The 126,515-nt window shown below is 40.9% G+C and overlaps 3 protein-coding genes and 1 pseudogene across 3 annotated transcripts; 2 read left to right on the top strand and 2 right to left on the bottom strand.

Annotated features, from left to right (window-relative positions):
* Positions 1–13,648: 13,648 nt before the first annotated feature.
* Positions 13,649–17,636, top strand: LOC127624669 (uncharacterized). Its single transcript, XM_052099503.1, has 4 exons — positions 13,649–15,029; positions 15,287–15,496; positions 15,799–15,891; positions 17,547–17,636. The coding sequence occupies exons 1-4, from the start codon at positions 14,574–14,576 to the stop codon at positions 17,634–17,636; spliced, it is 849 nt and encodes a 282-aa protein (XP_051955463.1). The 5' UTR covers positions 13,649–14,573.
* Positions 17,637–19,181: 1,545 nt separating this feature from the next.
* LOC127624661 (uncharacterized) lies at positions 19,182–20,345 on the bottom strand. Its single transcript, XM_052099491.1, has 2 exons — positions 20,032–20,345; positions 19,182–19,512 (listed from the first exon to the last, which is right to left on the bottom strand). The coding sequence occupies exons 1-2, from the start codon at positions 20,343–20,345 to the stop codon at positions 19,182–19,184; spliced, it is 645 nt and encodes a 214-aa protein (XP_051955451.1).
* A 162-nt stretch (positions 20,346–20,507) lies between these two features.
* LOC127624655 (myosin heavy chain, fast skeletal muscle-like) lies at positions 20,508–24,320 on the top strand (annotated as a pseudogene).
* Positions 24,321–26,776: 2,456 nt separating this feature from the next.
* LOC127630260 (myosin heavy chain, fast skeletal muscle-like) lies at positions 26,777–99,587 on the bottom strand. Its single transcript, XM_052107753.1, is given in 43 exon segments — positions 26,777–26,860; positions 27,033–27,164; positions 27,256–27,351; positions 27,428–27,532; positions 27,679–27,824; positions 27,827–27,848; positions 27,943–28,068; positions 28,162–28,365; positions 28,494–28,802; positions 29,672–29,796; positions 29,982–30,147; positions 30,245–30,428; positions 30,516–30,712; positions 31,716–31,834; positions 32,038–32,164; positions 32,244–32,633; positions 32,708–32,798; positions 32,906–33,051; positions 33,132–33,308; positions 33,420–33,662; positions 33,756–34,011; positions 34,509–34,645; positions 34,745–34,868; positions 34,947–35,064; positions 35,140–35,227; positions 35,311–35,375; positions 35,456–35,756; positions 35,854–36,024; positions 36,099–36,179; positions 36,181–36,249; positions 39,286–39,404; positions 39,558–39,696; positions 39,780–39,883; positions 39,974–40,072; positions 40,161–40,224; positions 40,763–40,855; positions 97,712–97,823; positions 97,937–97,964; positions 98,061–98,217; positions 98,302–98,445; positions 98,536–98,754; positions 99,237–99,266; positions 99,484–99,587. Coding segments are annotated over 41 exon segments (5,802 nt in total). The 5' UTR covers positions 98,743–98,754; positions 99,237–99,266; positions 99,484–99,587; the 3' UTR covers positions 26,777–26,839.
* Positions 99,588–126,515: the final 26,928 nt, after the last annotated feature.

Raw genomic sequence — 126,515 nt, 5'->3', positions numbered from 1 at the left:
CAACAAGATATTGCATATGCTGCTCCTTATATTTAGCATTGTTCCTATAATTTCTCATTATATAATTCTTTTGCCTCTCTCTGAATTGTTCATCATTCTTGTAATTTCTCATTATATAATTCTTTTGCCTCTCTCTGAATTGTTCAATTGTTCATCATTCTTGTAATTTCGCATTATATAATTCTTTTGCCTCTCTCTGAATTGTTCATCATTCTTGTAATTTCTCATTATATAATTCTTTTGCCTCTCTCTGAATTGTTCATCATTCTTGTAATTTCTCATTATATAATTCTTTTGTCTCTCTCTGAATTGTTCATTATTTCTGTAGTTGCTAATTACATAAGCCTTTTTTCTCTCTCTGTATTCATTACTATTTTTATAATTGTTTTTCATTGCTTGTTTGTGTTCTTCTCTGTAAATCATATTATTCCAATACTTGTTCTTCATAGCTTGTTTAAGTCTTTGCCTGGACTCACTACTTGTTTTATAATCACAGACTTTACGTACAGCCTGTTTTTTGTCATAAACACCTTGCCTCTGAACCATTTCTTTCTGCTTTTTTTTATAATAAGACTTTCGCTTCTGAGTCTTGTTCAGTTTTTCTGTCTGCTTGATTGTCGATTGTGTAGATTGGTGATTTGGAGCCAACAATGGCAATTGATCCTCTGACAGCATGCCATGAGAAAGTTCACTGAATGACACATTTTTATATTGGTCTTGATTCTGAGCGACGGTAGTAAGAACATCCATTTTATCTTGACGAGTCAATTGGGCTTGATCATTAGTTGCTGTGGCTCCATTAACGGTAGTCTCAGATGGTTGTTGAACTGGATCTTGGACACACTGTTGTGAGACATCAGCAGACATGCATTGTTCATTGTTTGACAGATCTTTATTCTCAAAAGAGACAGATGGTTGTACATCAAGATCACAGCAGTTCGGGAGACTTCAGGACGTACACTGCTTTCGGTTATCCGGTTAAAGAACGATACAGGCAGCAGATCAAATTGTTGCTGGTCTCTCAAATCGAAACACCATTGAAACAATAGCATCAGCCTCTCGATCAGGTCTTCTAAACGGAAGAAGGTCAACATCACGGCCGTACCTGTGCTTTCATCTTCATCAGGCATTCCATATGCTGTTCTGCAGTGAGAATCAAAATAACCAAACCTCCCTGAGCGATCTCTGAATACAGCGATACACGAGCATCCACACAGCAGCAACGCGTCACTCACATCCGCTCTGAGGCATTGCAGAGTATTCTCAAGGTTTACATACTCGCCTAGTGCAGGTGAATCTTTTAGAAATCCAACTCTCTGAGGATGTTTCAGGATGTTGTAGCAGGCTGAGTTGGTCTTAATTGTGCTTGGCAGCTCATCAAAGTTGAAAAAATTAGCCACAAATTGTCCTTTGCTCAGCAGTGTTTTTTTGACACTAGTGTAAACTGCATCACCTTTCTGTAAAATACGGTCTAAATCGAAACCGAGTAACTCATTACGTTCATTATGGACAGCTAGGAACATTAAGGCATTGCAAGTACACTGATGGCCTCTGGAGTAAATCTTGTACCTAGAATCGCTTTGACAGTGGGATGCTGCAACAGACAGAACATACGGGTTTGCATCAATCATACCTGATACAGAGTTGGTACCGCTACTGGTGCCACACGAAGCTTCTAGGTTTCTGCGCTGTTTCTGAGATTCACTCCTCTTTCCTTTTCTTGGCATGGTGAGGTTTCAGCACTGGCAATCAAGCAAATATGTTTGAGGAATGGATACAAATGTTTATATTTACTGATACTTGAAGTAGAACACAAAGATAATGCTTTTTATGCGATCATATATACAGAAAAAGATAGAGTATAAGAAGAGTATATATATATATATATATATATATATATATATATATATATATATATATATATATATATATATATATATATATATATACTGCTTATACTATATATATATATATATATAGCAACAGTAATACAACAGTTGATATATAACAACAGTAAATTAATTGATTTGAAGTTAGGTTAATCAAAAAATGAATCTCTCTCTTACTATTTCTGAAGATGCAGCACAGTTTGATTTTTCAGGGTGTGAGTATGGGTGTAAATCTTTGTGGTATTGAGTATGTAATTGAGTATCAAGGTGTATCAAGAAGTATCATTGATGATCATAGATCAAAATCATGGGTACTGGCCTTTTTTAAAAAAGATGCATTGGCAAGCTAAGCATAGGTGCATAAGGGTTAGAAGCAGATGTGAGTTTGCATCTTGCAGTTTATAGTGCGAGCAAGCAAGCAGCAAGCAGTGTGGCAGCATTTGCAGGCCAGTTATGAGTTTTGGAAGAGAAAGAATGGAAGAGGCATTTTTTTCAATTAGTAAGCAAGATAAAGGTTTGAGTGAATGATATAAAGTTATGGAGAGGAAAGTATAGGACAGGTCAGACAGACAAACACAGAAAGAAATCAAGTCAGTTACTTTGTTAAATGCAAAATGGCAAGTATCATTTACATAAATAACAACAGTCAATACAAAAATCACTAGTAATATAGTTTGAACTAAAATAAGAGGGTTACTTACACAATTGAGGGTGGAAAGTGTTTTTTTCACACTTTTTTTCATAAACAGTTAAATCATTGTTTCTAGCTGTGGATTAGCCCTTACAAACTGATAAATGTGACAATTTGTCTTACATTAACAAAATGAGAAAGCCAATCTACTAGGGAGGATAAAAATTAAAAAAAAATGCTACAATATAGCATTATTCACAGCTCATACAATTCTAGCTATTCCTTCAAGCTGTGATGAGTCTGATGTCCCACAATACTACATTATGTTGTAGTGCCTGTGTAATGTGTTTACTAACGAAACCTTGTTAATAAAGACAAGATCCATGCAGACAGAATACTGATATTAAAAAGAAATGACTAATGACTCTGATTAACATTAATCAGTAAGTTTAAAGGGATACTTACAGAGACACTCAACGCAGCAATGTCACCTAAAAAAGAAAATGACTAGTACTTTTTACACATTTGTTGACTGTTAATATGGTGAATTTAAATGTAAATTACCTTGAAATGAAGGTGCTGTTAGCCACCCTTAACAGCAGGGAAACATATGACTAATGACTCATGATTAACATTTATATAGTAAGTTTAAAGGGATACTTACATAGACACTCAAAGCAGCAATGTCACCAAAAAAATGAAAAGAAATTACTAGTATTTTGTACACCTTTGTTGACTGTTAATATGGTGAATATGAATATAAATTACCTTGAAATGAAGGTGCTGTTGGCAGCTAGCAGGGAAACGACAGTGGAACACGACAAAATCTAATAAGTAAAATAAATAAATGATCCACTCACAAATGTTATGCAAATAGTAAGTGCTTAACAAAAGAGAATATCACATGCTGTAAAATATGTAGATATAGATTGCTATTCTAAATCTATTGTAAATGTCAAACTAAAGTAATTTAAAAAGATTACTTAGCACAAAGGATGCAAGATTTTACAGACATAGATTTACATAAAATAAAAGGGGAGAAAAATAAGAAATTACGTGATTCACTATTATATGAGTCAAATGGGCCATCTCATAGGTCTGTATGTATAGACATAATGAAGAACTTAAAAAAATGTAAAAGAATATTAGTGATCTAGTGAAGGTAGGTTTTTTGCCATGATAACTAATAGCAAATACTGAGAATCTGTGAGGCTGTCAATCAAATACTTACGCAGCAGCAATGACCTGTTACACTCAAGAATAAAAAGGAGAAATAGGTCAGATAATACACAGGTATGGATGGGTGAACAGGCGTTTCTATTAATAAAATTATTCAGTAGCATTACTAGTTTGTCCAGAAGCACTTTGGTTACATTAGCACTAAAAAGTGCTGTTTTCTCACCGTGACATGAGCATCAACACATGACAATTTATAAGATTAATCCTTTTTGTTGTTGTTGCTCATTTCACTTTAAAACGACATCAAGTGTTTGAAAAAAACTTTAATTTTCGACCTAATGATGAGACTTCTTAACAGAATGAGGCTGAAAATGTATCTGTGGTACACAGTGATATAAAAACCATGTTGATTAACATTGAATCATAAATATTCTTAATTCTTAGGAAATACCCAAGATGACTTTTAAAAACACAATCCAGAATTGTCACAATTGTGTTTATTGTTTTCAACAATCAAAATGTCCCTATCAGCCTTTTATTCAGTGAAATCTTTAGCTTTTTTCATGTGTTTCATGGCAAGACTTTCTCCGGTAACACTAACTGTTAAACATAGGCGTAATTTACGGGTGGGACATGTCCCCACCACTTTTTGCCAGGATCGATTGTGTCCATATTTTCAATATTACAATTATTATAGTCAATATTACATAGCTTGGTTGAATTCTAATGTAGAATGCGGTCTGATAATTCTTGATAACACAGTTGCGATGATAAACAGAGTGTTGCCATGGACGCAGTACAGAGACGGAACGGACTATTTTCTATAGCGGAAGCAATACAATCGTTTTTAAATCAATAAACTCCTTTTTAAATCAATATTTTGTGTCAAATTATTAATTTATTTGGTAGGTAGCCATGTAATAAGCGGGATAATGTATAGCGAATACAAACCCTTCAGGGTCGGGCTCATAATCAGCCTGCGGGTTTGTATTCGTTATAACAACCGCCTCGCTATACATTATCCCTTACTTAAACGACAAATTAAACACTGTGCACTATTGTATACAATGTACCCCCCCACACACACACACACACACAAATACACACCTGTCCCACACACTTTTTAAAACAAAGTTAACTTAACGTTACTGCTGTTAAACGTTGTTTAGTCACGTAAGCGTAGCCGCGGCTCATAGTTCATATTAAATTGGGTATTTTCCCCGTTTATGTGTTAAAATAACTAACGTTAACGGTGGTATATCAGTAGACCAACCAAATTAGACGGAAGACAGCACCGTTACACAATCCCCTTGAGTTCCCTCACAAGACGAATTATCTTCTTAATGGAAATTGTTAACATTTTCTTCATGTTTCAGCCGTTATAAACATTTATAATCAAATAATTAAGTTTAACTGCATCCAACTTGTTTACCCACACACATATTAATTGAATAATTACCTCAGACAATCTTTCCTTTGCTCACATGAAGTAAACGACCGCCGGAAGAATCCAGAATGACAGCTCATTAGTTATGCGATTCCAACGGCCGTCATTGGCCAGTCGTTATATTCGTTAAAATAATGAAACCCAATACCCTTATAATACAATAATTGACATACGATTGGAAAAGTTTATATTTTGTAATAGGCATTTTATTCTTCCCTATTTGGTTTGTAAATTGATATCGTTCAATAATTTTTTTTTAAAATGAATAAAAATAAAAAGTGTTACCGAAAAAAAAAAGAAAAATATATATAATACAATAATTAACAACATAATGGAATTTTTAAATAAATTATACAAAAATGTACATTTTAAAGCAGAAAGAATAAAAACGTGAAAGTGTCTTGTGCTTGTGTTCACCACATAACTTATTTCAACCATTTAGCCAAAAACCCATGGGACAATGGAACCAGAAGTGCTAAAATGCAACTCGTTTCTGTGTTTTGGATAAATAATAATAAAGACATCAAAATAATAAAACATTACAACATAACTTTAATTTAAATGAACAGTGTAACAAATTAGAACATGTGTGAACATTTGAACCAGTGTTTTAACACACACACACACACACACACACACACACACACACACACACACACACACACACACACACACACACACACACACACACACACTACTGAGGGTCACTGTGGTGGACACAATGAGGCAAACACAGACACACACATTATCCTGGAGTCTCTTCCACACACATCTGGCAGTCAGTGCTGCTGTCTGTCCATCTCTCTCCTGCCCACACACAGGGGGAGGGGGAGGGGGAGGGAGAAAAAAGAAAACCATTGGTCAAAGGTTATCTGTCCTGTCATCATGTGCCTTGGCGATATCTTTTGATTCGCTGATTGGACTGGTGCCAAGTTCAAAACCACTGTCCTCCTCCTTATTTGACCACTCAACAACAACTACAGACAAAAACTACAAGTCAGGTGAGACCCTTTTTACTTTTGAACTAAATGAATTCTTCCAATAAAATAAGTGGATAAATTACTTCAGAAAATAAATTTTTCAAATTAAAGTCATGAAATGACAGTATAATAAAATATATTGTGACAGGATTTGGTCTCAGAGGAGGGGTTCTGACTGAAAAATTTATTTTCTTAAGTAATTTTTTCACTTATTTGAAATTAAATGAATGATTTCTATGAAATTAAGATACAATGACAGTATAATAAAATATATTCTGACAGGATTTGGTCTCAGAGGAGGTGTTCTGACTCAAAATAAGTGGATAAATTACTTCAGAAAATACATTTTTCAAATTAAATTTATGTTTTTTATGAAGTTACAATGAACTTACAGTATAATAAAATATATTCTGACAGGATTTGGTCTCAGAGAAGTGGTTCTGAATGAATTTTATTTTCTGTAATTTTTCCACTTATTTCAAATTAAATTCATGATTTTCATGAAGTTATAATGAAATGACAGTATAATCAAATATATTCTGACAGGGTTTGGTCTCAGAGGATGGGTTCTGACTCAAATAACTGGATAAATGACTTAAGAAAATACAAGTTTCAAATTAAATTCATGGTTTTTATGCAGTTACGATGAAATTAGAGTATAATAAAATATATTCGATTTGGTCTCAGATACCCCCTTTCAACTAGGTGCTAGTTCAGAGCTATTGCCGGTTCGCCCACAGGCTTAGAGAGCCAGATCTTACGTCACTGTATACATCTAATGTTGCCCAGCAACGCTATTGCGGCAGCGCCAAACACAAACACACCAGGCTTGTTCGAGATGGTTCGGCCGGCGCATGACAGCGATCCAAAAGCACAAGGAGTCGTATGCTCTCCAAACACTCCCGCAGCTGCGATCGGTCCGCGCCGCTCCGATGCATCTCGAACAAGCCTTCCATCAACAATGGTGGTCGTTGCATTACTATTGATGCTCATGGCTTTGCGAACCTACATCGGCATCCAAACACGGCGAATCCAGCGCGTTCGTGCAGCTCGCGGTCACGGTACCTCGACCCCAGCCCCTGACGCAAGGCGGTTCTTTCTTAGCCCTGTCGCCCAGCAATGTTTTGGTGCTACTTAACTCAACCCCTGGTCAGAGCCTGACTCCACCCGCTGGCAATATGTGATAAATGATGGAAAAGTGGGCAGAGCCCAGCGGAGTGAGGCGTGCACCTGAGACCCGCGTCTCTCTGTATGGGCGTGGTGTGCTCGTGCCTGCTTAAAGAGCAACATGCAGGTTGGACACCCCTATATAGCATAGTGTATGTTGATGATAAAACAACTAGATTTTCTGAACTGGAGTAATATATATTTAGCCATTAACGATATTTTGAGATAAATTGTGATAAAATAACTTCCGCGTCTATAAAGCACTAACCGGAAGTGACGATGGGCGAGGGAGTCTGGTCAAGTTCAAGCTCAGGTTACAATGTATGCGAATGAAGAAACCGAGTTCTCCGGTGTGGACGAACATGCCTATAATTATGTGCAAATTAAGAGTTAAAATAATTAAAAGTAAGACTTACTCTGCTAAGTCCTCGTTTTCGTTGCACAGAATGTCTGCTAACGTTAGCACTTTGTCCTCCAGTCCAGCCCCGCGCCAAAATCCGGTGTAAACTTTGACGGTGGACTTGATTCCATCGAGTGCACCGAGGGAACAGCATCAGTAATCAGCCTCACGTGGTCCTTACTCCGAAATCCCATCCGAGACTCCAACAAATCTCCAGGTCGATAATTCTCCGGAGTGAAATGTGCGCCACAAATCGACCGAGTGTGTGGTAACAGACGCGGCAGTGAAGTCTGCTCTCTTCACCTGCACAAAACGCTCTCAAGACCGAAAAGCCTTGTTTTTTCTAGAAGGAAAATGATGGACACGATGTCCTGACAGGCTGGAATTCGTGCAACCAGCACAAACACAATAATTTACCATTATGGCTTCTCTAAAACTTTCTGTCTCTCACTACTGCTCTAACTACATCAACACCCACAATGTAGTGATGTGTCGTTCATGAACGATTCGTTCATTTTGAACGAATCTTTAATATGACTCGGGACTACCGAGTTGTCTCAGAGAGTGATTCGTTCATTTTGTGTTGACCGCGCATGCGCGCAACATCGCATAAGGTACATGAAGTCATAAATGATTAGTTCATCTTTCGCGAGTCTTCGGGTTCGGCCGGGTCCGAGTCTTTCGTTCTTCCTGTCAGTCCCATAGAGACTATGCTGTCAGTACCGGAAAGAGAAATGATTAGTTCAACTCTTCGTTTTCGAGTCGTTCGTTCTTCAAGTCAGACTCACAAACCCATAGCACTATGCATTTTGCATATTGTGATTTAAGTTATATGGTTACTCTGTGGCTTTATAGTGTCCTTTTCATTCTTATTTATTTTTTATTTATTTTTATTTAATTCCTTTTTGGATAGTTATCCAATTTTTTTAAAGCATTGTTGGCAAAAAATAAACAAACAATAAACATCCAGTCAATATAGTGTGTACAGTGTTTTAATAAGCTATGTTACAAAGGTGTAGGTTTCATAGGTTTATTAAATAACTGCATATTTAAGTTATATACTGTGACTTTTCACAAAACAACTCGTAGACTTTTTAGGTGATTTTTTATGGACTAAAAAACATAGTGAATGGAAAAATGCATGAATACTACATTCTACATTACTACATTCAATGTTATAGAAAAGAATCTTCATGACAGAAATTCACAAATACATATGAAAAAAGATACAATTTGAGACCAGAAACGTAACATGTAACTGTAAAAGTAAAAATCAAATAAAAAAACTAACTACAACATGTTTGTAAGAATGATGTGAATTATGAACTAGGTTAAGTATTTAATAGGGCTGTCACGTGACAAAAGAACGAAGGACTCAGACTCGAAAGATGAACTAATCATTTCTGTCTCTGCATAGTGCTATGGGTTTGTGAGTCTGACTTGAAGAACGAACGACTCGAACCGAAGAGACGAACTAATCATTTCTCTTTCCGGTACTGACAGCATAGTCTCTATGGGACTGACAGGAAGAACGAAAGACTCGGACCCGGCCGAACCCAAACCCGAAGACTCGAGAGTCGAGACTTGAACTAATCATTTATCTTTCCGGATCCGGACCGGTATGCTGCATGTGCATGCAGTCAGTGAGTGCATTGGCTGCTGTGTCACACCACACGGCCCACACACAGACACTGACGAGTCGACATCGACAACTAAGTATTTTTAACGTTTTGAAGTTCGAACCCGATGACACAAGAGGCGGAGAAAAAGGAGGTGAGGTGAACTAACTGCAATAGCTTAAACTTAAGACCCAATTAATAAATTAACATTTCGGTTTCTTATAAATTGGCTTTGGCTGCATTACCCTATAGTTTATTTTTATTTATTTATTTCAAATTGAATCAACATTTTCGTAAGTAGACTACTTGATGTTTTGGGCTATTTAACATGACATTTAATTATATTCTGCTGAAATGAACGAAATGACTCGAAAAAAGATTCGTTCATTTTGCTGAACGAGACTCAAAGATCCGAGTCAGTAAAATGATCCGAACTTCCCACCACTACCACAATGAGAGCTGACCGCGAGCTCTTTTGTTTGCCTCGCCCTACGTCATATGACGCGTTGATAGCGGGAAAGGCGTATTCCAGAGCCTAGCACATTTTCATCAAAATCTCTACATCAAACGAGATTTCATTAGTAATTTCTACTTATGTGTTTTTAAAAGACCTCTGCAGACAATATAAAGTATTAATTCAGTTATAAATTCAACCTGCATGTTGCTCTTTAAGTCACATGGCACTACAACTACCAATAGGAAAATTCAACTGCAGTAGCCACTCTTCAACCTGAAGAGGGCAGCACGCAAACGTGTTTACAGCATATATAGGCCTTTTTCACGGAAGTTAGAACGCACATCCGGTTCAGCATTTGTTGTGTAAAGCGACTTCCGGTGAAATGGAGTCAGGAGCGCTAACGTTACTCTTCACAACTTCCCTGAAGAATCTACCGGCAATTACATCAGCGGATGTTTTTCGACTTGTGGAGCTTCATTCAATCGTTCCGCACTCAAAACTCAACAAAGGGTACAAGTTCTTCCACGAAAATTACATCTTTAATTACGAAGGTAAGTAACGAACACATTAGCATGCTTTTGCTAACGTGGTATTTCTATACTTACCTTTATTTACATTGTAGACTGAGGAGTAACTTAGTTAAATAGTAAGAAAATGTGTCATTAAAATAATATTAATGTGATTGTTCATTTTTTCATGCAATATTCAGTGTCGAGTGTGAGAAACAGGGAGGTTATCGTGAGGTGTAGGTGTTATAGGTCGATGAGGAAGCGTGAGGAGCCACATTCTCTGCAGGTTTGATAAGAAATGAAGGCTTGGTTTCACAGACAGGGTTTAGCCAGGATTAGGCTTTAGTTCAATTAGAACATTTAAGTAGTTTATATATATATATATATATATATATATATATATATATATATATATATGCATTTATACATGCATTTTAGTCTGAGACTGTGAAATTTATTCTGTCTTGTCTGTGAAACCGGGGGATCTGTTATGATAAAACTAACCCCTTACACTAGAAGTTCAGAATTTCTACACCTAACATGACCCCTACTTGCACTTATCAAAAGTGATGCAGTACCGTATTGAAACTATTAGGCTTGCAGTGTAAGGGGAAGTTTTTAATCGTTTATTTTCTTACTGCGGTTGCAATTTTCTATTTTGAGGGAATTTATCCCTTAAAATCTGTTCTTTTTCATGATGTTCTCATGAATGTTCTATAGTCTAGTATAAAACTATATTAAAATACACTGATATTGGCTTTTGTCTTTTACTTTAGATCACTTTGAATGCTGACACAGTGCGTCCTACCTTGGTGCCAGTCCTGATGCCAAAGTTTATGACCCTAATGCAGATCCCTGTTTTGGGCTTGCTGAGGTGAAATGCCCAGATATTCCTACAGTTTCTGAGGCTGGGCATATTAAAATTGTGAATGGACAGGCAACCCTGAAAAAATCGCATAAATATTACTGGCAGGTTCAAGGTCAGCTGGCTGTAACTGGACTCAGTTGGTGTGACTTCATCACTGACACTGAAGAGGACATGACAGTTGAAAGAGTGTGGAGAGACAGTGTCATGATAGCTCAGATGAGAGAAAATCTGGATATTTACTACTTTTGTACTTACATAAATGAATATCTTAAGGGTGGTATCCAATAGGCCTAATTGCACTGTATAAATTGTTAATACTGTAAAAGATAATAAGGTAGTCTGGAACGGTGTATATAATTTTTATTTATGGTATATAAATGAATATCTTAAGGGTGGTATCTAATAGGCCTAATTGCACTGTATAAATTGTTAATACTGTAAAAAAAAAAGATAGTCTGGTGTATATAATTGTGTATATAATTTTTATTTATAGTGTAATTCTAACGATTTCAAGATTTTGTATTTGTACAAGATGTATATTTTAACATGGAGATATGATTTTCAATAAATGTTTTATGAAACTACAATTACAATTGTTACTTTAATTGTTCAACAATGCATAGCTGATGATAATTGCCTATTACAATGTGAAAAAATATAATACAAGAGGTGTACATACATTTAATTACATAAGTCACTCTTTAAAGGGTTAGTTCACCCAAAAATGAAAATTCTGTCAGTATTTACTCGCCCTCATGTTGTTCCAACCCCGTAAGACCTTCGTTCATCTTGCGAACACCAATTAAGATATGTTTGATTAAATCTGAGAGCTGGATCACTCCTCCATAGGCTTCTAAGGGATTGATACTTGTTCCCCGAAAAGTTATTAAAGACATCGTTAAAATAGTCCAAGTGACTACAGTGGCTCAATCTTAAGTTTATCAAGCGACGAGAATACTTTTTGTGTGCAAAAACAAACAAAAATTACACTAGTGAACTGAAGAAATTAATAGTTGAAATTAAGTTTATTTTGTTTGTTTTTGCACACAAAAGTATTCTCAGTATATTCATAAAAGTATTTTCATTTTTGGGTGAACTATCCCTTTAAAATTAAAAGGCTATGATGGACATACCCCTTTGTGACCTTTAACATCAAGCGGCCACTGAAAATTGCTCATCAAGCAGCAGTTAGTCCACAGCTGGTTAACTGTTCCAGACAAGGTTAAAGGTACAGTGGTGTCCCAGATGTGAAACTCCTTCACTCTTCTGATGGCTCTCTCAACAAGAATTCGAAGACGAGCTATGGCTTGTGTTCTCTCTGCATTTTCTTTGCTGAACTGAGCTGCTGTTTTAAAAGGTGGTATGATGAGTTTGGCCCCCGTTCTGCCAGCATCTTCTCAATGGTGAATCCTTTGTCAGCCATACAAGCATCACCTGGCTCCAGCAAGTCAAGAATCCCTGACTGTTTCGGTCAACTCTTGATCGGAGATGGAACCTGTGTACAGGCTGGATACAAAAGTAACTGCTCCGCAAGGAGCAATACCGATCAACCCCTTGAAGGTAGTGGTGTTTTTATATGAAGAGAACACCTCAGACTGGAGCGTGAGTGAAGATGGATTCTGGCATCTTATCTCTGTGCAGTCAATTATGACCCTCACCTCTGGACAAAACTGCCTAAATTTGTCTGGCATGGTGGAAATCACTTGCTCTCTGCTCATCCATATGGGCAATGATCCAAGGACAAGGTAAAGATAGCTAGCCCAAGTTATGATGATGCGGCTAACAGTGGAGACACTTACTTTGAAAATGTCAGCCAACACTTTCTCCTTCAATCCTGCAGCAACACGACAGCAGTACAAAAAAACTCATCAATCAGTGGCAAGCTGCGGTGATGACTGTGAGAAGCTTCCGCAGCAGTTGCCTGTCCTTTCTTCTGGGCCTTAGACCAGTAGACTAGCAAGGATGCTGAGGGCTCAATAGCCTTCCAGAATGCTTGGAAGACCTCTTCAGATGGAAACCTGGTGTAAAAACGTATGTCTTCATCTGAAGCACAGAATCTCTGAAACTGGGACAGAGAGTGGCCCATTCTCAGCTGCATGACCTCACTTTCCAGTTTTCTGACTTCAGCTTCCAAATCCTGTATTCGTGCAGCTGCTGCATCCTGTGCACCTAGATTCATACAAAAAATATGTATAATTATCTGGCATTTACTATGATTCAAAACAAATGTTTATTGTAATAGTCATTTTAGATCATTTTAAGACTTTGTTTATCTTAATTTTATTACTGCTCAGTTGTGGCAGCATTATGTGGAGAAATAAAGTATGGTGATATTTTCCTGAAACAGTAATTTGTGTCAAAATGAACTAAAATGATATTATGACTTGAAAGTGAAGGAACATAAATGTACTAAAGACTTCAATAACAGATTTAATAAAAAAAGAACGGGAAAGTTGCTTCATAATTTGTTTTCAGAAATGCATAACTTAAACATACCTGGAAGAGGAATGACTGCATAGTCATGGTCTGCTCCAGCTGTTACCTCACTATCGATTTCGTCGTCTTGGGTGTCGTCAGAGGAAGGGATAGGAAAGGTTTCTATGGTTTGAACTCGAATTCTTTTGTAAACCGACTCTCGTGAAGTTTCTCCCCAGTTGTTCCACTTAAATCGGGACGGGACAGCCCCTTTTCTGAGGCGCTTACGACCAGTAGCGGCAGTGTAATTAGCGTCGGTAAAGTGCCGGCTACAACAAATGTGCTGCCTCTAAGGATCTTAAACATTGGGCCTTCTACGCGTCGAATAGCATGCATCCACTTCTTTGTCTGACAGTCGTCGCTTGGAAAAGCATGAAAACTCAAATATGGTTGTCGCTGCTTATTATTTGTGCAATGAGGGACGCTACAGTGACACCTCGATGTTGCTTCAGCCATTGTTGTTTCGACCGTTAGTCGCTTTACACAACAAACGCTGAACCGGATGTGCGCTCTAACTTCCGTGAAAAAGGCCTATTGTAGAATTAAAACACGTTATACCCCAAAATGTTAAAATTGACTAGAATCAATGAACAGCAGTAATAAACCCCCAGTTTTACAGATCAATAACTAACAAAAAAGTTGTTTTAGGGTTTAGTTACCCTTTAATAACTAAAAATTATCCACTTTTACTGAGAGAAGGGGTAGTAATAATAATAATAATAAGTAATTTATCCACTTATTTCTAATTAAATTCATGATTTTTATGAAGTTCAGTCAGAACCTCCTCAGAGAAGGGAGAAAATATTGTTTTATTTTTGGGTGAACCATTCCTTCGAAACTTAACACAATTTCCTTCAAAATATTGCTTTGACTTTAATTTTATGAATAAAACAAACAACAAATTAAATAATATTTGCCAGAGTTTTTACATGTACCTTCCTCTGTCTTCAGCATGGCAACTCCATCTCCATCTCCATCTCCAACTCCAACTCCAACTCCAACTGCATTTTTGACTTGCAAGTGTGTTGCAACCAAGTTGAGCCAGCGAGCCCAGAGCTTCACCAAGGGACAGAAAATAGATATTGGAAGATTTAAAACACAGTGTTTGAGTGCCCTTTCTGACGGGTCAAAAACCTATTTAAATAAAAAAGATGGCTTTACCCCGGATTTTGAGGAGGGAGTGAGCTATGTACTCCAAAAACACACTATATCAAATGCATATGGACAGATACATTTGTTTGTGGGTCCTGGAACCCTGAAATTCAAAACGGTTCCAATGGAGATCACAGAGGAGGCAATGATGCAGGCCAAACATGCCCTGTGTCCGGCTTCCCCACTGATGAGTGGGGAAGAACAGGACATCTTCTCTCAGGGTGGATACCTCAGCCTCCAGGGAAAGATCATAGAAGTAAGTATATTTTCTATCCGTCTAATACTTTTTGCAGTATCTAATATAATGTACTAAATTGACATCATTACCTCCTCATCATCCAGTTACAAGTTGCCTAAAAAAAACCGAAAAAACAGTGATAAAGTGATAATGATCGTGTAATTAACAAATTGAATAAATAAAAGAACAATTCAAAATGTGCAATTGTGGAACTCCAGGAACATAACTAAGAAACAGAACTGTATTATACTCACCCATAAATTTACTTTTTCCAGTTGTGTGGCGCGAGGATGACTAGATCCAACGTCCCCATTCTGGACATGCGGCTCCAGTGTGGAGGAAAGGCCTTTGACGTGTCGCTGTGGAGGGATGAGGCGCTGACGGACCTCTACGTGGGTGACGAGGTGGTGCTCACACACCTTCGTCCCTGCATTTTTAAGAACGGCCAGAGGAAATTCCAGTCCTCGGCCTACACGTCTGTGCAGGTACATAATGCACAACACTACTGCTGCCATAGTTTACACTGAAACAGAGGAAATGTTTTTTGGAGATGTAAACCTACATTTCAATTAATAAATATCACATGAACAAAAGCATAACTGTTCAGAATATCAGCATGACTGTAATCTGATAATAGGCTAGAATTGCAAGTGTGTTTTCTAATACAACAGGTCAATAAACAAGAATTTAATGTACAGAAAGCAAAATTGTACAAAAAGAAATACTTACAGTGAGGTGTTTTTAGTACTAATACACTGACATTTCCCACACTGGTTTGTTTCCACAGATCCCTGAGGGCCAGGTTGAGGAAACTGAGGTAGACATCATTGGTGTCTCTGAGGTCAACGACACCTGCACATTCCTCAGCAGTGAGTCGGAGGTATTCATTGTGCCGTCAACCGTCTTCTCTGGCAACCCAGTCGACATCATCGACAGACTGCCAATGAAACTTGTGCTGAAGCACCTTAACAGACGGGTCCTGCAGATCCGCGAGAGGGAGAGCTCAGCAGAATAGCCTGCTCCCTCAACCATTTTTCTTAATTTATTTAATTTGTTTGTGTTCTGAGAAAATTATTTAATTGTTCTTGTTTAGTTTATATAGTTTGTTCCAAAATAAAATATACTTTCACATGTTTCAAAGTGTTGTCTTCCCTATCATCCGTATATTTTTGACAATAATGCATACCCTCTAATTACCTGCAGAAAAGTAACACTGTTTTGCTTACCTGTTGTGATGCAATGTAATGATCGAGAAATTTGTGGACCTTTGTCATCCATTTGAATGCAACACTGGGAGAATTGAAACAGAAAGTTACAATCTTACAACAAGTGTGAAATTACACAAATATAATGCAAAATACATTAATTGAGATATCAACAATCACCTAACGAAGTGCTAAAACATGCTAAAAACATGCTATCATCATGCTAACACATGCTAGCATCGCCTAGCGAAGTGCTAAAACATGCTAAAAACGTGCTAGCATCATGCTAACACATGCTAGCATCGCCTAGCGAAGTGCTAAAACATGCTAAAAACGTGCTAGCATCATGCTAACACATGCTAGCATCGCCTAGCGAAGTGCTAAAACATGCTAAAATCGTGCTAGCATCATGCTAACACATGCTAGCATCGCCTAGCGGAGTGCTAAAACATGCTAAAAACGTGCTAGCATCATGCTAACACATGTTAGCATCGCCTAGCGAAGTGTAAAAACGTGCTAGCATCATGTTAACACATGCTAGCATCACCAAGCGAAGTGCTAAAAGATGCTAAAAACGTGCTAGCATCATGCTAACACATGCTAGCATCACCTAGCGAAGTACTAAAAAATGCTAAAAATGTGCTAGCATCTATCTGTCTGTCTATCTATCTATCTATCTATCTGAGGGTCAATATCTATCTATCTATCTATCTATTTGAGGGTCAATATCTATCTATCTATCTATCTATTTGAGGGTCAATATCTATCTATCTATCTCTCTATCTATCTATCTGAGTGTCTATCTATCTATCTATCTATCTATCTATCTATCTATCTATCTATCTATCTAGCAACTAAGTTAAACTTTTAACTACTTTAAACTACAAACTACTTTAAACTTTAAACTAATTTAAACTTTAAACTCATTTAAACTATAAACTACTTTAAACATCAAACTACTTTAAACTATAAACTACTTTAAAATTCAAACTAATTTAAACTTTAGACTAATTTAAACTTTAAACTAATTTAAACTATAAACTAATTTAAACTTCAAACTACTTTAAACTTCAAACTACTTTAAACTTCAAACTTTCTGGTCCATGTTTATCTATGTACATGTCTGAAGTATAACTTGTAATTACTTGATATATAGTTCAAAACAATTTCACACTTGCATTTAAGCACTGTCTATGTCACTGACACAGATAGTATTCTCACAATATCTAGACAATTTTGTTGTTTCAATTAAATTGTTAACCTTTACTGTGAACATGAAATCAGGTATCATCTTTCTGCCTTCTCATTGCACTGTGTATTGCTTTCACAGGCCAACAGAGGAGGAGAGCCCGACGGCGGCCCCGTGAGCGGTCCCAGGATGGTCCGTCGAAGGTGGAGCAGACGCTGTTGGAGCTTCTGACACAACCTCTGGCACGACCTCCAACCCCACCGCCACGCTCCGCTGATGAGTACTTCCTCCTCAGCCTTCTGCCTTTTCTGCAGAGCATGCCGCCTCATTTAAAAGAAAAAGTTACATTTCAAATATACAAATTGGCAATGGAAAATAGCACCATTGTGCTAAATTTGGAACAATTGGACCCCCCACACAGTAAACTTTAAAAAAAAAAGAAAAAAAGAGGCGGCAGGCTCTGCAGGAAACGCAGAATGCCCTCCTTCCTCTTCTCCTATGCCGTTCCCTGTGGCTCTTCCACCTTCCAAGCGAGGTCCTTTTTGTTCCTGTCTCTTAATGTAAATAGTTTGCACATATTGTTCATTTTTTTCAGTTCATATTGTTATTTTATATGTTTTGCCTAAATAATTTTTTTTACATTTTGCCTAAATATGTTTTTTAATGTTATACCTAAAATTACTTCATATGTTTGGCCTCAATAAATTATTTTGTAATATGACTAAATGCCTGGTGTGGTTCTAATGCACAAACAAAGCAAATCTTTTATCACATAACTTGATTTCAATATATGAGACATTTTGATTTTGTATTGATTGCTATTTATTCCATATCTAAATCTAGATTATATGAAACATTATTATTGTAATGTAAAGACAACCAACATTAGTGTCTGGACAGTGTTGAATAAGGAAAAAAACACAGGACAGGTTAATTACTTTTGAGGCTGGCTCCATTTATCATCAAAACAAAAATAAATAAATAATTTAACCTGATATACTACCATGGAAAACCTGACATTTTTAAAAAGTCTCAACTTAATAAATGTGTATGTTGTGGACCTGACATCCTGGAACTGGGGCTGACAACCTGGGGAAAAAAAAACAAAATATAATAATAATGGACTATTTTTAGATAGTTTAGCTCTTTATAGGTTTGTGGGTGGCTCTTAAAAGAGCCGTTGTGGGGAAGTCATGAGGAGGACTTCAAACGCTACTCCGTCGGCTGCCATGGTACTGCTCCCTCCGCCGAGAAGTGTGCCATGAAGACATCCCTCACCCGAGTGCCTCTCTGGAGGAGTTGTTGGCGCAACCCGACCCAGACCTGGCAGTGGCTCCTCTCCAGCATGTCCCGCGCCCCTCGCAGCAGGTGCCTCTCTCCCCTCCGAACACCTCAGAAAGTTGTGGAGAAGACACGTCGCCTTCACACACTTCTCCGCAACTTCTGGGTGGACCTCGATGAGGCGGCGGTACATCCTCCACTGTGAGGAGAGGATGCCAAAGGCGTTCTCCACCACCAGCCTGGCTCTGGAGAGGCGGTAATTGAAGACACGCCTCTCTGGAGGAAGGGTGCGTCCAGGGAAGGGCTGCATGAGGTTCCTCCGCAGCGGGAACGCCTCATCAGCCACAAAGACATGGGGCTGGTGTCCTCTTTCATCAGCACCGGGAAGAGGCTGGTCAGGAGGCAGATGAAGTGTACCAGCACGGAGAGCCTGTCCAAAGGCGGAGTTTGCCAGAATCCCACCGTCGCTGGTCCTGCCGTACCCCCCAACATCGATCAACCGGAAGCGATACCTCGCATCCACAACTGCAAGGAGAACGATGGAGAATGTTCCCTTGTAGTTGTGGAACTGGGATCCTGAGTTGGGGGTGCCTTCATTACCACGTGCTTCCCATCCACCGCTCCACAGCATAGAGGGTAGTTCCACCACTCCTGGAATCCTTCTGCGATGGACTTCCAGTCATCAGTGGTGGGCACAGCCATGTACTCCTCCACAAGACAGTCCCAGATTGCAGTCACAACCTGGTGGACGATCTGGCTCACTGTTGAGACACCAACCCTGAAGCTGGACGCTATGGTCCTGAATGAGTCCCCTGTGGCAAGAAACCTAGAAAATATTTTTATAAGTACACTTGTAGTTACATATTCAACTATATACAATAACCAGTCTGTTTTACTTTAATGCACCATATTTGTTTGTTTGCTAGCAATTTTGCAAGCAATTTAACAAAGTTTTGAATCTTCAAAACAAAAGGGTATATGTGTATATGGTTTAAATCACTAGTGTGCCAATAACCAATAACTGATTATCAAAAGAAAGAGTAACGTTACTACATATTGCTTACAGATAGAGACATGACAGTATCATTTTTAGGTTATAGCAGTTAACCGAGTAACGTTATCACTAGAAAGAGCACTACATATTGCTTACAGATAGAGACATTATCACGTCTGCCAAAATAATATTTTATTTTTTAGGTTAACGTTACAGCAGTTAACTGAGTATCACTAGAAAGAGCACCAACAGTGGTATCCGTACCACACAGTTTGAAAAACATTGCTAGCATAGCGTAAATTAACATATATTTAATATACTGTATTTAACATTTTATATACATTTACTAACCGAAGACAGATGGACAGGCGCTCCGCAGCTGGGATAGAGCGCCTGTAGTTGGTGTCCTGAAGGGTGATCCTCGCTCCGATGCGGGACAACAGGTCATCAAACTGGGCGCGGGACAAGCGGAAGTACCGCTGAAAGCGGCCGTCATCCAGGCGCAGCTCCTGGAGCAAATGATGAAATTCGCCGAACTGGGAACGCCTCCGGAGGGTCTGGTGGACCCAAGTACGGCGACGACGACCCATACGCCGCTGTTCTGCTCTCCAGAGCAAATACAGAGCGGTGACTCTCTCCACGAATGCTCGATCAACATCAGCCATCTTGTAACAAGATGGCCGTCAACGGATTTTGCATCTGACGCGCGTCACGCGCGTAAATTTTGCTTCAAACTTTTGTTTTTTACGCGGGTCAATTTCGCTCTTGACACGCGAATGGATTCAAAGTGGTCAAGCGTATAACTAGACGCGGTAGGTGCGAATTTGATGCGCTATTCGCGTCCGGTGTGAACGCAGCATCAGAGGATTTATTTTATCAAGCAGCCAAAAAGTAATGACCTAAAATCTTCATAGTCACACGCTAAAACATGCTAAAAACGTGCTAGCATCATGCTAACACATGCTAGCATTGACTAGTGAAGTGCTAAAACAAGCTAAAAATGTGCTAGCATAATGCTAAAATCGCCTAGCGAAGTGCTAAAACGTGCTAGCATCATGTTAACACATGTTAGCATCGCCTAGCGAAGTGCTAAAACATGCTAAAAACGTGCTAGCATCGCCTAGCGAAGTGCAAAAAAATGCTAAAAACGTGCTAGCATCATGTTAATTTTTAGCAATTCGCTAGGCGATGCTAGCATGTGTTAGCATGATGTTAGCACATGCTAGCATTGCCTAGCGAAGTGCTAAAACATGCTAAAAATGTGCTAGCATCATGCTAACACATGCTAGCATCACCTAGCGAAGTGCTAAAACATGCTAAAAACGTGCTAGCATCATGCTAACACATGTCAGCATCGCCTAGCAAAGTGTTAAAACATGCTAAAAACGTGCTAGCATCATGCTAACACATGCTATCATCGCCTAGCGAAGTGCTAAAAAATGCTAAAAATATGCTAGCATCATGCTAACACATGCTAGCATTGCCTAGCGAAGTGCTAAAAATGCTAAAAACATGCTAGTATCATGATAACACATGCTAGCATTGCCTAGCGAAATGTTAAAACATGCTAAAAACGTGCTAGCATCATGCTAACACATGCTAGCATCGCCTAGCGAAGTGCTAAAAACGTGCTAGCATCATGGTAACACATGCTAGCATAGCCTAGCGAAGTGCTAAAACATGCTAAAAACATGCTAGCATTATGTTAACACATGTTAGCCTCGCCTAGCGAAGTGCTAAAAGATGCTAAAAACGTGCTAGCATCATGCTAACACATGCTAGCATAGCCTAGTGAAGTGCTAAAACATGCTAAAAATGTGCTAGCATCGCCTAGCGGAGTGTTAAAACATGCTAAAAATGTGCTAGCATCATGCTAACACATGCTAGCTTCGCCTAGCAAAGTGCTAAAACATGCTAAAAACGTGTCTATCTATCTATGTATCTATCTGAGTGTCTATCTCTCTATCTATCTATCTATCTATCTATCTAGCAACTAAGTTAAACTTTAAACTACTTTAAACTACAAACTACTTTAAACTTTAAACTAGTTTAAACTACAAACTAATTTAAACTTTAAACTACTTTAAACTATAAACTACTTTAAACTTCTTCAAACTTTCTGGTCCAAACTTTCACAAGCCAACTTAAAGTTTGTCTCGACAAACTTTTTTTTCTAGTTATTATTATTCTCTTATCCAGGGCTTTCTTGTAAATGAAAACCAAGTGTCCCTTAGTCGTGGATATTATTATTTTTTTGAATGTCATAAATAGCTGGAGGAGAAAGAGCCTCTGGTTTCTCAGCTGACAAGAGGAAAACAAGCTTTCACTCAGCAAATTGAGGAGTTAAAGAGACATATAGAGGAGGAAGTGAAGGTAAAAAAATATCTAAAAAACAACTCTTGGAAAGAACTTTGTGCTGATTTATCTGAGGAATCAGGTAATTACTTATTTTAAAAATGCATTAAACATAAATTGTATTTTTAGGCCAAGATTGCTCTGCCCCATGCTGTGCAGTCAGCCGTCATGACTGCGACCTGCTGCGTGAGCAGTTTTGAGGAAGAGCAGGAGGCAAAGGCTAAATGCAGATGGGAATGTCCAAGGCCAACAGTGAGGTTGCTCAGTGGAGAACCAAATATGAAACTGATGCTATTCAGCACACAGAAGAGCTTGAAGATTCCAAGTATGAACATTAGAAGAGCTGATAATCGTGTTAATATTTGAAAATGTTTGCATCATAAGATTAATGTTGACAAATTCATAACAGGAAGAAGCTGGCTCAGCGTCTGCCTCTCTGGAGAAGACCAAACATAGACTCCAGGGTGAAGTGGAGGACCTCATGACTGATGTGGAGCGAGCCAATGCTTTGGCTGCCAACCTTGACAAGAAGTAGAGGAGCTTGTTAAGGTAAATTATTTTCTGTAATGTGACTTTGATATGAGTCTCTTAAAAAAATTTTTTAACCTGACACTGAAATGTCTTCTGGTCTTCAATATCCTGACAGAATGGTAGCAGTATGAGGGAGGTCAGGTAGAACTGTAAGGTGCCCAGAAAGAGGCTTGCTCACTCAGCACTGTCAGAATCTGCATCGAAAGTCCACAACTGTTTAATTAATTATTAACTCTTACAGTGTTAAATCCATATTGGGAATTCAGTGTGCGTACTGTTTATAATGTTTATACTATTTTCTTTTTCTTCTTTAGAGGAGATCTCAGATCTGACAGAGCAGTTAGGAGAGACTGGTAAAAGTATTCCTGAGCTGGAAAAGGCCAAGAAGGCAGTGGAGATTCAGACAGCCCTGGAGGAGGCTGAAGTGATTTTATGGAGAGAATTGTATTATAGATGAATATGTAGTATTTTGTTGTAATTCTTGCTAAAATAAACGGAAAAAAAAAAAACTGTTGCACTATGCTGTCATATTAATTAATGTTTTCATTTTTAAATTAAAAAAATATTTTTTACATTTCATAGGGCACCCTGGAACATGAGGAGACCAAGATTCTTCGTGTCCCGCTTGAGCTAAACCAGGTCAAGGTTGAGATTGACAGGAAGCTTGCAGAGAAGGATGAGGAGATTGAGCAGATCAAGAGGAACAGCCAGAGAGTCAATGCAGAGCACTCTGGACTCTGAGGTCAGGAGCAGAAAATATGCCATGAGAATCAAGAAGAACATGGAGGGAGATCTTATTGAGATGGAGATTCAGCTGAGCCATGCTAATCTCCAGGCTGTTGAATCCCAGAAACAGCTGAGGAATGTTCAGGGACAACTCAAGGTATGTGACCTCTCTCTGGTTTTCAGTTGTATATGTAAATGAGTATTCTGAACAAAATTGAAAGCAAAAGCAACTATTCAGGTAGCCATCAAAAAATTGTTGTGTACAGGATGACCAACTTCACCTTGATGATGCCCTAAGAGGACAGGAGGACATGAAGGAGCAAGTGGCCATGGTGGAGCACATAAACATTCTGATGCAGGCTGAGATTGAGGAGCTGAGAGTTGACAAAGTTCACCTTTTGGAGTGCAGCAAAGAATCTCACAGATTTTTTTTATATGTTAATTAGGCTGCAATGATGACAGAAGAGCTAAAAAGGAGCAGGACACCAATTCTCACCTGGGAGAGGATGAAGAAGAACCTGGAGGTCACAGTAAAGGACCTGCAGCACCATCTGGATCAGGCTGAGAATCTGGCCATGAAAGGAGGAATGAAACAACTCCAGAAACTGGAGTCCAGGGTGAGAACATTTCTATGTTTATATTCTTGATGTGGGTAATATGAAATATGTGTTATGTTATGAAATATTGTATTTTGTTTGGATAAAATTATACAATATGTATTGTGTAGGTCCGTGAGCTTGAGACTGAAGTTGAGGCAGAACAGAGACAAGGAGCTGATGCTGTTAAAGGTGTCCGCAAATATGAGAGGAGAGTGAAATAACTCACATATCAGGTATGACCATACCTGACCATACCCATACATTAATTCTCATAAAAATATTTCCACAAACGTGTTCAAGCTGTACTTACAAATATTATATTGATTTCTTTATTTTTATGTTTAATTATATTATTTGTAGACTGAGGAGGACAAGAAGAACATTAACAGACTCCAGGATCTGGTTGATAAGCTGCAGCTGAGTCTCTAGTTTGAGAAATGGATGATTTGAATGTCCTCACTCAACACCAGTTTCCAGTTTCAAGCATAAGCACAAAAAAAAAATCTTAAATACAACAAAAAGCATTAAAAACAACAAACGAATCAACTGAAAATATACATTTGGAAACCCGGATAGGACGTTATCACCTTTTTCACCTCTTATGAGTTTACATCCCTGCCCTTACTCTTTAGCATTTATATTTTTCCTCTTGGTCAGTTCTGAAGATCACTCGATCTTAATTATAATTTGTACGCAGATGACACACAGATCTACAGCAATTCTAAACTGCTTTTCTTTCACATTGTATTTCTGACATAAAAATATGGATGAGTTAAAGTTTCTTTGAACAGTACTAAGACTCGTTATGCTTACTGGTTCTCCTTACCAACTTCATAAAGCTGGCTATTTAACTCTATCTGTGAATGTCTCTGCTGTGGAGTTTCAAACAAATCCCAAAAACATTATAGTGTATTTAATGCAAGTTTGACATTTGATCCACACGTAGATAATTCTTTTAAAACATCCTTTTTTTCATCTCAGAAATATTGCAAGATTATGCCCTATGTTATTCTCTGTGGTTATTCTATTTTGTCTTTTCCTGCATTGACTATTGCAATGCATTCCTTGCTGGGGTCTCTAAATCCACACTAAATAAATTGATTGCAATATGTGTGAAATTTGACAGTCAGAATCCTGACTAGGTCCAGGACAAGTGATAACATTACTCCTATCTTGGAATCCTTGTACTGGCTTCCTGTCAAGTTTTGTGTTGATTTAAAAATTATTATGCTAACCTTACAATACTCTGCATGGTTTGGCTCCTCAGTATTTGTCTGAGCTCTTAACTCTACACCCAAATACATGATCTCAGTTCCTCCAAATCTGGGCTCTTAGCTGTCCCTCAGACTCATCTAAACGCTATGGAGGACAGGACTTTTTTCTTCTTATGCTCCAAATTTGTGGAACTCACTACCAGCTGATATTAGAGAAGCACTGACTTTTTGTATATTGAAATCTTGTCTTAAAACATGATTAACGTAATTATTTTTTTGTATTCTGATGTGCATGTTTATATGATTTGTATTCTTATATTCTTGTTCCTTTCCTAATTAAAGCACCTTAACATTCTACTGCACCTTTAACCCTTGTGCATCCTTGTGGACATTTTTGGCTTTTTCAGTTTTGGTTTTTTGATAACTTTGTCTGTGTTAATGCTAACTGCATAACATTTTCCACAGGTGTGAATTTGTATTGGAATTTTAATATTTCACCCTATTTCCTTTAAAAAATATTTTTTGCACTAGTTACACAAAATACTCCCTCTTAGCGTCGTTTTGGACAAAAATGGCCCCATTGAAACCCATTAAAACTGCGATTTTTAATCCCAGTGCCATTTAACTATAAAATTATGCAATCTTGTTTAACATGCTTTCATTATGTTGGCAAGGCTTCAAAATGTACATTTTAAATATTTTTTACTAGATCGTGCCATTTTTTCAGCTTTGGCATATCATCGCTTTTGTTGTTGTTTTCTGCTGTTTTTGGCTTATGCATATTATAGAGCCAATTAGATACATTATGAATATATCATTGTGTGAGTGTGTTGGTATGTATTTCAGAGTGTGGTTTGTATGTGTCTGAGGCTCTAATAATAAAAATAAAAAAATTCTGTTTAGCATTTATGAAATTGAAAATAATTATAATTATTATATTTTTTATAAAAAACAACAGTGGCATTATGTAAACAAACAGGCGTTTAAAGTGTTAAAATTCTGAAAATAAATGAATGTTTGGTAATTATGATTAGAACTGATGCTGGTTAAAATATAAGTCAGTGAAAGTAGAAAAAATATTATTCTATAATATTTTTTTTACACTTTTTGACATGGCCATTTTTGTCCATTATGCACCTGAGTGGTAGTTTTTTTAGATCTGATACTGCATAAGCATCAAAATGAATGTTGTTGTTAAAGCACTATATAGAAATAAAGTTTATTATTACCTTTTCTTTTACTCCACAAATTACAAATAGCGAGTTGCTGTTTGATTTTAAGTTTACAATGTTTAATTAGTGTTAATTGGTACTTAATACATTTAAAATGAATTATAAGATTGTAGAGGTGGGGAGGGCGGGCTGGAAGAACGCACGTCCGGCCTGCCTTGAAACAGACTTGTAATTAATGAAGAACTTCTTCATTGCTGGCAAACATGGGATGCATTTCAGTATTGTTTACAGCCCCACACAATCACTTTAACCTCTCGTACTATGCACTCTCTCTCAAGATGCTACCACTTTATAAAGTGAAAAGTATAAACATGCAATATTAATGTTTAGTGACTTATTGAGAACTTTGATCATGTCATATAAAAGTTGACATTGTGTTTACTAGAACATTTTGTGTTCACCAACAAATCAATCAAGAGAAATTGAGGTCCAAAACAAGTTGTTAAATAATAGTTTTATTTAGTATTCATTTGACATTTTCAAATACTTCTTTGAAAGGTTTTTACTCTGCTACCTCTTTAACCTGGAAAAATAAGAAATTGAACATATATATAATTAGTACAAGTTTAAAGTTAAAATTGAGGAATTAAACTAAAGCTTTAAAGCTGTGGCAAGTATGTTTTAAAATACCTGAAAGTACATCAGAAAGTAAATCTTTCAGTAAGAATTAGAATTTATATTATCATATAAATTACCTTTCCAGCATCACGGCTCTTGGTTCTGAGCTTGTTGACCTGAGATTCAGCAATGTCAGCGCGCTCCTCAGCCTCCTCCAGCTCATGCTGTGCCTTCCTCAACTTGGACAGGTGAGTATTGGCTTGTTCCTCCTGTAACATCAAATATGTGTATACAAGGCACATACTATCTAAAATGATAGTAGATGGTGAATCATTTAAAGTGCTCAAATGAGGTACTCACAGCTTCTTCAGCCTGCCTCTTGTAAGCCTTGACCTTCAGCTGAAGCTTGTCAACCAGATCTTGCAGTCTGTTTATGTTCTTTTTATCCTCCTCAGTCTGCAGGGAATAAAAATACATTAGAATAGAAAATGGTCTGAAAAATGTATCAGAAATTTTAATGAATTTTCTTTACCTGGTAGCTGAGTTCTTTCACTCTCCTCTCATATTTGCGAACACCTTTAACAGCATCAGCTCCACGTCTCTGTTCTGCCTCAACTTCAGTCTCAAGCTCACGGACCTTAATTATAGATATTATCAAACTCATTTCACTCAAAGAAAATAGGTTTACACTATCAAACACAAAATAGTCAGTATTATAGCATGACACACACTTCAAAGCACCCAAATCAAGTTTACTGAACACTGAAATAAAGGCAAGCGTACTCTTGACTCCAGTTTCTGGAGTTGTTTCTTTCCTCCCTTCATGGCCAGATTCTCAGCCTCATCCAGACGGTGCTGCAGGTCCTTCACTGTGACTTCCAGATTTTTCTTCATCCTCTCAAGGTGAGCACTGGTGTCCTGCTCCTTTTGAGCTCTTCTGCCATCATTGCAGCCTTTTGGAATTCACAAATTCCACAAATTTTCATTAGGTCTAAAAATGTAAGAGGGCAGATTTTTGTGAGGCTTCTTGAATTGTCAATTACTCACATCAGTAATGGCCTTCTTGGCCTTATCCTCTGCGTTTCTTGCTTCCTGTACAGTGTCATCAACTTCACTCTGGATCTGAACAAGGTCAGCTTCAAGCTTCTTCTTGGTGTTCAGAAGACTTGTGTTCTACAAAATGGATAAGATAATTGATTTTTTTTTTTTAACAATCTCTCAATGACCTTAACTTCAGTGTACAAAAAAACCCCAATATGCTCTCACCTGAGAGTGCAGCAGTCCAACACGCTCACTGACGTCCACCAGCTCTTGTTCAGCCACTTTGCGGCCTCTCTCTGTCTGCTCCAGAGCAGCTCTCAGCTCCTCAATCTCAGCCTGCATCAGAGTGTTTCTGCGCTCCACCATGGCCACCTGCTCCTTCATGTCTTCCTGTCCTCTCAGGGCATCATCAAGGTGCAGTTGGGCATCCTGTAAACAACAATTTTTTAAGGGCTCCCTGATTAGTTTTTGCTTTTAAATTTGCTCAGCATTCTCATTTACATACTTATACAATTATACATACTTATACAACCAGAAGCGAGAGAGCATTCACATACCTTGAGTTGTCCCTGAACATTCCTCAGCTGTTTCTGGGATTCACCAGCCTGGCGATTAGCATGGCTCAGCTGAATCTCCATCTCATTAAGATCTCCCTCCATCTTCTTCTTGATTCTCAGGGCATCATTTCTGCTCCTGACCTCAGAGTCAAGAGTGCTCTGCATGGACTCAATGACTCTCTGGCTGTTCCTCTTGATCTGTTCCATCTCCTCATCCTTCTCTGCAAGCTTCCTGTCAATCTCACTCTTGACCTGGTTTAGCTCAAGCTGGACACGAAGAATCTTGGACTCCTCATGCTCCAGGGTGCCCTATGAAAGATGATATAAAAACTATTTAGAAAAAAAAAAAACTATAACTGACACTGTAGTAGGGCTGCATGACATGGAGAAAAAAATTTGGTATGCGATAAGTTGTAGGATGATGTGATATGCTATGCTATAATCCTATAATGACATCATCAAAATGCCCAAATAAGATGAGTTATAGGTTTATAAGTTTATTGGGGAAAATAATTTCTGTCTATCCCAGAGATCACAAACATAGTTTTATTTTGTTCCAATAGATTGTGTGCAATATAAACAAGTTCACCATCATTAGCAACAAATCAACAAATGTTAAGATTTGAGTCTCTACTTTCAATATATGTTAATTTTTTCACAAAATGTAAACAATAAATGTTGTTTTGATGCTCTTTAATGCTTTTTGTGACAGATTGTGGTGGCTGCTCATTCAAACGAGACTGGCACAATTCTCTCTCTAACGAAGAAAACATAAATTAACAAAAGATTTAATGTGGAAAGATACAACTTACTGAAATGTGTCATCACTCATGTAATCGCCAAATCTGTTAATGTTGAAATAAAAAGAAAATGAATGGGGAATATCTTGTACTTTTCCGTGACGTGCTCGAGCACTGGAGTGCTTATGGGACTGGCATCTACACTGCACACACACACCAAGTGACAATTGCACACCCATTCTATTCTCTGCTCTCTACAATGGCATTAATGTTATTTTATAAAGTATTAAAATCATTCCATTATCTGAAGCCATGATATGCATATTGTGATGTCAATTTTTTACATTTTGATAAATGCAATATATTGTGCAGCCCTACACTACAGTAAAGTGATTTTATTGAGAATAACCGCCAAAAATACTTAACTCCAAAAATTACCTCAGCCTCCTCCAGGGCGGTCTGAATCTCAGCCTTCTCCGTTTCCACAGTTTTCTTAGACTTTTCAAGCTCATGAATGCTCTTACCAGTCTCACCTAACTGCTCTGTCAGATCTGAAATCTCCTCTTTAGAAGAACAAATCTATATCATTATGAACATTCAATAAGCTGTCAATACAGTGTTTAATTAATCAATATATTTAATGGAAAATCGCTAAATGTTTACTTCTAGAATACCTAAACTAGAATTAGAAAATGCTAATTAGCAATTAAACACAGAAGGTTTTCTAATTCAACAATTGTTGTCTTACGCTGCAGATTCTTGTTTTCTCTCTTGAGTGTCTCCAGCTGATCTAGACTCTCCTCATAGGAGTTTTTCATCTTGAACAGCTCAGTGCTGAGTGAGCGAGCCTCTTTCTGGGCACCTTCCAGCTCTGCCTGACCTTCCTCATACTTCTGCTTCCATTCTGCCAGGACCTTGGGTAAAGAAAATGAAGGCTCAGCTAACAATATTATTACTTAATTTAGCGTGTGAGAGGAATTATCATATCACAAAATTAGTCAAATTGTTTACCTTGTCAAAGTTCCTCTGCTTCTTGTCAAGGTTGGCAGCCAAAGCATTGGCTCTCTCCACATCAATCATGAGGTCCTCTACTTCACCCTGGAGTCTCTGTTTCGTCTTCTCAAGGGAGGCACATTTGGAGTTCACTGCTTCAATTTGTTCCTCTGCCTCTTGCAGACGCTGAGCCAGCTTCTTCCTGTTATGCATTTTGTAAGCATAGGTCAGAAAATGCAATCATTTTCACATATTAACAAGTGTTTATCAGCTCATCTGATGTTCATACTTGGACTCTTCTAGCTCCTCTGTGCGCTGGATGGCATCAGTTTCATATTTGGTTCTCCACTGAGCAACCTCACTATTGGCCTTAGACATTCCCCGCTGCAGCTCAGCCTTTGCCTCCTGCTCTTCCTCAAACTGCTCACGGAGCAGGTCACAGTCATGACGGGCTGACTGCACAGCATGGGCCAGAGCATTCTTGGCCTAGGAGACAATGTCATGCTATTAGCTGTACTCTACAGTGGAAATGTACACATTCAAACAAACACACATGCACAGAAAAGGAACAAATATGCTGCCCTGGGATTTCAACAAGCCAAATAATGAAAGTATGCCATTGTGCTATGATTGCAGTTATGTGTTTGCCATTCAATAGGCCTATTTCTTTTATTAATATGTCATATAAATGTTATATATAATCTGTCCTACATTTTAACACTGTTATGGCACATTCCAAATTCCAAGATAATTGTAAATCTTTGTATTAATTTAAGTAAGGTGAATTCACTAAAACAAAGAACAGTCAAAGTCTCTAGACAGCTGTCATCGTGGACATAACGCAACTGATTTTCAATCATTCCATATACTTGTGTGCACATCCACAAGTCAAGAAAGAGCAGCAAATTCAAAAGTCACTTTTAAATTGTGTTACTTTATGATACTACAGTCTATGATCATCGTGAGTGCGAACTTCACAAAATATCCTGCAGTGTTCTCAACAACATTAAACTTCTAGCCAAAAGGCATCAGTGGCCTGGTCATGGGAGAAACACAAAAGTGCAATTTCTCCAAGAAAATCTTCACAGATAAGTCCTGGCATTAACCACCACTTGATATCTGGTAATTTCCCCACTTTCAATATGTTCCCTTACATTTTTCCGCTTTGTCATTGTTCAGAACTCACTGGCGGGTGTGTCAACTTGTTGCTCCTCTGAACAGGATTAAACACATTTTCTTTCAATCCGTTTTCTGACTATTTGATTGAACGATTGTGTGTGGAGATTTTTCTTTATTTTAGTTGCATGGGCAATGAAAATTCTTAAATTATTTATTTTAAAAACTCTCAAAATCATTCCAAAGCAGCCCAAATTTTTACCACCTGCCCAAGCAAATTTTCTCCCATACAAATCTACTGAAAGTAGCCCAATTGGGTGGGAACCTGCCCAATCTGGCAACACTAGTCACAATGATTATGCTGTATTATTACCTTAACTTCCTCTTCAGTTTGCCTCTTAAGCTCCTCAATTTGTTGAGTGAAAGCTTGTTTGCCTCTGGTGAGCTGAGAAACTAGAGCCTCCTTCTCCTCCAGTTGACGGCCAAACTCACCTGTTGAGATTTAGATTCACTGTGTCAGATCTATATCAGTTAATTTTAAACAAAGTCTATGGAGGCAAATTGTTAGTAATCAGCATGTTTGTTTCATCTAATAAGACTTTGTTAGAGTCAGAAATTCAATTCAAAATGATCTTAATACACTATTCTCAATAATTATTTACAAACTATTAATTTGTTCACAATTGTCATGTTACCATTTTCAGTTTGAAGTCTTGCTCTTTGAGCACTGATGTCATTTATCTGACGAACATTCTCATCATTCTTGGCCTTTATTTCACTAAGTTGGTCCTCAAGTGTGCGGCACATCTTCTCTAGATTGGCCTGCAAATACAAAGTCCTTAGATATTTACAAATATTTAACACACATTTGATATATTTGTTTAGATATACAATTCTCAACCTTTGCTTTTGCAACAGCCTCCATGTTGCTGGAGAGATCATCAATCTCCATTTTGTATTCACTCTTCTCCTTCTCAAGCTTTTGCTTGACACGCTGGAGGTTGTCGATTTGCTCTCCCAGCTCAGCCACACTGTCGGCCTGCTTCTTGCGGAGGGCAGCAGCAGTGGCTTCATGCTGGAGGGTGGACTCTTCGAGATCTCGGCGCAGCTTCTGGAATTCAGCCTCACGCTTCTTATTCATCTCAATCTGAGCAGCAGTTGCTCCTCCAGCCTCCTCAAGCCTCTCACTGATCTCCTCAAGTTCCCTGGAAAGATCAGCTCTCTGCTTCTCCACCTTTGCACGAGCAGCACGTTCAGCCTCGATCTCTTCCTCCAGTTCTTCAACACGAGCCTACAGGGGAAAGTTATTAATCAATTTCTGATCATGATGTTTAAATAAATGTAACATAAGAGTCCAAAAAATACCTGAAGCTCCTTGATCTTCTTCTGGAGTTGAGCTCCAAGAGATTGTTCATCCTCAATCTTGCTGAGAAGCTGGCTTATTTCAAAGTCTTTCCTGTGCGAGTTCAACAATAATTTGTTAATAAAAATAACATACATAAAAAATAACATGCATAACACAAACATAACAATATAAGTAAATAATGATTTGCTTTTAATTACTTCTTCAGTTTCTCCTCAGATTGTTGCTTGTCATTCTCCAGGTCCATAATGGTTTCCTGGGCCAGTTTGAGGTCTCCTTCGAGCTTTCTCTTGGCTCTCTCAAGGTCCATGCGGAGCTTCTTCTCTTGTTCAAGGGAACCCTCAAGCTATGGGAAAACAATATATAAATGTTTAAAGCTAAATTCTGAATTCCATCTATCAAGGACATGTTGAAATGGTAACTCACATCATCAACTTGTTGCTCAAGCTTTGTCTTGGCTTTGGTCAGGGTGTTGACTTTGTCCTCCTCTGCCTGGAGATCATCCAGAGTCTGCTGATGTGCCTCTTGGAGGGCTTTCTTCTCCTTTGTAAGCTTGGCAATGCTCTCATCCTGTGCTGCCATTTCCTCAGTCAGGTTCTTGACCTGTGTGGTGTTGGATACTAAATCATTTCCTTTTGTCCTCATTCATATCATTTAACAAAAATGTAGGTGCATAAAAAATTTAAATTAAATTTTAAATCAACTGTCACAAACCTTATTTTCAGTGGCATGTTTCTCCTTTTCAACTTTAGCCAAGGTGAGCTCCAGGTCATCAATGTCCTTCTTCAGCTCAGAGCACTCATCCTCCAGTTTTCTCTTCTTGGCTGTGAGTTCAGCATTGATTTCCTCCTCATCCTCCAGTCTCTCAGTTGTCTCTTTGAGTTTAGCTTCAAGCTGGATTTTGCTCTTTATCAGACCCTCACACCTCTCCTCAGCATCTGAGAGATTCTCAGATTCCTGACAGGTAAATAAATATATATTTTACCTACTATTGTTCAAAAATATCTATCAAAATGTAAAATTTCAGTAAGTTCATTAAAGCAAACTCACAGAGGCTACTTGAAGCTGCAGATCATTCTTCTCTTGCAGCAGTGCTACCATCTTTTCCTCAAGCTCCTTCTTTTTAGCCTCAGCCTTTGCAAGATCTTCTTTGCATTTTGCATAGTCCTCTTTCATGTTTGACAGCTCCTTCTCAGTTTCAGCACTCTTCAGAAGAGGCTTAATCTTGTAGTAAACCTTCATCCATGGCCAGTGTTTGACGTTCATGAATGATCGGATGTTGTATTGAATGGTGTAAATGGACTCTCTGTAAATCAGTGGTGATTAAATGTCATAAAAATAAAAAAAAATGTACAGTGCTATCTGGAATACTAAATTCTGATTGTTCAATGGTGCTATCTAGTGGTCTGATATTTCACAATAACAACCATTCATCTGTGGATTAAGTTATATCAGACTAGTCATCCAGGAATTGCCAGTCATCTTTGCAACTTCTCATATAACAAGTAAGCTAATAAAATAATTTCAACTAAAATCAACTGTATATTTATTTATTTGTTAAGTATTCTTGTACATAGTGGGTAGAATTGAGCTATTGCTAGAGACTCTGCAGCTTATTCCTTCTCACTTTAAAACATTTTCAGTGCAAATTAATATTTCATACCCATTTATTTATTTAGTTTTGTTGGTAGCTTTGTAATAAGCGGGATAATTAACATTTTGGATTAGGGTCGTGATCACCCTGTCAAGGTTTATTTTGTGATATCGACTAGCTGACTGTACATTATCCCTTACATAACTCACCTCCTCTCCATCATCTTCACGAACTCCCTTCTCATCAGGTAACCACGGCAGAGAGCCTGAGTCATTGTTACCAGAGCAGCCAGTTTCTCATCACGCATCTCTTCAAGAGTACCCAGAAGACCAGCTTTGAAGAACACCTGAATATGTGTATAACAAAGAAGTTTGTTTCCAGTGTTATGACTTTAAATCATCAATCATGAGTAGGGAGTCTTTGAAGTGTAATGCAGAATATAAACCTTTGTGTGCCCGAATCTATACTCGTCATGATTAACATCGATGGATCCCAGGAGTTTCTCAGAGGCCTTCTTGTTGTCCATAAACTGTCCCTCAGGAATAACACTGGCATTCAGCACCTTGTATCTATGGAAGATTTTTCAAAATGCTTCATGTCTTTTATTAAGATAAGCCTCAATGAAGTGATATTTTAGTCATAATTACCTCTGTTTGAAGTCACCATAGAGGATTCTGCTGGGGAAGCCCTTTCTGCAAATTCTGATACCCTCCAGTACACCGTTACACCTCAGCTGGTGGATAACCAGAAAGTTCTCCATGAGACCTATAAAAATAGTTTATATCATGAGCTTTGTACATAATTCAAATGAAAACCTCTTAAAGTTCTTCATTACTTTACCTGGAGTCTTGGACTCATTGGGAATCAGACAACGCACAAAGTGAGGATGAGTGCTCCTCAAGTTTGTCATAAGCTTGCCCAAGTTCTCCTATAGAGAATAAAAACGGTTCTCACTTTTTTCAAATACAGCAATAATGTTGTTATATCAGCTTCAACTTCTTCTGTACATACCCTGAACTGGGAGGACACTGTCTGCATGGAGCCACCCTTCTTCTTTCCTCCCTTCTTGCCAGTTTCTTTACAAACATTGAAATGATTTAGGTAATTTGAGCTATTCAATCATTCTCTATTTAAAATATTTTTAATTTATAATTACCCTCAACAACAGGTGGGTAGAGAGTAGCCAGAAGTTTGACAGAAGATTTCTGGTACAGTTGCACAACAGACTCATTCAGTGGATCCTTGTTCTTGTCTAACCAGCCATTGACGTTGTAGTCCACAGTTCCAGCATAGTGAACCAGAGAGAAGTGGGCCTCAGCCTTGCCTTTGGCAGGCTTTGGTTTCTGGAAGGCTTGATTTTTGCCAAGGTGCTGATCATACAGTTTGTTCTTGAAGGAAGTGTCTGAAGCCTTGGGGAACATGCACTCCTCTTCAAGGATGGAGAAGATACCCATCGGCTGTTTGTAAATGAATAAAGAGTATTACAAAAAAAAATCACAGATTTTGTGAATAGAAAATGGTAGAAATTAAGAAGTTTATAAAACCAGTAGAAACCTTCTCAATGAGCTCAATGCAAGCAGCCAAGTCCATGCCGAAGTCGATGAACTCCCAAATAATGCCCTCCTTCTTGTACTCCTCTTGTTCCAGCACAAACATGTGGTGGTTGAAGAACTGTTGCAGTTTCTCATTAGTGAAGTTGATGCACAGTTGCTCCATGCTGTTGAACTGGAGAGAGAAACTTTTACTGAACACTGAACTTAAGTCAACTTGCATTCAAATTAGGTAAAAATAATTCTTACATCGAAGATCTCAAAGCCAGCAATATCCAGCACACCAATAAAGAACTGTCTGGCCTGCTTTGTGTCCAACATCTGATTGATACTGAACGACCATCCACAAGAACATCCTCTCATAGATAGATTTGGCTAAAGCACTAACAGAGTTGTACACCTGTGAATAGAATACATTGTAATTTTTATTCCAATGTCCTTCTGCTTTAATAATAGTCAGATTCACACCTAATTTTTAGGTCTAACACATCTGCAGGGTTAGGAGAGTTACTTTTTAAATGTAATCCATTACAAATACCAATTACTTAGTAAAAATGTAATCAGTAACAATCCAGTTACCTTGATAAGAAAGTAATGTAATCAGATACCTTTTTTGATTACCTCAAGATCACGTTTGTGAGTAAAGTCGAGAAAGAGAAAAGGAATATGTTCTGAATGCCTTTTAATCATATCTTCTGAAGCAAACAAACAGTTTATGAATAATGTTATGAGTGATGTAGCTATTATTATAGAGTTAATAATAGATAGTATGAACAAAACATGAAAAACAGGGACACCACCTTAATAGGAAAACAGAAAATGTTAAAACGCTGCATTTTTAACCAAATCAGGTGAGTCCACTATCTGTTAAAGAAAATTGTTTATTTTCTCATCAAGCAAATACAGTTAGAATAGATGCACTGAATTATGTCTTGGTTAACATTACAAAATCTGACAGGATATACGTCAGATTCAGAAACACTACAAAGTTTAATTCTGCCATGTACTGCAGTTAGAATGTAGACTAAAGGGCACTGACCATTCATTAACTTCTGACTGCCATAGGCAGATCACATGCTCATCATCATCATTATTAATGTCTCCAGTGCATAGCATCTTGTTTTAATGAATAGATCAAAATAGATTTAAACCTTTTACTGTGTCTTGATTTACTTTTAGTTTTAAAATGTTACATTTGCCAGTATTTCTCCCTCACCCATACTTTTGAACTGTTCTTAACAATACATTTGTAATATGTATCAAAATCAGATAAATTATCCATTGCACTTTTCCCCTAAGAACTTAATATTTTCAACTCATTTGGTATTCATGTGTACAATCTGGATTTTTTTTAACAAAGAAAAAAAGAAATGCTGTCCCAATTATAGTTGTCATTACAACATGAAAGCATTTCAGAGAATAATTTTAGAGTTCAACTGAAGTTAAGATGGAAATGAGAAGTCACACTAAAATTTCGACAGTAGGCATCCTGTGCACCGGAAAACTGTCCGTTCAGCCAGAGGGAGTGGAGTTTCTCCACTTTTATTCCTGTTCTCGCATAAACGATCGACAGACGGTCAGATGGCGAAATTAGGGAACACATGATTCATTTTAGCTATCCTTGCTAATGTGATTTTTGTGTGGGTCTTACCTTTAAATGCTTATTTAAATTATATATTTGGTCTTGGAAAATCACTGCATCTTCACAGCAGGAAGGTCAATTGCTCTGAACTTTAATTTGGTTTCCCTTTTATCCATTGAAGAGACAAGAATATAAAAATTCCACAAAAACAGCACATTTATCATGGTTAAATTGTGTGGTCAAATAAACAGGACAAATCAAAACCAATGTGTAGTGTAAGGCATAGCATTTGAATTTAACTTTCCTCTTGAGAAGCGTAAAGGCACAAAAACTCCCCTGACAAATAGGTTTGTTTTCTTATGAAATGACGGAGGAGAGAACTGGCTTTCTTGCAACTGTTAACAAGAGGTTTCTGCAGCTTAATGCCGAGTCATTTTAGATAGAAAGCCTGAAAGACACATCACGCTGACGCCAAACCTGTTTGTATCGGAAATAGGAAGTGGCATCTGATGCCAATTATCTCCTTATTAACATTCATTTCCAGCAAGGCACTCTGATCAATCAGTCATAATTTCCCACATGAGATTAAAGTCATCATGAAACGGAAGTTGTGACCGACTTCCATATTGTGACGTATTTCCAGTTTATCGACCAAGAACAAAATGTAGGGTGGTAATTTTAGTTTATCCATTTGTTGTTGATTGGATTGGTAAAATATGTCTGTTGCATAGAGGAACGGAGGCAGATCTGAATGCGAGTTTGCAGCGGACACACACCCCTACCACCGTGCTGTTCCAGTCACAGCCAATTGTCAGTGAAATTGAGCAGCGATCAAAACACATTTATGATGAAACTGACATCATAAATGCACAAATACATCATTGTCTTACAAAGAGGCTGAGTGAGTAAAAGATAACCATATTTTAACGTTTTGAATCACAATACACTAAATATAAAGGGGAAAAAACACTTGCTCGTACTGTGCATCCCAATACAACTGCATTCAAAAATATAAATAAGCTCCAGAGGCATCCAAAGCATTGTATTCATTAGTGATCACCTCAGCAATTCAGGCCGGAAATGTCTTGAACACAACCGCAAATTCGCCCTTATTCCTTCTCATTCGAAATGTAAATTCAAGCCAGCTGACCCATGACCAAAGAATTTTGGGTTAATGAACGAAAACAGACAAAAACACACTTTGCCATCTTCACCAACATGGGATTGCTGCTTCGTTCAACTCTACGCAAGGTTGTGGTATTTGTAAAAAGGGGCAGGGTTTAAGCGGACTAAATAATTGGAGAAGTCCTGCATACGTCACCAGAGAGAAGTCTTTTGTTTCACCGGAAGATCGAGTTTTTGTTTTAAGATTAAAAGGTCAAAAAATATGCATGGATGAGTCATTCACAATAAGACCAACACCATGCATTTAGAAAATAGCTAGTGTGAATTTTTATTTCATGCTGACTTGAATGGTTTGACCACATTTGTAAGACAGGTGTTATTTACACATGTGACAGTAATTGGCGCCAGATTCACACAAGTCAAGAGAGAGAACCAGAAGAGATCTCCATCTTGCTTCTGATCATATCTATACCACTATAAAGCAAGCAGTGGTCTTCATAATTTTATGTCAGGAGGATCTTTTGTGTATTTTTTTATATATTGAAAATTGTAATCCTGCTAATAATCCCAATATTTACCAAATGTACCTGTAATTTTAATACTTTGAGTTTTTATGTGACTATAACGGATTACAATTACACATTTTTTGTATCTTGATTACATAACGCCAAGTATTCTGTTACTCCCCAACCCTGCACATAGCAGGACATACTGTATGTTAATACATACCTGTGGCACAGTTTGACCTTTGGTCACAAACTCATTTCCGACCTTCACTCTGGGGTAGCACAAAGCCTTCAGCATATCAGCAGAGTTCAAGCCCAGAAGGTAAGCAACTTTGTCAGCCTCTGCAATTTGTTTTGTTAAAAATTAAAAAAAATTATCCCATATCTTTCACTGACAGCTGTAGGAAAAAACTATTTCTTATAAGATAATAGAAAGGGATCTTTCAATCGAAGTATTCTTAAATGGGAATACACATTAAAACGATTGAATCTCACCCTCTGTGCCATCAGGCTCAGCTTGCTCTTCACGCTGCTTCTGCTTGAACTTCATGTTACCATGATGCAGCACAGCTCCAGTGAACTTGTAGATGCCCATCTTCTCCTCATTAGTAAAGCCCAGAATGTCAATAGCAGTCTAGATATTACAGTAGAGGATGAGAACTAGGATCTGACATATTTATATAGCAAATGTCATTAATCAGATTAGCAATGACTCACATCAGTTGCAACCAACTCCTCTTTATCATCAATGCTTGCCACAGTGATCTGACCCATACTGCACATGGGGAAGTCATAGGGGTTGGTGGTTATGAGCGTCATTTCTGTAAAACATAGAGAGCATTTTTGACAGAGTATTTTACAATACTATTTTGAATAAGAACAAATGCTTTGATTGAAATGTGTCAACCTACCAATCAGCTCAGGCTTATGGTTGGTCATCATCTGGTAGAAGATGTGGTAGCCTCTCTCATCTGGAAGCTGGAATGTCACTCTAGACTTCTCCAGTAGATCTGTAGAGAAAATAATGAAGTCATGATCTAAAGAATGATAGACAAAGAAAAATGTACAGATTGATCAATTAAAAGCATGTCCACCTACATGTCTCAATATCAGCACTAGCCAGTTTTCCAGTTGTGCCAAAGTGAATTCTGATGAATTTACCCTGTTTATAACAAAATAACATTATTGCTACTGTGCAATAGAAAAAGTCCAGCATAACTGCATTCAAAAATATAAATAAGCTCATCCAAAGCGTTGTATACATTAGTGATCACCTCAGCAATTCAGGCGGAAATGTCTCGAACCTGTAACCTGACCCCGAAGCTGACCCGTAACCAAGGAATTTTGGGTTAAGGAACGATAGTTTTAAAGGAAAACAGACGAAAATACACCTTGCCATCTTCAACAACATGCGATTGACACTTTGTTCAACTCTACGCAAGGTTGTGGTATTTATAAAAAGGGGCAGGGTTTAATGGACTAAATGATTGGAGATGTCCTGCATACATCACCAGAGAGAAGTCTGTTGTTTCACCAGATGATCGAGTTATGATATTTGTATTAATGATTACGAGGTCAAAAAAATTAACAAAATATATGCATGGAAGAATCGTTCACAATAAGACCAATAACTTGCATTTAGAAAATAGATAGACATAGCATAACAAATGCTCTCTATAAATAAAAACTGGTGAACTTACAAATCGAGATGAGTTGTCATTTCTCACAGTCTTGGCATTACCATAAGCCTCAAGCAGAGGGTTGGCAGCAATGATCTGGTCTTCAAGAGATCCCTGTAGTTTAAGGGGTTACATTTGAAATGTCTCTTGTAAAGATAATTTGCAACAAATTTAAACATTGATATAAATATATTTTTACATCTCATTTCAAACCTGCATTTTGCCAGGAGCTTGATCTTTCTTCTTGTCACCCACCACTGCAACAGTGGCAAAGTACTGAATGACACGTTTGGTGTTCACAGTCTTTCCAGCACCAGATTCTCCACTGGTTTATGAGAGATGATAAGACGATTAAATAAGATGATTAAACATGTGCAATTTCCATGAGAAGAAAATAAAACCATTCTTAGCATCTCTATACAGTAGATACATACGTAATCAGGACAGACTGGTTCTCTCTGTCTGTAAATTCAAAGATAATAATTTTGAATTTTTGTTTTATAAAAACTAAAATCCAGAATTCCAAAAATCTAAATTATTTAAAAATTAAGATCTTACCAGTAAGCATGAACTGATAGGCATTGTCAGAGACAGAGAAGATGTGGGGTGGGGCCTCCATACGCTTTTTGCCTCTGTAGGCAGCCACCACTTCTGCATCATACACTGGGAGCCACTTGTATGGGTTCACAGTAGCACAGAACAGTCCAGAGTAGGTCTGAAATGAGCAAATAAGTTGTCCAATTAAAGCATTGTAATCGAAATGAACATTAATGCTATTTTACGTAGCTTCTTAACTCACATAGATCATCCATGCTGCATAACGCTCTTTGAGGTTATAAAGCACAGCCGGTTCATTGAGATGGGTCATCATGGCCATGTCCTCAATCTTGTCATACTTGGGAGGATTCATTGGGTGGACATCATCCTCCTTAGCAACTCTCTCCTATAATGGTAATTTATTAATTTAACCAGAGAAAATTTGCAATGATTAATGTATTGTGCTTCTAGTTTCCATGGAATAAGGAAAATTCACCTCCTTAGTGTCAAGCACAATAACGGTGACTTTGCCACCATCTCTGCTCTTGATTGTTCCTTTGACATACAACTCTTTGGTATCAACCACATAGCAAGCAGTCTTAGCATCAAAGGGCTTGTTTTGAGCCTCAATTCTCTCCTTCTCAGGCTTGCGTAGATATATGGCAGCCTTGCCATAAACGGCCATCTCTAGCGTCAGTACTCATGGTGCCAGCTTACTGGAAAACGTAAAGAGAAATTGTTTTGTATTGAAATAATAACCTAGTGGTTCAACATTACACTAAGCACAACAGTAACAAACTGATATGCAATGTAGTACCAACATTTTCATTTCAGCTCAATATCTGCTTCAACTATGTCAACTAACAACAATACATAATGCTAAAATAACAATAACAAAAATTCCTTTTTTTTCAAAACAAGTCTGCTAGCGGTAATAAATGTTTGATAAACTCTGATATCAAGATATTCTATCTCTGTACTGTATCTAATGCCCCCACAACAGAATGAAATTATCTACCCTGCACAAATTAAAATTTCCTGTGTGTGACAAAATGCCCTGAGCAAACAACACAATCTTAACCAAGGTATCAAAAACAAACTCTGGCTTGACATATAGAATAAGCTACATAAAAATAATTGCAGGAGTCAATACTAATTCAACACACTCATTACATTAATGTAGGGACATTCGCCTACCTTCCCTTTTTTGAGACCAGATGAAATTTCCTGCAAAATAATTAAGTTACAGTTAAACATCCATGATTACACAAATTATGTTTTTTTTTAAACAAGAGCATTTTTTTATTGATACTGCTTCATTACAAACAAACAGGATCCTAGATATATTATCAGTTTATCTCGTTTTGCTTCTCCTGCAGGTTTGAAGTGGTTAACATAAATCTTGCCAAGTGTATGCCAACATCCATGCAAATCAACTTACCACCAGCTGGAGCTCCTCCAGTCTTCTGTTCGGCTGATCATGTCCTCCTCCACACTTATATTAAGAGGAACTTGCACACTAAGCAGATACTAAATATGGAGAGCCATTAGAGTTTAAATTACTGTATCTAGAAGCTGTCCATTCACAGAATGTCCATCCCAAGAATGGATGTAACAGCCATATTAGAAACCAGTTCCAGAAAAGGCAATAAAGCAGTTGTATTAAATAGAGATATCAGGTAGAATCATAATCAGAGGATCATTTCGATTTATATTGCTCTTATAACTTATCTTGATAAGGGCATATAATGGATTGTATGTTTCAGGAACACGTTTTATTTTCATGTGGAACTTGAATACGATTACAATACGATTTTAAAGAGACAGGTATTTGCTACTCGTCATGATTATCCTATTGTTGATAATAGACATATCTTGCATCAAAACAGATACTGTACATATTGAGTTGAATAAATACATGACAAGGTGACAACTGTATACTTGTTTCATAGAATTTCTATTTAGGCCACGAGCAAGTTGATGTGAGGGCATATTGCCAGATGGGGTGGTAATTGACTATCATGAGCACTCATGCTGTCTGTCACAATTCCTCTATGAGTTCATGGATAAATTATCCGTACAGCTTGTTAACACAGTCATGTGTGTGAACGTTGAAATCATTTTCTACATAATTATAGATTAAACAGTCCATTTGATAACATATGCAGATGTTTTCAGAAGCGTATTAATTTTTCTTTCCATTTATCGTTTTTGTTTACAAAACCAGTAGGCTAAATGACAGCGCAAACTTACCTTAATTATTATAATTGTTAAGATATTCGAGAAATATGTACAGTAAGGTTATGATCAGCGATATAGTTATAGACCTGTGTTACCCTTCTTTTCTTTTTTGCTTTCCCTCTCCCTCCCTCCACATACTAGAGTGAAAAGTTGGTCCTGCCCAGGCGCGTCACTAGACCCCTTTTACTGGGGCACATGTCCCAGTATAAATCTGCTTTGCCCTAGTAAAAGCTCAAGTTTGAGTTTTAACAATTTACTTTATTTGTCAGTGCATTCATTTAGATTGATAATCCCGGACAAAAGAAATGGATATATCTAAATGCAACGCAGTAACCCACACAATCAACGCTTGTAAAAGCAACGCAGTTTAACCGAAAACTCAAATCTGATGCATGCTCGCAGAAATCCATGTCCGTGCAGCGCGCGCCTCAGCGCTTGCTATAACCAAAACCTCTGCAGCGCGCACAGCCACACACACGAGACCAGGAGCCGGTTGCACCAGCTATACGTACTTTACAATTTAGCCTAGTTGCGGCGTAAATGGTAGGAACAGGTAGGACGTAACCCTATGTATGAACTAAATATTTATGGGAGCCTCCGATCAGGAGTAATGGTTGGAATAAAAATGCAGATTAATTTAATGACATCAATGTGCTCATGTTTTGCGTGATAGTCATCAATCATTTCGACATATATTATGAAGTTGGCATTTACACTCGTTTACATTTACAACAGAGAAATATATATATATATATATATATATATATATATATATATATATGCTATATATTCTATATATTAAGGCTAGCGTTTCAGCATGAAACCGTTCAAACGGTGCAGTTTTCCGGTGTCAATTGTCAACATATACTAAATATTTAAGATATTAAAATTAATAAATGTCTATTTTTCCAGCCTGTTGTATTAGCATTTATTTATTACCCCTTATTTATTTTAGATACAGTTCCTACTTGTTATTTACACAGGGCAAATATACTATTTATTAAATCTATTTTTATTACATATCATATTTTAATGGTATCATAAATATAATTTATTACAGCTGACAGTTACAAGAGCAGACAAGGTTTGAACATTAACCGTAGCAAGATAAAACTTAAATTCACGGCTTTTAAACACTTCTGTGGATAAATTTGAAGGCTTTTTATTGGATCAATAAAATTATTTGCTTGAATAAATCTGGGTGTCTGTCTTTCAGGTGCTTTATTAAGTTTGAAGTGTTTCCTCCTTTCCTCAGAAAATTGTGAAAGCACCGTTTACAAATAGGTTTTTCCTGATCTACGATGTTTCCCTTTTCATCAGCCTCAAATCTAAAGAATTTCCAAAACTGGCTTTTTTCACTTTTCTTTTCGACAAGATTCAGTTGAGACTCCGCAGCAGCAGCTACTTTGCTTGTCGCCATCTTTTGCTTGTTGTGAGCGTTCGAAAGTTCCCGACTCTGATCGGGATCCGGGTAGACCCGGTACTCAGTACTCCGGTACATTCAGAAATTCTGGTATCATAAAAATTAATTTGTTTGAGTACCGACTTGGTACCGGAGTACCGGTATTTTTGACAACACTACCCTAAAGTGCGTCGGCCCACCGGGAAAATGCCTGGTATGCCAGATTACCAGTCCAGCCCTGTCTGAGGCTGTTTTGCCTGATGCTGGATAATGCAATTCCATTGACTTACTTGACAGAGGTTTTCCTGATGTTTAATTGTAACGATTACCCTGTCTTGTTTCTCTGTTGCCCTTTTGTTTACCATTTGTTGTCACTTTTGCATTTCTCAGTTTTCACTTTAGTCCCTTATGTAATTCCATAGTCTCTTTGTTAGCGTTCGTGTTTTCCTCTGTTCATTGTTTTCACCTGCCCTTGTTAATTTGCCTTTGGTTTCTGTTAATCACATTGTTATCTTGTTTGAGTTCTGTTCTTCCATTGGTCCCTTTTTTCCCTGTCTGTGTATTTATACCCCGTGTCTTTGTTCAGTCTTTGTCAATCGTCGTTTGATGTCTAACCTGATGTTTCTTTCCTTCCCGAGTTCCCTGTTCGTGTCAACCTTGGTCAGCTCATTCAGTTTATGTTTCATTTCCCCATCGTGGGTTGTTGCTTTGTGTTTTGCCCTGTTATTCAGTTAAATAAAGTTCAACTGCGTTTGGCTCCGCATCTCCTCGTCAGCCTCATTACTCAAGCGTAACAGAACGACTGACCACACATGGATCCAGCAGCTATTCGGGCCAAATGTCGGCTGCTCAACTTGCAGCAAGAGCACTACCCACTTGTAGACCACGCTCACTACTTCCTCCTCCTGGCGAACGCTACTGACTTCCCGGACTCTGCACTGATGATCTTTTTCAGGGACAGCTTAAATCCTCGCTGAGGGAGCGGGTGCCACAGGCAACGCCCGGCAGCACTCTCCACGACTACCTGGAGATGACCCTACTAGCGTGCAGCTCACCGCACCCTGTCACACCAGCCTCACCTGTCAGCGAGCAACCCCCATGACAGTGGCTCCCCTTGAACCTGCACAGTCCACTTTGTCCGCCCGGAGGAGGAGGAGAAGACAGGCTTCCGCCTCCCGACCCACGCCTGCCCCGGTCTGCGAGCTAGAGCCCACGCATGTCACGGTGAGCGAACTAGAGCCCACGCATGTCACGGTGAGCGAGCTAGAGCCCACGCATGTCACCGTGAGTGAGCCGAATCCTCGTCAACCACGGTAACCCAGCCAGAGCCTGTAGCCTCAGACGTCAGTGAGCCAGTGCCGCTAGCCTCAACCGTCAATGAGCCAGTGCCTGTAGCCTCGACCGTCCCTGAGCCAGCGCCTGTAGCCTCGACCGTCCCTGAGCCAGCGCCTGTAGCCTCGACCGTCCCTGAGCCAGCGCCTGTAGCCTCGACCGTCCCTGAGCCAGCGCCTGTAGCCTCGACCGTCCCTGAGCCAGCGCCTGTAGCCTCGACCGTCCCTGAGCCAGCGCCTGTAGCCTCGACCGTCCCTGAGCCAGCGCCTGTAGCCTCGACCGTCCCTGAGCCAGCGCCTGTAGCCTCGACCGTCCCTGAGCCAGCGCCTGTAGCCTCGACCGTCCCTGAGCCAGCGCCTGTAGCCTCGACCGTCCAAGAGCCAGCGCCAGTAGCCGTGACCGTCCAAGAGCCAGTGCCAGTAGCCGTGACCGTCCAAGAGCCAGTGCCAGAAGCCTTGACTGTCCAAGAGCCAGTGCCAGTAGCCATGACCGTCCAAGAGCCAGTGCCAGTGCCAATGGCCGTGACCGTCCAAGAGCCAGCGCCTCTCGAGCCCCCTAGGGTTCCGCCTCCCAAGTCTCTCAAGTCTCTCAAGTCTCTCGAGCCTTCCAGGGCTCCTCCTCCCGAGCTTTCCAGAGCTCAGCCATCCGAGTTTCCCGAGCTTTCCAGAGCTCAGCCATCCGAAGTTTCCGAGCTTTCCAGAGCTCCGCCATCCGAAGTTTCCGAGCTTTCCAGAGCTCCGCCATCCGAAGTTTCGAGCTTTCCAGAGCTCAGCCATCCGAGTTTCGAGCTTTCCAGAGCTCAGCCTTCCGAGTTTCCGAGCTTTCCAGAGCTCAGCCTTCCGAGTTTCGAGCTTTCCAGAGCTCAGCCTCCCGAAGCTTCGAGCTTCCAGAGCTCCGCCTCGAGCTTTCCAGAGCTCCGCCTCGAGCTTTCCAGCTCCGCCTCCGAGCTTCCAGCCTCGCCTCGAGCTTTCCAGAGCTCCGCCTCTCGAGCCTTCCAGAGCTCCGCCTCTCAAGCCTCTCGAGCCTTCCAGGGCTCCGCCTCTCGAGCCTCCCAGGGCTCCGCCTCTCAAGCCTCTCGAGCCTCCCAGGGCTCCGCCCCTCAAGCCTCTCGAGCCTTCCAGGGCTCCGCCCCTCAAGCCTCTCGAGCCTTCCAGGGCTCCACCCCTCAAGCCTCTCGAGCCTTCCAGGGCTCCGCCTCTCGAGCCTACCATGGCTCCGCCCCTCAAGCCTCTCGAGCCTCCCAGGGCTCCGCCCCTCAAGCCTCTCGAGCCTTCCAGGGCTCAGCCTCTCGAGCCTTCCAGGGCTCCGCCTCTCGAGCCTACCATGGCTCCGCCCCTCAAGCCTCTCGAGCCTTCCAGGGCTCCACCCCTCAAGCCTCTCGAGCCTTCCAGGGCTCCACCCCTCAAGCCTCTCGAGCCTTCCAGGGCTCCGCCTCTCGAGCCTACCATGGCTCCGCCCCTCAAGCCTCTCGAGCCTTCCAGGGCTCTGCCTCTCAAGCCTCCCAGGGCTCCGCCCCTCAAGCCTCTCGAGCCTTCCAGGGCTCTGCCTCTCAAGCCTCCCAGGGCTCCGCCCCTCAAGCCTCTCGAGCCTTCCAGGGCACCGCCCCTCAAGCCTCTCGAGCCTTCCAGGGCTCTGCCTCTCAAGCCTCCCAGGGCTCCGCCCCTCAAGCCTCTCGAGCCTTCCAGGGCTCTGCCTCTCAAGCCTCCCAGGGCTCCGCCCTCAAGCCTCTCGAGCCTTCCAGGGCACCGCCCCTCAAGCCTCTCGAGCCTTCCAGGGCTCCGCCCCTCAAGCCTCTCGAGCCTTCCAGGGCTCCACCCCTCAAGCCTCTCGAGCCTTCCAGGGCTCCGCCTCTCGAGCCTACCATGGCTCCGCCCCTCAAGCCTCTCGAGCCTCCCAGGGCTCCGCCCCTCAAGCCTCTCGAGCCTTCCAGGGCTCAGCCTCTCGAGCCTTCCAGGGCTCCGCCTCTCGAGCCTACCATGGCTCCGCCCCTCAAGCCTCTCGAGCCTTCCAGGGCTCCACCCCTCAAGCCTCTTGAGCCTTCCAGGGCTCCACCCCTCAAGCCTCTCGAGCCTTCCAGGGCTCCGCCTCTCGAGCCTACCATGGCTCCGCCCCTCAAGCCTCTCGAGCCTTCCAGGGCTCTGCCTCTCAAGCCTCCCAGGGCTCCGCCCCTCAAGCCTCTCGAGCCTTCCAGGGCACCGCCCCTCAAGCCTCTCGAGCCTTCCAGGGCTCCGCCCCTCAAGCCTCTCGAGCCTTCCAGGGCACCGCCCCTCAAGCCTCTCGAGCCTTCCAGGGCTCCGCCTCTCAAGCCTCTCGAGCCATCCACAGCTCCGCCTTCCGAGCCTCCTCCAGAGCCTCCTACGGCTCCGCCTCCGGAGCCTTCTGCGGCTCCGCCTACAGAGCCTCCTGCGGCTCCGTCTCCTGAGCCTTCCTTGGCTCCGTCTCCTGTGCCTTCCTCAGCTCCGTCCCCGGAGCCTTCCAGGCCTCCGCCTCAAGAACTGTCTACGGCGCCACCGCCCTCAGCTCCGCCTCCTGAGCCTCCAGAGCCTCCCTCTGCTCCGCCTCCTGAGCTTTCCAGGGCTTCAGCCCCGAGCCTCCTACGGCTCCGCCTCCAGAGCCTCCAGAGCCTTCTAGGGCTCCGCCTCTAGAGCATCCTCACGGCGCCACCTCCCTCGGCTCCACCTCCAGAGCCCTCCAGGCCTCCGCCTCTAGAACCTCCTTCGGCTCCGCCTCCTGAACCTCCCTCAGCTCCGCCTTCGAGCCTTCTACGCCATCGCCTCCCCGGCTCCACCTCCCGAGCCTCCCTCGGCTCCGTCTCCCGAGCCTTCCACGGCCGCCTCCCAAGCCTTCTACTGCTCCGCCCCCAGGGTCTCCTGCGGCCCTGCCTATGCCTCCTGTGGCGCCGCCACCCAAGTCTTCGACTGCCCCACCTCAGAGGTCCTCCTTGGCTCCGCCTCACGCTGCTCCGCCAGCTCCCCAGTGGCCACACCTCCCAGGTTCCCTGAACCAGCCCTTGCCCTGTGGTCATCTCCCAGGTCCCCTGAACCGGCCATTGGCCCACGACCACCTCCCAGGCCACCGAGCCGGCCTCTATCCTGTGGCCCCTCCCAGGCCTCCTGACCCGGTCCCTGTCTTGTGGCCTCCTCCCAGGGCTTCTGACCCTGTTCCCGTCCTGTGGCCTCCACCCAGGCCTCCTGCCCCTGTTCCCGTCCTGAGTCCTCTCTCCTGGCCTCCTGACCTAGTCCCTACCCAGTGGATGTCCACCAGGCCACCTGACCCTGGTCCCTTGACACACCCCCATAGACTGCTTGCCTGCCCTCTCGGCCTCCATGGTCTACCTGTCTACCCTCTCCACCTCCCTGGACTGCCTAATGGCCCCCGTGGACTGTCGCAGTGCCCCTTGTACCCCGTGAACTGTCTCATTTCCCTCGTGGCCCCCGGACTTCCTGCCTGTCCAGTGTTCCCCCCTGGTCTGCCCGTCTACCTATGTGCCCACTTGTACTGTCTGTTTGCCCCTGGTGCCCTCATGTTGTTCTTATGGACTTTTGTCTTTTGTTGTGTGTTTTTTAGGATCGTCTGGAATCCGATCTTTAAAGGGGGGGCTATGTAATGATTACCCTGTCTTGTTTCTCTGTTGCCCTTTTGTTTACCATTTGTTGTCACTTTTGCATTTCTCAGTTTTCACTTTAGTCCCTTATGTAATTCCATAGTCTCTTTGTTAGCGTTCGTGTTTTCCTCTGTTCATTGTTTTCACCTGCCCTTGTTAATTTGCCTTTGGTTTCTGTTAATCACATTGTTATCTTGTTTGAGTTCTGTTCTTCCATTGGTCCCTTTTTCCCTGTCTGTGTATTTATACCCCGTGTCTTTGTTCAGTCTTTGTCAATCGTCGTTTGATGTCTAACCTGATGTTTCTTTCCTTCCCGAGTTCCCTGTTCGTGTCAACCTTGGTCAGCTCATTCAGTTTATGTTTCATTTCCCCATCGTGGGTTGTTGCTTTGTGTTTTGCCCTGTTATTCAGTTAAATAAAGTTCAACTGCGTTTGGATCCGCATCTCCTCGTCAGCCTCATTACTCAAGCGTAACAGTAATATAGAAGAATGCAAATATGCAAGAAAGTTTTCTCCTGTTTTGTTATTTGCATATACAGTGTAAGCATTTTATGCCATAAAACATGTTGAGAATGTTCATGTACAGTATGTTGAAGATATTTAAATAAATGTTTTCATAAAGATTAATGTCTCTACATGTTTACCTTTCCCAGTACTTGTTGCAGTGTAGGAATAGTGGGTTAAGCAAGGTTTTGTATAGTGCATTGTGTTGCACACTTCTTGCGCGCAGCAGGCTTTCAAGAAAGAATAAAAAGCGATATGAGTAATGGGGGGCCTGTGCCCTAGTAGACCTTTATGTCTAGCAATGCCCCTGGTCCTGCCATAGGTGGCGCCAATATATTTCAGTAAACAGAAGCTGTGGGAGGGAGCGCATTCGTTCATACCATAATGTAATTTCAACTAAAATGTCATTGTTCTACAAATTGAATGACATGACAGGCTACTTAACCTCTAGTTCAGATAATGAAGCCAGTCTATTTTTTTTGCACTTATTCTATTACACCTATTTTGGCTTCTATTGGTTGCATGTTATGTCAGTACTATAATGGAAACCAATACATACCATTAAATCATAATGGAATCGAATGGAAACCATTAGAATTGCTATTGTTTTTTCAGCACGGTTGGATTTCTTTTGACTGCAACAACAAATCGCTAAAATTGATAATGGAAATATAAAATGTCATATTAATCAAATTCAATTTAATTTTACATTAGTCAAGTCTGTTCTGTGCAGGGAGAACCTCCACCAGTTACGTCAGTTTACAGTCGTGAAAGACGCATTTGCATGATAAACCTTTTTATTTATTTATTTATATTTTAAGAATAGCAGAGGACAGACACATGGAGCTGCAGGGGAAAAGTGGACAACCCAAGAAGTTGTCAAAGCACGATAGGATTTTATATTAAACACTTTAAAGAAGGTGTTTTTCTTAGCAAGCGCACACACGTCAATCAAACGGTGCCAATCCACAATATTCCTGAGTCCCATGACCCTTTACGGGCAACGTGGGTAGAACTTCCGGTTAAGTATAAACAATCGTTATTCTATGTACTTATGCAGCACTAAAAATGTCAGAATCTTAAGAACAAATGATCACAGAATTATAGCAAGGCGATATTGTTCTTCCTCACTTATCTGTTAATGATTATGGGTTTTAGGATGATGGCTAAATATCGCAAATAGTAGCATTTTAGTCTTTATCCATCCATGGAAGAACCTGAGCAGACTAACCTGAAAAGCTATGTAGCCTATTATTGCCTTCATAGCTGTAAATTTGGACATGTTTTGAGAACTGTAGATTGTTATGGTTATTTTAAAGCATATATTGGGTCTATCCTGAACCTGAAGATTATGTGGTACCAAGATTATGTACTTACTGCAGATACAGGTGAGGTCCAGACAGCAGGATGATAATGTATTACAGGACGATTTTTCGGATAAAATATAATTATTTTTTGGGAGATGAATTTGTAGTAAACTGAAACTAGCTATATAATTGTTCGTTTAAATACATAATCTCCGTATCTAAATGCTATCAACAACATTAAACATTTTAGTGTTGAATGAACAACTGATCCTGTTGATAGATTGAATTTATTGTTCTTGTGTAGGAAATAACGATGTATTAGCAGTCACACAATAAACTTCACTGTACATGCAATACAAATAAACATATTTATTTGGACATACATTAAAAATATTGTACACAAAATGTTCTCTGTAAAATAAATAAAAAACAATATGTATTATTAAAAGCACTGTGCAAATACATTTAATTAATACTGAATAAATGTCCACACTGTTTTCCAAATCACATTATCCCCTTAAGGAAAGACAAGCACATTCTGCAAAGACACCCAAAGAAAGTGAATTGCATGTAGCAAAAATGGAGAGGAAAATCAGAATCCAGTTTATTTCAAATGCGATAAAACATCTTACTACTGTACATGTCTCATCTAATAATTATGATCTTTCACTGTAGAATTGATCAATTTAGCATCACAGCATGAAAACATTGTCATTACTCACAGAGAGTATACGTAAAACACTGTTCCTTTTATATACCATTTCAAAACATGTGAAGCATTCACAAAGGCCAAGGCTGAATAGAAATGAAAACTCAAAAATTCTAAGGAACTTTCAGCACATGTACAGTACACACAGCTGTTAGCACAATAAAGCTATAGTTTATATGTAATTCATTGTACTCCGCTTCTGTAAGTCTATTGTAGCCGGCATGTAAGGTCTCGGGTTACTTGACTGTAACCCTTGTTCCCTGATAAAAGCGGAATGAGATGCTGCGCTGAGTTAGCGCTTTGGGAACAACTTTAGGTGTGACCAGCTGTGAATATGTGTGCAACACGTCAATGAAAATTTACCGGAATTTATAGCCTCTGCCGGTGAAATCATTGGATGCACCTGTAGCAGGGCTATAAATAGATGCGTCACAGGTGCATCGTCAGGTATTTTGTCTGAAGAGCAGTCCTGGGTCATCCCAGTGCGGCAATGAAGCGCAGCATCTCGTGACGCTTTTATCAGCGAACAAGGGTTACAGTCAAGTAACCCAAGACATTCCCTTTCAAAAAGCTACACTTATGATGCTGCTCTGAGGTAGCGCTTTGGGAACAAGAATATCCACGCCGCCGCACTGTGAATGTCCGGACCCCTTACGGGTCACAAGAGCGCGAGAGGTCTCAGACATGAGCTTGTGATGTCGACTCAAGGAAATAAGAGCCCGGAGTGGCATGAACATCCAAACTATAAAATCTAATGAATGTGTGCGGAGAGGACCAGCCTGCCGCATCACAAACATGCTGCAGAGGGACACCTCTAGCCAAGGCTTTAGAGGAGGCGACCCCTCTGGTAGAGTGAGCCCTGATACATACTGGCGAAGCTTGACCGTGCGCCTCGTAGGCCAGGGCAATAGCGTCCCTCACCTCATAGTCTGCTTGGTGGCGGCTGCCCCCTTGTTGCGGCCCATCTGGGTGACTCAGAGAGAAGTAGAGGGGACATTGCGGCGTCTGTTGTGAGGCGAAGAGGACCACTTCTGCCCTGTAAAATCTCACCCAGATTTGTTCCACTACCTCGGGGTGGAGTTTCTGTCTGACAGTAAATCTGCTCCCACATTCAGACATCCAGGGATATAAACTGCCCTGAGTGACAGGAGCTTGCCCTGGGCCCAAAGGAGAATCCAACATGCCAGAGTATTCAGCTGACGTTAACGTAGACCTCCTTGATGATTTATGTAAGAGACTGCTGCTGTGTTGTCCACCCGAACCAGGACATGGCAGCCTCTCAAATGCTGGAGGAAGTATTTCAGGGCCAGAAATACTGCCATCAACTCGAGGCAGTTTATGTGCCAATCAAGCTGATGACCCTACCATTCCCCTTGAGCTGTACGACCACTTTAGACCGCTCCTCAGCCCGTCAGGGAGGCGTCTGTTGTCAGCAACCTGCGACAAGACGCACCCAGAGTAGGACCCAGGGTAAGAAACCGGAGTCTGAACCACATAGAAAGGGAACGAAGCGAGCGGCGCAAAACCCTTATTTGCCTTAGGGAACAGGTCCTTGGATGAAATCCTGTGGCTTTTAGCCACAACTGAAATGGTCTCATGTGCAGAAGGCCCAAAGGGATCACTGTGGACGCAGACGCCATGAGACCTAGTATTCGTTTATACTGACAAATAGTGCAACCTTGACCTAGCCTGACTTTGCTCAGGGTGTTCTGAATGGACACGATTCGAGCGGGAGACAATTGTGCCTGCATCGAGATCGAATTCCATATAACTCCCAGATAGGTAATTCTCTGGGTGGGAGGGAGTCTCAGACCCAGAGAAACCAGATGAGCTAAGACAATATCCCTGTGCTGAACTGCCAGTTCCTGAGACTGTGCTAGTATCAGCCATTGATCTATGTAATTCAGAATACGGATGCCCCAGAGTTGCAAAGGAGCCAGTGCTGCATCCATACATTTTGTGAATATGTGGGGGTGATAGGGCTGATAGCCCCCGAAAGCAAACCTCAGGAACTTCCTGTACTGTGGCAAAATTTCTATATGAAAGTATGCGTCCATGAGATCGATCGTGACCAGCCAATCGTGATGTTGGATTTGTGACACGACCGTCTTGATAGTTAGCATCTTGAACTTGAATGCCTTGACTGAGCGATTTAAGCCTCAAAGATCTAAGATCGAATGCAAACCCCCACCCTTCTTGGGAACCAGGAAGTATTTGCTGTAAAAACCTGACTCTTTCTCTGTAAGGGGAACAAGTTCTATGGTCCCTTTGACCAAGAGATTTTGCAGTTCTTTCCACAGTAGACATGCCTGCTCCGGTTTCACGGTAGTGGAAACCACGGCGTTGAAACGCTGAGGGCGGCGAGCGAATTTAATTCTGTAGCCATTTTCTACTCTTCTTAGGACCCACATAGAAATACCTGGCAGAAGATTCCATGCTGCGAGATGGGTATTAATTTTGACACTTCCTGTTGAGGGGATGGCGAGTGTTCTGCATCCTGGACTAAGGCAGGAAGCAGCGGTACACTCAACATTTCGCTGGAAGCCTCTAACTCCCGAAACACCAGAGGCAGCGGGAATGGAGAGGTTTTGTGGGGGTACCCGAAGGGTCGAAGTGGATGATACACGTGCCCCATCCCGAGGAGGGCTACCCCCACAAGGCTGGGCACAAGACCACCAGGGTTTTCTCTTGTAAATGACTCCCCTGAGGTCTTGCTTTGGGGGCTGCTGAGGGCGAAGAGCCTGTCCCCAGTCTTTACGAGGGGGAGCACGACTCGCCATGCTCTGTTTCTGAGCCTCCCATGTAGAAGGACCGGGGCGGGGCTGGGTGGCTGACTGCCCCTCCCCCTGAGTGTGGCGAGGAAGGAATTGTCCGGTGACTTTTTGCCTCCTGGAACCTGGTGATAGCTATATTCATAGCGTCACCAAATAAGCCAGAAGGTGAAACCGGGGCATCGAGAAGGATAGTTTTGTCCTTGTCTCTGATGCCCAATAGGTTAAGCTATAAGTGTCTCTTCATGCTGACTAAAGCAGACATAGACCGGCCAATGGTGCGGGCCGTCTGCTTGGTCATGCAGGGAGACAGATCCATGGCTCGACGAAGCTCAGAGAAAGCCTCTTCGTCGACCGTGGTGACCGCACTCAGGTCCTTCAACAGATTAGCCTAGTACGCCTGTAACACTTCCATAGTGTGCAGGGCAGCACCAGCCTGACCTGCTGCCTGATAACCCTTCCTACAATCATGGAGGTGGTCCTGCACAGCTTTGTGGGAAGAGTGGGTCTCTTTAACGATGATGCCGAGCCAGGCGAGAGATAACCCGTAAGTTTCTCCTCTACCGGCGGCATCACCGAATACTTCAAACAGATTAGCCTAGTACGCCTGTAACACTGCCATAGTGTGCAGGGCAGCACCAGCCTGACCTGCTGCTGATAAGTCTTCCTCACAAGCGTGGAGGTGGTCCTGCACAGCTTTGTGGGGAGAGTGAGTCTCTTTAGCAATGATGCCGAGCCAGGCGAGAGATAACCCACAAGTGTCTCTTCTACCGGCGGCATCACCGAATACCCCTGAGCCTCAGCACCCACAATAGTTGAATATAACAACGTCGAGGGCACGAAGACATGGGAAGTATAAGGATTCATCAATGAATGAGAACGCTCGTTATGAAGGTCATAGAAGAAAGGAAGGGTTCCATTTTTCTTTTCTTTTTTTGGCCACCAGATCTGTCTTCTAGTTTGGAGCGTTTGGGGGGTCTCTTGTTTGCGTTGCCAGTCTAACTATAGTCTGGCCACAACACAAGTAACCACCTTGAGTAATTCCTCAGCCGCTTTATTATTGTGCGTGGAATGTACAGAGGTTCAGCATCCCCCTCGTCAACCGAAGAGGCGCCGAGGTGCGCTTCAGGCTTATGAGAAGGATAAGCTAGATCTGGGGAGAGACCGAGCGATAGGGATGGACCCATCTCTCGCTCCTCAGCCAGATCTATGCAAGAGCCCCACGATGAAAAAGTGGGCGCTGGCTCTTGGAAGTAAGCGAGACGAGTGTGAAGCATTTTGACAGTAAACAAATAGCAATGCCTGCACCCGCCCTGCCGCAACGCAAGAGCAGCATGCTCTTCCCCCAAACACACAAAGCAAAACTGGTGTGTGTCCATTTCAGCCATAGAGCATAAACATGAGAACACACTTAGAACACACTTATGCTTTGTTTATCAGTCATTCTTTTCCTTTTTTTTTTTAAAGAAAAGAGAAAGAGAAAGGTTTCTGCGCACTGCCTAACAATTCTAACTCCTAACAGAGGAAAGAAACGTATCTGACAGGCTCATGCGGCACACAAACACACACACAGAGTGATCTGAAGACAAAAGATCTGACGATGCACCTGCGACGCATCTATTTATAGCCCTGCTACAGGTGCATCCAATGATGTCACCGGCAGAGGCTATAAATTCCGATCAATTTTCATTGACGTGTTGCACACATATTCACAGCTGGTCACACCTAAAGTTGTTCCCAAAGTGCTAACTCAGCGCAGTATCATAAGTGTAGCTTTTTGAAAGGGAACAGTGGATAATATAAGTAATCCCTGCTGTTTACTTTTTGCCAATAAAGTGAAAAGAGCACACAAGCAAAATATTCCAAACTTTTTCAAACAGATGTTTCTAAGTCAAGCCTTCTGTAGGCAGCCGATGGAAGCAGCAGCATCTGGGACTGGAGCGCTTTTGCGAGTGGTTTCTGATCATAACATTGCTGTTTTAGATAAAACTTTAGTTTCACGTGATTATTAGGATAACCATTAACTAAACACATTGCCCGGGGAATTTTAAAGACATCTTTACCTTATGACACACAAGCAAGCAGAGACCGGCTACACACCAAACTGCAACATATCACACTTCTGCTAGCCAACCGGAAATTCTGTCCACCTTGCAAAATACAGTGGACCCGTTGAGAATATTATGCATAGAGAAAGGGATCGCATTAATTTGAGTAAAATATTAATTTCAATAATATAATTGGTGTTGGGCGCAAATGTTAATCCTACATGTTATTCAAATAAAAATATTTTTATTAGAACATTAACTTAATGGGATTATGATTTAAGTAATTTAAATCCCTACAGGAAAATGTCAGGCAGAACATTCTAAATCATATCAGGGATGTCGCTATTCTGCAGTGTCATCTTATAAAAATAAGAAGAAACCTTCCTTCCATGACTTAAAAAATTACCACGGAATCTGTCAAATAATAATTATATTATGCGCAACACTGACAGTTCATAACTTAATATGAACAAACGCCAGGGGCACATGGATCAAACAGATAAACGGATCAAACGATAAACGGATCAAACACGTTTTCATTTGAAAACAAAGCGAGAATTACAGCTTGTCGGCTTATTGTTCATTGTGCAAAAATTAATGCTAACAATAAAATCAAAGTAATTTAAAATGTATATTAGCAATTGTCATTTATCATAATATTAATAACAAAAAACATTATGAGAAGTCAAAGAATTATGAGATTAAAGTTGTAATATTTTGAGAATAAATAGAAAGGAAAGTAACATCAAAGTGATGTTATGGACAACAGCAAAGTAGAGCATCTAGGTCTTTACATACAACACCACTAACCTGGGAGATAACTTGGCTTAACCAAGCTGAATTTGTGGGAAGTTCAAGTCAAGAGAGCTTTATTGTCATTCTGCTACATGTAGAGACATACAAGGGAATGAAATGTTGTGCCTCACATATGTAAACATATTACTCGTAGACCTATTTGACTTATATACTTTACATATACTTTACAGACAATTAACACATGTAGTGCAACAGTACATAAAACCGTGCAAAGAAAACATTCTGGGCAAACAGTTCAGGACATTAAGAACATGAGGACATTAAACTAACCAAGAGGATAAGTACATCAGAGTCTCTATTTTGAGAAATAGATCGCTCATATGTCCTCTGCTGACAGCTTCATTAAATTCCATCTGCTCAACCCCAGTTTCATGTACAACAGTAAAGAGAAGACCCAGGGGTGCAGGCCTTATGGGAAGAATTGCAATGATAAAAGCCACTTTTGAAACAGAAAAACAAAAAGAAAAGGTTAGAGTAAGCAAAGAAACACAGATATTGGACATCAGATAATTGGAAAAGGGTGTTATGGATCTTAAACCCATTGAGCTTTTGTGGGATCAGCTAGACTGTAAGGTGCGTGAGAAGTGCCTGACAAGACAGCCACATCTATAGCAAGTGCTACAGGAGGAAGTGTGGGGTGAAATGTCACCTGAGTATCTGGACACACTGACAGCTAGAATGCCAAGGATCTGCAATGCTGTCATTGCTGCACGTGGAGGATTTTTTGATGAGAACACTTTGAAGTAGTTGAAGAAGTTCTGATTTTTTCAGATTTTTTTTTTCAAATTGTAATAGTCATTTTTCACATTATTAATGTCTTGACTATACATTGTGATCAGTTGAATGCCACTTTGGTGAATAAAAGTAGAAATTTCTTTCTATAAGTTTTTCCAAAGCTTTGCCCGCCAGTGTATGTGTATTTTAAATAATAAATGTCTGATATTGGCAACAAAAAGAGCTCTATAATAAAGTAACTTAAACAGCAGCACTGCATTTATTTTGTTTGACTGTAATGAGAAATATATATATATACACACACACATAATCAAATATTATTCGGCACAATTTTTATTATTATTTTTTCCACTTACCGGCATATAACATGTGCACAAGTGTTGTAGTCATACCTGTTGGATCTATCTGGATTGCTTATATTTACTGTTTATGCTTTGTTACACATTATTCAATTTGCTGTTCATTCATGTCAGTTTTGGTCCAAGTTGCAACATGAGTGTTTCTCTGGCCTATTCCTGCTTCCAGTGAATCTTCCTAGGAGAGGCTTGTCCTACTGAACCCCCTTTTTTGGGCAAAGGGGGAGTCCATTTTCTCAGTATGAGGAAGCATTGTGTTTATTTTTGCCTTTGAGTTTTAAATGTATGTGTATTTGTATGTGAATTGCCCTTGAATTCCTATCACTTTGATAATGTTTGTATTTTGTTTAATTTGTCCCTGTTTTGTACCATTTTTTTTAAAAATTGTTTTTATTATTATTATTTATATTTAAGGGTTTCATTTACCTTTAGTTCCCATTAAATGGTTTTGTAATGATCTGGGAAATCAGGAGAAGGCAGACGGGAGGTTCGGATCCACACGCGGCTTTTATTGACAGGCATAAACAAAAAACAAACTCAGGAACAAATGAAAAGTCCACGATGGGAAAAAATAAACTAAATGAGGAAAACATAAAGGGGCTAAACAGGTTGGGGAAACATCCATAAAAGTCAGGGAAACCTCAAACAACGACAGAGAATATGAAAGACATGCAACGAAAGGTCAACATTCAACAACGATCGACAATGACTGACCAAAGAAGTAAGTAAGTAAGTAAGTAAAATTTATTTGTATAGCACTTTTCTCAGATGAAGATCACAAAGTGCTTCACAACAAAAGAAAGCATAAGCAGCTCTCATAAGTACATCTCAATCACAAAACAAAATAAAATAAAATATAAGTAAAATAAGCAACACTCAAACACAAGAACCAGGTTTAAATACAGGAAGGAACAAACAAGGGAATGAGGGACACCTGGAGGATACAATCAGGGAAGGAGAACCAATCAGGGGAACACCAATAATAAAAAGAAAGTACAGAGGACTACAACAACCAAACAGGAAACAGGACCTAAACAAAACTTCAAAATAACAGCACAAAAACAAAAGACAACAGTGAACATGACAGAATAAAATAAACTACTAAGGACTACAAAAACCAAAACAGGAAACAGGAACTAAACTAAACCTCAACATAAAAGCACAAAACAAAAGACAACAGTGAACATGACAGGTTTAGACCCTCAATTGAGGTGGGACATTTTGACCATGGGAAGAGAGGAGGGAAAGCCCCTGTCTGAGTGTCTTTTTCTATTTTTTTTTTAACTTTACATATAAATGAGCACCCTTATCACTGATCACAATAAAAACACTTTTTGGATTATTCCTGTGAATCCTGTGCCTTCCTATCACCTCCCCTTGACCGTTTCCGGGACACACTATGACAAGGTGGCACATAGCGGCAAAACAGTTCCATGTCTAATGTTTATTTTTAGATTCTTGACTGAAGCATTGTGTTCCTGCAATCATTCAAGAACAAATTTATGGAATATTTATAATTCACTCTAATTAAGTTTTATGATCCCCTATATTAGCTCAAACCTATAAGTCAAATTATGGTGTACTGAACTTAAGTTGCAATGAACCAATCTCCTCCTTAGGACAGAGCTTGAGTTTTTGTCTTATGAGATACGGTATTTATCTACCATCTACACCTATGCAAGCAGAAACTATATATTGTCTATTTGTATAAACATAGCCATAGGTTACTTTTACCCTTACTGACTGTGATTAACAGTCATCTTGAAAGAAAAACATGATTCTCTGCTGTTAAATAAGAAATTAATGATCTTGCCTAATGATTACATCAACTAAACCCTAGAACAGCATTATTTGATTCAACAGAATTTGTAGTTTTAAACATAGTCTTTAAGTCATCACTGATGTTGGTTTTTAAGTTGTAAAAATTACAACCATTTAAACTAAAACTCACCTTTTGAGTGCAGAAAAGAATCTCACAGATTTGTTTTATATGTTAATTAGGCTGCAATGATGGCAGAAGAGCTTAAAAAGGAGCAGAACACAATTTCTCACCTGGAGAGGATGAAGAAGAACCTGGAGGTCACAGTAAAGGACCTGCAGCACCATCTGGATGAGGCTGAGAATCTGGCCATGAAAGGAGGAATGAAACAACTCCAGAAACTGGAGTCCAGGAGGAGAACATTTCCATGTTTATAGTATTCATGTGGGTAAAGTGAAATAGATGTTATATAATGAAATATTGTATTTTGTTTGAATAAAATTAGTTTAACAATATGATTCATGTAGGTCTGTGAGCTTGATACTGAAGTTGAGGCAGAACAGAGAACTTTAATGCTGTTAAAGGTGTCCTCAAATATGAGAGAAGAGGCTCTCTGTCTATCCTCATCCTTCTCGATTTGAGTGCCGCTTTCATCAATGTCAATCATTATACTGTACTTTTGTTGTACTTAAGGACAGACTTGCATATTTTGCAAGTGACAGTTGTACAGGCTTCATCTTTAGTGACGTATTTCCACACACTTGATGTACCACTGCTGCTTTGCTGCAATGACCCACTGGGCTCCTCACATGTTGTCTTCTGCAAGTCCGCCATGTTGTTAGTGTCAAAATCACATGATCAGCGACTAGTCAACATTAAGCTTAATGCGTCATGGCAGAGCATTAAAGTCAACTAGTCGACTAGTCTCTGTAACCACTAAAAGGAGGAAGGAGGGTAAAAGCTTACGTGATGCATCTGTATTGTTTTATTTATTTATTACACACACACACACAAACACACAGCAGACCAGAGCCCACGCTTCAGCTGGCGCTGCGTGTTCAGCTCCTCCAGATTCCACACTGGGCTCCACAACCACCAGGGTGGGCAGAAGTACCAATATCCCCATACATTATATCCTGTGCTCTAGTCATGTATTCTTTAAAAAAGTTAAAACAGCCCTATATGTCTGAAAATCTCTCAAACCCTTTAGCGAGAGGTCCGTGACATTTACTGATCTATCCTTTATGTTATTAAAAAGACTACTGTGTTGAACATCAAAGTTATTCAATTTAAAGAATACATGCTCTACAGTTTCTAAAACATCACATTCATCACACATACCATTTTCATGCTTCCTCATTATTACAAGTGTTGAATTTAATCCTGTGTGTCCCAGTCTTAATCTAGAAATCATTGTTCTTTTCATACTAATTTTGCAATATTATAATACCATGTCCCTCTGCTGCTACTTTCCCACCTTTGTTGCCATACATTTACTAGTTTCTTTTTAATCACTGATTTTACCTCAATTCTCCCCAGGGGTACTGTAGGGTGCACAGGTTGGTTAGATCAGTTTTACTATCAGATATAATTAATAATTATTGTTTATTAATTATTAATTAATAATTTAATTAAATAATATAATTAAATTCATGAAATTCTATCCTAGGGGCACCGCTCTTCGACAAGAGAAAAATGATAGTAAGTGACTGATCAAGTCTCATAAAATTCTACCCTGATTGATAATCAAAATAATCAAAACGGAACAAGCTAGTCAAATTATTGCCATGTGAATCCAACAGCAATCTGGTTACAGTTGGCTTCCAACAAAAACAATTTTAAAATACTGAAGTAATACAGGAGTTCTTGACATGGCAGAGGCTGGCTTCAACACAATATTTAAACAAACGACTAGTAGTACTTATTATAATATAACAAGATTTATTATAATCAAACAGCAATAAATGAACACTGCCAGTACTAGGTGAATATAACACAAAAACATAAAGTGGAAATCCTAACTAAATGGTGGAGCTATATGCTCGTGGATGTGTGTGAATGTGTCTGGATTCGGTAACAAAGACAAAAATGGTGGACTAAACTCCATGTGTGGAACTAGTTCAAAATGGAGGGCTAGGTCGGAAAGGGCAGAGCCAACGATTATTTGAATGTGTAGGAAAAGAAAGATGGCTGGATCAGATCCAGCTCAACAGAGCTAATACCACATGTGGGTGATAATGAGCAGACACACAAAGGAACTGAACGAAACAGGCGGGAGAATTTGAAAAACACCAACCCGATTATTACATAAACTTGCTCCATGAATTTCAATGTGTGAGAGAGAGAGCGAACAAACAGGGGTTCATGCAATTTAACAGAGGATACACGCTGGTAACAGCATGACTGAATCGTTAATTCAAATCACTCAATAAAATAAAATTTCCCCAAAAATGACGATCTCACAACTCAAAACAGCAATCAGCGATCATAGTTAAATGTACAATTGTAAACAAAACATCAAACGTTCAGCGATCGTAGTTAAACATAAAATGGTAATCAAACCATCAAACATTCAGCGATTAAATATATGATTTAGCTTTATAAGAAAAGTCACAGTTTCTAAACTAAATCTGCCTAGATATCAAGCCTTACTTGGGGAAAATCCTGTGTGATTTCTGCAGGGTTGTTCGTTTAATTTCTGATGCATTGAGCGGTCAGGAGAAAACGATCTGGATTCTGTCCTTTGTCTAACGCTCGTCAGCGAGAAGACACGTCTCTGCATTCTTTCTCGGGTCCGGTGATCGAGAGAAATGCGGGAGGTAGTCAACGTTGATAGAAAACGATTGAGAAGGGAAGCTGGTTGCCTTTTAAATTCACTGTTGTCTCGCAGTGAAAATTAAATGAACCGGTTGCACTAAGTATACTACAGGACCGGAACAAAGCTAAATTAATCTTACACTACCGTGGCCAAATGGTGAGGTTAGAAAAACATATTAGAATAATTGGCCTCCCAGAATCAATCGAGGGACCCAGGCCGACAAGCTTTTTTGCCAAGCTCTTGGCTGAAGTACTGGGCGACCAGATCCTTCAAGGTCCTCCTGAATTGGACCGAGCGCACAGAACGCTCACCGCTAAACCACAACTCGGCTCACGACCCAGACTGGTTATACTTAGCCTTCATCACTATCAGACCAAGGAGCTGATCATTCGGGAGGCTTGTAAGAGACGTGGGAAACTTCAGTACCAAGGGATACCAATCCAGATCTTTGAGGACTACACACCAGAAGTCGCCGGGGAATGAGCTAAATATCGAGCAGTGATGGCCAATCTTTACAACCTCGCTCTTCGGCCAGCGCTTCTCTTCCTGGCCTGTTTACAGATTACTCTGGAGAGCGGAGCGAAGAAGAGATTCTCATCCCCCGAGGAAGCCCCTGCCTTCACGGCCAAATATCAACAGGCCCCGATGCCCGACTAGCTTGACTGCTATTTTACCCACGGCTAATGTGGACCATGTTAACCTAACTGGCTCCCTTACAGGAGGAGCTGTTTTCGTATTGGTAAGTCTTAAAATTGAGACGAGAACCTGCTGAGCATTTGCGCCCATCAATTTTACAAGGACGATAAACTAAGTTAGTTATTGTGTCTATCTCAAAGACATTTAAGGTCTGGTTGGACTCTGTGGGGCCTAAGTTTGATGTTTACCGTTTACCTGCTATGCTGGACTAGCCCTGTATCTAGTTCGGCGGGTTCAGAAGCTGGTGTGGTGTGTTACACTTCACTTAATTCTAATTTTAAGTTAATTAAAGAAAATAATAGCTTGTATTATTTTATTTCATATTTAAGTTAGAAGGTTGTCAATCTAATATAGGGTTATAAATGATTATTATAACAGAAGAGGTGCTAAATCTGCAGTTCACTCGATGTTTAATTCTAAGTGATTAATATCCTGTATTTTATTTTTACTCTACATTTATCTTTACCTTTTAAATTTTTTAATTATCACTTTGTTACTTCTGAATCACTTTTTGGCATTCAGCAGTTCAGAAGCTGGTGTTGTGTACTACACTTCACTTAATTCTAATTTGAAGTTAATTAAAGAAAATAATAGCTTGTATTATTTTATTTCATATTTAAGTTAGAAGGTTGTCAAGCAAATATATGATGAAGTATGACTACTTGGGTTTAGTTTTGATGAATGGGACAGGGGAGAAGGGATGGGTAAGGATGTATTCACTTGACTTTGTTTATTTTGAGTTCTGTGCTATGTGTGTATTCATTTTACATTGTGCTGTTTCAGTGCAGAAGATCCCACTCGCTGTTCGCTGCTTACTCCTTGAGACTGACCTGACAATCTTACCAAGCGATGCTGAACCATGGCTAGTGTAACCAAAGGGGGTGCCGCTGGCGGACGGGCTGTGAGGATTAGCTCACTAAACACTGGTGGGCTAAACGCTGCAATCAAACTCACAAAAGTTATGACACGTATCAAAAACCTAAATGCGGACATAATGTTTCTTCAGGAGACACATTTATGCAACTCTGACCATAGAAAATTAAATAGACCTTGGATTGACCAAACTTTTCACTCAAAATTCAATGTAAAAACAAGGGGCACGGCTATATTAATCCGGAAAAATTTCCATTTCAGCTCAGATAAAGTAATGACAGATTCAAACGGTCACTATGTTATTGTCATCTGTCATCACTGTCTTCTGTGAAACTAATAAGAATGATGAAACCTCCCCGGCCACATTATGGGACATTCTCAAAGTCTACATAAGGGGTAAAATTATCTCTTTCACGTCACATATGAATAAATTGTGCAGATCTCGGCAGAAGGAGCTGGAGGAAGCTATTGCAGATCTAGATAACTCACTTTCGTCCGCAAATTCACCGGATTTATATAAAGAAATAATAAGACTCCAAATGGAACTTGATCTCCTTCTCACTTCTGAGGCTGAACAGATTCTCCTTCGCTCTCGGGGGTTGGTGTACGAACATGGTGACAAAGCTGAATACCTTTTGGCTCATCAGCTGAAGGCAAAAGCAGCATCAAATCAAATTACTCAGATAACCGATGAGTCAGACTTAATAACCTCTAGCCCGGACAGAATAAATGACACTTTTAGATCATTCTTTTCCCAACTATATGCATCAGAGTCCCTCACAGATGAAAACCAACTAAATAACTTTTTTGAAAAATTGGACTTACCTAAAGTTTCACCCAAGGACAATCTGAGATTAGACGCCACTCACACTCTCTCAGAAATTAAAGAAGCGATACAGTCAATGAACAGTGGCAAATCCCCAGGCCCCGACGGATACCCGGTCGAGTTCTATAAACATTTCTCAGATCAGTTAGCTCCACTATTACTTGAAATGTTTGACCACTCATTTAATCGAGGCACCCTGCCGCCCACTCTTATGCAAGCGTCCATCTCCCTAATTTATAATAAGGGTTAGGACCCACTGAGCTGCGCTTCTTATCGACCAATATCACTCCTCCCAGTAGATGCTAAAATACTCGCAAAAATCTTAGCTCGGCGATTGAAATCTGTCATGCCCAAGATCATTTCAGAGGACCAGATGGGATTTATAGGGGGAAGACACTCATACTCCAACATAAGAAGGCTTCTCGGCGTCATCCTCTCTCCATCTTCCTCTAACGTCCCAGAGGTAATAATATCTCTTGACGCCGAGAAGGCCTTCGACAGGGTGGAGTGGGCCTATCTCCTCTTTTCCCTGAGACAGTTTGGTTTTAATACTAACTTAATTTCATGGGTCAGTTTGCTCTACTCCTCTCCTTGCGCCTCAGTGTGCACAAACAACCAACGTTCTACTCCGTTTCCACTATTTCGGGGAACACCACAGGGGTGCCCGCTATCCCCGTTATTATTTGCATTAGCGATTGAACCATTATCAGCTGCTCTAAAAATGGAGGAGGGACTTGGGGGGATTGAAAGATGGGGCATAAGACATCAAGTTTCGTTATATGCAGATGATCTGCTTCTCTATGTAAGTGACCCTTTGGCAAGCATCCCACATATTCTGACTTTGTTGAATTCTTTCGGTCGTCTGTCGGGATATAAGCTAAATATCTCTAAAAGCGAATACGTCCCAATCAACCAATTAGCTTTAGCCATATCGCCATCAACTATACTCTTTAAAATAGCCAACACAGGATTTAAATACCTTGGCATTACAGTTACATGATCCTTGTGAACAATGCAAGAGCAAAATCTTACTTCATTAACAACGACGGTCAAGTCCGATTTACAAAGATGAAATTACCTTCCATTGTCCTTGGCCGGTAGGATACAAATTATAAAAATGAATGTGTTACCAAGATACTTGTACGTTTTTCAATGTCTGCCCATCTTCTTTCCCAAGTCCTTTTTCACAGCTATAAATGACATGATTTCATCATTCATCTGGGCCGGTAAACGGCCAAGGGCAAGTCGTACACTGCTTTGTAGGGATAGATCGAGCTGGGGACTGGGTCTACCCAATCTAATGGGCTACTACTGGGCAGCCAACGTGCATAAGATAATATCTTGGTTTACTTCCCCTCAATCCAGTTGGTGCCAGAGTGAGTCAGCCTCCTGCTCCTCTTCACTGCTAGCTTTAACATGTAGCACCTTGCCCTTCTCCCCGTCAAACTTTACCTCTAAACCGGTTGTTGTTGGAACTCTAAAAATTTGGACGCAAATAAGACGCCACTTCGGATGGCTCACCCCCCCTCTAGCAACTCCTATTTGCAACAATCACCTGTTCATTCCAGCAAAGACTGACTCACGATTCTCAGTTTTAGAAAACAAAGGGCTGTGTAGTTTGGGAGACCTGTACATTGATGGTATATTTGTGAGCTTCAACCAATTAATTTCTACCTTCAATCTACATAAATCTGACTTTTTCCGGTACTTCCAGTTGCGGGACTTTGCGAAAACACACGCCACGTCATTCCCACAGATACCAACACCCAGCGAGATGGAACTGGCTCTTAAGGCTAAAACCCTGTCAAAGGGCCATATCTCCTTTTTTATATTTTATTGTCCTCAGCCAGTGAATCTATTTTATATAAGATCTGTGAACTGGGAGTCAGAACTCCAATTGAATCTCTCTGAGAACTTCTGGGAGGGAGCCATGGGGGTTGTTAACTCGTCATCCAGCTGCACAAGACTGTCACTAATACAATTTAAAGTCTTCCACAGGTTACACTATAGTAAGGACAAACTATCAAAGCTCTATCCAGACAAATTTGATGAGAATTGTAGTAGATGCACACGGGCTCCATGCAATCTTACCCACATGTTTTGGGCATGCCCCAAGTTGTCTGAATTCTGGCGACTATTCTTTAAAACAATGTCAGATATATTAGGCATAACTTTACCTCCAACCCCACATATCGCTATGTTCGGCAAGCCCCCGGACGGCCTCCGTACCACAACCATTCATAATAACACAATTGCCTTCACCTCTCTTATTGCTCGCAAGAGAATTTTGTTATTGTGGAAGTCTCCTCAACCACCATTAATCAAAGTCTGGCTACACAACATTTTAGGTCTTCTGAAACTGGAGAAGATCAAATTCTCACTTAGGGGTCATCTGGCAGGTTCTATACTCAGTGGAGACCACTACTTAACTAACTAGATAAGCTGCCAGCTCGAGAAGTCTCTTTGTAGAGTCCCACTGTATGGTTATATATGTACTATTCCCTCTGATCCGGTCCGCCAGTGGCAGATAGCCCCCCCCCCCCTATGATCTGTTCACCCTAAGACATTCCAACATAACAGATAACACTGAGCAGCAATTGATTGATATTTACTTTGTACAGTTAATGTCTAGCACTAGCACCTTACATTGGTATTTTTAATTATTACTGTGTAGGTATAGGTGTACAGTGAAATGAAACAAACAAGATGTGCTTTAACTGCGGACTTTCAGCTTTAATTTGAGGGTATTTCCATCCAAATCAGGTTAACGGTGTAGGAATTACAACAGTTTGTATATGTGCCTCCCACTTTTTAAGGGACCAAAAGTAATGGGACAATTAGTTTATAGCTGTTAGATTTTGTTGCATCTTTCCCAGGTTTAACTATTGGTATCACTATTGCACTTTTCCAATCTTTGGGAAAAGTACTTTCATTCCATACATGATTATATAAATTCAATAATGCTTTAAAGGTTATCTCTTGTAAGTTTTTTAACATACTGTAACTGATCATGTCTCTCCCTGGTGTTGTATTCTTTGAATAGTTAATAGCTATTTTTAACTCAAAATAATTAAAATCTTCATCCATATTGCTATCTACTCCTTGTTTTTTCATACAGACATTCTTCTATATTTTGCTAATTTCTTGACTTCTTTTTAAAAGCTTATCATCATATTTTTCAGTTTTTGTGGATTTTAGCAAAGGTTGTAGCTAACACTTCTGCTTTTTCCTTATTTGTAGTGGCCATTTTCCCATTCTATTACAGGGATCTGCTTATAGTTATTAATACCATTTATTTTCCTACTCATTCTCCAAACCACATGCATTTCTGTCAGAGTAGAGACCAGGAGATCGGAGGTAAGTGATTCAAATATAGTTTTATTCAAGTATAGAAGGTGAAAGGTAAGTATCAGGTGACTTTTCAGGTGCTGGTTTAGTGAAGATAGTTTGTTGCACGGAGAACAACTGGAAATCCAAATGACTTGGATCGTAGAACATTCACTCTGTATCAGTTCGTTAACTCCTTCTCTTTTCTAGGAGCAATCGGGCCGGTTTGATCAGATCTCAGACAAGGGTTCAGGAATCGGATGAGTGATCTGGAGATGGCAGAACAACAGTGTGAATTAGTATCAGGGTTAGTATGAATCAGGTAAGAAAACGGAATACTCAGGTTTTCAGGATCGACGGAGATATCAGGACTCAGGGAGAAATGGTCTGTTCCTGTTGGAGGCTTGACAAAGACTGGATACAAGGTGAGTGTTTTTATGAGTTGGCTGATGAGGTGATAAGTGATGACCAGGTGTTTGTGATTTAGAATTCTGGGGAGAGTGATCTTTGAGTGGTGGACTGCAATGAACTTGACTGATCTCTGACAATTTCAGTCTCTCTCCCAGAACTCTTGCCACGCTTTTCTTTTTGCATTTTTAATTACCCTTCTTGCAATTGCCCTTTTCTTCTGATAGTCTACGATTGTATCTTGAGTTATTAATCTTTTTCAAATTCAAAATGCCTGATTTCTTCCTCTAATTGCCACTGTGCAATCTTCTGAACACCATGGTACACTTTTCTTTTTCTTCCATTATCTCTTATTAAAGGACATTTACATTTATGCATTTGGCAGACGCTTTTATCCAAAGCGACTTACAGTGCACTTATTGCAGGGACAATCCTCCCGGAGCAACCTGGAGTTAAGTGCCTTGCTCAAGGACACAATGGTGGTGGCCGTGGGGATCGAACCAGCGACCTTCTGATTAACAGTTATGTGCTTTAGCCCACTACACTACCACCACTCCTTGAATAGAAAAGGAATAGACTGTTTTGCTGCAAAGATAATTCCTTCTACTATTTTATTATATATTTCCTCAACTCTTCCTTACAATTTCATATTATTGAAATTTTCTTCATACAACATATACAATTCCTTCCATTTTGCCTGTTTAAATCTCCACCTTACACATTGATTAATATTTTGCTTTTGTACTGCATTTTGAATTTCACATATTACTGACCAATGATCACTGCCTATATCTTCATGCACTGTCCAAGTATATTTACCAGCTAATGCTGCTGACATTATTGTGATATCTAAGCATGAAGTGCTACCTCTTGTTATATCCATACTTGTTGGCTTCCCATCATTCAAACAAACCAGTGAATACTCTTCTATAAATTCTTCTATTATTTCCCCGTTATTATCAGTGTTTTTACTACCCCATAAACCATTATGTGCATTAAAATCCCCACACATAATTATTTTGCCCTGTGTGTCACCCATAACCTCTTTTAGAAAATATTACGTTATTTCTTTACATGGAATATACAAATTTATAATTCTGATTACTTCATTATTTCCCATTATTTCTATATGTATGTATTCTACATAACCATTTTTATATATTCTTTTCTATGCTATGCTTTCTTTAATAAATGTTGCACACCCTCCACATCTGCCATTTTCTCTGTCTTTCCTCTCTACTACATATCCATTGATGTTAAATTCCAAGGAGCTATTTAACCATGTTTCTTGGATACAAGTTTTTTTCATTTCTGTGATTTGTTTTTTAAATTCTTGCCCATTTGCTATTAAGCTCCTGGCATTCCAATATAATAGTAGGAAAGACATTATAGAACTATGTATTGTTACTCGGAGTCATGTCCAAAGCAACAGTTCCTTCTTTCGCTTTTAAAATCTCACAGACTTCTTCAGCTGTAATTCCTGTTAACTTAAGGAATTTATTAGCACATCCTACAATTATCTTTAACTTGTCTGACTTCCTTTCTACTTGTGCTGTACTGTTTACCACTGCACAAATAAATGTCACAAAATCAATTTTGTTCATCACAAAAAGAACATTTCTTTTTCAGGATTTACATTATTCTGGATGGAAGATTCCACATTGATTCCTTGCACATTTATTCTCTTTGTTTCTGCTTTGACTTTTATCTTACGGGTAGCTTCTTCATATGTTATATTTTGCACAATCTTTATTTTTTGTATTTCCAGAGCTTCTTGTTGTATGGGGCATCCTGCATATGTAGCTCTATGGTCTCCCCCACAGTTACAACATTTAATCTCTGTTCCTTCCTCACGCTTGCCACACTCATGTTCTCCTCTGCATTTTGCACAGAGCATTTTCCCTTTACAGGTATTTTCAGTGTGTCCCATGCGTTGGCATTTAAAACATCTCAAAGGAGGGGTATACAGGTGAAACTTCGAAAAATTTGAATATCGTGCAAAAGTTCATTAATTTCAGTAATTCAACTTAAAAGGTGAAACTAATATATTATATAGACTCATTACAAGCAAAGTAAGATATTTCAAGCCTTTATTTGATATAATTTTTATGATTATGGCTTACAGCTTAGAAAACCCCAAGTTCAGAATCTCAGAAAATTAGAATATTACATGAAATCAATAAAAAAAAGGATTTTAAATACAGAAATGTCGGCCCTCTGAAAAGTATAATCATGCATATGTACTCAGTACTTGGTTTGGGCCTCTTTTGCATTAATTACTGCCTCAATGCGGCATGGCATGGATGCTATCAGCCTGTGGCACTGCTGAGGTGTTATGGAAGACCAAGATGCTTCAATAGCGGCCTTCAGCTCTTCTGCATTGTTTGGTCTCATGTCTCTCATCTTTCTCTTGGCAATGCCCCATAGATTCTCTATGGGGTTCAGGTCAGAGCGAGTTTGCTGGCCAATCAAGCACAGTAATACCATGGTCATTGAACCAGGTTTTGGTACTTTTGGCAGTGTGGGCAGGTGCCAAGTCCTGCTGGAAAATGAAGTCAGCATCTCCATAAAGCTTGTCTGCTGAAGGAAGCATGAAGTGCTCTAAAATGTCCGGTAGGCGGCTGCGTTGACTCTGGACTTAATAAAGCACAGTGGACCAACACCAGCCGATGACATGGCTCCCCAAACCAACACAGACTGTGGAAACTTCACACTGGACTTCAAGCATCTTGGATTGTGTGCCTCTCCATTCTTCCTCCAGACTCTGGGACCTTGGTTTCCAAATGAGATGCAAACTTTGCTCTCATCAGAAAAGAGGACTTTGGACCACTGAGCAACAGACCAGTTCTTTTTCTTTAGCCCAGGTAAGGCGTTTGACATTTGAAGCCCATGTCAGGACCCGTCTGTGTGTGGTGGCTCTTGATGCAGTAACTCCAGCCTCAGTCCACTCCTTGTGAAGCTCCCCCACACATTTGAATGGCCTTTTCCTGACAATCCTCTCCAGGCTACGGTCATCCCTGCTGCTTGTGCACCTTTTTCTTCCACACTTTTCCCTTCCACTTAACTTTCTATTAATGTGCTTTGATACAGCACTTTGAGAACATCCAACTTCTTTTGCAATTACCTTTTGAGGCTTTCCCTCCTTGTGGAGGGTGTCAATGATGGTTTTCTGCACAACTGTCAGGTCAGCAGTCTTCCCCATGATTGTGAATTCAACTGAACCAGACTGAGAGACCATTTAAAGGCTCAGGAACCCTTTGCAGGTGTTTAGCTGATTAGAGTGTGACACTTTGAGCCTACAATACTGAACCTTTTCACAATATTCTAATTTTCTGAGATTCTGAATTTGGGGTTTTCATAAGCTGTAAGCCATAATCATCAAAATTATATCAAACAAAGGCTTGAAATATCTTACTTTGCTTGTAATGAGTCTATATAATATATTAGTTTCACCTTTTAAGTTGAATTACTGAAATTAATGAACTTTTGCACGATATTCTAATTTTTCGAGTTTCACCTGTATACTCTCGTACTGAAAAGCTTATAAATCCTAGATTCACTTTTGTTGGTAGGGTTTTTCCTTCAAATTGAATCAACATGCTCATGCTTATTGTCTCTCCACATCTGCAATCTTCTAGCAGAAATGACTGTGCCACCATCCAAACTTCCTTTGATGTCATACACGCTTACGTTAAGAGGTACTCCTGAAATGACCCCTCTAGTTTTATTGCCTATTTCTGTGCATACTACCTTTCCTCCTGCAAGTGTTTTTAATTTAAGAATCTTTTGTTTCTGCTTCTCGTCCTTGCATTTGATCATTATTCTTCCTTTACTGAGACAGGATACAACTTTCAATATTCCTATCTCTTTCTCAATTGTTTTTGATAGTTTAACAGGATGCTTTTGTTGTTCTGATTGTTTAGCAAAAGTAACTATCACTTTGATTTCTCTTTCTACAATCTTCTTACTGGTTTCATTTCTTATATTTCTCAATTTGTTTATTGTTTGCTCACAATCAGATCCATCACCCATGCTGCTTTCCTTTTTCCTTTAAGTGTATCTGTTAGAGAATCAGACGAAGGCAGACGAGGAGTGGCGATCTAAATGCAGCTTCTTTAATGAGTGAAACAAAACGGTGAACAGGGTAACTCAGAATAAAACAATACAGGGAACAAACAAAACATCCACGTGGGGAAAACAAAACGTAAACACAAAAAAACATCCAAGGAGAACACAGGCAGGAGAAACATCCAAGGAGAACACAGGCAGGAGAAACATCCACGGAGAGGAGGAGAATACAGGCAATCATTTGAACATTTACATTTAACGACCGACCAAGACTGAACAAACAACAGGGCTTAAATACACAGGGATAATGATGATCAAACGAGACACAGGTGAGAACAATGAATGACTGGCAGTGATGAGGGCAGGGAATTATGGGAAGTGTAGTTTATGACAGGTGACAAGTGAAACACAGGCCAGACAACAGGGGATCTTGACATAGCCGTGGAAGGCGGAGCCGAGGGAGGCTCTGGAGGCGGAGCCGTGGTAGGCGGCACCATAGAAGGCTCTGGAGGCGGAGCCATGGAAAGCTCTGGAGGCGGAGCCGAGGGAGAATCTGGAGGCGGAGCCGTGGTAGGCTCAGGAGGTGGAGCAGTGGAAGGCAGAACTGTGGAAAGCTTTGGAGGCAGAGCCGGGGGAGGCTCGGGAGGCGGAGCCGTGGAAGGCTCGGGAGGTGGAACCGTGGAAGGCTCGGGAGGCGGAACCGTGGAAGGCTCGGGTGGCGGAGCCGTGGAAGGCTCGGGAGGCGGATTCGTGGTAGAAGGCTCTGGAGGCGGAGCCGTGGAAAGCTCTGGAGGCGGCGCCGGTGGCTCGAGTGTACGGGCGCTGGCTCTGGGACGGTCGAGGGTACGGGCGCGGGCTCTGGCTCACTGACCGTGGCAGGCGCGGGCTCTGGCTCGCTGACCGTGGCAGGCGTGGGCTCTGGCTCGCTGACCGTGGCAGGCGTGGGCTCTGGCTCGCTGACCGTGGCAGGCGGAGACTGGGGAGCAGAAGCCTTTCCTCTTCTTCTCCTCCTCCTCCTCCGGGCGGACGAAGCTGGCAACGCTGGCTCTGGAACGGGTGAGACTTCCAGCGCGTCGGCCGTGGCCGGAGTGTTGGTAGCCCGAGACGGTAGATGGTCTTCAGGGAAGCGTCATCGAAACCGGTGTGGATGGCAACAGTGGAGAAGAAGTATGTGTACTCTCGGATTGACAAATCCGCCTGGGCCAGTTCCGTGAAGAAAGCTGCTAGATCCATTATCGGTCAGTCGGACAACAGGGGATCGTGACAGTATCTTACTTCCTGATAATTCATGTCTTGATTGTTGTTACCATCCGAAATATCTCCCCACGCCATTCTCCCGAAATTTGGTTATTCTCTTTTGTCTTTTCCTGCATTGACTATTGCAATGCATTCCTTGCTGGGGTCTCTAAATCCACACTAAATAAATTGATTGCAATACGTGCAAAATTTGGCAGTCAGAGTCCTAACTAGGTCCAGGACCAGTGATCACATTACTCCTATCTTGGAATCCTTGTACTGGCTTCCTGTCAAGTTTTGTGTTGATTTAAAAATTATTATGCTTACCTTACAAGACTTTGCATGGTTTGGCTCCTCAGTATTTGTCTGAGCTCAAAAACGTGATTTCAGTTCCTCCAAATCTGGGCTCTTAGCTGTCCCTCAGACTCATCTACACACTATGGAGGACAGGACTTTTTCTTCTTACGCTCCAAATTTGTGGAACTCACTACCAGCTGAAATTAGAGAAGATCTGACTTTTTGTATATTAAAATCTTGTCTTAAAACATGATTTCAGGACAGCTTTTACGTGATTATCTTTTTTTTATTATTCTGATGTGCATGTTTATATGATATTTTTTTTTTTTTTTTTGAAAATTTTATTTTGCTTTTTTCAAATACAATAACAAACATCAGATACAACACACAGAAGGCAACCACCACAAATACAAAACGACAACAATCAACAACAAAAAAAAAACACCAAAAAGGGAGATACAATGTAAGACAGTTAGAAAATTAACTTTATCAAATTAAGTCATGTGGTACTATATTTATATAGTTCAAAAAGGGTTTCCAGATTTTATGAAATAAGTCACTCCTGTTTCTCATTGAATATGTGATCTTCTCTAAGGGTACACAGCTGCAAATCTCCAACAACCACAATCCAATTGGCACACCAGTGTCTGCTTTCCATTTCAAAGCAATAAATGTTTTAGCTATTATTAACAACATTTCAGTAAGCTTAATAGCTTGTCTGTTTCGGAGGGTAGAGTTGGTAAAATTGCCTAATAAACACACCTCTGGATCCATTGGAAAATCAATTCCATGAATCCGTGATATGCTATCGCATACTTGCACTCAAAACACCTTAACTTTAGGACACAACCAGGTAGAATGCAAAAATGTTCCTTCTTCTGTACCACATCTGAAGCAGAGGGGTGAAATACTGTTGTTAAATTTATGTAATCTAAATGGAGTGTAGTAGAGCTGGTGTAAAAAATTAAACTGAATTAATCTATACCTAGAATTCAAGGTTGAGGTGTCCCCATCTTTACATAATTGATCCCACAGGTCCCCATCTATTCTTACCCCCAAATCCTGTTCCCATCTCCTTCTGGATTTATCTGGGTCATGTAAAGGCTGATTTGAGATTAGAGCTTCATATATTCTAGAGATTGTTTTATATAGTGGTTTATCAGAATAACAGAGTTGCTCAATAAGTGTCAAATCCGGTATCTTAGGATAAGTTTTTGTATTGACTCTTAAACAATCTCGTAATTGCAGATAACTAAAGAATTCTTTATTACTCAAATGATATCTATTTTTTAACTGTTCAAATGACATTAAAACCTCACCATCAAAGCAGTGTTCCAACAGTTTAATTCCTTTGTCTGCCCATATCTTAAAATTTTTGTTTTGATGACACATTGGTAGCAATCTGTTACCCCATAAAGGTGTTTTAGGGGAAAGAAAGATACTCTGTCCCAGCAGAGACCACAGTTTATACCAAGTCTGAACTGAGTGAATAATCATGGGATTATTAGTTCTTGTTTTGATCTGTTTGTCATCCCATGTATATAAAATATTGACAGGGCATTCTTCTTTTAACTCATATTTCTCCATATTCAGCCAAGAGGGAAAGGGAGTATTAGCAAACATCTGAGCTAAGAACCTGGATTGGGCTGCCCAATAATACATCTTAAAATTGGGAAGTCTCAGTCCTCCTTGCCTATAATCCAAAGTCAGTTTATCAAGGCTGACCCTAGGGGTTTTACGGTGCCAAATAAATGATCTTATTAACCTATTAAGAGAAGTGAAAAAGCAATTAGGGATTAATATTGGAAGAGATTGAAACATGTATAAAAATTTGGGCAAAATATTCATTTTAACTGCATTTATTCTACCCAGTAATGTGAGTGGTAGATCCATCCAATTGGTTAAATCTCTACCCACTTTCTCTAAAAGACTAGCCAAATTATAGAGATTCTTTAAGTTACCATCTACCTGAATACCCAAATAATTAATTCCAGTAGGAGAGCACTTAAAGGAAAAGCCATCCAGTTCAGTATAGTCGAACCCTGATAATGGCAAAATGACACTTTTGTCAATATTAACTTTGTATCCAGAGAAAGTGCTATATAATTGTAACACCCTCTGTAGATTAGCCAAAGAGCTTATAGGATCAGTAAGAAATACAAGAATATCATCGGCAAACTATGATATTTTATGCATTTCAGGGCCGATTCCAAAACCCTTTATATCAGGGTTGCATCTAATAGTCTCGGCTAAAGGTTCGATAGCCAGTGCAAAGAGAGCTGGGCTTAGGGGCATCCTTGTCTACATCCTCTATATAAGGGAAATGTAGCAGAAGTGATTCATTAGTAACTATTTTTGCTTTAGGGATTTATAAAGTGAATAAATTAGATCAATAAATGCAGCTCAAATTTTCACAAAAAGATGTGACCACTCGACGCGATCAAAAGCCTTTTCGGCATCAAGAGAAACAGCTACTCCCGGTATGCGATTCTCTTTAGCAGTATGAATGACATTAAAAAATCTCCTCAAATTATTTGATGATATTCTCTCAATTACAAAACCAGTTTGGTCTGGGTTAATCAGCAGAGGAAGACGAGTTTCTAATCTCTTGGCTATCATTTTAGTAACTAATTTATAATCCACATTAAGGAGTGAAATTGGCCTATTGGACGCACATTTCAGCGGATCCTTACCTTTTTTGTATATTACCGAAATTATTGCATTGGAGAAAGTTTCTGGAAAACATTTGTCCATCCTAGACTGGTCAAGTACTTCCATCAAGTAAGGCACAAGCAAATCTTTAAATACTTTATAAAACTCCGATGGGAAGCCGTCTTCACCCAGAGATTTATTATTAGGCATTAAAAGACTGGTTTCAATCAACTCAGGGGCAGAAAAAGGCTGATCCAAATCGATCCTGTCATCCTCTGAAACACATGGTAATTATATTGAGGATAAGAAAGAATCCATTTGTGAACTATCTGTACTTGCCTGAGAAGTATATAACTATGTGTAATATTGCTTAAATGCATCATTAATCTCTAGAGGAATGTATGTTTCCACATTACCTGTATTTATAGCATTTATCGTTCGTTTCTGTTCATCTCGTTTAATTGCCAGGCCAAAACTTTGTGTGCTTTCTCGCCAAGCTCATAATAACGCTGTTTAGAGCTAATAATAGCCCTCTCTGCCTGGTAGGTGTTCATTTTATTATACTCCATTTTTTTATTAAGTAATTCCCTATAAACATCCTTATTCTGATCCGTATGGTATATCTTTTCAAGTGCTGAGATTTCAGATTCTAGCTCATTCAGTTTGGATTTTTTGGATTTTATTAACCCCTTAGTATATGCAATACAATGGCCCCTAAGATACGCCTTTAAAGTGTCCCATAATATAAAACTATTGAAACAGGAAGATTTATTCATAGCAGTAAAAATATCGATTTGTTCTCTAATAAACTTTTGGAATTCCGATTGTTTAAGAAGAATGGGATTTAGCCTCCACCTGTAAGTTTGTCCTGTTTTCTCTGGGATGGACAATGACATTACAAGGGGAGAATGGTCACTCAACAAACGAGGAAGATATTCAACATCCATCACACAGTATAGAAGTTGGGTGGATAACAAAAAATAATCTATAGTGTGTGTATCATGAGGATGTGAATAAAAAGAGTAATCTCTAACATGTGGATGTTCATGCCTCCAGACATCTGTTAGGTTTAAATCTTTCATAAAAGCAGTGGTAGATTTAGCTGCTTTAGAAAGAGGCAATGTTCTGGTTGAAGATCTATCAAGTACATTGTCGAGACAAAAGTTAAAGTCACCTCCTACCAAGAGTGAGCCTGATGATTGAGCGATTTGAAGGAAAACATTTTGTATAAACAAGTGATCATCAATATTTGGAGCATATATATTTAACATCATCCACTGTTCAGAATACATATGTCCTTGTATCATTACATATCGCCCTGAAGGGTCAAGTACCGATTTTGTAACTGTAAATGGGACATTTTTATTTACCAGTATAGCCGTTCCCCTTGACTTAGAATTAAACGAGGATGCAAAGACTTGACCTACCCACTTTCTTTTAAATTTTTTATGCTCAGAGTCTGTTAAATGGGTTTCCTGCAGGAAAACTATTTCTGCCCCCAACTTCTTAAGGTACATATAGACTCTTTTTCTTTTAACTGGACTGTGTAGACCCTTAGTATTAAATGTCACAAATTTCAAAGGTTTTGTCATGTATACTCTATGGTATCCATATCACCATATAAAATACCCTCATAAACAATTTATATTATCCTGATCGATCCACTATCACCCTGGAATTGAAATGTTGACATGCATCTCTCTGGGAAAAAAACACACACACAAAAACAAAAAAACAAACTAAAACAAAGAACCCACATATAACACAGAAATCCTACTAAAGCTGCTGAACCAGAACTATCAGCAGCTGAGGAAAAAAACAACGTTGAGAAACGATTAGCTCGCACTTCCTTCCCAATCAAGAGTGGAGGGCTAACCCCGAGCTCTCTTTATACATAAAACACACTGATGTAAACAACATTCGTTTATAACAATAACAATAATGGCCCAAACTTATTGAACTCTATTAGAAATGCACTCATGTGTAGTCGCCCTAAAAAATGTCCATGTCTGGCCTCGGTCCATAATCAAATGAAATCCCTCACTGATACAAAACCAGAGAGAAAATTTTAATAAATAAATAAAATAAAATAATAATAATAAATGAATATTTATTATATATAGCCTATATATATATATACATATATATATATATATATATATACACATATATATGCCTACACATATACATACAAAGGAAAATAAACAAATAAATCGTGGGCGACCAAAGATTATCAGGTAAAGATCCCCAAGTATCCGTTTAACAAATCACTCACCCACCCAGATCTAACAACTGGGCCGAGTATAAGAAGTCAAGTCAAGTCAAGTCAAGTGGTTTTTATTGTTGTTTCAACCATATACAGTTAGTACAGTACACAGCAAAACGAGACAACGTTCCTCCAGGACCATGGTGCTACATAAAAACAACAAAGGACCAACACAGGACCACATGAGACAACACAATGAAAAATAAAATACCTATATAAAAAAACCTACATATACCTATATAAAGTGCACGTGCAAACATGTGCAAAAAGTACAGGACAGTACAACAAATTTCTGACAATGAACAGGACAATAGACAGTGCAGCGCCGACCAGTACTCAGTAGTGCAAAAAGATGACAGTTTCTAAAAATGTAAACATAACATACTATGAGATAATGTTCTATGCACATAGCAGTTATTGAGGTAGCAGACAGTTATAAAGTGACAGTAATTAAAGTGCAACTCAGGACACGTGTGTGTCAAACCAGACTCTGAGTATTGAGGAGTCTGATGGCTTGGGGAAGAAGCTGTTACACAGTCTGGCTGTGAGGGCCCGAATGCTTCGGTACCTCTTGCCAGACGGGAGGAGGGTAAAGAGTTTGTGTGAGGGGTGTGTGGGGTCAGTCCACAATGCTGGTTGCTTTATGGATACAGTGTTTTTTGTAAATGTCTTTGATGGAGGGAAGAGAGACCCCAATGATCTTCTCAGCTGTCCTCACTATCCTCTGCAGGGCTTTGCGGTCCGAAACGGTGCAAGTCCCAAACCAGGCAGTGATGCAGCTGCTCAGGATGCTCTCAATAGTCCTTCTATAGAATGTAGTGAGGATGGGGGTTGGGAGATGTGCTTTCCTCAGCCTTCGAAGAAAGTAGAGACGCTGCTGGGCTTTCTTGGTGATAGAGCTGGTGTTGAGGGACCAGGTGAGGCTCTCCGCCAAGTGAACACCAAGGAATTTGGTGCTTTTGACGATCTCCACAGAGGAGCCGTCGATGTTCAGCGGAGTGTGTTCATCTTGTGCTCTCCTAAAGTCAACAACCATCTCTTTTGTTTTGTCGACATTCAGGGACAGGTTGTTGGCTCTACACCAGTTCGTCAGCCGCTGCACCTCCTCTCTGTATGCTGACTCCTCGTTCTTGCTGATGAGACCCACCACGGTCGTGTCATCGGCGAACTTGATGATGTGATTCGAGCTGTGCATTGCTGCACAGTCGTGAGTCAGCAGAGTGAACAGCAGTGGACTGAGCACACAGCCCTGGGGGCCCCAGTGCTCAGTGTGGTGGTGGTGGAGATGCTGTTCCCGATCCGGACTGACTGAGGTCTCCCAGTCAGGAAGTCAAGGATCCAGTTGCAGAGGGAGGTGTCCAGGCCCAGCAGGTTCAGCTTTCCAATCAGGTGCTGGGGAATGATTGTGTTGAATGCTGAGCTGAAATCTATGAACAGCATTCGAACGTATGAGTCCTTATTGTCTAGGTGGGTGAGGGCCAGATGGAGGGTTGTGGTGATGGCATCGTCCGTTGAACGGTTTGAACGATACGCAAACTGCAGTGGGTCTAGTGAGGGGGGCAGCTGGGTCTTAATCTGCCTCATGACGAGAATATCCATCCCGAAGCGCCACAGACTCCACCGCTTCAACTACAGCTCAGTCACGTTCCAACAGAAACTTGAGGACTTCATCAGGTGTGTGACAGAACCGTATTCCACCATCCTTAAAGCCGAATCAGGACGGGCCGCGGAGCCTTTCCCAGGATTCGCACTGCCGGAACGCGGTGTGCACGCTCGATGTCCATTGGAGCGCCAAAGTTCTCTTCTCCTAAAATGTTCGGCAGCCTTAAAAAAATTCGACCATATCACGACCTTCAACTCCTTCACTCAATCCAATCAAGCGGATGTTATTCTGTCTGTTGTAGTTTTCTATATATTCCAGTTTATTTCTAAGAAACTCGTTGTCATTTTGAGGAGACTGAGGGACCACTCATTTCCCGAAACTGCATCTTCCACATCACTGATTCTTTGCTCGGCCGTAGTGATCCGGCCTTGCATAGATGATACAGACAGGGTCAGGGTATCAATTGATCCCTGAATGGAGTTACGAAGGTCCGACATTTGAGAGATCAGCTCCTGCTTAAAACTCCCAATGATCTCTCGAAACTCTTTCAGCGCGGTGGCGAATTTTCCCCCTCCGAGGCGATCCCCTTGGCGGCCTTTTGCAGAGACTTTCTCTCAGTTGTTTTGGCGGTTTTATTCTCATCTTTCCTAGGTTTTGGTCGACGCTCCATAATTCCACGTTCCACACAAGTATTCGGCGGACTATTTACTACTATTTGGGCAATGTTTCAGTGTTTATTTCAACAGATATTAGGCAATTTCTAGAGAGCTCTCTTGGTTGCGACTCACTACCACGAGCTCATCACGTGACTCCGTCCATTTATGTGATATTTATTCTTAAATTCTTGTTCCTTTCCTATTTAAAGCACCTTAAGATGCTACTGCACCTTTAAAGTGCTATATAGAAATAAAGTTTATTATTATTAACTTTTCTTTTACTCTGCAACAGACAAATATCGAGTTGCTGTTTGATTTTAAGTTTAACATGTTTAATTATTGTTAAGTGGTACTCAATACATTTAAAATGAATTATAAGATTGTAGAGCGGAGGCTGGGCTGGAACAACTCACGCCTGGCCCCGCCCTCCTCCGCTCTACAAAGAATTATCAAAATATGCAATGAGTAATCGGATTAGATATGACCTACATCTGACCTAAAATGTGTAACCTAAAAGATTGTTACTGATTACAAGTTGAGTGTGTACCTGATTACATATCAGAAGTAATCTACCCAGCTCTCTGTGGAAATATCTTTATCTGCAGTCCTTCACAAGCAGCACAGACTTGTACATAATGAAGACCTTCTTCATCGCTGGCAAACATGGGATGCATTTCAGTATTGTTTCCCGCCCCACACAATCACTTTAACCTCTTGTACTATGCACTCTCTCTACTATCTTTGAGTATGACTGGAATTTTGATTCATTGATCAATATGCTACCACTTTATAAAGTGAAAAATATAAACATGCAATAATAATGTTTAGTGACTTATTGAGATCTTTGATCATGTCATATAAAAGTTCATATTGTGTTTACTAGAACATTTTGTGTTCACCAACAAATCAATCAAGAGAAATGGAGGTCCAAAAGAAGTGGATAAATAATAGTTTTATTTAGTATTCATTTGACATTTTCAAATAGTTCTTTGAAAGGTTTTCACTCTGCTACCTCTTTAACCTGGAAAAAATATGAAATTGAACATATATATAATTAGTACAAGTTTAAAGTTAAAATTGAGGGATTAAACTAAAGCTTTAAAGCTGTGGCAAGTATGTTTTAAAATACCTGAAAGTAAAGTACCTCAGAAAGTAAATCTTTCAGTAAGAATTTGAATTTATATTATCATATAAATTACCTTTCCAGCATCACGGCTCTTGGTTCTTAGCTTGTTGACCTGAGATTCAGCAATGTCAGCGCGCTCCTCAGCCTCCTCCAGCTCATGCTGTGCCTTCCTCAACTTGGACAGGTGAGTGTTGGCTTGTTCCTCCTGTAACATCAAATATATATATATATATATATATATATATATATATATATATATATATATATATATATATGTGTGTGTGTGTATACAAGGCACATACAATCTAAAATGAGGCATTTAAAGTGCTCAAATGAGGTACTCACAGCTTCTTCAGCCTGCCTCTTGTAAGACTTGACCTTCAGTTGAAGCTTGTCAACCAGATCTTGCAGTCTGTTTATGTTCTTTTTATCCTCCTCAGTCTGCAGGTAATAAAAATACATCAGAATAGAAAATGGTCTGGAAAAATTTATCAGAAATTTTAATGAATTTTCTTTACCTGGTAGCTGAGTTCTTTCACTCTCCTCTCATATTTGCGAACACCTTTAACAGCATCAGCTCCACGTCTCTGTTCTGCCTCAACTTCATTCTCAAGCTCATGGACCTTCATTATAGATATTATCAAACTAATTTCACTCAAAGAAAATAGGTTTACACTATCAAACACAAAATAGTCAGTATTATAGCATGACACACACTTCAAAGCACCCAAATCAAGTTTACGAACACTGAAATAAAGGCAAGCGTACTCTTGACTCCAGTTTCTGGAGTTGTTTCTTTCCTCCCTTCATGGCCAGATTCTCAGCTTCATCCAGACGGTGCTGCAGGTCCTTCACTGTGACTTCCAGATTTTTCTTCATCCTCTCAAGGTGAGCACTGGTGTCCTGCTCCTTTTTGAGCTCTTCTGCCATCATTGCAGCCTTTTGGAATTCACAAATTCCACAAATTTGCATTAGGTCTAAAAATGTAAGTGGGTAGATTCTTGTGAGACTTCTTGAGTTGTCAATTACTCACATCAGTGATGGCCTTCTTGGCCTTATCCTCTGCGTTTCTGGCTTCCTGTACAGTGTCATCAACTTCATTCTGGATCTGAACAAGGTCAGCTTCAAGCTTCTTCTTGGTGTTCAGAAGACTTGTGTTCTACAAAAAGGATAAGATAATTGATTTTCTTTAACAATGCTCTCAATGACCTTAATTTTAGTGTACAAAAAACCCAATATGCTCTCACCTGAGAGTGCAGCAGTCCAACACGCTCACTAACGTCCACCAGCTCTTGTTCAGCCACTTTGCGGCCTCTCTCTGTCTGCTCCAGAGCAGCTCTCAGCTCCTCAATCTCAGCCTGCATCAGAGTGTTTCTGCGCTCCACCATGGCCACCTGCTCCTTCATGTCTTCCTGTCCTCTCAAGGCATCATCAAGGTGCAGTTGGGCATCCTGTAAACAACAATTTTTTAAGGGCTCCTTGATTAGTTTTTGCTTTTAAATTTGCTCAGCATTCTCATTTACATACTTTACAACCAGAAGCGAGAGAGCATTCACATACCTTGAGTTGTCCCTGAACATTCCTCAGCTGTTTCTGGGATTCAGCAGCCTGGCGAGTTGCATGGCTCAGCTGAATCTCCATCTCATTAAGATCTCCCTCCATCTTCTTCTTGATTCTCAGGGCATCATTTCTGCTCCTGACCTCAGAGTCAAGAGTGCTCTGCATGGACTCAATAACTCTCTGGCTGTTCCTCTTGATCTGTTCCATCTCCTCATCCTTCTCTGCAAGCTTCCTGTCAATCTCACCCTTGACCTGGTTTAGCTCAAGCTGGACACGAAGAATCTTGGACTCCTCATGCTCCAGGGTGCCCTATGAAAGATGATATAAAAAAATATTTAGAAAAAAAAAAAACTATAACTGACACTGTAGTAGGGCTGCATGACATGGAGAAAAAAAATTTGGTATGCGATAAGTTTTAGGATGATGTTATATGCTATGCTATAATCCTGTAATGACATCATCAAAATGCCCAAATAAGATGAGTTATAGGTTTATAAGTTTATTGGGGGAAAATAATTTCTGTCTATCCCAGAGATCACAAACATAGTTTTATTTTGTTCCAATAGATTGTGTGTAATATAAACAAGTTTACCATCATTAGCAACAAATTAACAAATGTTAAGATTTGAGTCTCTGCTTTCAATATATGTTCATTTTTTCACAAAATGTAAACAATAAATGTTGTTTTGATGCTCTTTAATGCTTTTTGTGACAGATCGTTGTGGCTGCTCATTCAAACGAGACGGGCACAATTCTCTCTCTAACGAAGAAAACATAAATGAACAAAAGATTTAATGTTGAAAGATACAACTTACTGAAATGTGTCATCACTCATGTAATTGCCAAATCTGTTAATGTTGAAATAAAAGGAAAATGAATGGGGAATATCTTGTACTTTTCCGTACGTGCTCGAGCACTGGAGTGCTTATGGGACTGGCATCTACACTGCACACACATACACACACCAAGTGACAATTGCACACCCAGTCTATTCTCTGCTCTCTACAACAGCATTAACATTATTTTATAAAGTATTAAAATCATTCCATTATCTGAAGCCATGATATGCATATTGTGATGTCAGTTTTTTACATTTTGATAAATGCAATATATTGTGCAGCCCTACACTACAGTAAAGTGATTTTATTGAGAATAACCGCCAAAAATACTTAACTCCAAAAAATTACCTCAGCCTCCTCCAGGGCGGTCTGAATCTCAGCCTTCTCCGTTTCCACAGTTTTCTTAGACTTTTCAAGCTCATGAATGCTCTTACCAGTCTCACCTAACTGCTCTGTCAGATCTGAAATCTCCTCTTTAGAAGAACAAATCTATATCATTATGAACATTCAATAAGCCGTCAATACAGTGTTTAATTAATCAATATATTTAATGGAAAATCGCTAAATGTTTACTTCTAGAATACCTAAACTAAAATTAGAAAATGCTAATTAGCAATTAAACACAGAAGGTTTTCTAATTCAACAATTGTTGTCTTACGCTGCAGATTCTTGTTTTCTCTCTTGAGTGTCTCCAGCTGATCTAGACTCTCCTCATAGGAGTTTTTCATCTTGAACAGCTCAGTGCTGAGTGAGCGAGCCTCTTTCTGGGCACCTTCCAGCTCTGCCTGACCTTCCTCATACTTCTGCTTCCATTCTGCCAGGACCTTGGGTAAAGAAAATTAAGGCTCATTTAGCGTGTGAGAGGAATTATCATATCACAAAATTAGTCAAATTGTTTACCTTGTCAAAGTTCCTCTGCTTCTTGTCAAGGTTGGCAGCCAAAGCATTGGCTCTCTCCACATCAATCATGAGGTCCTCTACTTCACCCTGGAGTCTCTGTTTCGTCTTCTCAAGGGAGGCACATTTGGAGTTCACTGCTTCAATCTGTTCCTCTGCCTCTTGTAGACGCTGAGCCAGCTTCTTCCTGTTATGCATTTTGTAAGCATAGGTCAGAAAATGCATTCATTTTCACATATAGCTAACATGTGTTTATCAGCTCTTCTGATGTTCATACTTGGACTCTTCAAGCTCCTCTGTGCGCTGGATGGCATCAGTTTCATATTTGGTTCTCCACTGAGCAACCTCACTATTGGCCTTAGACATTCCACGCTGCAGCTCAGCCTTTGCCTCCTGCTCTTCCTCAAACTGCTCACGGAGCAGGTCACAGTCATGACGGGCTGACTGCACAGCATGGGCCAGAGCATTCTTGGCCTAGGAGACAATGTCATGCTATTAGCTGTACTCTACAGTGGAAATGTACACATTCAAACAAACACACATGCACAGAAAAGGAACAAATATGCTGCCCTGGGATTTCAACAAGCCAAATAATGAAAGTATGCCATTGTGCTATGATTGCAGTTATGTGTTTGCCATTCAATAGGCCTATTTATTTTATTAATATGTCATATAAATGTTATATATAATCTGTCCTACATTTTAATACTGTTATGGCACATTCCAAATTCCAAGATAATTGTAAATCTTTGTATTAATTTAAGTAAGGTGAATTCACTAAAACAAAGAACAGTCAAAGTCTCTAGACAGCTGTCATCGTGGACATAACGCAACTGATTTTCAATCATTCCATATACTTGTGTGCACATCCACAAGTCAAGAAAGAGCAGCAAATTCAAAAGTCACTTTTAAATTGTGTTACTTTATGATACTACAGTCTATGATTACCGTGAGTGCCAACTTCACGAAATATCCTGCAGTGTTCTCAACAACATTAAACTTCTAGCCAAAAGGCATCAGTGGCCTGGTCATGAGAGAAACACAAAAGTGCAATTTCTCCAAGAAATTCTTCACAGATAAGTCCTGGCATTAACCACCACTTGATATCTGGTAATTTCCCCACTTTCTATATGTTCCCTTACATTTTTCCGCTTTGTCATTATTCAGAACTCACTGGCGGGTGTGTCAACTTGTTGCTCCTCTGAACAGGATTAAACACATTTTCTTTCAATCCGTTTTCTGACTATTTGATTGAACGATTGTGTGTGGAGATTTTTCTTTATTTTAGTTGCATGGGCAATGAAAATTCTTAATTTTTTTTATTTTAAAAACTCTCAAAATCATTCCAAAGCAGCCCAAATTTTTACCACCTGCCCAAGCAAATTTTCTCAAGTACAAATCTACTGAAAGTAGCCCAATTGGGTGGGAACCTGCCCAATCTGGCAACACTAGTCACAATGATTATGCTGTATTATTACCTTAACTTCCTCTTCAGTTTGCCTCTTAAGCTCCTCAATTTGTTGAGTGAAAGCTTGTTTGCCTCTGGTGAGCTGAGAAACTAGAGCCTCCTTCTCCTCCAGTTGACGGCCAAACTCACCTGTTGAGATTTAGATTCACTGTGTCAGATCTATATCAGTTAATTTTAAACAAAGTCTATGGAGGCAAATTGTTAGTAATCAGCATGTTTGTTTCTTCTAATAAGACTTTGTTAGAGTTGAATTCAATTCAAAATGATCTTAATACACTATTCTCAATAATTATTTACAAACTATTAATTTGTTCACAATTGTCATGTTACCATTTTCAGTTTGAAGTCTTGCTCTTTGAGCACTGATGTCATTTATCTGACGAACATTTTCATCATTCTTGGCCTTTATTTCACTAAGTTGGTCCTCAAGTGTGCGGCACATCTTCTCTAGATTGGCCTGCAAATACAAAGTCCTTAGATATTTACAAATCTTTAACACACATTTGATATATTTGTTTAGATATACAATTCTCAACCTTTGCTTTTGCAACAGCCTCCATGTTGCTGGAGAGATCATCAATCTCCATTTTGTATTCACTCTTCTCCTTCTCAAGCTTTTGCTTGACACGCTGGAGGTTGTCGATTTGCTCTCCCAGCTCAGCCACACTGTCGGCCTGCTTCTTGCGGAGGGCAGCAGCAGTGGCTTCATGCTGGAGGGTGGACTCTTCAAGATCTCGGCGCAGCTTCTGGAATTCAGCCTCACGCTTCTTATTCATCTCAATCTGAGCAGCAGTTGCTCCTCCAGCCTCCTCAAGCCTCTCACTGATCTCTTCAAGTTCTCTGGAAAGATCAGCTCTCTGCTTCTCCACCTTTGCACGAGCAGCACGTTCAGCCTCGATCTCTTCCTCCAGTTCTTCAACGCGAGCCTACAGGGGAAAGTTATTAATCAATTTCTGATCATGATGTTTAAATAAATGTAACATAAGAGTCCAAAAAATACCTGAAGCTCCTTGATCTTCTTCTGGAGTTGAGCTCCAAGAGATTGTTCATCCTCAATCTTGCTGAGAAGCTGGCTTATTTCAAAGTCTTTCCTGTGCGAGTTCAACAATAATTTGTTCATAAAAAAATAACATGCATAACACAAACATAACAATATAAGTAAATAATGATTTGCTTTTAATTACTTCTTCAGTTTCTCCTCAGATTGTTGCTTGTCATTCTCCAGGTCCATAATGGTTTCCTGGGCCAGTTTGAGGTCTCCTTCGAGCTTTCTCTTGGCTCTCTCAAGGTCCATGCGGAGCTTCTTCTCTTGTTCAAGGGAACCCTCAAGCTATGGGAAAACAATATATAAATGTTTAAAGCTAAATTCTGAATTCCATCTATCAAGGACATGTTGAAATGGTAACTCACATCATCAACTTGTTGCTCAAGCTTTGTCTTGGCTTTGGTCAGGGTGTTGACTTTGTCCTCCTCTGCCTGGAGATCATCCAGAGTCTGCTGATGTGCCTCTTGGAGGGCTTTCTTCTCCTTTGTAAGCTTGGCAATGCTCTCATCCTGTGCTGCCATTTCCTCAGTCAGGTTCTTGACCTGTGCGGTGTTGGATACTAAATCAATTCCTTTTGTCCTAATTAATATTATTTAACAGAAAACCATAAAATAATTTAAATGAAATTTTAAATCAACTCTGTAACAAACTTTATTTTCAGTGGCATGTTTCTCCTTTTCCACTTTAGCCAAGGTGAGCTCCAGGTCATCAATGTCTTTCTTCAGCTCAGAGCACTCATCCTCCAGTTTCCTCTTCTTGGCTGTGAGTTCAGCATTGATTTCCTCCTCATCCTCCAGTCTTTCAGTTGTCTCTTTGAGTTTAGCTTCAAGCTGGATTTTGCTCTTTATCAGACCCTCACACCTCTCCTCAGCATCTGAGAGATTCTCAGATTCCTGACAGGTAAATAAATATATATTTTACCTACTATTGTTCAAAAATATCTATCAAAATGTAAAATTTCAGTAAGTTCATTAAAGCAAACTCACAGAGGCTACTTGAAGCTGCAGATCATTCTTCTCTTGCAGCAGTGCTACCATCTTTTCCTCAAGCTCCTTCTTTTTAGCCTCAGCCTTTGCAAGATCTTCTTTGCATTTTGCATAGTCCTCTTTCATGTTTGACAGCTCCTTCTCAGTCTCAGCACTCTTCAGAAGAGGCTTAATCTTGTAGTAAACCTTCATCCATGGCCAGTGTTTGACGTTCATGAATGATCGGATGTTGTATTGAATGGTGTAAATGGACTCTCTGTAAATCAGTAGTGATTAAATGTCATAAAAAAAAAATAAAAATTACAGTGCTATCTGGAATACTAAATTCTGATTGTTCAATGGTGCTATCTAGTGGTCTGATATTTCACAATAACAACCATTCATCTGTGGATTAAGTTATATCAGACTAGTCATCCAGGAATTGCCAGTCATCTTTGCAACTTCTCATATAACAAGTAAGCTAATAAAATAATTTCAACTAAAATCAACTGTATATTTATTTATTTGTTAAGTATTCTTGTACATAGTGGGTAGAATTGAGCTATTGCTAGAGACTCTGCAGCTTATTCCTTCTCACTTTAAAACATTTTCAATGCAAATTAATATTTCATACCCATTTATTTATTTAGTTTTGTTGGTAGCTTTGTAATAAGCGGGATAATTAACATTTTGGATTAGGGTCGTGATCACCCTGTCAGGGTTTATTTTGTGATATCGACTAGCTGACTGTACATTATCCCTTACATAACTCACCTCCTCTCCATCATCTTCACGAACTCCCTTCTCATCAGGTAACCACGGCAGAGAGCCTGAGTCATTGTTACCAGAGCAGCCAGTTTCTCATCACGCATCTCTTCAAGAGTACCCAGAAGACCAGCTTTGAAGAACACCTGAATATGTGTATAACAAAGAAGTTTGTTTCCAGTGTTATGACTTTAAATCATCAATCATGAGTAGGAGTCTTTGAAGTGTAATGCAGAATATAAACCTTTGTGTGCCCGAATCTATACTGGTCATGATTAACATCGATGGATCCCAGGAGTTTCTCAGAGGCCTTCTTGTTGTCCATAAACTGTCCCTCAGGAATAACACTGGCATTCAGCACCTTGTATCTATGGAAGATTTTTCAAAATGCTTCATGTCTTTTATTAAGATAAGCCTCAATGAAGTGATATTTTAGTCATAATTACCTCTGTTTGAAGTCACCATAGAGGATTCTGCTGGGGAAGCCCTTTCTGCAAATTCTGATACCCTCCAGTACACCGTTACACCTCAGCTGGTGGATAACCAGGAAGTTCTCCATGAGACCTATAAAAATAGTTTATATCATGAGCTTTGTACATAATTCAAATGAAAACCTCTTAAAGTTCTTCATTACTTTACCTGGAGTCTTGGACTCATTGGGAATCAGACAACGCACAAAGTGAGGATGAGTGCTCCTCAAGTTTGTCATAAGCTTGCCCAAGTTCTCCTATAGAGAATAAAAAACGGTTCTCACTCTTTTCAAATACAGCAATAATGTTGTTATATCAGCTTCAACTTCTTCTGTACATACCCTGAACTGGGAGGACACTGTCTGCATGGAGCCACCCTTCTTCTTTCCTCCCTTCTTGCCAGTTTCTTTACAAACATTGAAATGATTTAGCTAATTTGAGCTATTCAATCATTCTCTATTTAAAATATTTTTAATTTATAATTACCCTCAACAACAGGTGGGTAGAGAGTAGCCAGAAGTTTGACAGAAGATTTCTGGTACAGTTGCACAACAGACTCATTCAGTGGATCCTTGTTCTTGTCTAACCAGCCATTGATGTTGTAGTCCACAGTTCCAGCGTAGTGAACCAGAGAGAAGTGGGCTTCAGCCTTGCCTTTGGCAGGCTTTGGTTTCTGGAAGGCTTGATTTTTGCCAAGGTGCTGATCATACAGTTTGTTCTTGAAGGAAGTGTCTGAAGCCTTGGGGAACATGCACTCCTCTTCAAGGATGGAGAAGATACCCATCGGCTGTTTGTAAATGAATAAAGAGTATTACAAAAAAAAAATCACAGATTTTGTGAATAGAAAATGGTAGAAATTAAGAAGTTTATAAACCAGTAGAAACCTTCTCAATGAGCTCAATGCAAGCAGCCAAGTCCATGCCGAAGTCGATGAACTCCCAAATAATGCCCTCCTTCTTGTACTCCTCTTGTTCCAGCACAAACATGTGGTGGTTGAAGAACTGTTGCAGTTTCTCATTAGTGAAGTTGATGCACAGTTGCTCCATGCTGTTGAACTGGAGAGAGAAACTTTTACTGAACACTGAACTTAAGTCAACTTGCATTCAAATTAGGTAAAAATAATTCTTACATCGAAGATCTCAAAGCCAGCAATATCCAGCACACCAATAAAGAACTGTCTGGCCTGCTTTGTGTCCAACATCTGATTGATACGAATGACCATCCACAAGAACATCCTCTCATAGATAGATTTGGCTAAAGCACTAACAGAGTTGTACACCTGTGAATAGAATACATTGTAATTTTTATTCCAATGTCCTTCTGCTTTAATAATAGTCAGATTCACACCTAATTTTTAGGTCTAACACATCTGCAGGGTTAGGAGAGTTACTTTTTAAATGTAATCCATTACAAATACCGATTACTTAGTAAAAATGTAATCAGTAACAATCCAGTTACCTTGATAAGAAAGTAATGTAATCAGATACCTTTTTTGATTACCTCAAGATCACGTTTGTGAGTAAAGTCGAGAAAGAGAAAAGGAATATGTTCTGAATGCCTTTTAATCATATCTTCTGAAGCAAACAAACAGTTTATGAATAATGTTATGAGTGATGTAGCTATTATTATAGAGTTAATAATAGATAGTATGAACAAAACATGAAAAACAGGGACACCACCTTAATAGGAAAACAGAAAATGTTAAAACGCGCATTTTTAACCAAATCAGGTGAGTCCACTATCTGTTAAAGAAAATTGTTTATTTTCTCATCAAGCAAATACAGTTAGAATAGATGCACTGAATTATGTCTTGGTTAACATTACAAAATCTGACAGGATATACGTCAGATTCAGAAACACTACAAAGTTTAATTCTGCCATGTACTGCAGTTAGAATGTAGACTAAAGGGCACTGACCATTCATTAACTTCTGACTGCCATAGGCAGATCACATGCTCATCATCATCATTATTAATGTCTCCAGTGCATAGCATCTTGTTTTAATGAATAGATCAAAATAGATTTAAACCTTTTTACTGTGTCTTGATTTACTTTTAGTTTTAAAATGTTACATTTGCCAGTATTTCTCCCTCACCCATACTTTTGAACTGTTCTTAACAATACATTTGTAATATGTATCAAAATCAGATAAATTATCCATTGCAATTTTCCCCTAAGAACTTAATATTTTCAACTCATTTGGTATTCATGTGTACAATCTGGATTTTTTTTTAACAAAGAAAAAAAAGAAATGCTGTCCCAATTATAGTTGTCATTACAACATGAAAGCATTTCAGAGAATAATTTTAGAGTTCAACTGAAGTTAAGATGGAAATGAGAAGTCACACTAAAATTTCGACAGTAGGCATCCTGTGCACCGGAAAACTGTCCGTTCGCCAGAGGGAGTGGAGTTTCTCCACTTTTATTCCTGTTCTCGCATAAACGATCGACAGACGGTCAGATGGCGAACTTAGGGAACACATGATTCATTTTAGCTATCCTTGCTAATGTGATTTTTGTGTGGGTCTTACCTTTAAATGCTTATTTAAATTATATATTTGGTCTTGGAAAATCACTGCATCTTCACAGCAGGAAGGTCAATTGCTCTGAACTTTAATTTGGTTTCCCTTTTATCCATTGAAGAGACAAGAATATAAAAATTCCACAAAAACAGCACATTTATCATGGTTAAATTTTGTGGTCAAATAAACAGGACAAATCAAAACCAATGTGTAGTGTAAGGCATAGCATTTGAATTTAACTTTCCTCTTGAGAAGCGTAAAGGCACAAAAACTCCCCTGACAAATAGGTTTGTTTTCTTATGAAATGACGGAGGAGAGAACTGGCTTTCTTGCAACTGTTAACAAGAGGTTTCTGCAGCTTAATGCCGAGTCATTTTAGATAGAAAGCCTGAAAGACACATCACGCTGACGCCAAACCTGTTTGTATCGGAAATAGGAAGTGGCATCTGATGCCAATTATCTCCTTATTAACATTCATTTCCAGCAAGGCACTCTGATCAATCAGTCATAATTTCCCACATGAGATTAAAGTCATCATGAAACGGAAGTTGTGACCGACTTCCATATTGTGACGTATTTCCAGTTTATCGACCAAGAACAAAATGTAGGGTGGTAATTTTAGTTTATCCATTTGTTGTTGATTGGATTGGTAAAATATGTCTGTTGCATAGAGGAACGGAGGCAGATCTGAATGCGAGTTTGCAGCGGACACACACCCCTACCACCGTGCTGTTCCAGTCACAGCCAATTGTCAGTGAAATTGAGCAGCGATCAAAACACATTTATGATGAAACTGACATCATAAATGCACAAATACATCATTGTCTTACAAAGAGGCTGAGTGAGTAAAAGATAACCATATTTTAACGTTTTGAATCACAATACACTAAATATAAAGGGGAAAAAACACTTGCTCGTACTGTGCATCCCAATACAACTGCATTCAAAAATATAAATAAGCTCCAGAGGCATCCAAAGCATTGTATTCATTAGTGATCACCTCAGCAATTCAGGCCGGAAATGTCTTGAACACAACCGCAAATTCGCCCTTATTCCTTCTCATTCGAAATGTAAATTCAAGCCAGCTGACCCATGACCAAAGAATTTTGGGTTAATGAACGAAAACAGACAAAAACACACTTTGCCATCTTCACCAACATGGGATTGCTGCTTCGTTCAACTCTACGCAAGGTTGTGGTATTTGTAAAAAAGGGGCAGGGTTTAAGTGGACTAAATAATTGGAGAAGTCCTGCATACGTCACCAGAGAGAAGTCTTTTGTTTCACCGGAAGATCGAGTTTTTGTTTTAAGATTACAAGGTCAAAAAAATATGCATGGATGAGTCATTCACAATAAGACCAACACCATGCATTTAGAAAATAGCTAGTGTGAATTTTTATTTCATGCTGACTTGAATGGTTTGACCACATTTGTAAGACAGGTGTTATTTACACATGTGACAGTAATTGGTGCCAGATTCACACAAGTCAAGAGAGAGAACCAGAAGAGATCTCCATCTAGCTTCTGATCATATCTATACCACTATAAAGCAAGCAGTGGTCTTCATAATTTTATGTCAGGAGGATCTTTTGTGTATTTTTTTATATATTGAAAATTGTAATCCTGCTAATAATCCCAATATTTACCAAATGTACCTGTAATTTTAATACTTTGAGTTTTTATGTGACTATAACGGATTACAATTACACATTTTTTGTATCTTGATTACGTAACGCCAAGTATTCTGTTACTCCCCAACCCTGCACATAGCAGGACATACTGTATGTTAATACATACCTGTGGCACAGTTTGACCTTTGGTCACAAACTCATTTCCGACCTTCACTCTGGGGTAGCACAAAGCCTTCAGCATATCAGCAGAGTTCAAGCCCAGAAGGTAAGCAACTTTGTCAGCCTCTGCAATTTGTTTTGTTAAAAATTAAAAAAAATTATCCCATATCTTTCACTGACAGCTGTAGGAAAAAACTATTTCTTATAAGATAATAGAAAGGGATCTTTCAATCGAAGTATTCTTAAATGGGAATACACATTAAAACGATTGAATCTCACCCTCTGTGCCATCAGGCTCAGCTTGCTCTTCACGCTGCTTCTGCTTGAACTTCATGTTACCATGATGCAGCACAGCTCCAGTGAACTTGTAGATGCCCATCTTCTCCTCATTAGTAAAGCCCAGAATGTCAATAGCAGTCTAGATATTACAGTAGAGGATGAGAACTAGGATCTGACATATTTATATAGCAAATGTCATTAATCAGATTAGCAATGACTCACATCAGTTGCAACCAACTCCTCTTTATCATCAATGCTTGCCACAGTGATCTGACCCATACTGCACATGGGGAAGTCATAGGGGTTGGTGGTTATGAGCGTCATTTCTGTAAAACATAGAGAGCATTTTTGACAGAGTATTTTACAATACTATTTTGAATAAGAACAAATGCTTTGATTGAAATGTGTCAACCTACCAATCAGCTCAGGCTTATGGTTGGTCATCATCTGGTAGAAGATGTGGTAGCCTCTCTCATCTGGAAGCTGGAATGTCACTCTAGACTTCTCCAGTAGATCTGTAGAGAAAATAATGAAGTCATGATCTAAAGAATGATAGACAAAGAAAAATGTACAGATTGATCAATTAAAAGCATGTCCACCTACATGTCTCAATATCAGCACTAGCCAGTTTTCCAGTTGTGCCAAAGTGAATTCTGATGAATTTACCCTGTTTATAACAAAATAACATTATTGCTACTGTGCAATAGAAAAAGTCCAGCATAACTGCATTCAAAAATATAAATAAGCTCATCCAAAGCGTTGTATACATTAGTGATCACCTCAGCAATTCAGGCGGGAAATGTCTCGAACCTGTAACCTGACCCCGAAGCTGACCCGTAACCAAGGAATTTTGGGTTAAGGAACGATAGTTTTAAAGGAAAACAGACGAAAATACACCTTGCCATCTTCAACAACATGCGATTGACACTTTGTTCAACTCTACGCAAGGTTGTGGTATTTATAAAAAGGGGCAGGGTTTAATGGACTAAATGATTGGAGATGTCCTGCATACATCACCAGAGAGAAGTCTGTTGTTTCACCAGATGATCGAGTTATGATATTTGTATTAATGATTACGAGGTCAAAAAAATTACTAAAATACATGCATGGAAGAATCGTTCACAATAAGACCAATAACTTGCATTTAGAAAATAGATAGACATAGCATAACAAATGCTCTCTATAAATAAAAACTGGTGAACTTACAAATCGAGATGAGTTGTCATTTCTCACAGTCTTGGCATTACCATAAGCCTCAAGCAGAGGGTTGGCAGCAATGATCTGGTCTTCAAGAGATCCCTGTAGTTTAAGGGGTTACATTTGAAATGTCTCTTGTAAAGATAATTTGCAAAAAATTTAAACATTGATATAAATATATTTTTACATCTCATTTCAAACCTGCATTTTGCCAGGAGCTTGATCTTTCTTCTTGTCACCCACCACTGCAACAGTGGCAAAGTACTGAATGACACGTTTGGTGTTCACAGTCTTTCCAGCACCAGATTCTCCACTGGTTTATGAGAGATGATAAGACAGAAGATGAAATATTCTATTTCAATATGTGCAATTTCCATGAGAAGAAAATAAAACCATTCTTAGCATCTCTATACAGTAGATACATACGTAATCAGGACAGACTGGTTCTCTCTGTCTGTAAATTCAAAGATAATAATTTTTAATTTTTGTTTTATAAAATCTAAAATCCAGAATTCCAAAAATCTAAATTATTTAAAAATTAAGATCTTACCAGTAAGCATGAACTGATAGGCATTGTCAGAGACAGAGAAGATGTGGGGTGGGGCCTCCATACGCTTTTTGCCTCTGTAGGCAGCCACCACTTCTGCATCATACACTGGGAGCCACTTGTAGGGGTTCACAGTAGCACAGAACAGTCCAGAGTAGGTCTGAAATGAGCAAATAAGTTGTCCAATTAAAGCATTGTAATCGAAATGAACATTAATGCTATTTTACGTAGCTTCTTAACTCACATAGATCATCCATGCTGCATAACGCTCTTTGAGGTTATAAAGCACAGCCGGTTCATTGAGATGGGTCATCATGGCCATGTCCTCAATCTTGTCATACTTGGGAGGATTCATTGGGTGGACATCATCCTCCTTAGCAACTCTCTCCTACAATGGTAATTTATTAGCTTAACCAGAGAAAATTTGCAATGATTAATGTATTGTGCTTCTAGTTTCCATGGAATAAGGAAAATTCACCTCCTTAGTGTCAAGCACAGTAACGGTGACTTTGCCACCATCTCTGCTCTTGATTGTTCCTTTGACATACAACTCTTTGGTATCAACCACATAGCAAGCAGTCTTAGCATCAAAGGGCTTGTTTTGAGCCTCAATTCTCTCCTTCTCAGGCTTGCGTAGATATATGGCAGCCTTGCCATAAACGGCCATCTCTACGTCAGTACTCATGGTGCCAGCTTACTGGAAAACGTAAAGAGAAATTGTTTTGTATTGAAATAATAACCTAGTGGTTCAACATTACACTAAGCACAACAGTAACAAACTGATATGCAATGTAGTACCAACATTTTCATTTCAGCTCAATATCTGCTTCAACTATGTCAACTAACAACAATACATAATGCTAAAATAACAATAACAAAAATTCAATTTTTTTTCAAAACAAGTCTGATAGTGGTAATAAATGTTTGATAAACTCTGATATCAAGATATTCTATCTCTGTACTGTATCTAATGCCCCCACAACAGAATGAAATTATCTACCCTGCACAAATTAAATTTTCCTGTGTGTGACAAAATGCCCTGAGCAAACAACACAATCTTAACCAAGGTATCAAAAACAAACTCTGGCTTGACATATAGAATAAGCTACATAAAAATAATTGCAGGAGTCAATACTAATTCAACACACTCATTACATTAATGTAGGGACATTCGCCTACCTTCCCTTTTTTGAGACCAGATGAAATTTCCTGCAAAATAATTAAGTTACAGTTAAACATCCATGATTACACAAATTATGTTTTTTTTTTAAACAAGAAGAATTTTTTTTATTGATACTGCTTCATTACAAACAAACAGGATCCTAGATATATTATCAGTTTATCTCGTTTTGCTTCGCCTGCAGGTTTGAAGTGGTTAACATAAATCTTGCCAAGTATATGCCAACATCCATGCAAATCAACTTACCACCAGCTGGAGCTCCTCCAGTCTTCTTCTGTTCGGCTGATCATGTCCTCCTCCACACTTATATTAAGAGGAACTTGCACACTAAGCAGATACTAAATATGGAGAGCCATTAGAGTTTAAATTACTGTATCTAGAAGCTGTCCATTCACAGAATGTCCATCCCAAGAATGGATGTAACAGCCATATTAGAAACCAGTTCCAGAAAAGGCAATAAAGCAGTTGTATTAAATAGAGATATCAGGTAGAATCATAATCAGAGGATCATTTCGATTTATATTGCTCTTATAACTTATCTTGATAAGGGCATATAATGGATTGTATGTTTCAGGAACACGTTTTATTTTCATGTGGAACTTGAATACGATTACAATACGATTTTAAAGATACAGGTATTTGCTACTCGTCATGATTACCTATTGTTGATAATAGACATATCTTGCATCAAAACAGATACTGTACATATTGAGTTGAAAAAATACATGACAAGGTGACCACTGTATACTTGCTTCATAGAATTTCAATTTAGGCCACGAGCAAGTTGATGTGAGGGCATATTGCCAGATGGGGTGGTAATTGACTATCATGAGCACTCATGCTGTCTGTCACAATTCCTCTATGAGTTCATGGATAAATTATCCGTACAGCTTGTTAACACAGTCATGTGTGTGAACGTTGAAATAATTTTCTACATAATTATAGATTAAACAGTCCATTTGATAACATATGCAGATGTTTTCAGAAGCGTAATTATTTTTCTTTCCATTTATCGTTTTTGTTTACAAAACCAGTAGGCTAAATGACAGCGCAAACTTACCTTAATTATTATAATTGTTAAGATATTCGAGAAATAATTACAGTAAGGTTATGATCAGCGATATAGTTATAGACCTGTGTTACCCTTCTTTTCTTTTTTGCTTTCCCCTCTCCCTCCCTCCACATACTAGTGAAAAGTTGGTCCTGCCCAGGCGCGTCACTAGACCCCTTTTACTGGGGCACATGTCCCAGTATAAATCTGCTGTGCCCTAGTAAAAGCTCGTTTGAGTTTTAACAATTTACTTTATTTGTCAGTGCATTCATTTAGATTGATAATCCCAGAAAAAAGAAATGGATATATCTAAATGCAACGCAGTAACCCACACAATCAACGCTTGTAAAAGCAACGCAGTTTAACCGAAAACTCAAATCTGATGCATGCTCGCAGAAATCCATGTCCGTGCGGCGCGCGCCTCAGCGCTTGCTATAACCAAAACCTCTGCAGCGCGCACAGCCACACACACGAGACCAGGAGCCGGTTGCACCAGCTATACGTACTTTACAATTTAGCCTAGTTGCGGCGTAAATGGTAGGAACAGGTAGGACGTAACCCTATGTATGAACTAAATATTTATGGGAGCCTCCGATCAGGAGTAATGGTTGGAATAAAAATGCAGATTAATTTAATGACATCAGTGTGCTCATGTTTTGCGTGATAGTCATCAATCATTTCGACATATATTATGAAGTTGGCATTTACACTCGTTTATAGGGAAGCATATTGCATTCACTTGAGAAAAAAAAATCTACTCTGTTTTTCTGAATTAACGAGTTATCTCAGAATTACGAGATATTTTTTCATGGAAAAAAAAGTTTTTGCTCTGTTTTTCTGAATTAACGAGTTAATTATCTCAGAATTATGAGATAATTTTTCATTAAAAAAAATATTTTGTTCTGTTTTTCTGAATTAATGAGATCCCTCAAAATCTTGCCAGGAGCTCTATTTTAGCTGGATTGCATGGAAATAAACATGTCCCGCCTTTCAAGTTTAATCCGGTTTTATTTTACTTTGGGTCTGAGACATTGGGAGATACGAGAAACTATCGCGTGCGCACGAGATACTTTCGCGTGCGCACGCGTTACAGTTTCCGGTGTGTGTATAGCTCTTTTCCGATTGCGTCATTGCCATCATTCATTTACTCAAAGATACTGAGGATGCGCATGAATTTATAGAGATATATTTTAAACTTGGCCTTCAATACAAAGACATTACTGTCTATGACATTTGTAATACTGTCATGGCTGAGACACGCTTTGATCTTCCAAAGGACACTAATCAAGCAATAGACTTGTACTTGCATTTAACACGAGAACTACCGGAATTCTAGAACTACTAGAATGGCTATAGCGGTCATTCTGACCGTTCATACTAGACTGTAGGCCTACCAAATGTCATGTCATATTTACATTTGAAACTTCTATTGAGGTTTTAGAATGAAGCTTCTAATGTCTGTCGTCATATTTCATGGCGTCATCACCCTAAAAATTTATTGAATAAAATAGAATAATATGGATTAAATGGAGCGCCAAGCGAACGCAGATAGTCCTACATAATACGATCTTTTTTTGTAATATATAATAGTGCTATTCACATGCATAGGCCTATATATATAATATATTAGCTGCTAGACTGCCCCGTGCCTCGCTTTGTGTAGGCCTACAGCAAGTTTTTTCCACCACAGTGAAAAGGGTTTTGAAAGTCTAAACGCCAACAAACATGGATTGAGGCGGAATAAGATAAAAACATGTTGTGAATTTTGGAAATTATTACATCTATCCTTTTTCAAAACATGTTGACTTTTCGGATTTACAACGCTCTGGAGTTATTGGAAATTGGAAACAATCCTATGCAGCCACCACTGGAATCAAAATCCACGAATAAATGAATCTGTTATATTAATAATAACACCAGGACACGAAATTTTAATTCTAATGAATGTGAAAATGTATTAGTTCACCGACTTTTGGTTATAGTTCAGCTTGATTCCAAGCTTTTTCAAATAGATGTTTCTAAGTCAAGCCTTTTGTGGGATGCAGCAGCCCTGGGACACTGCGGTCAAGCCAGCCGCCACTTCGAAATGAGCGGTCAAACTAGCCGCACCTATATTTCGCGGTGCGCGTATACACTGGTTATTGCGGTATGACCGTAAGAACTAAAACAGGTTAAATTCCTGCGAAGGCAATTTCACATGCATTCATTTATTCTGTCTGTCTGTCAGAAAGAAAGACAGAACGAAAGAAATATTTTAGCACACCTCACAACCTGTCACTGCATGATATATTGAATTCCAAAATAAGAACCCCCCCCAAAACTCATATATTACCTTTTTTGTCCATACATTCAGAAAATCATAAAAATAAAAGTCCTAGCTTCCACAGACCAATTTCACCTCAGATGGGGAGGACACCTTCTCAAGGTGTGAACTACAATGTTTCAGGACATTCTGATGTTGTCTTCCAAAATATGAGCCCCCCAAAAATCGAATATTAGATGTTTTGTTTACACATTCAGAAAATCATAAAAATAAAAGTCCTAGCTTCCACAGACCAATTTCACCTCAGATGGAGAGGACACCTTCTCAAGGTGTCAGCTACAATGTTTCAGGACATTCTGATGTTGTCTTCCAAAATAAGAGCCCCCAAAACTCTAATATTAGATGTTTTGTGTACACATTCAGAAAATCATAAAAATAAAAGTCCTAGATTCCACAGACCAATTTCACCTCATATTGGGAGGACACCTTCTCAAGGTGTCAACTACAATGTTTCAGGACATTCTGATGTTGTATTCCAAAATAAGAGCCCCCCCAAAACTCATACATTACCCTTTTTGTCCATACATTCAGAAAATCATAAAAATCACTGCGAGAACATGACCATGACAACGTTGCGGTCGCGGCTTGCTTACAACCGTAAGCAAGCCACTCCAGCCGCCCCCCGTGTCGCTCCTTCTTCCCACGGGATTGAGGACGATGCGGCTGGCGATGGAGGCGATTCGGGGATGGTAGCGGGTGCAGCTCCGCCGGGTACGCCCCCTTGGACCACCCGCGCCCCGGCACGCTCATTGACTCCCGTCCCCGCTCGAGGCGGCGACGACTAGCCTCACAGCCAGTCTGCCTACCCTCTTGCGATGGAAGCAGACGAGTTCGCCGCGGAATCGTGGGGCGTGGTATCTGATGCTGAGGACTCCTCTGGGCTGCCACCTTCGGGCCTGCATGCCCAGGAAGAGGCCGACGCAAAGATGTCCGATATGCTTTCCCGGGCAGCCAAAAGCGTGGGCTTGGATTGGAACCCTCCAGCCTCCCCACAGCCATCAAGGCTGGACGACTGGTTCCTGGGTGCTGGGCGCCGCTCACAGCCTCGCCCCCCGGTCCCGTTCTTCCCGGTGGTGCATGATGAGCTGACGTCTTCATGGAGAGCACCCCTCTCCACTCGTCGCACCGCCACCTGCTCATCCGCCCTCGCCACCCTCAATGGCGGAACGCGCCACGGGTACACGGCGATTCCCCAGGTGGATAGGGCTGTTGCGCTCCATCTATGCCTCGGAAGCCCTACCACCTGGCGGGGCCGCCCTGTACTCCCTTCCCGGACCTGTAGAGCAACATCCTCGCTGACCGCGAAGGCCTACAGCGCCACTGGACGTGCCGCTTCCGCCCTGCATTCCATGGCTCTCCTGCAGGTCCACCAAGCCAAGGCACTGCAAAACATGCATGGGGGTGGCCCTGATCCCGACGCGCTGCAGGAACTGCGCTCAGTGACCGACCTCGCCCTGAGGTCACAGCACAGGCGCTCGGGCAGGCGATGGCGACGCTGGTGGTCAAGGAACGCCAGCAATGGCTGAACTTGGTCGAGATGCGTGAAGCTGACAAGACTCGCTTTCTCAACGCCCCTGTCTCCCAGTTTGGCCTCTTCGGCGACACCGTCGAGGACTTCGCCCAGCAGTTCTCCATGGTGAAGAAGCAGACAGAGGCCATTTCCCACATCATGCCTCGCCGCAAGCCTGCCGCCATGGCCCATGCCCCGTCTGCTTGCCGAGGGTGTCCTCCCACAGCCAGAAGACCTTCTGCTCCACCTCAACCCGGGCCCAGCTCTCAGCCCCGGCGTCGAGCAAACCGTGGGAAGCGTACGCCCCTTGTCTCACGGACCCCCTCGAGGACCCGGAAGGGTCCCAGGCGCTCCTGAGACAACGTACCCAGAGTTCAAGAAGTTAGCTCCGGAGGTGGTAAGACCGCTCCGTCCCCCGGTGGAGGGCCGGGAGGAGAATCTTGTGTTTTTTCATTTGCCGCACCCCTCAACAGGGGCTGCGGTACCCAAATTCTCAATAAAAGAGCTATTTCCTTTGTCTCTTGGTCATGTGGCCCGCAAATGCCGTTCTCACGGCACTCTACTTTCAGGCCTCAACCATCCTGGCTCCCTGGACGAGGTGTCCCCGCCCTCAGCCCCATGACTGTTCCCCTGGCTGGCCAGTTCAGACGAGTCCAGAGGACGCCAGCATCAGACCTCCTCCTCAGTCACGAACCTGCCCCCCGCCGGGTGCGCGGAGCAAGGTAAGTGCTTTGAGTTTATTCTCAGCACCAGAGCCTCGGGACGCTACGTTGCTTCCCGACGCCGTGTTACCTGTTCCGCACCGCTGCGAAGCCCCGCCGTGTACGTACAAAATACTCGTTCCCTTGGTTCCCCTAGCACGGAGCTTAGAGAAGTGGCTTTCACTGCCCAACCCGTTGCGCTGGCTGCACCGGACCATTCGACTCGGTTATGCAAATCAGTTTGCCAGGTCTCCGCCCCCCTTCGTGGGCGTTAATTTTTCCGCAGTGCACGACAAACATGCTCAGTCCCTGCGTAAAGAAATCGCCTCCCTTTTAATCAAGGATGCGATAGAGCCTGTCCCTCCAACCGAAATGAAAAAGGGTTTCTACAGCTCTTACTTCGTTGTACCCAAGAAAGGCGGCGGCTTACGACCGATCTTGGACCTGCGAGTTTTCAATCGGACCTTGTCCAAACTCCCGTTCACAATGCTCACCCAGAAACAAATTCTATCTGGCGTCCGGCATCTAAATTGGTTCGCAGCGGTAGACCTGAAGGATGCGTACTTCCATGTCTAGATTCTCCCTCGACATCGACCCTTCCTGCGGTTCGCGTTCGACTGCCAGGCGTATCAGCACAAAGTCTTCCCCTTCGGATTGTCTCTGTCCCCTCGTGTCTTCACGAAAGTCGCAGAGGCGGCTCTTGCCCTGCTCCGAGGAGCTGGTATACACATACTCAATTACCTCGACGACTGGCTCATTCTGGCCACCTCGCGAGAGTTACTATGCGCGCACAGAGACCAGGTGCTCAAGCACCTCAGCTGTTTGGGGTTTCAGGTCAACTGGGAGAAGAGCAAGCTCACCCCGGTCCAGAGCATCTCTTTTCTCGGTTTGGAGTTAGACTCAGTCTCAATGACAGCACGTCTCTCCAACGAGCGTGCTCAGTCAGTGCTGAAATGCCTCGCTTCCTTCAAGCCAGGTGCCGTGGTCCCTCTAAAAGGTTTCCAACAGCTCCTGGGGCATATGGCATCCTCCGCGGCAGCAGGAGTACCCTTGCAGCAGGTGTCCCGACGCGTTCTGGTTACAACCGACGCCTCCAAACTGGGTTGGGGCGCCGTGCGCAACGGGCGCGCAGCCGCAGGCCGGTGGAACCGAGGCCCGCTGCACTGGCACATCAACTGCCTAGAGCTGCTGGCTGTTTTTCTTGCCCTGAAGAGGTTTCTCCCATTAATTCGGGGCAAGCACATCCTAGTTAGGACAGACAACACCAAGGTTGTAGCCTTCATAAACTGCCAAGGCGGAGTACGCTCCCTCCATATGTCACAGCTCGCCCGTCATCTCCTCCTTTGGAGCCAGCAGCGACTCAAGTCACTGCGTGCCACTCACATCCCCGGCAACCTCAATGCGGTAGCGGACGTGCTGTCAAGACAGAGCTTGCTGGCGGAGAGTGGATGCTCCACCCCCAGTCGGTTCAGCTGATTTGGGACAGGTTCGGCAAGGCCCAGGTAGACCTGTTTGCCTCCCAGAAAACCTCCCACTGCCCGCTCTGGTATGCCCTGACAGAGGCTCCCCTCGGGGCAGATGCTCTGGCGCACAGCTGGCCCGTGGGGCTGCGCAAGTACACATTTCCCCCAGTGAGCCTTCTTGCACAGGTGCTATGCAAGGTCAGGGAGGACGAAGAGCAAGTCACTCTGGTGGCCCCCTACTGGCCCACCCGGACTTGGTTCTCGGACCTCACGCTCCTCACGATAGCCCCTCCCTGGCGAATTCCCCTGAGGAAGGATCTTCTTTCTCAGGGATGGGGCACGCTCTGGCACCCGCACCCAGACCTCTGGAACCTCCATGTCTGGCCCCTGGAAGGGATGCAGAAGATCTAGCCGGCCTACCACCGACCGTCATAGATACTATCAACCAAGCCAGAGCCCCCTCGACCAGGCATCTTTACGCCCTAAAGTGGCGTCTATTCGCATACTGGTGTTCTTCCCGAGCTGAAGACCCACAGAAGTGCGCGGTTAGGTCAGTGCTCGTGTTTCTACAGGAGAGGCTGGAGAGGAGGCTGTCCCCCTCCACCCTCAAGGTGTATGTCGCCGCCATCGCGGTTCACCATGACACGGTAGACGGCAAGTCTCTTGGTAAGCACGACTTCATTGTCAGGTTCCTAAAAAGTGCCCGGAGGCTGACTCCCTCCCGGCCTAACCTGTTCCCCTCCTGGGATCTCTCGGTCGTCCTCACCTTGAGAAGGTGTCCTCTCCATCTGAGGTGAAATTGGTCTGTGGAAGCTAGGACTTTTATTTTTATGATTTTCTGAATGTGTAAACAAAACATCTAATATTCGAGTTTGGGGGGCTCTTATTTTGGAATTCAACATCAGAATGTCCTGAAACATTGTAGTTGACACATTGAGAAGGTGTCCTCCCCATCTGAGGTGAAATTGGTCTGTGGAAGCTAGGACTTTTATTTTTATGATTTTCTGAATCTATGGACAAAAAAGGTAATATATGAGTTTTGGGGGGGCTCTTATTTTGGAAGACAAAATCAGAATGTCCTGAAACATTGTAGTTCACACCTTGAGAAGGTGTCCTCTCCATCTGAGGTGAAATTGGTCTGTGGAAGCTAGGAACTTTATTTTTATGATTTTCTGAATGTATGGAGAAAAAATGTAATACATGAGTTTTGGGGGGGGGGCTCTTATTTTGGAATACAACATCAGAATGTCCTGAAACTTTATAGTTCACACCTTGAGAAGGTGTCCTCTCCATCTGAGGTGAAATTGGTCTGTGGAAGCTAGGACTTTTATTTTTATGATTTTCTGAATGTATGGACAAAACATCTAATATATCGAGTTTTGGGGGCTCTTATTTTGGAAGACAACATCAGAATGTACTGAAACATTGTAGTTGACACCTTGAGAAGGTGTCCTCTCCATCTGAGGTGAAATTGGTCTGTGGAAGCTAGGACTTTTATTTTTATGATTTTCTGAATGTGTAAACAAAACATCTAATATTCGAGTTTTGGGGGGCTCTTATTTTGGAATACAACATCAGAATGTCCTGAAACATTGTAGTTCACACCTTGAGAAGGTGTCCTCCCCATCTGAGGTGAAATTGGTCTGTGGAAGCTAGGACTTTTATTTTTATGATTTTCTGAATGTGTAAAGAAAACATCTAATATTCGAGTTTTGGGGGGCTCTTATTTTGGAATTCAACATCAGAATGTCCTGAAACATTGTAGTTGACACCTTGAGAAGGTGTCCTCTCCATCTGAGGTGAAATTGGTCTGTGGAAGCTAGGACTTTTATTTTTATGATTTTCTGAATGTATGGACAAAAAAGGTAATATATGAGTTTTGGGGGAGTTCTTATTTTGGAATTCAATATATCATGCAGTGACAGGTTGTGAGGTGTGCTAAAATCTTTCTTTCTGACAGACAGACAGACAGACAGACAGACAGAATAAATGAATGCATGTGAAATTGCCTTCACAGGAATTTAACCTGTTTTAGTTCTTACGGTCATACCGCAATAACCAGTGTATACGCGCACCGTGAAATATAGGTGCGGCTAGTTTGACCGCTCATTTCGAAGTGGCGGCTGGCTTGACCGCAGTCCTGGGACTGGAGCGCTTTTGCGAGTGGTTTCTGATCATAACATTGCTGTTTTAGATAAAACTTTAGTTTCACATGATTATTAGGATAACCATTAACTAAACACATTGCTCGGGGAATTTTAAAGACATCTTACAGCATTTAAAAAGTGAGAATCTTACCGTATGACACACAAGCAAGCAGAGACCGGCTACACACCAATGGCAACATATCACACTTCTGCTAGCCAACCAGAAATTCTGTCCACCTTGCAAAATACAGTGGACTCACTGAGAATATTATGCATAGAGAAAGGGCTTGCATTAATTTTGAGTAAAATATTAATTAAAATAATATATTTGATGTTGGGTGCAAAATTTTGATTTAACCTTATTAAATTTTAATCCTACATGTTATTCAAATCAAAATATTTGTATTAGAACAGTAACTTAATGGGATTATGATTGAGTCATTTATATCCCTACAGGAAAATGTCAGGCAGAAGATTCTAAATCATACCAGGGATGTCGCTAGTGTCACGATTCCCTTGTTGTCTGCCCTGGTTTCACTTGTCTTTGTCAAAACTACACTTCCCAGGATCCCCGGCCCTCATTACTGCCAGCCCTGTGTCATTGTGCTCACCTGATTGTCGTCTGTCATCATCATGTCTCCAGTGTATATAAACCCTGTTTGTTCTCCATTCCCTTGTCAATCGTCAATGTATATGGATGCGTGTTTTGCCGTTTTCCCTGTGTATGTTCTCCGTGTTTTTGTTTCTTATGTTTACATTTTTGTTATCCCCTCGTGGATGTTTTGTTTGTTCCCAGTGTTTTGTTTTATTCTGTGTTTTCTTGTCTATTTAATAAAAGAACCTGCTATTAGATCCTCGCCCCTCGTCTGCCTTCCTGCTCATCGTAACAGAACGATTGACCCAAAATGGATCTAGCAGTGTTCCTCAGAGAGCTGACAGAGGCGGACTTGTCTGTTCGGGAGTTCACCCACTTCTTCGCCAGCGTGGCCAGTTACACCGGCTGGGATGATGATACCCTGAACAAACCGTACCGGTTCGGCATACCCAGACATCGATGGTGGGAGTTACCGGAGACCGGAGACTACACCTGGCAAGAGTATGTGGGACTCGTCGTGGAGGAATTCGCTGCCGGGGAACCACCTCTTTTGATCCCGGCTCCCGCCTCTGGGCTTTCCGCGCCAGCCACGGTGAGTGAATCAACTCCCACACCTGCTGTGATCAGCGAGCCAGCGCCTGCAGCCCCTATCGTCAGTGAGCCAGCGCTGCCAACTTCGTCCGCCCGGAGGAGGAGGAGGAGAAAGAACTCTGCTCTCCAGCCTCCGCCAACCACGGCCAACCAGCCAGCGCCTGCAGCCTCGACCGTCCCAGAGCCAGCGCCTGCAGCCTCGACCGTCCCAGAGCCAGCGCCTGCAGCCTCGACCGTCCCAGAGCCAGCGCCTGCAGCCTCGACCGTCCCAGAGCCAGCGCCTGCAGCCTCGACCGTCCCAGAGCCAGCGCCTGCAGCCTCGACCGTCCCAGAGCCAGCGCCTCTCGAGCCTCCCAGGGCTCCGCCCCCGAGTCTTCCAGGACTCCGCCTCTCATGTCTCTCGAGCCTCCCAGGGCTCCGCCTCCCGAGCCTCCCAGGGCTCCGCCTCCGAGTCTTCCAGGGCTCCGCCTCCGAGTCTTCCAGGGCTCCGCCTCCGAGTCTTCCAGGACTCCGCCTCTCAAGTCTCTCGAGCCTCCCAGGGCTCCGCCTCTTGAGCCTCCCAGGGCTCCGCCTCTTGAGCCTCCCAGGGCTCCGCCTCTTGAGCCTCCCAGGGCTCCGCCTCTCGAGCCTCCCAGGGCTTCGCCACTCCAGCCTTCCAGGGCTCCGCCTCCCAAGCTTCTCGAGCCTTCCAGGGCTCCGCCTCTCGAGCCTTCCAGGGCTCCGCCTCTCGAGCCTTCCAGGGCTCCGTCTCTCAAGTCTCTCGAGCCTCCCGAGCCTCCTACGGCTCCGCCTCTCGAGCCTCCCAGGACTCCGCCTCTCGAGCCTCCCAGGACTCTGCCTCCGGAGCCTTCTACGATGTGGTCTCCTGAGCAGTCCACGGCTCCGTCTACCTCGGCTCCACCCTCAGAGTTCCCCATGGCTGTGGTCCTGAGGCCGCCTCCCAGGCCTCCTGAACCTGTCTTTGCTCTGTGGCCAGCTCCCAGGCCACCTGATCCAGTCCTCTTGTGGCCACCTTGGACTGCCTGTCTGCCCCCTGTGCCTCCTTGGACTGCCTGTCTTGTGCCCCTTTGGACTGTCTGTTTGCCCCTTGTGCCCTCTGGGTCTGTCTGTTTGCCCCTTGTGCCCTCTGGGTCTGTCTGTTTGCCCCTTGTGCCCTCTGGGTCTGTCTGTTTGCTTCCCCCCCCCCTCACTCCTTGGACGCTTTTTGTTTTTGTCTTTGAGGAGCATCTGGAAGCCGCTCATTTGAGGGGGGGGGTTTATGTCACGATTCCCTTGTTGTCTGCCCTGGTTTCACTTGTCTTTGTCAAAACTACACTTCCCAGGATCCCCGGCCCTCATCACTGCCAGCCCTGTGTCATTGTGCTCACCTGATTGTCGTCTGTCATCATCATGTCTCCAGTGTATATAAACCCTGTTTGTTCTCCATAAAAGAACCTGCTATTAGATCCTCGCCCCTCGTCTGCCTTCCTGCTTATCGTAACAGCTAGTCTGCAGTGTCATCTAGCCAGGGGCACATGGATCAAACATAAAAACGGATCAAACGATAAACGGATCAAACACATTTTCATTTGAAAACAAAGCGAGAATTACAACTTGTCGGCTTATTGTTCATTATGCAGAAATTAATGCTAACAATAAAATCTAAGTAATTTAAAATGTAAATTAGCAATTGTCATTTATCATAATATTAATAAAGAAAAAATTATGTGAAGTCAAAGAATTATGAGATTAAAGTTGTAATTTTTGGAGAATAAATAGAAAGGAAAGTAACATCAAAGCGATGTTATGGACAACAGCAAAGTGGAGCATCTGGGTCTTTACATACAACACCACTAACCAGGGAGATAACTTGGCTCAACCAAGCTGAATTTGTAGGAAGTTCCAGTCAATTCAAGAGAGCTTTATTTCCATTCTGCTATGTAGAGACATACAAGGGAATGAAATGTTGTGCCTCACAGCACCACGGTGCTATATAAACATATTACTCATAGACCTATCTAACTTATATACTTTACAGACAATTAACACATGTAGTGCAACAGTACAGAAAACAGTGCAAAGAAAACATTCTGGGCAAACAGTTCAGGACATTAAGAGCATGAGGACATTAAACTAACCAAGAGGATAAGTACATCTGAGTCTCTAGTTTGAGAAGTAGATGCCTCACATGTCCTCTGCTGACAGCTTCATTAAATTCTACCCGCTCATCACCAGTTTAATGTACAATAGTATAGAGAAGACCCAGGGGTGCAGGCCTTATGGGAAGAATTGCAATGAAAAAAAGCCACTTTTGAAACAGAAAAACAAAATGAAAAGGTTAGAGTTAGCAAAGAAACACAGATATTGGACATCAGATAATTGGAAAAGGGTATTATGGATCTTAAACACATTGAGCTTTTGTGGGATCAGCTAGACGGTAAGGTGCGTGAGAAGTGCCTGACAAGACAGCCACATCTATAGCAAGTGCTACAGGAGGAAGTGTGAGGTGAAATGTCACCTGAGTATCTGGACACACTGACAGCTAGAATGCCAAGGATCTGCAATGCTGTCATTGCTGCACGTGGAGGATTTTTTGATGAGAACACTTTAAAGTAGTTTAAGAAGTTCAGATTTTTTTCAGATTTTTTTTTTCAAATTGTAATAGTCATTTTTCACATTATTAATGTCTTGACTGTACATTGTGATCAGTTGAATGCCACTTTGGTGAATAAAAGTAGACATTTCTTTCCATAAGTTTTTCCAAACCTTTGCCCGCCAGTGTATGTCTGATATTGGCAACAAAAAGCAGAGCTTTATAATAAAGTAACTTAAACAATAGCACTGCATTTATTTTGTTTTACTGTAATGAGAAATATATATATATATATATATATATATATATACACACACACACACACACACACACACACACACACACACACACATAATCAAATATTATTCGGCACACTTTTTCTTATTATTTTTTCCACTTGTTTCACTTTGCATGTAAATATTACCGGCATATAACATGTGCACAAGTGTTGTGCTCGTACCCGTTTACATTTCAACGTCAACAGAAGAGAATAATAAGTGTCATGTAATCGTGGGTTTCTTACCTTGTCAGATTTTTGAATAAGCTTGTTTTTGATACGTACGAGTGTTTTGCTCATTGTCATGCTCCGTGTCGTCTGGGAGAGGCTGGCTGTTGAATGCAACTTTGCTGCTGCTGTTTCTGCCTCGACAATCCACCAATTTGTGTAATGATGTTGGCGTAAATAAAACGACATGTTTGATGTATTGTAACAACGGGACATGACGCTGTTGTTTGGCAAATTCGTCAAGCTGTAACGCTACAATCTACTTGGCGTTTGCCATCGATCTTCTCACCTATGTACTGTAAGTGTTGCTCTGTTTTACTGTGAGCGCTCCGCGCCCCACCATCGTGGAGGAGATTGTTTTGCAGTTCTCAATGATGCGCTGCTTGGTTGTAATTACTCTATTATGTGTTTATGTATTGTACGATACATATGGTACTGAATCGTACTATACAATACGATATGATATATAGGCAAAGGGGGGCTACTTTGAAGATTATCAAACAAAACAGTCACAATGCAAAACTTAAAAAAACATTTTTGCATTTTTGTATGGTTGTATTGTGAGACATAAAGATTGAAAAAGAGACTCTAAAAACAGAATCTGTGAATGTTCTGTTAAAGGAATAGTTCACCCAAAATTATCAAGTAATTTTATATAGCAGTAGGCTATATATATTATAGCAAGTTGCTGATCATTTACTCACCCTTAGGCCATCCAAAGATGCATATTAATTTCTTTATCGCAACAGGATTTAAGATTTTTGTAAAGTATCCCAGGTTTTAGCGTCATCAAATGCAAGTGAATGGACACCCATTTTTGGGTCGATAAGTAAAAAAAAAGAAAATGCTGCCGCGTTATGCAGAAAACGACCCATCTTCCTGCATCCAGTGAATTTTCCTAGGAGAGGCTTGTCCTACTGATCCCCCTTTTTTGGGCTAAGGGGGAGTCCATTTTACCAGTAGGAGGAAGCATTGCGTTTATTTTTGCCTTTGAGTTTTAAATGTATGTGTATTTGTATGTGAATTGCTCTTGATTTCCTATCACTTTGATAATATTTGTATTTTGGTTCATTTGTCCCTGTTTTGTCCCGTTTTTTTTTATTATTGTTTTTATTATAATTTTTTATATTTAAGGGTTTAATTTACCTTTAGTTCCCATTAAATGGTTTAGACCCTCAATTGAGGTGGGACATTTTTTCAATTTAAGTCATTCTGCTTTTGACCATGGGAAGAGAGGAGGGAAAGCCCCTGTCTGACTGTTGTTTTCTATTTTTTTTTTTTTACTTTACATATAAATGAGCACCCTTATTACTGATCACAATAAAAACACCTTTTTTGATTATTCCTGTGAATCCTATGCCTTCCTATCACCTCCCCTTGACCCTTTCCGGGACACACTATGACAAGGTCGCACATAGTGGCAAAACAGTTCCATGTCTAATGTTTCTTTTTAGATTCTTGACTGAAGCATTGTGTTCCTGCAATCATCCAAGAACACATTCATGGAATATTTATAATTCGCGCTAATTACGTTTTATGATCCCCTATATTAGCTCAAACCTATAGGCCAAATTATGGTGTACTGAACTTAAGTTGCAATGAACCAACCTCCTCCTTAGGATAGAGCTTGATTTTTGTCTTATGACATACAGTATTTATCTACTATCTACACCTATGCAAGCAGAAACTATATATTGGCTATTTGTATGAACATAGCCATAGGTTACTTGTACCCTTACTGACTGTGATTAACAGTCATCTTGAAAGAAAAACATGATTCCCTGCTGTTAAATAAGAAATTAATGATCTTGCCTAATAATTACATCAACTAAACCCTAGAACAGCATTATTTGATTCAACAGAATTTGTATATTTAAACATAGTTTTTAAGTTTGAAAAAATCATTCAAAGATTAACTTAACAGTGTAACTAGGGTGCGTCTCAATCAGCTCCCTTGATCAGTTGTCAGGGCACTGATCAGGGAGTCAGCCATTTATAGGGATGTCTTAATCAAAAATCAATTTGAGTCAAGCATCACCGATAGACTTTTTCAGCTACAGTTTTTTTTATTTTTTATAACCGTTTTCTGTTAAACATTGTGCTTATGATTGTGTTATGGATGGGGGTAAAATTATATCATATGGAACTGCATTCAGTTGTTTGTGGTGTTTTTTTGTGTATGTAACTGGTGTTTTTTTTGTGAGCTATCCTTTAGGGTTTAAAATCTACCAGTAGACAGGCTTGGACCTGTCTTGCGCCCAAATTATTTCTGGAACTATTTAAATTCCAAAGTTGGATCCAAAACATTCCCACAGTGCACCATAAAAACCAGGGAGCATCATTGCTCACTATGTTTTTTTAATGGAAACGTCGCTATGCCTTTTGAAGTTTTGATTCGTTAGAGCACAAGTTTAAAACTATAAACTCAAAGCCTTATTTTCTCTTTAAAATAGATGTTGTTTGTTATGTATTTCATCCATAATGAATATGAAAGGGCAACAATCTTTTAAATATTGAAGAAGGATTACCAGTGCCCAAATTTGAGTTTACCATATACTGATTCACGACATAGGGAGCTAGGGAACTGATTGAGAAACAGGGAGTGACATAAAAGAGAGAAACTGTCCCGGGCCATCAGAGAGACAAAGCACGCACACGCCCAGATAATCAACAGTCACTTCCAGGACAGCGGCGACATGCGGCGCATGTGGCAGGGCATCCAGGCCATCACCAACTACAGGACAACATCAGTTGCCTGTGACAAAGATGCCTCCCTTCCAGATGCACTGAATGACTTCTACGCTAGGTTTGAAGCACAGAACAGCGTGGTGGTGAGGAAGACCACCCCTCCTCCCAATGACCAGGTGCTCTGTCTTACCACAGCTTATGTGAGGAAAACTACGTAGAGTCAACCCATGGAAGGCTGCTGGACCAGACATCAGTCTTGGTAGAGTGCTCAGAGGATGTGCAGACCAGATGGCAGATGTTCTTACAGACATCTTCAACATCTCTCTGAGCAGCGCCGTCGTTCCAACGTGCTTCAAGGCCACCAGCATCGTCCCCATGCCAAAGAAGTCTTCAGTGTCCTGCATCAACGTCTACCATCCGTCGCACTCACAACCATCATCATGAAGTGCTTCGAGATGCTCGTCATGAGGCACATGAAGACCCAGCTGCCACCCTCACTAGACCCACTGCAGTTTGCGTATCGTCCAAACCGTTCAACAGACGACGCCATCGCCACCACCCTCCATCTGGCTCTCACCCACCTAGATAAAAAGGACTCATACGTTCGAATGCTGTTCATAGACTTCAGCTCAGCATTCAACACAACAATTCCTCAGCACCTGATTGGAAAGCTGAACCTGCTGGGCCTGGACACCTCCCTCTGCAACTGGATCCTGGACTTCCTGACTGGGAGACCTTAGTCAGTCCGGATCGGGAACAGCATCTCCACCACCACCATCGTCTCTACTTTCTTCGAAGGCTGAGGAAAGCACATCTCCCACCCCCCATCCTCACTACATTCTATAGAGGGACTATTGAGAGCATCCTGAGCAGCTGCATCACTGCCTGGTTTGGGACTTGCACCGTTTCGGACCGCAAAGCCCTGCAGAGGATAGTGAGGACAGCTGAGAAGATCATCGGGGTCTCTCTTCCCTCCATCAAAGACATTTACAAAAAACACTGCATCTGCAAAGCAACCAGCATTGTGGATGACCCCACACACCCCTACACAAACTCTTCACCCTCCTGCTGTCTGACAAAAGGTACCAAAGCATTCGGGCCGTCACGGCCAGACTGTGTAACAGCTTCGTCCCCCGAGCCATCACACTCCTCAATACTCAGAGACTGGTTTGACACACACACACGTGTCCTGAGTTGCACTTTAATTATTGTCACTTTATACCTGGCTGCTACCTCAATAACTGCTATGTGCATAGAACACTATCTCATAGTATGTTATGTTTACATATGGCATTTTTAGAAACTGTCATCTTTTTGCACTACTGTTGACTGGTCGGCGCTGCACTGTCTCTCACTGTGCCCATTGTCCTGTTAATTTTTTACTTTTTGCACACGTTTGCACATGCACTTTATATAGGTATGTTATTTAGTCTGTGTAGTCTCATGTGGTTCTGTGTTTGTCCAATGTTGTTTTATGTAGCACCATGGTCCTGGAGGAACGTTGTCTCATTTCACTGTGTACTGTACTAACTTTATATGGTTGAACGACAATAAAAACCACTTGACTTGACATGATACAGTATAAATGGAAACATTGCAGTGTTGCTGACATGGCAAATGACTGAAATACTGAATTTTTCCCCTTGTCGGGTGATAAAGTTACTAGTTGGCATTAGTTGGCACAAGGTATAAATAGATATCCATGTCATACACTGGGTGTGAACGTCTATCGTGTAGTGCATGTAAAAAATGTTACCTACCTTTTTTATGGCTTGCCTGTTAAATTAAGTGTCTGTACTTGTGATAAAAATAGAAATCTTAAGTGTGTAATTTTTGTTTCTTATAAAGATATGCTTTTTTAAATCTATATTCCAATTCTAGAAATAATTCCTCACTAGTCAAGTTGATCTGAATAAGTATAAATGTAAATACTGTAGGTATTAAAATATGATTATAACTATGTATTTATTACGATCCCGTGTTGTCCGTCCCGTGTTTTCCGTTTTCACTTATCACGTTCCGTGTCACGACTCCTTGTTGTCTGTACCGTGTTTTCTGTTTCACTCATTACCATGTGTTATTGTCCGCACCTGTTTTTTATTTTGTTATCACCATGTCTGTCTATTTAAACCCGCTTGTTTCCCCTTTCCTTTGTCGTTTGTTGACGTTGCATGTTCGTCCTTACCTTACTAAAGCTCTCATGTGTTCTCCATTCTTGTTTCCCTGCAGTTCGCTGGTCTGCTCGAGGATAACCCTGGTTCGTTCGGGATAACCCTGCTGTTTATGTTTGCCTGTTGTCTTTTCGTTGGAGGTTATCCCCGCCCTTCGTGGATGTTCACTCCCTGTTCACCCTTGTATGTCACCTCATGTTTTAGTTTCTTTTTCCCATCGTGGACCCTTTCTTTTGTTCCTGAGTTTGTTTACCGTGTGTAGTCCCAAATAAAACTGCGTGTGGATCCTAAACACCCGTCTGCCTTCTCCTGCTTCACTCAAATCATAACAGAACGAACGACCCACAATGGATCCAGCAGTTTTGCGGGCAAACTACCGGCTGCTCTGTTTGCGACAGGGGGACCGTCCCCTAGAAGACCACATCCAAGACTTCCTTGCTCTGGCAAGCCTCTCCGACTTCCCGGACTCTGCCTTGGTGGTTTTCTTCCGGGATAACCTGAACCCTTCGCTGAAGGAACGGTTGCCTCAGGTGACGCGCAGCTGGACCCTCCGCGACCTCCTGGAGGCAACCCTACTGTGGTGCGGCTCTCCGTTTACTGTGGGCGTTTCCAAGGAGGACACTACCTCACCTCCCGCGGTGGCGACCTTCAACTCACCGATGGCTCTTCCCATCACGCCTGTTCCACCAGTCAGCGAACTAACCCCCACACCAGTCGATTCCCTTGAGCCTGCACGGTCCACTTCATCTACCCGAAGGAGGAAGAGAAGACAGGCTTCTGCCTCCCGGCCCACGCCTGCCCAGGTCGGCGAGCCAGAGCCCACGCCTGCCCCGGTCTGCGAGCCTGAGCCCACGCCTGCCCCGGTCTGCGAGCCTGAGCCCTCGTCAGCCATGGTCAGCGGGCCTGAGCCCTCGCCTGAGCCAGCGCCTGTCGCCACCGCCAGCAGCGAGCCGGCGCCTGTAGCCTCGACCGTCCAGGGCTCCTCCTCCCGAGCCTCCTAGGGCTCCGCCTCTCCAATCTCTTGAGTCTTCCAGGGCTCCTCCTCCTGAGCCTCCCAGGGCTCCACCTCTCAAGTCTCTCGAGCCTTCCAAGGCTCCTCCTCCTGAGCCTCCCAGGGCTCCGCCTCTCAAGTCTCTCGAGCCTTCCAGGGTTCCGCCTCTCGGGCCACCCAAGCCTCCCAGGGCTCCGCCTCTCAAGCCTTCCAGGGCTCAGCCTCTCAAGTCTCTCAAGCCTCACAGGGCTCCGCCTCTCAAGCCTCTCGGGCCTTCCAGGGCTTCGCCTCTCAAGCCCTCCAGGGCTCCGCCTCCAGAGCCTCTCGAGCCTTCCACGGCTCTTCTCCCCGAGCCTCCTTCGGCTCCGCCTCCCAAGCCTCCTTCGGCTCCACCTCCCGAGCCTCCTACGGCTCCGCCTCCCGAGCCTTTCATGGCTCCGCCTCCTGAGCCTCCTACGGCTCTTCACCCAGAGATTCCAGAGCCTCCTACGGCTCCACCTCCTGAGCCTCCTACGGCTCTTCACCCAGAGATTCCAGAGCCTTCTAGGGCGCCACCTCCCTCGGCTCCACCTCCAGAGCCTTCCAGGCCTCCGCCTCTAGAGCCTCCTACGGCGCCATCTCCCTCGGCTCCATCTCCTGAGCCTTCCACGGCTCTGCCTCCTGAGCCCCCAGGGCTCTCCATGGTTCTGCCTCCCTTGGCTCCGCCTCCTGAGTCTCCCTTGGCTCCGCCTCCTGAGCCTTCCTCAGCTCCACCTCCTGAGCCTCCCTCTGCTCTGCCTCCTGAACCTCCCTCAGCTCTGCCTCCTGAGCCTCCCATGGCTCTGCCCTCTGAGCCTCCAGAACTTTCCATTGTTCCGCCTCCCTCGGCTCTGTTTCCCTCTGCTCTGCCTCCTGAGCCTCCCTCAGCTCCACCTCCTGAGTCTTCTACGGCTCCCCTTCCTGGTCCACCCAAGGCCTTACCACCTGAGTCTGCCACGGCTCAACCTGCCTCTGCTCCGCCCACAGTGTCTCCCACGGCTCTGCCTGCCTCTGCTACACCCCCAGGGTCTCCTGCGGCCTTGCCTGCGCCCCCTTTGGCGCCGCCACACAAGTCTTCGACTGCTCCGCCTCAGAAGTCCTCCTTGGCTCCGCCAGCTCCCCTAGTGGCCACTCTTCCTCCCAGGCCCCCTGAACCAGCCCGTGCCCTATGGCCACCTCCTAGGTCACCTAAGCCTGTCCCTGTCCTGTGGCTTCATCCCAGGCCCCCTGGACCGGCCCTTGCCTTGTGGCCAGCCCCCAGACCACCTAAACCTGTCCCTGCCCGGTCGATACCTCCCTGGCCTCCTAAACCTGTTCCTACCCGGTGGAGGCTCCCCAGGCCACCTGACCCTGACCCCGTCTCACACCCCCATAGACTGCCTGCTTGCCCTCTCGGCCTTCCTGATCTACCTGTCGGCCCCTGGCGCCTCCGTGGACTGCCAGTCTGCCCTCTCGGCCTCCCTGGTCTGCCTGTCCATCCCTCGTGCCTCCATGGACTGCCTAATTGCCCCTTGTGCCTCCTTGGTCTGTCTCTGTGTCCCATGTGCCTCCTTGGTCTGTCTCTGTGTCCCTTGTGCCCCTTTTGGTCTGTCTTTTCTCCCCCTCTTCTAGCCCCCCTCTCCTGGAACATTTTGTGTTTGTTGTTTTTAGGTTTCTTTAGACCGGTCTGGAATCCGGTCCTTTTGAGGGGGGGCTATGTTACGATCCCGTGTTGTCCGTCCCGTGTTTTCCGTTTTCACTTATCACGTTCCGTGTCACGATCCTTTGTTGTCTGTACCGTGTTTTCTGTTTCACTCATCACCGCCGTCTCTGTGTTATTGTCCGCACCTGTTTGTTATTTTGTTATCACCATGTCTGTCTATTTAAACCCGCTTGTTTCCCCTTTCCTTTGTCGTTCGTTGACGTTGTATGTCGTCCTTACCTTACTAAAGCTCTCATGTGTTCTCCATTCTTGTTTCCCTGCAGTTCGCTGGTCCGCTCGAGGATAACCCTGGTTCGTTCGGGATAACCCTGCTGTTTATGTTTGCCTGTTGTCTTTTCGTTCGAGGTTATCCCCGCCCTTCGTGGATGTTCGCTCCCTGTTCACCCTTGTATGTCACCTCATGTTTTAGTTTCTTTTTCCCATCGTGGACCCTTTCTTTTGTTCCTGAATTTGTTTACCTTGTGTAGTCCCAAATAAAACTGCGTGTGGATCCTAAACACCCGTCTGCCTTCTCCTGCTTCACTCAAATCATAACAGTATTATAGCTTGGTTGTACTTAATTTATTACTTGTTATTTAATCTGAATGTGAGCATTTAATTGAACTATTTATTTTTGTGCAGATATTAACACCCAAGTTGTCAAATGTCATTCCTTTCTAATACCGGTTGTCATTACTGAAAGGCTTTCATATCTGTTTCTAAATGTGAATGCACAGCATCGTACCATACATTAAGACTCTAATGCCTGTCTATACATAGCATTTATATGTAGCATATATAGCATGTGCTTAGTGTGCAAGTTGGACGCAATATAAGTGTGAAGTAGATCACAACCAGTCTCAGGAGACTAGAGAGGTTCCAGCTTGTGGTAAGATGCTCAAGGACTTTGCAATTGATAATGGTGTTGACTGAGATTGTAAAAAAATAAATACAAATAACACTCCAGCCATTAGAAAGAATATTTTTTTTTATATAATATATTATTAACTTGAAATGTTTATGTCAACTGTGCTGATGTTTTTGATGAATGAGGCTTATGTTTTTCTACAGCCAGATTTTGATTCCTGACATTTTCTCACACATGTACTTTATAAAACCTAAATCTGTAATATACAGAACTTTCTGGAAGACTGTGAGAGAGAAAACATGGATTTAAAAGGATATTTTTCCATTTTGTCTTCATCTGTGAATTTGTGTTAATTTATTGAGTGACTCCATAAATTAAGAACAAGTGTTTTCACCAAAAATATTGTATCCCTTTTAAATAATTAGAAATTATATTGTTATGTTTATGTTTTATTGTTTTATGTATGTTATTGTTTTACAAACAAGTTATTATTTAACTCCCACAGGAAAGACTTTGAAACAAGCCAGCTCCTTAGCAAGATTGAGGATGAACAATCTCTTGGAGCTCAACTCCAGAAAAAGAAGGAGCTTCAGGTAATTGGAATTTTAAACTCTTTTTGTTTTTGTTATTTGTTTAAAAAAATATAAAAAACAGATATTTCTTAATGACTTGGCCCTGTTGGCTCGCATTGAAGAGCCGGATGAAGAGGCTGAGCGTGCTGCTCGTGCAAAGGTGGAGAAGTAGAGAGCTGATCTTTCCAGGGAGCTTGAAGAGATCAGTGAGAGGCTTGAGGAGCAACTGTTGCTTTAATTGAGATGAATAAGAACATGGTTTCCACAGGTCTCAAAGTCTTTAATTCACCCTTCTGCAAAATAAGGCCTTAAAAAGGTCATAAATCAGAGCAACGAGTCTTTAAATCATAAGGTCATGGCATTAAATGTTGTATGAGGGATTGTTTTCTCGTTGCAGGATTGTTTACTCATTGCGTTTAAGTAGGGTGACCAGACGTCCCGTTTTGAAGAGGTGTGTCCTGACAATTATCTAAACATTGTAATTATGTCCTGGTTTCAGCTGGTAGGGTCACTGATTTTTTTCTACTTACATTTGATGTACTCATTTTCCTTTTTGCTATTGTCTTTGGTATCGTTTGCAGAGAAGAGAAGTAATTTTGAAGCATTTCACGTTGATTTGCCGATACTTTAATTCTAGTCTTTCTGACCAGCACAAAGGGGACTTATTAATACATAGTTTAGGATTCAGCCATATGCTCGAGGCTATGTTTAAATAAATATCCGAGTTAAACACTCTGGACACTTTTGTCCATATCGAGTGTAAATGCGAGATAACGGGGTGTGGCTTAACTTCTCCAATTAGTTTGATAGAAGGGCTGCAGTGGTGAGATAGCGGCAAGGACTTACTTTTCAATACAAAACCAGAGAAGGGCTCTCTCAGATGGAAGCGTCAAATGAGCCAAATGTCTGAGAATGAATGAATAATAATAAAACAAAATCTTAGGTAGGCCCAGCCCACTTTTTTCAATCGGCATATGTAACTTGTTGAAATGTAACCTGGGACGTTTTCCATTCCAAATGAAGGACTTCACTATACTATCAAATTGCAGGGAAATCTACAGGGAGAGATTGTAGTAGGTAGTTGAATTTTGGAATACAATTCATTTTAATAACATTAACCTTCCCAATCATCGATAAATGTAGTGAAGCCCACCTGCTCACATCGCTTGAAAACCTTTTTATTAAAGGGTCAAAATTAACTCTGACTAAATCACATACATTTTCTGGGAATAAAATGTCCAAATACTTAATGTCCTGTTTTGGCCATTGAAAGGCACCTGGTTGAAAGGCCGTTACTGGGCAGTACGCAGTCAGAACTAAAGCTTCAGATTTAGACCATTTAACTCTGTATCCTGAAAATGTAGAAAAGGAATTGATGATAATGTGTAGGCTAGGTCTAGATCTAGTGGGGTTGGAGACGAATAATAAAATATAATCTCTGTAAAGTAAAAGCATATTTGACGTCACCCCTGGAAAATCATCCTCATTACTTATTGGGCTGCTAAAGGTTCCAGGGCGAAGCGGAACGATAATGGGGAAAGAGGGCAAACTGCCGAGTGCCCCTATTCAGAGTAAAATAATCTGAAATTAATCCATTTGTTTGTACCGCTGTTACAGGGTGTCTATAAAGTAACTTTATCCAATAAAAGTATTTCCGAACCCATATATTTCCAAAATCTTAAAAAGATAATCCCATTCTACCATATCAAACGCCTTTTTGGCATCAAGTGAGAGGGCAGCGACCGGAGCCTGATCATTCACCACTAACCACATGATATTAATGAAATGACTAATGTTGTCAGATGAGCTGCGACCCCCTAATAAACCCCACCTGATCTATATGCATAAGAGATATCGTAACTTAATCTGTCAGCCAGAATTTTAAATAGCTGGATCAGGGAAATTGGATGGTAATTCTTATACTCACTTGAGACTGATCTGGGCTGGTGTCATGGCTGGCAGAAGCTTTCCATTCTTTAATGATTCCCTATAAACTTCTAACAAAATCGGAGCCAGTTCAGTCCAAAAATTCAGCGGCAAAGCCATCTGGCCGCGGAGCCTAGCCAGTAGGCAAGGCCTTAATTACCTTGTCAAGCTCCTCCAAGTTTATCTCAGAATCAAGATAATTTTTTTGCTCAGTTGTCAGCTTAGGGAGTTCTAATGGTTCTACAAAGTTTCTAATATCTTCATCAGTAGATGGAAGATGTGGAACTATAAAGATCAAGATAGAACTCTTTAAAAGGCATTATTAATATCAATGGCCATGGTAAAAATGTCACCACCAGCAGATTTCACTGAGGGAATGGTAGAAAAAGACTCTGCTTTATATATCTAGCCAAAAGCTTTCCTGCTTTGTCTACTGACTCAAAGTATGACTGTCATGCCCTAAATAACCTAAACTCCATTTTCCGTGACAAAATGGTATTATATCTGTATTTCAGACAGGTCAATTCTCTGAGACCATAACTAGGGCTGAAACGATTAGTCGACAACATTGACAATAAATTGACAACAAAATTTTTTGTGGTCGAATAGTCGTTTATCTCATTTAACGTAACATGGGATCACATTAAACTGTAATGATGGCACGCGAGAGCAGCACTTCAGTTTGTGCCTAACTGAGGAGAGGAAGAATTACACAGCTTACAGTCCAGATGCAATCTATACTTTCCAAACAGCTTCAGGTGATGTAGATTGCAAATTATTATAAAAAAATGTTTTTATTGTAAATTCAGAAGCACTGTCTTTGTGGAATAAGCGGAGCTGGAACTCTTTAAAGGAAACACCCCATTACAGTTATATTTAATGCATTATAGCTTTATTAAAGTTAAAATAATACGGCAGCAGATCATGTAAATTACTTCAAACTCTGAAACTGGCATTTCTCTGTGTGGTCAGTGCCTCTTCTACGAGTTGTGCAAATGTCCCGATCTAAGGGGGAGAAATTGAAACTGCACCTGGCTGAGGCACATTCTGTCGCGGGGACGCTCGCCCCTCAAGCTCACACACTTAATGCAGCTAGATTAGAACATGATGGCTCACGACTTATTGAATCATAATATATGCGTCACTGTGCATTTCTTATCGCGAAGAAAATTGGCAATATGTATCTTTATTAATAATAGGGAAGAAAATTGGTAATATGTATCTTTATTAATAAGAGTGAGTTTATTTTTTAGGGAGTTAAAAATGGATTAGTGAGTTAAATATGGATTGAAGTTAACAGAAATGTGTGAGAGGGTACTCTTCACCCCATTATACACTGCAAGAAAATATGTTTTTTATTTGATTTGCTTTTGGCTTGTTTTCCCATATAAATATCTAAAACTCCTTTTATAACAATGTACATTTTCTTTAGCAGGTATACTGCAGAAGAAAAAATTATTATCTGAGAATGTTGAATATAAAATTACAAATGCAAATATTTTAAAACCTAAAAATCCATTAAAAAAAGATGCATTCACCTGAGAAGCAACATATAAGATATTTAGACTTGCTTTTAGAGAATAGATCTTGAATAGAAGTATATTTTGTCTTTACTGCTCTCGCAGAAGTATAATCAAGTGAAGTCCTCTTTATTGTTAGTAAGCACATTTAATACAACCTTTTTAAGTCAGGGCACAGGCTGAATAATCAGTTAAGAGCTAATGATTAATCGTTGCAATAAACGGCGAATAGCCGAATAATCGTTCTAATAATCATTAGATTAATCGATTATCAATATAATCGTTAGTTACAGCCCTAGCCATCACATGACATTTGGCACTTCAGCTCAGCATCTGCACTTTTAATATTCCCTTCCAAATCCACAAGTTCCCATGCTTTGGATTTTTTGGTTAATGGGGCATACTGTATGATCCAACCTCAAAGAATTGCCTTAAGTGCCTCCCAAGCCACGCCTACAGAGGATACTGAGGACCAGTTGGTCTCCATATAAACATTGATTTCAGACTTTAACATATGTTGGAAATCAGGATTATGCAAAAGGTATACATTAAAGCAACAACTATATGATGTGGCAACACCTAAACTCATCAGGGCATGCTCTGAGACTAAGATATTTCCAGTTGAGCAGTCAACAACAGATGAAATGAGGGACTTAGATATATATAAAAAAAATTGATTCTTGAATAAATCTTATGGACGGATGAAAAAGAAATTATAGTCCCTACCAGATGGGTTCAAAAGTCTCCAAATATCTGCGAGACCAAGAATTTTACACATCCTGTGAAGTGTCAGTGTTGCTCTAGGGGGCTTAAACACTTTTGCTTCACTATGATCAAGGATTGAGTCCATCAAAAGATTAAAGTCTCCTCCAAATATTATATCATGAGGGGTGCCAGTGGCTTGCAACACCCCTTCAAGATCTATAAAAAAGCCCTGATCATCAGCGTTAGGTGCGTAAATATTAGCCAAAACCAACCTTTGCCCCTACATTTCTGCTAAAACAATAATGACTCAACCTAATTTATCTTTTAATTGTAGATGTTTATCAGTATAGTAACTCCTCTACTCTTAATTGAGCCAGCACTAAAGAAAACATGCCCACCCCATATCTTCTTGAAGAAACACTATATCATATTTCTAATCTTTAAGAAAAGAAATAACCTTCCTTCTTTTTATGGGGTGCCCCAACCCATTCACATACCATGTGGAGAGAGATAATCCACTCATATTTACATTTGACATATTGATATAATAAAACAAATAAATTGTGTGTCAAAAACAAGATTATACTGACCACATTCCCCATTACCGCAAAAATCAAACCCTGAACTTCCCCCTGAACAAAACAAACAGAAAAATGTGTGCATGTGCACGACAGCGCCAA

The sequence above is a fragment of the Xyrauchen texanus genome, chromosome 3 (genome assembly GCF_025860055.1).
Source record: "Xyrauchen texanus isolate HMW12.3.18 chromosome 3, RBS_HiC_50CHRs, whole genome shotgun sequence".
Lineage (NCBI taxonomy): Eukaryota > Metazoa > Chordata > Actinopteri > Cypriniformes > Catostomidae > Xyrauchen > Xyrauchen texanus.
The sequence above is the reverse complement of the archived record's forward strand: the minus strand, read 5'-3'. Positions and strand labels throughout refer to the sequence as shown.

Coding starts and splice junctions, on each gene's coding strand:
- LOC127624661 (XM_052099491.1), bottom strand. CDS start 20,345: ATGGCTGATGTTGATCGAGCATTCGTGGAGAGAGTCACCGCTCTGTAT. Junction 19,513..20,031: donor CGCCTGTCCATCTGTCTTCG/GTTAGTAAATGT, acceptor AATATTTTCTAG/GTTTCTTGCCACAGGGGACT.
- LOC127624669 (XM_052099503.1), top strand. CDS start 14,574: ATGGCAACTCCATCTCCATCTCCATCTCCAACTCCAACTCCAACTCCA. Junction 15,497..15,798: donor CGGCCTACACGTCTGTGCAG/GTACATAATGCA, acceptor TTGTTTCCACAG/ATCCCTGAGGGCCAGGTTGA. Junction 15,892..17,546: donor TCCTCAGCAGTGAGTCGGAG/GTATTCATTGTG, acceptor TTGCTTTCACAG/GCCAACAGAGGAGGAGAGCC.